Source organism: Bubalus bubalis, chromosome 3 (genome assembly GCF_019923935.1).
Source record: "Bubalus bubalis isolate 160015118507 breed Murrah chromosome 3, NDDB_SH_1, whole genome shotgun sequence".
In the NCBI taxonomy this organism is placed as follows: domain Eukaryota; kingdom Metazoa; phylum Chordata; class Mammalia; order Artiodactyla; family Bovidae; genus Bubalus; species Bubalus bubalis.
The window spans coordinates 16,734,687-16,856,582 of record NC_059159.1 but is presented as its reverse complement, the minus strand read 5'-3'; the positions used below and the strand labels follow the sequence as shown (position 1 = coordinate 16,856,582).

Below are 121,896 nucleotides of genomic sequence, written 5' to 3'. Positions count from 1 at the left end.
CTATGGTCTGAGTCATCCCCTAATCTGCCCAGCACACCTCACTTTGTCTTTTTCACTACCGCTACCCTTTCTTCAAGTCTGAGCAAAACCCTTTAGTCTTCTATAAGATATCAAGCTAGAGTAAAACTTGCTGTCTATATTCTACTTCTTTCAGATCTTGATATTTAAAATGGATTCTAATTAGAAAAGAGCTTTGTGTCCCTTTTAAAGGAATTTCAGAAATCACACGATTGAGAAATAAGCAGTTGACTTGCAAAGTAGCAGGTGCTGGCAAGGGGCTTTTGTAGTTTGGGAAAAATACATTCTAAAATTACCAATTTTTGTCACAATATTTATTTTGAAACTCCAAATAATACTAAAAAAGGGGTGTGAATTTTAAAATAAATAAATATATATATTAGATGAGAGTATAAGTAAAAAAATAGAGAAGCATTGCCCTAGACTTCTGTGGAACATAATACTAATCTTTCACTATTTTGCTGTGCCTCACTATCAAAATACAGGTGGCACAGCTCTGATATAGCTTTAATGACTTGATTATGAATTGCTTTCAAAAGTAATTTATTTGGATTTTCCATATCCTTTAATGAATTGCAAATATATTAACAGAAAAGACTTTCCCCCCCAAGACTGTACAATTTCTGAAATAAGTCAGGAAAAGCAAAAGAAGACACAAAATTACATTGTTTCAATGCATATATAACACACACATCACACCCACACTTGCATTTTCCCAGGTTTTCACAAAGAAAACAGGTCACCATATTTCTCTTGAAGACCCATACTATACTCTGGCTAAACAGAGACTTGCAAACTTTTTTCTTCAAAAAGAGCATTTTTAATAGACTAAATACTGGTTATCACTGAGTTTTTGTTTAAGGTACAACAGCAGCATGGTTCAAATATTACTTGCAGTTCTTGGAAAAAAATAAAAATTTTAAAGTAATGAAATACAGAAAAAGTAGGACCACCTTTCATTATTTTGAGTACCATTGTTCTCTTGAAAAAATATTTCCAACCTTCTAAAATCCCAGAGTTAAGAACCATTTCCAAGGGGGAAAAATATCTAATGCCACAACATAACTTCTGAACAAGAGTGTGTGTGTGTGTATACACACGTGTGAAAGGCTTAAAGAGAAAAAATGATGTTGAAGTACTTAGTATTTCTGATTTCCTTCAAAATACTTCTGAAATTTGAAGCAATCATTTTGCTTGATTAAAATGCGTATCTTCTTCTGGTTATTTGATCCCCATACTACGCAAAAAAGAAAGAAGAGAAAGCCAGAAACAGTAAATAGGTAGGAAATGCTTCCAACAGCTAAATGACTTTGAAAGTAGAGGTGTGAGGAAAATGCAGTCAGATCAATCCTGGGCTGATTATCGATCAACCAACCATCGCCATGCTGTGCCTTCCACAACTATCCTTTTATTCTTGGTCTCAAAATTAATACCAGAAAAACTTACTTCTGGCACAGGACATAAATTCCTACTACAAAACATAACTAATTATACATCAGCAAATTGTTTTCTGAGCATAGCTTTCTCCAAGCTTTGTAACAAAGAGCTCAGATCAAAGCTTTCTATGAGAACTCTATATTTGATACTGTTATACAGCTGGCTTATGATTTGCCAATTAAAAAAAAATAAAAGAATATAAAATTAAATATTACAGAACTAATGGATAATAAAATGGAATATTTGTTAGAATTCAAGTGCTAGCCTTGGGGAATCTTTAATGATATTCATTTACTCCCAATCTTTCCTTTTCTTATAAATTATTTTTTTAGGCAGCACATAAACAGATTTAGGTAGGAAATTTTGTTAAATACCTCTCTGGCACCCCAATACCCAACCTAACACTCTGACTTGAATTAGTTTATAATGCAATTTAATCCATATTCAAATAAGCAGATTAATAGTAAATGACAGAAAATTACTGAGACTACGGGCTAAAATTTTTTCACATCTTCTGTAATCCACCTTATTTTCACAGCTTGACTAACAAAATACATGTAACCAGTAGATAAGTTTGTCCTTCATCAAATAATCCACAACAATAACTGTAGGCCTGTCATTTGTAAGAAACTATAAATTTGTTATATTCTGACATTGGCACTTAATAAAATGTTAACTAAAGTTTCTCTAAAAATTTCAAACATTACAATAAAGGAGATACACAATTTAAAACTTTAAATCGGTTACTGTGAAATTCCAATAATTCCCATTTTATTATGCATAATTAGATCTTTAAAATTGTGGTCATTCCCCAAAGACATCAATCTATATTACGATAAACTCAAGAGAGAACTTGTCTCCTTCACAAGAGTGGGTGGTTTTTTGTTTTTATTTTTGCAGCTAAACATTTCTAATATTCTAAACCCAATCACTCTCAGTACACGTTTTGGTGACTCACACTACTGGAAATAATCTGAAGCAGAGAGCAGAAAAGAATGGAAATGACCTCACCAAAGGTAACCACACTTTCTTGCACCTTGCTTAAACACTTAAGGAAAGTCAAAGGGATGCTGTCTTGAACAAATATAAATTCAAGGTTATGGTAGGATTCTGATTGTATTAAGGCTTTCACTATCATGATCTCTTAAAGTCTTTCCATTTGGTGTTCTCATTTTGATTCTTCTGGTGAACTTAAATGGTTATTAAGAGCCTTGTTTTGGCTTTTCAGTGGGCAACCCCTCTATCATCTCTGAATGTTAGAGGTGATCCCACAGAGCTCGAAGAGAAGAGGAAAAATATTAAGGACCAATTTTAAAGTTTGTAATACCAAGATAACGATGATCAACACTTTGAGGCAAGATGAATAAATTAAAATTCTTGGTTAGACATTAAAGTATTCTTACCAAGAATAAGTGTACACTGTTATGGAGGGATATTGATTCCTACATATGAGTCCCTATATGCTCATTACATTTGTTTATGGGAGACACTGAAGTTTAAGGTAATTTACATTCCTTGGCAATCAGGTTACTCTGTTATAGGCAATGTCTTTTATTGTTCCATCTGGCACTTGCTTACACCATTCTTGAAGAACCTAGAAATGAAGGTCAGTCACTTTATCAGGAACAGAACCAAGTAAAAACAAATTTTTGGAAAAACGACCAAGAGATTCTGGTTCATCACTATTTTCCATATCTAATGGTTCCTTCAGGATAAAACATAACTCTTCCTTCCATGATAGCTTTCCAACAAAGGGAGATTAAAGAAAAAAAAAAGAAAGAAAAAGAAAGTTTCCCACCCTATCCCCTCTGAACTGTCATTCATACTGGTGAAAGAGCCAGTCTTCTTAGCAGCTAAATATTGCACTGCCTTTCATTCTGTGTAGTCACGGTCCAATGAAAGTGGCACACTCAGGATACAAGCGATGGATGATGACAATGCTGGCTCAAGAGTGAAGACTCAGTATATGGAAGGACAAGAAACATGTCAGCATGAGTCACACATCCAGTTGCAAAGGTCTGATTTCCAGAAGTTAAAATTCATCACTTTCAGCTGCATGAAGTTGTGTATCATCAGCATCCGTCATGCTGCTCTCCTGGGATTCATCTGTTCCCACTTCAAAAATAAAAAAGGTCTACAGTAAGGTATCTGAAAAATATTTTTTTTAGTTCATGAAAATAAGTAAAGAAAACTATTATATTCAGAGAGATAAGACCTTAAACAAAAGCCCTTAAAAATCCTGATATCCTTCAATAAAATGCAATTCAAGTTCCTTATTTTACAGCATGTCTAAGATTATTTTATTGCATTTAACCATTAAGAGTTTTAACTACTAAAACTGTCTCTCTCTAATGAATTCTTATTCCCTAACCAAAGAATTGGGCTCCCAGGTGGCGCTAGTGGTAAAGAACCAGCCTGGGAGACTTAAGAGATGTGGCTTTGGTCTCTGGGTCAGGAAGATCCCCTGGAGGAGGGCACGGCAATCCACTCCAGTATTCTTACCTGGAGGATCCCACGGACAGGGGAGCCTGGCGGGCTACAGTCCATAGTGTCGCAAAGAGTTGGACACGACTGAAGCAATTTAGCACACACTCAACCTAAGAATTAGAACTATTCTCTAAGACATTAAAAAAGACTGACATTCCACCGAACTGTTGACTTCACTTTGGGGATAGTCCCTATTAGTTCACAAAAATATAAAATATGTTTCTGGAACAAAGGCATCTTAGTTTATCTTATCAGAAGTCTCTCAATTTATATTTATCTGCCTTTTAATTAACTGATGTATAGCTGACTTACAATATTATATTAGTTTCAGATGTACAATATTTAGATTTTAGATATGTGAGAGTTACACAGAATTTGAACAGCCACTACTACAAATCTGTCAATACTTTAAAATGTTCACAAATTTATTATTCATTCACTTAGCACTTCCAATGTTTTCAACATAGTCACACCTATCATCTTTTCTCCCCCTACCACATTCCTAGGAAGCAGGTAAGCCAGGCATTAGTTACATAGGTTGAAGCTCAGGTAAAAATTAGCAATGGATTTGTCAAAATCACACAGCAAACTAGATCCAGAACTGAAACTAGTTATCTGGCTCCATATGCACACTGTTGTTTTATTACCCTGTTCAATTTCCCTAAAATTTCATTTGGTGTAAAAAATCTATTGTTTAGAAATAAAATTCTTATGCAAAAGGCAGCTTTCTGAATATTCAAAAAATTTTCCACTTTATTCTGTGCCATAAAGAAGTATCTGTTTCCTCTGATACGGTGTTTCACTAGCTTTCTGGTTTGAATAATCACATATAGACCTAAGTCACATGGATGATACTCACTGATCTGTTCTTCTTGGGTTATTGGCTCCTCATCATCTGGAAGGTAGCGTTTATCAATTGCCTCTTTAATCTGGTTATTGGCTCCTTTAGGATCTAAATCCATAGCCCAAGAGAAATTCATCAGGGCGAGGTGCGTTTGACCTAACTTCTTGTAAACCTAAAAATAAACAGCAGCACTACATTTTTCATTAAGTTATAAGCTTCATCTATAAAATCCTAAACATTTTAAATTTAAATTGGGTTCCTGATTGATGTGTTGTAAGTTCATTCTGAAGAACAGGACATTTTCATCCTATAGAAGAATTCACACCAACTTTTGAGTTCCTTTTAATATATTCAGGTATTATTTTCAGCATCCCTTGCCTGTATCTCTCAGGTAGTGAGCTTCCAACACATCTCACTCTGTTTGGAACAATGACAGTGGACTATAAATTGCTTAATTAGTACTCATTTACACTGATTTTAAATGGAGTTATAGCAACTGTCCCCTGATGGCCCAGTGGTAAAGAATCCACCTGCAATGTAGAAGTCACAGGAGACATGGGTTCGATCCCTGGGTCGAGAAGATTCCCCTGGAGGAGGAAATGGCAACCCACTCCACTATTCTTGTCTGAAAAATCCCATGGACAGAGAAGCCTGGCTAGCTCCAGTCCAAAGGTCACAAAGAGTCAGACACAACTGAGCATGTGGTAACCATACATACAAAGCAACTCTCACCAGTGTCCACCATCCTCAGTTACTTTAACCAATTGGCTTCTGGGGACCCAGTGTGTAAAGTCCTGACTAGTCCTGCCTCAGAAATTCTGCAAGCCATTTTTTTGAACTAAGACAACACCGTGGTATTATTTTTCTTCTTTTGGGAGATGTTTGTGTATTTTATTGATAACTGGAAGCTAACGGTTTTCCTTGAGGTAGTCTCAGTCATGAACTCATAATCAGTCACTGGGCTGCAAGTGCTGATATACTTCCAAAACTACAGAAAGATTACAGGGTGTGTGCTCTTGCTTCTTCATTAGGATATCTATCACCTTCTTAAATGTTAATAAAAACTAAATCCATGATTTATTTCCAGAGTATATAGTTCAGAGATCTAGCTGAATTTGCTCAATAGATGGTGCACAATAAAACATATTTATTTTTCAAAAGTTAGTATTTGTTATGATAGAGTTTAGAACCAGGGCCCCAATCTTTACCTTTCCTATTAAGAAGTAAACGAGGGATTCTTTGGGAACAATTTGTTTCAATTCTTCAAGTTCTTGTAAAGCAGACTGAAAAAAGCAAAGAAAAATACAGTAGCAAAATTTTTACGGTTTTGACTAAGCAAGTGATTTTATTTAATTTCTCAAATCGTCTTAACTAAAGCTTATTAGATCTTAATCAAAGTACTACCTTGCTTCAATAATCCCTGTGAAAATGCAAGAAAAATACTATTACAACAAGAACTAAGAAATGTCAGGAATTCACTCAAATTCACTGAAAACATACACAATTCTTTGTGAAATATGGAGGTGATAACCCTAGCTTTTGTCACAATTTTATTTAAAACAGCTAAATTCAATCACATTGTGTATAAAGATGTTTTAAAAACTAAGTTGCAGAACACTTCTGAAGTTCTGTTAATATACCTTCTCCCTGACACAAGCACTAGCTTTGAATACCAACCTGCTATTTTAACTAATGATGAAGAACCTAGAACTGAGTTAATGATTATCTAGTAATCTCTGACTACTGCTAAGTTTGTCTAGTAATCTTCTGACTACTGCTAAGTTAAGTTTGTCTAGTAATCTTCTGACTACTGCTAAGTTTGTCTAGTAATCTTCTGACTACTGCTGAGTTAAGTTTGTCTAGTAATCTTCTGACTACTGCTAAAGGGGTTCAGGAGATTGAGAAGACAGATAGGAAAATTGTATGTTTATTTAAAAGAAAGATCTGATGATTAAAAATAAAAAACAGCTCCCCAAATGAGATATTGTCAATTTATCACCTAGTAAATAGATAAAAATTAAAAGTTTGATATTACATAAAGTTATCATGAGGGAGGAAAGACAGGTATTCTCATCACTGAGGGCAGAACTGCAAATTGATGCAAACTCTGTGTGAGGACAACTTAACATTATCTATTAAGTTAAAAACTACATGTAAACACCGATTCAGCAATCCATTTGTTAGGAATTTGGCCTAGTTATGTCAACTAACATAATATTTTTCTAATCAGAACAATAAAAAGTCAGTGAGAAGAAAGACACTGCTTAAAGTTTTTGCAAATCTCTGGTTAAGAGAAGACAGCTGGACTCATCTGCTTTTGCATTCAATCTGTTATGTCACGTCAAGTAGCTTTTGGAACACCCCACTGTACACTGGTGAGAAAATGAAAGTGAAAAAGGCAAATAACATCTAAATATTATTATGAAAATAGTTCTCACCTGTGGACTTTCAGGAAAGATTTTTGGTAACCCCCCCAGAAGTGCCCAGACTATACTTTAGAATCACTGCTTTGAATGTATTTTAATCAAGATGTTGTACCCCAAACATCTATACTGCTACACCACAACAGTTTAGAACTAATACATTTTCTATGAAAGCATCACTACGAACAAAGCTAGTGGAGGTGATAGAATTCCAGTTGAGCTATTCCAAATCCTGAAAGATGATGCTGTGAAACTGCTGCACTCAATATGCCGGCAAATTGGAAAACTCAGCAGTGGCCACAGGACTGGAAAAGGTCAGTTTTCATTCCAACCCCAAAGAAAGGCAATGCCAAAGAATGCTCAAACTACCGCACAATTGCACTCATCTCACACGCTAGTAAAGTAATGCTCAAAATTCTCCAAGCCAGGCTTCAGCAATATGTGAACTGTGAACTTCCTGATGTTCAAGCTGGTTTTAGAAAAGGAAGAGGAATCAGAGATCAAATTGCCAACATCCGTTGGATCATGGAAAAAGCAAGAGAGTTCCAGAAAAACATCTATTTCTGCTTTATTGACTATGCCAAAGCCTGTGACTGTGTGGATCACAATAAACTGTGGAAAATTCTGAAAGAGATGGGAATACCAGACCACCTGATCCGCCTCTTGAGAAATCTGTATGCAGGTCAGGAAGCAACAGTTAGAACTGGACATGGAACAACAGACTGGATCCAAATAGGAAAAGGAGTATGTCAAGGCTGTATATTGTCACCCTGCTTATTTAACTTATATGCAGAGTACATCATGAGAAACACTGGACTGGAAGAAACACAAGCTGGAATCAAGACTGCTGGGAGAAACATCAATAACCTCAGATATGCAGATGACACCACCCTTATGGTAGAAAGTGAAGAGGAACCAAAAAGCCTCTTGATGAAAGTGAAAGTGAAGAGTGAAAAAGTTGGCTTAAAGCTCAACATTCAGAAAACGAAGATCATGGCATCCGGTCCCATCACTTCAGGGAAATAGACGGGGAAACAGTGGAAACAGTGTCAGACTTTATTTTTCTGGGCTCCAAAATCACTACAGATGGTGACTGCAGCCAGGAAATTAAAAGACACTTACTCCTTGGAAGGAAAGTTATGACCAACCTAGACAGCATATTCAAAAGCAGAGACATTACTTTGCCAACAAAGGTTCGTCTAGTCAAGGCTATGGTTTTTCCTGTGGTCATGTATGGATGTGAGAGTTGGACTGTGAAGAAGGATGAGTGCTGAAGAATTGATGCTTTTGAACTGTGGTGTTGGAGAAGACTCTTGAGAGTCCCTTGGACTGCAAGGAGATCCAACCAGTCCATTCTGAAGGAGATCAGCCCTGGGATTTCTTTGGAAGGAATGATGCTAAAGCTGAAACTCTAGTACTTTGGCCACCTCACGCGAAGAGTTGACTCATTGGAAAAGACTCTGATGCTGGGAGGGATTGGGGGCAAGAGGAGAAGGGGATGACAGAGGATGAGATGGCTGGATGGCATCACTGACTCGATGGACCTGAGTCTCAGTGAACTCCGGGAGTTGGTGATGGACAGGGAGGCCTGGCGTGCTGTGATTCATGGGGTCGCAAAGAGTCGGACAGGACTGAGCCACTGATCTGATCTGATCTGATGACTAGGTTACAATTGTTATCAAAATTTCATGCATTTATGCTGTACCCCCCTCCCCCCACATAATCTACTTGGAAACTCTGAGAAACAGTTTCTAACACAGACACAGTATAGTATCCAACACAGCAGAAGAGCTCTCTTTTTTGCCCTAGAAGGCTTAAACAACTACATACCGATACTGTACATTAGACAGGGTGGTGTCTAGTAATGATTTTTGCCACAAAGAGATTGATGTGGCCCTCTAACAGTTTGATTTTCATTTCGGAGGCAGGACATTGCAGAAGCAGTCAGTAACTTTTCTTATGCCCCCTTTCTAACCTACACCTAATCATGCATCAAAGTAAACCTGATAATCTGGCTGAGCCCCAAGCTGGTACTCAAAAATGATTATAACCATTCTGGCCTGGACAACGGGTCAGATTAGAACATGGGTTTCTTGAAGCAAGTATAGGCTTGATTTACATGGCATTCCTGGTAGGTGAGACTGCTTATGCCTTTAAGATTAATAAATAAAATCTTTCAACTGAAGAACCTGACCATGTATCAGATTAAATAAAAACTTTAAAAATTTTTGTACAATGAAGCAAAGACAGGAAAACAAATGCTGAATTATAATTATAGTAAGCTTCAAAGAGCGAGTTAAAAATTGTTAAATGTTTATTAGATTTAAAGGACATTGTAAATGGCAGAACAGTAAGATTAGACATGCACTTCTTCATAAAGAAAATCAGAGCAAGACTCCATGGGGTCACAAAGAGTTGGACATGATTGAGTGACTAACTCTCCCTCTAGGGGAGTACTAGATGGTAAGCTATTCAAAGGCAGGAAATATGGTTGCTTCATTTGCCACTATATTCCTAGTGTCTGACATATATTAATAATAGGCATTCAAATAAATACTTATTGAATAATGCACATATATTCATTTATTCTGTTCATATATTTTGGTCTTAATACAATGGTTTAGGTTTTACATTTAAGGTAACTGCCTTTCCCTATAGGAAATCTTTTTAAAGGATAAACTTTTATTCCTAAATATATACACACCCATCCTTCCTGTATTTCATGAAGAAATATAGGCAAAAAAAGAAATAGCTTTTAAAAATGGGGAAATAAACTATTTAAGACAAAAATTCAAGTATAAATAACTTTTAGTTTATTTAAAAAGTGGCAAAACTTAAATAGTACTATGTTGAGGACTGTTAAGATACACACACACACACATATATATATATATATATCTTACCTTATATTTTTCATTTGCAAATAAAACTGAGGCTCTGTGAAATTTGCATAGAGGGTTCTTAGGATCAATAACAATGGCTTTGTTTAGGGTATCCAAAGCCTTCTCAGATTTTTTCAGTGCATGCTGAACCTACAAGAAATAAAGATCCTATTAATGTTTCCTTTTGATATTTATGAGGAAAGGTAAAAACCAAATAGTGTGACTCAAAAACAACACAGCTCCCAATTCACCATTACTTTCCATAATGATAATCAGATTCTATCTTTAGAGTAGATATTTGGTTACCTTTAAGCCTAAAAGACAAGAAAAACCTTAGTCTTTCTTCACAAGAAAATCTGTGCTATTTTGTTAGATAATACATTTTAACAGACTTATTATGGTCCTCTAAATATTAGACTTCTCAGAATTTTTCAAGAACCCCTAGGGACTCTGGCTCTGAAACTTACCAACCTTGTTTTACTCAGAACAATTACACTTTTACCTATTTTAGGAATTTGTTTTAAAAATAATTCTTCTGCTTTACATATCTGAAAACCATTGATCTGTAATTCTAGGTAGTAAGTAATTTATTTCAAATAACTTAAAAACAAAAACAAAAACAAAAGCAAACCCAATCAAGTCTCATTATTTATTCATGTGTACTCATATTGCTATGTTCATTCTTAGATGAATTATATATTAAAAATAAATTTGAACAGGCTCAGAGACATAGAAAAAAAACTGACGGTTACAAAAGGGGAAAGGTGGTTGAAGGAGGGATAAATTAGGAATTTAAGATTAACAGACACAGATGACTATATACAAAATACATGAACAACAAGGACCTACTATATAGCACAAGGAACTATACTCAATATCTCATAATAACCTATAATGGGAAAGAAATCTGAAAATGAATATATATGTATATATAACTGAATCACCTTGCTGAAACTCTGAAACTAACACAACACTGTAAATCAACTATACTCAAAAAAAAAAAAACAACAACAACAGGGAAACTATAGCAGAGAAGTAAGCTTTCCAGGTCTTAGAACCCACAGATTACACAATGCTGGACTATGGCCTTTAAGAAAGCCTGCTTTAAAAATGTTCAACTTCACTAAAAGGTAGCAAGAGATACTCAAGTTTGGTTTAAGTAAAGTGACAGAAAAAAAATCTTTGACATATTTTCCCTATATTTTTGTACAGTATCTAACTGTAAAAGTTACCATGTCAATTCTTAAGAAAATCATTATAAAGAGCTAGAATTCTGCCCCCAAAATGAATAGTGAAATTCCAAACTCATATAATTTTTCTTATACTGTATGTTTGTTCCCACAAAGGTCAAACTTGCAAAGAGAAAGAAAAGAGGGAGGGAAAGAGGGAGAGGGAAGAATGGTGAAAGGACAAGAACAAGAACTTAAAAAAAATGTTCCAAGCTTTCAGAGAAATTAGTAAATAAGATTTTAAAAAACAAACAGACTCGTTCTCTTAGCCTATCAAAGTACAACTTATTATCACATACAGTAAGAAAAATATAAACATAAAATTGACCATTCTCACCACTTTATAAGAATTTTAATTAGTTCTGACATATCTATACCACTCAGAGGCTAAAATACAGGGAATCATTTGCCTTAAATTATTAGTTACTTAATTTAGGAGCTAAATATTAACATGGAAAACTGCTTTCAAAAATATGAAGTATCTCATATTAGTGTTATAATAACCCTATGAGGTAGGCAAGATGGTATTATTTGTCATTCACAAAATAGAAGCTCAGAGAAATTAAGTAACTTGCCCAAGGAATGAGGGTACTCCATGATTTCTCTTTATGCCAAGCAAAAAGGCGGTATTTTTGGCTGTAAAAGAATCCAGGATATTGTTTCAAGAATAACAATAACAAAAACCCCTAATTTTCATTACAGCAATTAAGCCAATAACAAACATTCCAAAAGGGATCAACCGAACAATACTTAGAAAGCTACTTACTACTCCAATGTGGCAAAGCAAAACTGAACTTTGAGGGTTGATGTCAAGTGCTTTCTGGAAATGCATTTCTGCAAGGCTGAATTTTTCTTGCTTGTAATAAATCATTCCTAAACCATACCTGAGAGTTTAAAATAAAATACAATTTTAAGGATGTGAAATGCTAATTTAGTTTAGCTAATAAAAAGGATATGTATGGAATGTGGCATTTTAATAAACCAGTAGAAAAATACTGATGGTCTTAGGGTAGGCAAAATCTAACATGATAAAAAACTGCCCAAGTGTTTTAGACAAGTCATTTTTATAAGTAAAAACAATCCAGTCAATCAATCAATCAATCAAATAAAACTATAACAACTAGAAAAAAAGAAACCACATCCTTAGACCTACCACTACAATCTAGATTTAATAGCTAATTTTTACTGAGCGATTATCATGTGTCTGCCGATAATTTTATTAAATTCTTTGTTTGATTTACCTTATTTAATCCTAGATGGAACCAAGGAGATAGGTATTGCTATCAATCACATTTTAAAATAAAACCAGTCCATTCTAAAGGAGATCAGTCCTGGGTGTTCAAGGACTGATGCTAAAGCTGAAACTCTAATACTTTGGCCATCTCATGCGAAGACTCTGACTCACTGGAAAAGACTCTGATGCTGGGAGGGATTGGGGGCAAGAGGAGAAGGGGACGACAGAGGATGAGATCGCTGGATGGCATCACCGACTCGATGGACATGAGTTTGAGTAAACTCCGGGAGTTGGTGATGGACAGGGAGGCCTGGTGTGCTGCAATTCATGGGGTCGCAGAGTCAGACACGACTGAGCGACTGAACTGAACTGAACTGAAGGGTGGGTAAAGAATCAGCCTGCAATACAAGAGCTCCAAGAGACCTAGGGTTGGTCCCTGGGTTGGGAAGATCCCTTGGAGGAGGAAATGGCAATTCACTCCAGTATTTTTGTCTGGAAAACTCATGGACAGAGGAGCCTGGTGGGCTACATACAGTCCACGGGGTAGTGAAAAGTCAGACATGACTCAGTGACTAAACACACACACAAGTATTCTATTCAGATCCTCCCTCGATGATTCTAGACCTTAAATTCCTAATAATGCTACTCCCAATTATTTGTCCAAATGCATATATATTTTATACTATGATTAAAGTATGCATAGTTCATGGTCTGCTTACCCTCTCCCCACTCACTGTATCAAAAATATGCTCCTATAGCTTTCAAAACTTATAGACTTCAAAATTATAATTTTTAAAGGCTTCACATAGACATAAAAATTACACATTTTAAAGACTATGCAACAGTATATCAAGTTGATATACAGGAATGTTTCCTGAATTTTCAAAACATCAAATACATTGTGACTGATTTAGATTAAGGATCCCTCTTGGTGAAACTAGATAATAATGAAGGGGAATAATCAACAAATGATTAAGAAAAAAGCACAACAGTATACTGTTTATTATTATAATTATGTTAGAGATCAAGAAAAGGTATGAAAAGTTCTGTGCTAATAATGGTGAAAATGGAGATAACTAAAGAAAGACTACTCACCTTGGAGTTGGAAAAATAAATTTGCTTAGTTTAGTTAAATACTTAGTTACCTGAATAACTCAATATTGAAAGTCTTCCCAGTAAAAGCTTGCTAGTCTGAATATACCTCCTTTTCTCTAATTGCAACAATTATTTTTATAACAATTTTGATACAGTAAATTTTGTTAAGAATGCAACTACTGAAATATGGCAGAACAGATAACTACACATTTAAGAAACAACTCAAGTCTTATTAAGAACTGAGCTCTGAAAATATCACAGAGAATTTTATGTGAATGTCGGCAAGCCTGACTGTTCAACTGGTCAGCAGAAGCTAGTACTCATCAGGCCATCTTTCAGGCAATGTAACTACTTAGAAATGAGATAAAATTCATTAAAAAACACATATACAAATCAAAAAATATATTGCAGTAATCTAGTGCTTCATATTTAGAAACTGCTATGATTAACCCAATCATTAATAGATTAACCTTCCTCTTCATCTACTTACGCACAAGTATAAAAAAGTAAAACAGATATTACTTAAACTGGACCATTCTTGATAAACTTAATAAACTAGAACTAATACTTGATAAATCTGCCAAAGAGCAACAACTATGGATAGTTTTCTATGTTTATTTTCTATTATCCAAAAGGTAGCAGAAATTACCTACTGGATAATAGAAAAGAAGAATTATACTGTTATTATAATTAGGATAGAGAACCATTCTCTCTTTTCATCACCATTTTAGTGCTCTAACAAAAAATAACAAATCAAAGTAACAATACCAGATATTAATACTTGCAAAAGTTTAGTAGGAGAAAAAGTAGAAAGTGTTCAATATAAGCATCTGGAATTCTATTGGCATTAGTTAAGAGTTTGTTAAAGGTATAAATTTCACATAAAAAACCACTTAGGTTAGAAGCTACCAACCAGTATGTACCATTCTTCAAATTTATGACAACAAAGAAATAATCTCACAAGAAAAATTACTGGGTATCAGCCCCATTAATAAGACACTGTCTTTGCACTTTGTTAGCACTTACCATGCATTATAATGTCTAGGATTGACTCTGATAGCATTTCGAAAACAAGCTAATGCTTTGTCTAATTCTTCAGTTAACACAAACTCGTGCCCTAATAGAGTATAGGCATAAGCATAATTTGGATCAACCTGGATAGCTCTCTGGAAGAATTTAATTGCAATATCATGTTCCCGCTGCAAACTGAAACAGTTCCCTGCAGCACACCAGGCCTTAAAAAAAAAAAGGAAACAAAAACCAAATGCGTGATTAAAATTCTGATTTATTTTTTTCTAACAAAAGCAATCTATGACTAAAATCAAGACTCAGATCTTACGTAGAACAGAAAGACAACAACTGAAGAACTTTAATTATAGTCAATCCTCATTATTCACGGATTCCATATTTGCAAATCTGTCTATTTTCTAAAATTAACTTGTAAAACCCAAATCAATACTTGCAGTGCTTTAGTGATCATTGGTGGACCCACGTGTGATATGTGTGTGTATATTTCTCCTAGGAGTAATGGCTCAGTATTTGTCAATTTAGTGTTCATGGAAACTATAGACCTAACTACCAGGAATAATGAGAACCGACTCTTAAATTCTAAGTTTAAATATGTTACAAAAGGACCACTAAATATTCTTGGGATGCAAGGAAATAAAACCCTTATAGGATTGAAACATGTAAATAAACTGCTTATGCCTTAAAATGACAGTTAAAATTATTATTTTAATTTAAAACGAGCACTTTAAAATCTCTATTTCTGTTTAATGAACTCTACTCTTGGTGACAACAGCAAGTATAACCAAATCTTGATTAATTCTGAATGAAATATCTGCTTTAAGATTTTTCTATTTATGAATCTGTACCATATATTCTAGGATTTCTCCTTCTCTTGGCCTATAGAGAAGAATGCAAAAATAAGCATGGATGAAACTAAATTAATGATTTGAGTCATTCCCATTTGGTAAAGACAATCGAAAAACAGTTGCAGGGAATTCCCTGGTGATCCAGTGGTTAGGACTCCTCACTGTTACTGTTGACGGCCTGGGTTCAATCCCTGGTTGGGGAACTAAAATCCCGCAAGTCACGCCGATGCAGCAAAAAAAAAAAAAAAAAGGAGAAAGAAAAGAAAAACAAACATGAACGAAGTGCTTCAGTTAATTTACCTCTGGTGAATTTTTATCCATATCTGTTAAGTCTTTTGAAAGAACTGAAAGAGCAACATCCTTTTGAAGATGCCAAAGTGTTGTAGAGTAGATCTCCATGCCTTCGACTCTGTAATTCTCAATTCTCCTAACCTCTGAGAATATTCTTTCAGCCTGAAATACAAAAATTAGTAAGAGGAAAACAAGTTGATACAATCTACATATATACTGGGAGAGTGCTGGGCACTATTCTCATAGGACCTAAATGCTGCCTTATTTTACACGTGAATTTTATGTGAATTAGCACCAACACACAGCCAAACTGAGTAAGCTTCTATGGTAGGTCAAATATTGATGCAATCATAGTTATACTTAACCTAGTTTTTATACACAAGTCATGGTAGGAACATAAATTCTGGGGGAAAAAAATTGTTTCCACCAAAAAGAAAGAAGAAAGATCTAGACAAATTTAAAAAGAAGTCAATTATTTTATTCTCAAAAAACATTATTCCAAGTTTTTATAGCAGCTTTATAGAATAACTCTCTGGAAAGGTGAGAGACGAGTGACCTCTGCAATAGAAAACCTATTTTTGTACATTTACAAAACGTAAAGGTACAAAAGGTTAAGTTGAACCCTTTAGGGGAAAAATAGGCTTGGGTGGCTGTCAACCCTATGGCATGCTGAGCACTGAATATTTCCATCCGTGTCGTACCTGCTAGGAACTACAGTCTCTGCCTAATATAAATTCCTTTTTCTTCTGCAGCACTCTCTTGACTTTAGGGTCCCTTCTCAGCTACCATGTCAAAGTTTTTTCCTTGCCACACTCACAGCTTCCAGAACTGTGCTTCTCTCCCCTGAAGTTTGAGACTTTGGGCTATATGAAACCAGTTAGCTCCCCAGTTTATCAATTCGTTAAAAATTCTGAAAGTCAAACTTAGTTTAGAATAAGGAATATCAAGTCTATTTTTAATGAAATGAAGATAACAAGATAAGGAAATAGCATTCATACAACTAGAAAAATAGGAATGCTTAGATATGGCCATAAGAATAGGAATTCTTATGATATGGCCATACATCATCTAGAATTAGCTTAAATTTGTGACTCCCCTGAAATTCCTTAGAAGTTATACAGATAAGTTTTTCAAAACACACACTGGTTACAAGAAAACAGACCTAACCAACTGTCAAGTACAGGTTTTAGTAACCTGGTTTAAAATTTTTCAGAATCTATTGTTTCCTCTGAAAAATGATTATGCCACAGACAGAAAGGAAAATTGGAACAAAACAAAAAATTAAGTTGAAACAAAGATTTCCTTTAAATATCTGGGTCTACATCTGCTCTATGATTAGGAGTAACAAAAAAATTCATGTTAAGAACCCATGAAACAAATAATTTTGAAAAGGCTTGCCAAACCGCACTTCTACCTACGTACCAATTAAAAAAATCACAATCCAGCAATGAAAAAGGCTGTCTACAACTCTTTTTTCTTTATTACTCAAAATTACAAGAATAGGTATCTTCTGGATTTATTCTCCACCTGGAAGAATACTACACCCCTAGAGCTCTGCATGGCTCCTTAAAGGAGCAATAATTATCTTCTTTCTCTGAACATGTTTTTTAAAAAAATAGCACCATACTTCACTGTTCCCCAGTCTCCTTACCATGCTTCACTTTTCCTTCATATGACTTATTGCTATGTGTCCTTATACATTTATTGGCTTACAATTTCTCTTACTAGAAAGGGGGCTTTCCAGGTTGCACTAGTGGTAAAGAACCTGCTTGCCAACGCAGCAGATATAAGAGACATGGGTTCAATCCCTGGATCAGAAAGATCCCCTAGAGGAGGGCACAGCAACCCACTCCAGTATTCTTGTCTGGAGAATTCCATGGACAGAGGAGTCTGGCAGGCTACAGTCCATAGGGTTGCAAAGAGTCAGACACGACTGAAGCAACTTAGCACATGCACACTTGCTAGAAAGTAAACTCTATAAAGGCAAGCAATTATCTGTCTAGCTATATTACAGTATAGAAGAAAGTCTGGGATATAACATGCACTCAAATACATGCTGAATGTAAAAAGGGCAAACAAGTGATCTTATTATCAACTTTAAATAATTTCTATTAGGTTTCTTAAAGCTTTATTTAAAGGTTTTTCTAATTTAAGTTTAGAGGTGGGGGAGGAAGTGCTTTGAAAGTAGAACTGGGGAATAAATTAGAATTTTCTTTGGCTTTAGGTTAATCATCCTCTCCTTTCCTGATTTAAACAGATAAGCAACAAATATAATTAAAATTAAAATGATAAAATCTTACAATAAGAACATTATATCCTCAATTACTTACAACTTTCTTCATTGTATTAAGTTTATAAAACATACTAAGTACCAAAAATTCATCCCAGTAAGCTCTCTATATAGTAGAAAGAATTTTGATTATAAAGGTCTACTACTACTACTACTAAGTCGCTTAGTCGTGTCCGACTCTTCGTGACCCCATGGATTGCAGCCTACCAGGCTCCTCTGTCCATGGGATTTTCCAGGCAAGAGTACTGTAGTGGGTTGCCATTGCCTTCTCTGTTATAAAGGTCTGCTGCTGCTGCTGCTAAGTCGCTTCAGTCGTGTCTGACTCTGTGCGACCCCACAGACAGTAGCCCACCAGGCTCCCCTGTCCCTGGGATGCTCCAGGCAAGAACACTGGAGTGGGTTGCCATTTCTTTCTCCAATGCATGAAAGTGAAAAGTGAAAGTGAAGTCGCTCAGTCATGTCCGACTCTTCGCGACCCCATGGACTGCAGCCTACCAGGCTCCTCCAACCATGGGACTTTCCAGGCAAGAGTACTGGAGTGGGTTGCCATTGCCTTCTCCATTATAAAGGTCTATTACATGGTAAATACATATTTTCAGATCCAAGTAAGTAGAGTACAAATGTTCCATGTAAGAATTACTTTGGTTCTCTACAAATCTATCTCAAGTAATCCCAAAGAATTCAAATTACCCTTAACACAAGAAAGAACTGAACTGATAAGTTATTAATATTGACAAAATAAAGACATTACATAATATTGACCCTTTAGATCTAGCCTTCTTAAACATAATTTTAATTAAATTTAAATTATCTCTAGAAAGGCATATGTAACTTTTTAAATACTTACTTGCATGTACTCTGAAAGTTCGAAATAGGCCCTTCCAATTTGGCACAGCACCCAACCAGTATTGTAGTGGTGAGAAGGTAGGTGGCTCAAGATATTAATAGCTTCTTTGCAGTTGTATGAACACAAAGCTAAATAACCTTTTCCCATTTCACGAAGAAGGCTCATCAAACCTTCTGGGAGAAAATAATGTAGTAAACAAAGGGGAAAAAAAAACACAATAAAGCTGCCTGGTTTTCTAGGAAGGCTAATTAAAAAATATTTCATTAAACTTTCCAACACTGGGCTTCCCTGGTGGCCCAGTGGAAAAGAATCTGCCTGCCAATGCAGGAGACACAGGTTCAATAAATATCTGGTCCAGGAAGATCCCACATGCCGCAGAGCGACTAAGCCCGTGCACCACAACTATTGAACCAGAGCTCTGGAGCCTGGGAGCTGCAACAAATAAGCCCACGTGCCCCAACTACTGAAGCCCATGGACCTAAAGCCTGTGCTCCATAACAGGAAATGCCACTGCATTGAGATGAGAAGCCCACGCACCACAACTAGAGAGCAGCCCCTGAGAAAAAGCCCACAGCAGCAATGAAGACCCAGCACAGCCAAAACTAAAAATGAATAAATAATAAAATGAATAAAAAAGAAAAAGAAAAAAAAAATGCCAACATCTATCCAGAAAAAAAATGTTTCTTTAATGAACATAAATAAACTTACTTAAAACCAGTGAATAAAATAAAATATAAAGAAGATTTTAAGCTTTTAAAACAGACCTGCTGCTGCTTTCTGTAGATTAAATGCCTGGATCTGAGGTGTAATTGTGGAGATTTTTCCTTCTGAAATGATTGAAGAATCTAATTTTGTGATTTCCAGGCTATCATTTATGTTAGGTTGAGTTATTCCTCCTTTATTAGTTTTACTTTTTGTTTTTCTGTTTGGGATTTTAGGTGGAAACTTCATTTTTAATTTTTTGCTATTCTCCTGTAACAAGAAGGAAAATTTCATACTTGTTATACTCATGTATTTTAAACATCTATCTAACCCTTTAAGTATTAGATATAAATAAACATATGGTTTTGACTGATCTATATTTTTCTCAGAAAAAATTTTATAAAAACAAAAGTCTTCAAAGTTACTTAATTTGAAATGCAACAATTCTGAAAATAAATCATATTGACTAACTAGTATTTAAGGTACATTAGCTTTAAGCGTTTCTCTTTATTCAAAGTATATCACTTTCATTTATTAACTAAAAATAAGAAAGTAAGGAGATACAGCAACTACCTAATTGTCTCAGAGCACTGAAATCTGTAAGGTATAAAACTGCTGATCTATATGTCACAATTAAAGACTGTCCATAATATTTGTCAATGGATGAAGAAAATTTACCAAAGGTATAAAACTTTCCAGCTGTCCAAAGAAATGTGCAAAGAAAACAAAAAATTTTCGTTCACTCTTTCCACAATCTTTCCCAATGGACACATGTGACATAACCACAGTATACCATCAAATCCAGGAAACTGGAATTGCTGCAATACTAGCAATTAAAACTATAGATCTTACTTGGATTTCATCAGTTTTCACATGGACCTTTTAAAAAATTTCGGTGTGTACAGTTCTGTGAAATTGTGTTACATGTATGGATTTATTTAATCAACTACCACAATAAAGATTCAGGACTATTCTACCACTACAAAAAGAAATTCCTTTGTTCTACGCTATAAAAGACATATCGTCCCCTCAGTCCTAACTCCTAGTAACCATTGATCTCCTCTCCATCTCTGTAATTTTGTAATTTTAACATTAAAAAAATGTTAAATAGTCTCCTAATGTATTCATTAGAGAATGAGTCATCAATGAACAGAAGTTTCAGAGGAGGAAGTATTAAATAAATGTGACATACAGAAGTTTTTAAATTACCTTGGTTGTAGAGCTGTCACTAGTAAAAAGTCGCGAACTTCTTCGAGGCAGTGCATTTGGGGGAGATGTGATAGTGGGGCTCAATACCTGAGGTGTTGTACTAAAAAAGTTATAAAAGTAGATATTTAAAAAACCTGTTTATGACCATTAACTATTATTTCAAGTTTATTAAAAATATGCATTCAACATGTTTGTATTCTAAAATTGATGAGATCAATCCTTTCCTCACCCTCCTATGAAAACTCATTTAAAGAACTATTCTTGTTACCATAAAATGATATAAATTAAAGCACAGACTTCACTCTATTTAAACTGCTCATTCAAACATAAAACAATCCACATAAAAGTTCTGGGTCAATAAATAGTAAACCTCTATAAACCAATTATCTTTAGTCCTTATTTGGAACTATAGCAAGTTAAGAAAAAAGAAAGCTAGACATAGTCTAAATGTGGGATATTTGCTAAATAAATATTACTAGAACAATTGAGACCTGAGAAGTTATTACCCTGTAAGTTCAAACAGCCACATCAAGGGATTATTCTGCAGAATGAGAGAGGGGAACATGGACAGTAAAAGTATTTGTATTTGAAGAAATAATGGCCAAAAATTAGCTAAATTTGATGAAACCTTTCAACTAACAGATCCAAGGAGCTCAATGAATTTGAAGCCCAAGAAAGGAGAAAACACACTAGAGCATAATCAAATGGATTAATATCAGTGATAATGAAAAAATCTTAAGAGTCAGAGAAAAGAGACAGATTACATACACAGAAACAAAAATAAGGATGGCAAGAGGTTTCTTATCAGAAACAATGCAGACAAGGAGACAGTAGAGCAATGTAAAGGAAAAAACCTGTCAATTAGAATTCCATACCATGAAAATACCAATCAAAAATAAAAACAAAGGTGAAATTAAAACTTTCTTTTGAACATACAAAGGCTGAAAAAATTCATGGTAATTTTCCTGTAGACCTAGACTACAGGAAATGTTAATCACTCTGTAGAAGTAAAATATATGACAACAGCATAGAGACTGAGAAGACGAGTATGAAAATATACATTACAAGGTTTATCCTCTAAGTGACATGGTACAGTATTACTTGAAGGTAGACTTTGATAAGTTAAAATATATAAACCCTATATATATTCCTGTATAATTTAAGGATTCCTGTATAATTTAAGAATTTATATAATTCCTGTATAATTACGCTTAAAGCTAATGTACCTTAAATACTAGTTAGTCAATATGATTTATTTTCAGAATTGTTGCATTTCAAATTAAGTAACTTTGAAGACTTTTGTTTTTATAAAATTTTTTCTGAGAAAAATATAGATCAGTCAAAACCATATGTTTATTTATATCTAATACTTAAATTATACAGGAATTAAAATATATAAACCCTAAAACAACCTCTAAAATGACAAGATAAAGAGTAATTGTTAATAAGGCAATGCTATGCTAGTAGAGGTGATGGAATTCCAGTGGAGCTCTTTCAAATCCTGAAAGATGATGCTGTGAAACTGCTGCACTCAATATGCCAGCAAATTTGGAAAACTCAGCAGTGGCCACAGGACAGGAAAAGGTCAGTTTTCATTCCAATCCTAAAGAACGGCAATGCCGAAGAATGCTCAAACTACCGCACAATTGCACTCATCTCACACGCTAGTAAAGTAATGCTCAAAATTCTCCAAGCCAGGCTTCAGCAATATGTGAACCGTGAACTTCCTGATGTTCAAGCTGGTTTTAGAAAAGGCAGAGGAACCAGAGATCAAATTGCCAACATCTGCTGGATCATGGAAAAAGCAAGAGAGTTCCAGAAAAACATCTATTTCTGCTTTATTGACTATGTCAAAGCCTTTGACTGTGTGGACCACAATCAACTGTGGAAAATTCTGAAAGAGATGGGAATACCAGACCACCTGACCTGCCTCTTGAGAAATTTGTATGCAGGTCAGGAAGCAACAGTTAGAACTGGACATGGGACAACAGACTGGTTCCAAATAGGAAAAGGAGTACGTCAAGGCTGTATATTGTCTCCCTGTTTATTTAATTTATATGCAGAGTACATCATGAGAAACGCTGGACTGGAAGAAACACAAGCTGGCATCAAGATGGCCGGGAGAAATATCAATAACCTCAGATATGCAGATGACACTACCCTTATGGCAGAAAGTGAAGAGGAACTCAAAAGCCTCTTGATGAAAGTGAAAGTGGAGAGTGAAAAAGTGGGCTTAAAGCTCAACATTCAGCAAACGAAGATCATGGCATCTGGTCCCATCACTTCATGGCAAGTAGATGGGGAAACAGTGGAAACAGTGTCAGACTTTATTTTTCTGGGCTCCAAAATCACTGCAGATGGTGACTGCAGCCATGAAATTAAAAGACGCTTACTCCTTGGAAGGAAAGTTATGACCAATCTAGATAGCATATTCAAAAGCAGAGACATTACTTTGCCAATAAAGGTCCGTCTAGTCAAGGCTATGGTTTTTCCTGTGGTCATGTATGGATGTGAGAGTTGGACTGTGAAGAAGGCTGAGTGCTGAAGAATTGATGCTTTTGAACTGTGGTGTTGGAGAAGACTCTTGAGAGTCCCTTGGACTGCAAGGAGATCCAACCAGTCCATTCTGAAGGAGATCAGCCCTGGGATTTCTTTGGAAGGAATGAGGCTAAAGCTGAAACTCCAGTACTTTGGCCACCTCATGCGAACAGTTGACTCACAGGAAAAGACTCTGATGCTGGGAAGGATTGGGGGCAAGAGGAGAAGGGGACGACAGAGGATGAGATGGCTGGATGGCATCACTGACTCGATGGACGTGAGTCTGAGTGAACTCCAGGTGTTGGTGATGGACAGGGAGGCCTGGTGTGCTGCAATTCATGGGGTCGTGAAGAGTCGGACACGACTGAGCGACTGATCTGATGGGTTGAACTGTGTCTCCCAAAGGGATATGATGAAGTCCTAACCTCCAGTACTGTTAATGTGAACTTTTTGGGAAATATGGTCTTTTGTGGATGTAATTAACTTAAGATGAGGTCATCACGGTGGGCGCTAATTCAATATGACAGATGTCCTAATAAGAAAAAGGAAATTTGAATACAGAGGCACACAGGGAAGATGGCTACGTGGAGACAGGGAAATACTGAGTTGCCTACCACAAAATAAGGAATGCCTGGGGCAACCAGAAGCTGGAAGAGATAAGGATCCTCCCCTAGTGACGGCCCTAGCCAATACCTTGATTTCAGATACAACTGTGAGTGAATACATTTCTGTTGTTTTAAGCCACCCAGCTTGCGGTACTTTGCTAGGGCAGCTGTTGGAAACTAAAACAGGCAATAAAGAAGGTACAGTGGTACACATCAACTATACATCAACTAAGAAAAGAAGATAAAAAGGAATTAGTAATACAAAGAAGGCAAAATTAATGTAATTCATGTGTATTACAGTTAGTACATTTGTTTAAATGAAATGCATAATTCAGTAAATTATGTTTATATATTCTTGAAGACTAACATATATTTGGCCTATTAATGTGCTCTGCAGGAGGCTCAGGCTCCTTCTTATCACTGAGCCCTAGGCAATCATTGCCACCTACCTGAGAGTTGGCATTCATGAGACTTACCAGCCAGGCATTTTAGAAATACTGAGGCCTTTTATATAGTCAAGGTATATGCACATGTGTACCTGTTTTAAGACTTATGGTACATGTTCACTATTTTAGGAGGTAAAGTTGTAGCTTTCTCTTAATATATTAGCTATAATTTACTTTTGAGGCCTTGAATAGGAAAAGAAATCCTATTTAACACCATTTCTGTGTGGAAGTGGATTCATCATTTGAAGATTTATCGGCAGATTCATACTATGAGCTACTTATAGAAATGCATAATAGGGGAAGGGGAAAATAATCTATCTGTACTTGATCACTGGAGAAGGTTACATAAAAAAAAAAAATTATTTTGGAGGAGTGCTAAGAATATCTAGTTTAAACAACCTCACGAGGCAATTAGAATAAAAAGGTATTTTAGCTAACTCTTGTCTTGATTTGCATTGTAATACTCAAAAATTAAATTTCCTTTTTCAGTAAGTTGGAAATTACAAATTTAACATATTCAAAATTTACAACAGTCATTCTAGAATTCTTGGAACAGTCAAAACAACCTGCCTAAACTGAAGAACTGTTTCACAACAAGAAAAGCTAAACAATATCAAATAATGAGACCAAATAAATACCTTGTTTGTGGGCCAGAACTTTGTGTCTGTGCAACAAGAACTGGAGTTACCTCTCGACTGTTTCCACTCTGTGAGAAGACAGACTTTGTTCCAGTTTGGCCGATTCTGGCAACAGACTGTAAAACACAAAAAGTCTAAAGTTTGTGAATTATAAATTGCATTGTGAGTGGTAAAAGACATCATGATGTACCCATCTACATTTCCCCAATACAAGACTTCATATTCTATATTGTCTGTCATCTGAAAACACAAACTATTAATGTCATTATTGATGTCATTTTAGGTTAATTAATTATTGATATATTAGAATGAACATCATCCTATTTCCTCATATTAAGCTCAATATTTTTACCCTTGTACTATCTTTTCATCTTTCGACTTTAGTTATCAAGGAAAGGTTTAAGATTCCTACAAGCCATTTATTATGTAATTTTCCCAGTTGGGGCTAAGTGCTAAAAAATTTTAAGACAGCTACTATTCTCAAGAGTTATGATCTAATTTAGTATACATAAAAAATAATACAGTAAGATTTTATATCCCTTCTTTGGCACTTAATAAAGACAGTCTTAGAGTAATTCAGATTAGTAGATTAAAAAAAAAATCACTGGGTTATTTTCCAAATTCTAAGAATATTGCATGGAATTAGTATGTCTTTTTGATGTATTCAATCTTGTGGACTGTGCTTGCCCCTTCTCTCTTCTCTAATTTATCACCTTATTTCTATTTATTTTCATCACTTAACTTTTTTATAAAGTGGTCTCTGTGTCAGTAGATATTGAAAAAAAAATTTTACTACCAAATAAATTTCTCCAAAAATTAGTTACTGTGATAGTCACTGTATATAATTCTGAAATTGCACATTATAAATAATCACTAATAATTACATTCTCACCATATATGAAAGCCTTATTTTGGCCTTCTCAACATTTAACATCATGCCCACCTGCCTCCCCCTTCTGAAACTTTGTGTAATTTCTAAAATATTTAGTATAGTATCTTGATTATTTGTTCTACCACTTCATTTTCTGGCCCCTCTTTCTTCCACTGTTTTAAATTAAGTTCCTTAGCAACTCTCTCTTTCTCTAGGAGAGCATGGTCATTTTAACCCTTTAATAATTGTATCTATCACTTGGTCATATTCTTTCCTCTATAACTATCCACTGAATAGTTTCACCTATTTTCTGGCCCTTCCTTATTTAACAAAGAACTATCTGCTGAACTCACTACTTGGTTTGATATTTTTAGTTGATACTGCAGGCAGATCTGGAAGTATAGCTTTTCCAGGAATGTCTTGTAATAGAGTAAAAGAATAGAGGCAGAAGAGGCTTAGACTGGGCAATGAAATCATATACGCGTTCACTACCTAACTTGTCCTTAATTACTCTGACTCATGGTTTTGGCCTACTTCCCCTGGCATGCTAACCACTGTCCTGTTATGTCTTCTTATAACTGTAATAAACTAATTTCCACATATATGTCACTCTCATAATAATACAATAGCAGGTAGTTGCCAACTTAAAAAAAATCCAGTTTAAAACACAATCTCCATATTAAATACTTTTAGTCCACGTTTACCACTCTTGGAGTTCCTATTATCACTCATTAAGAAGCTATCATATAAAAAAACTTTGCTAAAGTTCAGGAGTAAAACAGTTAAAACAAAACAAGAAGAAACATGTTTCTGTGAGGGTAAAAGGGCTATCTCAGTCATTCGCATACCAGTATGAGTCATTTAGCTTTCATTTCTTAAATATCCATTATGCACAGCAACAGGCATTTACATATATAACCTAATTTAATTCTCACATAAGATACCCTGCACCACAGATGTATTTTAAATAAACCTCATTTTGGCCTCTACTGCCACAGACAGTAAAAGAACATTATAAAGAGTCACAGTTGCAATGCAGTCTTATTGCAGTATTTACTATAAAGATACTATGAAATATTTTTCATTTTACTACACTTTAACTCCACACCTGAGATCCACCATAAAAATTTTATTATCATAAAGAGCTAGCTTTATGTGAGTCATCTTTTTTCATGTTAATATTAGTACAACTAAAAAACAAATATACTGGTGGGGACAAGCAAAAACCATGGCAGGTATAATTTCCTTTATTTACATTCAAAGTGGTCATCTTAATTTTGTTTTTTAAAAAAAGGAACTTAAAAGTAAAAATCTGAATATGCTTAATTAGCTATATGCCAAAATAAACTACACTTGTGAGTTACAAACTTACGTGGTCAAAAGAGCAACCAGCTTTGTGTCTCCTACTATAACCAGGAGGCTACGATAATGATGACCTTCTTTCACATTTAGATAACTTCTCTAAGGCAACAGTAATTCACTGTATTTTACACGGAAAATACCTTTTTTGAAGGGGCTCCGGTGGGTGGCACGTCAATTACAGAAGATGTATTAGTGTAGTTTTGTAAATAGGATCCATCTCCAGGACTTGGGGTTTCTAATGGCAAAATCCCAAAACTGAGAAGAGGTTGAAATCAAGGTGTCAAAAAGTCATCAAGGCATATATAAAGCAGCAGTATACTTAAATTAGAAGGTCTAAAAGGAAGAGAATGGCAAATCAGTCTTGGGGGCATTGAGGATCTAAGGGGCAGATTAAAAATAAGCTGTGAATATAGACTATTCCACCCACCAAAACTAAAATTAAAAAAAAAAAAATCAAATAAGGAACTAAACTGAGCAGTAACTACAGATCTCAGGAGATTTATTAGAAATAAAAAAGAGTAGCTGTGTAAAAGCTTAGATCCAAATGATCAAATTAGTTCAAATTCTTGGAATTTATGTGATTTAGACACTATTACAGAGAAAATATCCTTAGAGACCAATGAACGCATCTGTGGAATCAATGAGTTTTGTAATCTCATGGTCATACTATTTAAGTAATTTCCTGGCCCTGGGACCCAATTCACAGTCTGTCCTAGCATATCATTTTTTATTTTGATTCTTTGAGAAATGCATCCTCTGGCCTGGGTTCCTGTATTTATACATATATATATATTTCTAAAAAACTTCACAAAACACTTCATATATTGATAGGTGTCAATCCTTTTCCATTTTGGAATATAGCACTTTAACCATTTATCACTGATTATAAGCATCCCAACATTTTAAAAGGTTCACTGCTATTCACTGACGCATAGTCATAAACAGAGTATCTTTTAATGCATACAACAGCTGAATAAGGAATGCTTAAGTTTAAAAATTTTCTCCAACACTTAATATGAAATTCTTGTCACAGATACTCTATTTCTATTACTTCATTTTTTGAAAATGGAACAGACTCATTATTGACTTATTAAATATCTCTATTTCCATAATGATTTAGAAGTTGCTGTTCATATTAATTTATATTACTAATATAGGAATTACTCTAAGATCATTTAATATTACAGCACATTTTAAAGTATCTTTTATTTGTCTTACCTTGGGGTTAATGGGCTAAGAGCAGCTGGTCCTCCTAATAAACTTCGACCAGTTTTTGGTTTATTTTGAACCTGTTTAGATAATATGGAAGTTCCTGTCCCAAGAGGGACAGTATCTGGTGAAATTACAGCCGAATCAATATAAGACACTGAAGAATCTGTATTCAACGAGTACTTTGAATTGGAAGATTCTAAATTCAGTCTGTTTAATTCCTGAAACAGAAAATTTCTACCATGTCATTTACAATACATTATTTAGCTCAGATCACTATTTTTCATTTTCACAATATTTTTAACACTAGTGTATAATACACTTACAATTGTGTCCTGGGGTGTTTCTGTAAGAACTGTCTCAGGCTGTCTGTGAGATAAACTATGATTAGATACTAGTGTTGTGCAAGAGTTCGGCAGACAGCTGCTAAAGTTCTGTAAAGATGTTAATTTAAATGTTTGGTCAGGATCTGGCTTTTCACCTGTGAAGGGGGGAAAAAAAAAGTTTGCTTCTGAGGAAATGAAGGTTAAATTAAAAAAAAAAAAAAAAAAAGCATAAGCCAGCAAAAATAAAGCCTTATGCAGAGTTTTAAAGTTCTATCTATTTCAGTGAATCAGATTTATCTCCCAAAAGCTCATCCATCAGTGTACTGTAAAAGTGTACACCAAAGATAGAGCTGTACATTTAGGAAATAAGTTAAACCACAATGAAACTGACTTTAAATATAATAAATCACAAGAAAGTACAGATTTCTGTGTTTAAAAGCAGAAAGCAACTAGACCTCATTTTGCTCAGGGTAAGAAATGAGGGTGGAGAGGTGAAACCTTCTAAAAATCAAAATAAAATTTTAAGCACTTAAATGTATATCGACACAACATTTTAAAATGATCCTTCATGCCTCCTAGAGCATATATACTATGACAACTCCCCACCCCATATTATCCATGTCTCTGGGTATTTTACTTATTTCTTTTCTTATCCAGAATGCTATTTTGGCTAACTTTATACTCACAACACAATTCATTCCTTGAGGACACAAGAAAGGCCACGTTATTCCTGAAACATGATTCTACCTTACTTCTTGTTCTCAACTTTAAAAGCCTTTAGCTTTGAAAAATATTTGTCTTGTGGATATATAATTTGTATCATTTTCCAAAAATTAAGCAGGGGGAAAAAAAGGGAAGAAGAAATGGGAGAACCCTCCCCTAACCACCTCTACAAACTTACCTATTTCACATAATGATTCAAAGGGGGACCAGAGGAAAGGATTTAAACTAAGGCTCTTTTGGTAACATTCTGATCCTTTGGCAAGCCGATCTGTCTTGCTGTAAAGACAAACAAATAGATCAGACAAGCTATAAAACCTAAAACATCTATTACAAAGAAAATTTGTTACAGAAAATTAGGTAAATCTTATGTAAGTTCTGTGCCTTCTCTTCTAAATTCTTCCTTAAATGATCAATTTCTCCTTCTTACTATCCTCCAATCTCTATTATTTAGGGTATTTCAAGTCAAAAGTCAGGTGAAAGCAAATAGAACATGAATTGAAAGGCATGTTAACAAAACAAACAAACAATCATTGCTTTCTTAGATACTATAATTGCTTTTCATTTCCTTTTGGACATTACAGTTAATGAGGCGATATGGAGAAGGCGATGGCACCCCACTCCAGTACTCTTGCCTGGAAAATCCCATGGATGGAGGAGCCTGGTGGGCTGCGGTCCATGGGGTCGCGAAGAGTTGGACACGACTGAGCGACTTCCCTTTCACTTTTCACTTTCATGCATTGGAGAAGGAAATGGCAACCTATTCCAGTGTTCTTGCCTGGAGAATCCCAGGGATGGCGGAGCCTGGTGGGCTGCCGTCTCTGGGGTCGCACAGAGTCGGACACGACTGAAGCGACTTAGCAGCAGCAGCAGCAGCATGGGAAACACGCAAATATTTCAGTCTTATTCTTGATTTTAAATATAAATCCCAGTGGTAATTTTGAAAGTGACTTAAATGCTTTAAATATAGCATATTTAAATGAGAAGATATTTTAACAAAGTAAAGGTGGCAGCTCTTAACAAAAAGGAAAATTCATGTTTCTAAATTGTGTGTATAAAGGCTTACATTCAAAACATGGACAACATTCTTAGGACCCTATATACTTGAAACAATCTGGAAATTATGAGAACAGCATTGTGGCCTCCCTAGCTTTTAAATGGGAGAGAAGACGAGATTGAGGGTTAGTAAGACTTGTAGAGCTTTCAGGTTAAAAAATACTACTGACCTGGTTTAAGACTGAAATTCTTCATTATCTAAAGGAAAAAAATTAAGATACAGCAATTTTCCCAAAACCCCGAGGTTTTATAAAGGACCAGATGGCATTGAACTAAACAACCCTCAAATGAAACTATCAGTTAAAACACATAATCTGTTTACGTGCTGTCAGTATACATCAGAGAAATGAAAAAAAGATCCCCTTGGGGAACTATATATTAATGTGCCTTATTTTCAAATTTTGCAAGTGAGTAGAAACTAGAATAAATGATGTAATAAAGACAAGAAAGTACCACTAGTTGAAGCTTATTTAGCTTCCCAGATTTGTCTAATCTGACTCAATAAACACATGGACACAGAAAGAAAGAGGGGAAGGAGACAAACTTTCAGAAAATATAAGTTTTATCAAAGTCTGTATCTAAGGATTGCTTAGATGAAATTTCTTAAAGGGAAAATAACTGTAACAAGAATGATATATTCATTTACCATGTATAGCAGGGTAAAAACAGGAAACAGAGATATAAGAGTATTTTTGGAAAGTAAAAATTAGGAGTGGAAAGCGGACAATGAATGCTTGGGAACTTTTAATATAAGGCCAGAAAAAGAAAAATACAGTGAAAACTCAATGTTTGAAGATTATACCAAAACTAACTTATGTTATACAGCCCCTCACCATGTCTATAACTAAGTATGGTTTGTCTATTTATTTATCTTCCATGTGCTCTCTTACAATTGATTATAAGCTTTCTGAGAATAGCAAACTAGATTTCTCATGATCTGATTAATAGACCATAAAATAAATGTAGAACAAAATGTCTACCAAGAAGAGATTAGATACACACACACATACACACACAAAGATAGATACTGGTATGTACAAATAATATAAAAGTTAATTGGGACAACTCAACACCAGAAAAAAACAACCCAATCAAAAAGTGGGGAAAAGAGCTAAACAGACATTTCTTCAAAGAAGACATACAGATGGCTAACAAACACATGAAAGATGCTCAACATCGCTCATTATTAGAGAAATGCAAATCAAAACTACAGTGAGATATCACCTCACACTGGTCAGAAAGGAGGCCATCATCAAAAAGTCTACAAACAATAAATGCTGGAGAGGGTGTGGAGAAAAGGGACCTCTCTTGCACTGTTGGTGGGAATGTAAATTGATACATTAAATATAATTTAAATTACATTCAATGTAAATTGATACAGCCACTATGGAAGATGGTATGGAGATTCCTTAAAAAACTAGGAATAAAACCACCATGAAGTGAAGTGAAGTGAAGTCGCTCAGTTGTGTCTGACTCTTTGTGACCCTATGGACTGTAGCCTACCAGGCTCCTTGGTCCATGGAATTTTCCAGGCAAGAGTACTGGAGTGGGTTGCCATTTCCTTCTCCAAAACCACCATATGACCCAGCAGTCCCACTCCTAGGCATATACCCTGAGAAAACCAAAATTGAAAAAGACACATTTATCCTATTGTTCACTGCAGCACTATTTACAATAGTTAGAACATGGAGGCAACCTAGATGTCCATTGACAGATAAATGGATAAAGAAGTTGTGGTGTACATACACACAATGGAGTATTACTCAGCCATAAAAAGGAACACTCTTGAGTCAGTTCTCATGAGGTGGATGAACCTAAAGCCTATTATACAGAGTAAATAAGTCAGAAAGATAAATATCGTATACTAATGCATATATACAGAATCTATAAAAATGGTACTGAAGAGTTTATTTGCAGGGCAGCAATGGAGAAAAAGACACAGAGAACAGACTTACGGATATGGGGAGAGGGGAGGAGCAGGTGAGATGTATGGAAAGAGTAACATGGAAACGTAGATTACCATATGTAAAATGGACAGCCAACGGGAATTTGCTGTATGGCTCAGGAAACTCAAACAGGGACTCTGTATCAAGCTAGAGGGATGGGATGGGGAGGGAGATTAAAAAGAGAGGAGATATATGTATACCTATGGCTGATTCATGTTCAGGTTTGACAGAAAACAAGAAAATTCTGTGAAGCAATTATCCTTCAATTAAAAAAAAATTGGGGAAGGAGCCAGATGTGGAGTTATAGTAGTCACATCTGGGAGACAGACCTATAATTACTCAATAGAGAGATAAAAGGAGGGAAAGATTTAATAAAATTAAGCTGCCTGGAGTGTCCCAATTTTAGGTCAATTTTTTTAAAAACTAAAACTCAGAAAGGAGTTTTCCAAAGGATTGGGGTTGAAAATAGCTATTTAAATGGTACTGGAAGAAACAGGTTAATCTAAGAACTAGACTTAGAATCAGTCATGCCTTAAAGATGCAAGTCTCATGTGCTACTGTAGACAAAGAGACTAATGAAATGTCTATATCAAAGTACTGGAGATAAAAGATAACAAGCTGTAGCTTCAAAACTATAACAAGGAGGTTTCTAAATTACTGAGTGCAACTTTGGTCACAACAGGCATATGATGGTTGAAATGAAAAGCCAGTTTTGGGAGCAGGGTTGTGCCCTATTGGATACCTGACCTTTTAATCTTTATGATAAATAAAAATTATTGTTTCTCTGAAAAAGAGGAAAAACCTTCCTTCATGGTTAGGACTTGATACAAAAGTACCTTCAAAAACTTTTAAACAAATGATCTTGTTTTAAAATAACTAGTAAAAACACCAATACAGTACACTAACACATATACAGAATTTAGAAAGATGGTAACGACAACCCTGTATGCGAGATAGCAAAAGAGACACAGATGTATAGAACAGTCTTTTGGACTCTGTGGGAGAGGGAGGCGGGGATGATTTGGGAGAATGGCATTGAAACATGTATAATAACATATAAGAAGTGAATCACCAGTCCAGGTTTGATGCAGGATACAGGAAGCTTGGGGCTGGTGCACTGGGATGACCCAGAGGGATGGTATAGGGAGGGAGGTGGGAGGGGGGTTCAGGATTGGCAACACATGTACACCCGTGGCAGATTCATGCTGATGTATGGCAAAACCAAATCAATATTGTAAAGTAAAAAAAAAGAAAAAAGAAAACTAAAAAAATAAAAATAAAACAACTAGTAATATATACAGCATTTCTGTGATTTAATACCTTCCCTTTATTTTATTAAACTTTATTTTGATATAATTTTAGACTCACATAGAAGTTGAAAAAATAGTATAGAATTCCCTACACCCAGCTTCCCTTAATAATAGCTTTCAACGTAACCATAGTACAATTATCAAATCTGGGAAATTGATAGTAGTATAATACAGTAAGGGCTTCCGTGGTAGCTCAGCTGGCACAGAATCCATCTGCAATGCAGGAGACTCCAGTTCCATTCCTGGGGTCGGGAAGATCCCCTGGAAAAGGGATAGGCAAACCACTCCATATCATGCCTGTAGAATCCCCATGGACAGAGGAGCCTGGCTGGCTGCAGTCCATGTGGTTGCAAAGAGTCGGACAAGACTGAGTGACTAAGCACAATAATATGGTAAACTAAACCACAGATTTAATTTGGATTTCAGCAGTTTTTGCGTGCACTTATTTGTTTGTGTATAGTTTTTATGAAGTTTTATCACATGTATATATTTGGGTAAGTACCACTACAATCAGGATATAGAACTGTTCCAAAGTCCCAAACAAATTCCTTTAGCTACCTCTCTACAGCCCCAGTACTCTTGCCCCAACTCTCATGTCTGAGAACCACTGATCTGTCTCTCTCACTGTAACTGTGTCATAACAATAATGTTCTATTAATCCTATCACAGAATATGCAAATTTTTGAAATTGGCCTTTTTTCACTTGCCATAATGCTCTTGAAATCCACCCAAATTATCATGTTTATCAATAGTTTGTTCCTCTTTATCGTTGAGTAGTAGTTCATTCTAGTGCTAGAAACAATTTTCTGATAATTTCAGTCATTCTTACTTACCAATATACATGTCCCAACAATGAAAGAGTAAAGCAAGCTGAATCACCAAACTCAGTAACAATATCATCATGGCTTTTCTGCTTATTAAACACTCCACCAGATAAGATCTGTTCCCCTTCTGCAAGCCTTTAAAACACACATTCAGATTTTTTAAAAAGTCAATATAAAAAGCACAGTGTGTTAAGACATTCTTCATTACCAATGTACCTCTTACTATGGAGATAAAGTAAAAAGTTCATGGTACCTTTAGAATAGCAATAAACATTTATTAAGAATCATTTGGGAGATTGGGAATTTACCATCTTAAAATTTCAGTCTTACCCTTTAAAAACAGAAATAGTTACCTTTAGTCTGTATGTACACATCTAGTCTGAGCAACATACACATTACTCACATCAAAAGAAATGGAAGACTGTTACGCTGGGGGAAAAATATGAACAGCACTTCATTAACAGATTTGGTGGTCCTTCTTAGTTCTATTATTCCTTGAAGTAGGGATTTGCAAGCAGGTTAAATAAGACTAACATTTTAATTAAAAATTGCATACTTAATGGCCTCAGTTATTTTTAGGTTTACAATTGAAATGTGAATAGCACTTCACCTCTTTTTATCAATTATGTTTTCTTGATATAAAAATTACAAATATTCCCCAAAGGGAAAAAATTTGCCTGATTTCACTATATATTTTTTAGCAGATCAGAGTTTGTAATGGTTCATGTTTTAAAGTTTTTTCTAAATCATGTGGAAAACTCTCAAGTAAGCTTATATATCCTAAACGTAAAATGTGATATCTAAAGTTTTTTTTTACTATCAGTGGGATTTTTTTTTAAACTATAAATATTTATAAATGGGATAAGAAAGTCTAAGGTAAGAACTGGCTTAAGAAACTGGCAAATTAAATAAATATATTTTAAAGAATTCAACATTAGAATCTTTGGAGTAGAAGTAATTCAATAGCAAATGTCTCAGAAATTTTATATATATATTTTAGCTGTAATTTAAAAGTTTTCAATTAGACAATGGACAAATAAATACTTACCAGACTATGGAGACTTTATGGGGTTTATTTATATCCTTTCAATGTATACCTATCAAGTAAATGGGGTTTGTATCCTATGACTGTATACCTATAAACTAAATATACAGGCTTTACAGTTATCTGTTTAGTCACCTTTACCACTATTCCATTTTTCACAGCACAGAAAAAAGTGTGACTGAACATAACTACCTAAATCTCTAGCTGCCTCCAGATTCAGAATATGGACAGCTGACTTGGTTGAGCTGTCATATGCCAAAGAAGTGTTCTCCTAAATCTGTCCCCTTGCTTAAAAGGAGTAATGGTTCCCCAAAAGAATGATTTTGAAAGGCAAATAACTAATTACACAACTGTCTAGACACAAGGCAGCATTAATCTCAGGTGAACTGGGAAGTTAGGTTTTCAGGCTTATTACAATCATTTTACAAAATCATAGGAATTAGTTACAACTTAGGTTTCTCCAGATTTAAATTCTATTTATACCATACCAATAAAATCTCTCCATAACAAAATACTAGGCAGCAGCATTTCAAAAGTTACTGAAATAGACAAAACTCTACTACCAAGAGGGGAGAAAGGGAGTCAGAGTCTAATCCATCAAAAGAATTTTATCCAGAATTCTACAGTTAAGTAGAACAAAATTAGGTAGAAAAGATTTAGAAACTTACTTGCTGAGATCAACACAACATTTTGCAAGCAGGTATTTACATTGCGGTGTAGTACAACTGTGTCCTTTCAAAAGTCTATATGCTTTATATGCTTTTCCTGAGCGGTAATAACAGGTTGCCAGTAAAAACAAGGCTTCTTCTGAGTGTACTAAGAACAAACATGAAAAAAAAAGGGCCGTTATTCAGTATGTTGAATAGTAATTATTGTTTATCTAGCGATACGTAAACAAGTTTAGCAATAACGAAAAAAATTAGGCATGTTATTCAATACAAAAAACAATTTATTAATTCAAATTTCAATTAAGGAGAAATACTTTCCTGATACAAAAGTTAGTTCCCCAAGTCCTGACTACCTTCTTTCCAGAAGAAAAAAAGGAAATAATACAATGAAGACAACTGTAGTATTCTCTATAAATCCTTAAGAAAATCAAACACAGGCATACAACTGCCCTTAAACAGACTATTAGAAAAGCATCATTTTTATGTAGTATTTTTCTGAGAGATCCTTTGAGAGGACAGAAGTCAAATTTCATGAGAGGGAAACTCAGCATTATAAACCTAATTATCAATCTGAAAATTTCTACATTAAACAAAGACCAAACTGGAAAACAAACAAAACTCACTTATTTCTAATACCAAATACATAGTAGATTATATTCAAGATAATTTAAGATAAAGGAAAAAAAATTCTAAATTGTGAATACCCACACTATATAAACATTGAATTGACTGACTTGACACTTGTCCAGTAACAATAATTAAACTGCTCTTTAATGGCAAGAGCTGAATTATTTATCAACCTCTTTCCTTTTAACATTAGGAAATGCCTGGTTAATGAAATGTAGCATTCTTCTTTATTTACTCTCTCCCAAACTGACCATCACCCCACTTCTATCCTCACAACCTCCCAACCAATTCAGATGACAGTCTATTTTTTTTTTTTTCCCTTTTTGGCCACTATGCACAACACGTGGGATCTTAGTTCCCCTACCAGGATCAAACCCTCACCAACTGTAGTAGAAGCACAGAGTCTTAACCACCAGAGAAGTCCCCAGATGCGAGTCTATAGAGGTAAGGATAGAAAGAGGGAAACTCTTAAGTTCTGTACTTCTAAAAATGGGTTATGTAATAATATCAGGAGACTGAGGGACCATTTAAGCCTGTGATTCCCCAAGTGTGGCCCCCTATACCAGGATCAACATGGAGCTTGTGAGAAATGAAGTTCTTGGGCCCCATCTCAGCTCAGACCCACTAAAATCAGTACTTCTGGGAGTGGGGACCAGCAACCTGTGTGGTAATAGACCCTTCAAGTAATTCTGATGCATGCTAAACTTTGTGAATCACTAAATTTAAAGTACAGATAAACTTGCCACATCTTTCTGGAAAGCTAACTCAAAGATGTGGGATAAAAAAGTAGCTTGAAATTTTCCTTTTATAAAGGTTATTTTTTTTTTTTTCCTTCCTGTTGTTGTATGCCATATATGCACAAGCAAAAACCAACAGAACTCTACTTCTCTGGTCCATCTTATGATTTTTCACAAAACCCTAGTATAAAAAACAATGTACAGTAAGATGTCATGCAGTAAATGCTAAGAATTTTAGTGTACAGGTGTTAATAGGATCTACAGTGGTATCATTCAGAAGTAAAAAAATGAATGGGGACCTCTATTGCAATGGGAACAAACTGTTAATTTCATTGAACTACAAGTGCTAATTCACATAAGTTAGAAAGTGTGATTTCGTCTAGATTTTGCAAGGGCCTGATTTCTTGTCATCTAATAAATTAAGCATTTAAAAACTAATTATTATACCAAAAAACAATGGCTCTCCAAAGCTAGTTCAACTTTGAGCCATAAAAATGCTTCATCAAATGTTTGTTTTCAAACACTGAGTATATCTAGGTTAATTTTTCACTGGTAAAATTCCATAATAACATAAAGATACCAAATACTGTGTGTATGATTTTAGTGTCATAGTGCAATTACTTTTTGAAGTATGATGACTTAACAACTATGTTTAAGTGAGATTATAGATTGGAGGTTTAATCAAACCTTAAGCTTAATGAAACTATAAGATAGTGAAGTAAACTGAGAATTGGAAGGATCGTGAAATAAATGGACTGAAAGGGGTGGGTTTTTGAAGATTCCCAGAAATAAACTGACAGTCCAAACATAGCTAGTGAACCAGTAGTGAGTGGCTATAATAAATCTAAAAAGGAAAGAGTATTGACAAATAGATTTCATCTGGAACAGTAACTTCAAATGACTGACAGTGGCTGCCTCAAGTGCAAAACTCAGAAAAACTAAGGCTGATCATGGCTTTGCTAGTATAAGTGTGCAAAGATCAAAATAACAGGATCTGGAAATAGCTATAAATGTCTGCATGACATTTATTTGCCATCTTTTATTAAGAGCCTTAATCAAAATATATGATTGGGAATTATATGGTCCATAATACACAGTCGACCCTCTGGAGCTGAGCTCTCCATCTGCAGTTGGTTGCACCTCCAGATGCAGAACCCATGGTTGGCCCTGAGATGACTGTATTCTATAATCAGGAATAAAGTAAACACTGATTCCACAAAGTCACTCTTAATACTGATAAATCAATCATGTATGAGTTAAATCAAGGCACATCCATATGACTAAACACATTTGTCCAAAAAAAACCCTGCATTTTTTCAGAATGCATTGTTAGGTGAAAAAGATGAGTTACAGAACAATACTGAAACTCCTCTTCTTACAAACAGGTTGGGCTTCAAATATAGGGTAGGTCATTTAATATAAGCTCAAAATAATTAAGAGGAGCTTAAGCTTGCATCCTTCAGACACACTGCCATCAAATGGGAAGATGAATTAGCTTCTCAGTGCTTTTAAACCAGGTAGACACCTCTTCTTCATGTTGATTTGTATGTAGCCTTTTCCAAAATGGACCGGTGGTGGTAAGACTTAAATGTTTGTTGAGGTGAGTGCTCTTTATCTAGCCTTGATAAACTCTAAATACCACAGAGAACTCCTTAGAAGTTAGAGTACTGTGCTTGCTGCCCTGTCACAAACACTTAAGTTTTAAGTATTCAAAGAGCATAACACCTATGGAATCATTTATGATTTGTGATACACATTTCATCTTGATTATCTTTCAAGTTCTCACATCACCTACAGACAGTACAGCACATGGATTAGAATAATGACACTAGAGCCAAACTGCTTCTTTAGTTTGGATTTCCATACTATCACTTATTAGCTATGTGACTCAGGGCAAGTTAACTTCTCCCATCCTCAGTTTTTTCATCTGTAAAATAAGGACACAGTGATACCTACCTCTAAGTACTTAGTGCTGTTAGAATTAAATGAGTTAATATGTAAGAACTTTGGATAGTGCCTGATATATAGTAAGAGTTGTATGTGCTATTATTAAATTATTATTATTGACCTTCAAAATTTACAATACCTGACTAGTCATCTGATATTTACATGGGGTAAATTACATACGTAATGTTCAGCCACAAACTCAAGTGATTCTATCTTACCACTTTTTTGCTGACTGATTTCAAATGCCTGGGTGCTATACTTTACATATGATGCAAGATTCATTCTACCCTTTTCAAAGTCATTTCTGTTGTTGAACACTTCATCTATATACACAACTTCAGTATTTTAATACTATTCTGAATTTTTATTTTCCTCATGTGTGTTCACATCCTAAATTTCAGTACTAACTGGTTTTACACTTAAAGATAATGGGGGTTGATATTTTTAAATACTTTGAAAACATGATTGTTGTAAATACACCACAGATAAGAAGGTTGGTGGAAATTTTAAAAGGAAATGGCAATACATAAGGAGAAAGCAGATGGCCAGATCATATAGGACTTTGCAAGCTGTGTAAAGATTTAGGGATAAATTTTTATAGCTATTATACATCTCTAAAGGATTTTACAAGGTAAAGAGAATGGGGTTGATTTGGGAGGGGGGAAATCAAAGCAGCAGGAAAGACTAAACACAGGAAAATTAATAAGAAGGCTTTTCTACTGAGACACAGTGGTGTTTTAGAATAGGGTGGGAACATTATGAATCCAGTTTTGCATGAATTGAGTTTGATATATGTGATATTTATGTGAAACATCTGATTGATGCAATGAAATAGTTGAGCCTTGGATTTAAAAAGATCATTGGGAAGACCAGAGTCTTAGTTCACTAACACATAATGAAAATGAAAACTATAATGATTTACAAAAACAGCATTAGGAGTTCCCTGGTGCCTAGTGGTTAGGATTCTGGGCTTTCAATCCCCGAATGTGGTCTAGGGTTGTGGTCTAGGGTTCAATCCCTAGTTATAGAACTGAGATCCTACAAGTGGCATGGCATGGCCAATAAATAAATAAAAATAAAAGAATATTTTTTAAAAATAGCATCTTTTTCATCAGTAATAATTTAACTATGACAGTAAAAGAATAGGCCAATGGGCCAGATATCCTTTTTGTCCCCCCATATGACAAAGTGACTTGAATTTCTAGCGACAAGATATATTTATAAAATTTTCCACTAGTAATGGCCTAAAAATGATACAATATGCCATATTTTTAGTAGTATTTGGACAACTTCCTTCAATGATTACCTTAACATAACTAGAAATAATTTTTTTTAATGTTGCCATTTGCAGTCACATATTTCTGTGAATTTGGGCTCTCACTATAATGGCTAAGACAGAGAAGAGAATCAGATGCTGAATCTTTTACTCTGATTAAGTTCTCTTCAGCTAAGCCAAATTTACGGAAAGCGCTGTACTCAATGCAATTTCTACACCTGGCCCATTAATCATTAAGACAGGTAAAACCTGGTGAACAATGGTCTTAGTTTCTTCATTTCTAAAATGGTAATAGCAATGTCTATTTTATGGAGCTGTTGAAGACTAAATAAAGAATAAGTATTAAGTACTCAGAGTACCTAGTACACAGTAAGAAATCCATAAATACTAGAAGGTACTGTGATTATTATTGAGCTGGAATAGTATCTGCTCCCATTGCACTCCCATTGCACTTCACAGAAATACAGTCAAGAGTAGTTAGGTTTCATATTGAGAGAAACAATGAGCAACTTTCCAAGAGTTAAGCACTGTATAAGAAACAGATAGAAAGTGGATTAAACAGTTTTATGTGGATTAATCTGGAATCCTGCCTCAACTCGATGGGAAAATCCGATCATCTAAATTTGAAACCACTAATTTGCAAACTTTTGGAAACTAACTATAATAACTAGAAACTGCTTAACGTTAACAAACTAAAAAAGAAAAAGTATAAGTCAGGAAAACATGAGGGCTGCTTAGGTATCACTGAAAATATATGTAAGTAGATTGTCCACAATAAACCTTGCTTTTATTTGCAGAGTTGGGCAATCTGTCATATCACCTTCTTTGTAAGGCTCTCACTTTTCTTAATCTTTTCATTTGGACCTAAGACTTCTGCTCCATAGACCTTCCCAACTTTCCTCAAGAATGCCTCTCCTTTCCGAGGACCTGACAGCTCTCTCAAACGGATGCTAGTCCCTCTGGCCCCAGGGCCAGCGTGGCTTCCTCCTTGCTTCTCCCAGCTGTTTATTTCCAAGTACCATCCTTTGCTCTTTTGTGAAATTCCCTGCTGGTGAGATTCATATCTTACTTTTAACTTTTAAGACTTTTAACTCTTGGTTACTAAATTCAAGACATTCTGCTTCATTAATAAAAGAATTCTGCACCTCATTCATAGTCTTCCTCTCCTATGTTATTTCCATACATCTACCAATTCAACTTCATCTGGATTTCCAGTACCTCTCCTAAATCCTCTTATTTATCAATCCCTGTGTTAACTTTCCTTTGTAGTTTACATTTTCTGGTCCACATCTTGTCTATATTCTTTAATGTTCTTATCCCTTGTCCTTTTTTGACACATGTCTGCTGCTGCTAAGCTGCTAGGTCACTTCAGTTGTGTCCGACTCTGTGTGATCCCATAGACGGCAGCCCACCAGGCCCCCCTGTCCCTGGGATTCTCCAGGCAAGAACACTGGAGTGGGTTGCCATTTCCTTCTCCAATGCATGAAAGTGAAAAGTGAAAGTGAAGTCGCTCAGTCGTATCCGACCCTCAGCGACCCCATGGACTGCAGCCTTCCAGGCTCCTCCGTCCATGGGATTTTCAAGGCAAGAGTACTGGAGTGGGGTGCCATGGCCTTCTCCATGGACACATGTCTAGCAAACCCCTAATATCTACCTTCTATGCCTGCAGTTCAGTTACGAAGCACTTTATTAGAGTAAAATCATATAACTGAGCAGAAAGGTTCCATTACTAGTTCCTGCAGACACACAAAAATAAAACTTACCTACAATCATAAAATAACTTTTGGTAAGTAATCCAATGGGAGGTTATTCAATAAGTGGGAAAATTGAGTTAAACACTGGAGTAAGAAGGCAGCACTGTTTCTAGATAAGACAGTTATAGTATAGTAAGATAATAATACTTCCTAAATTAACTCATAGACTTATATGGTTTCAGGAGAGCACCGATCAAAATATTTGTGAAATTTCAAAACATTAATAAAATACATATGTAAAATGAAAGAATTAAAAAAAGGGTATTCCTACCAAAGAATGAAACAGGGGAAAAAATGATGGAGACAGGCCTTATTAGATGTTAAAAGACAATATAATAAAGTGTTAATAATAAAATAGTATGATATTGAGTTAAAAATAGAAAATCAACTGATGAAAGAGAGGAGAGGTTCTGGGAACAGAGTAGAATGTTTAAAAAAAATTTAACCCAAAACCACATAAAATACCATGTGGGAGGGAAAAAAGCATTTAATAAATAACACTGACTAAATTAAGTAATAACACTATGATACATTTTTTAAAACTTTTTAAATTACCAAGAACTACATATTTTTGAGTTATAGAAAAATGACAATTCTTTCAGCCACTGGAGCAACAGGAGAAAGTTTAAATGATAAAGCTACTAAATAAAATTTAAAAGATTAGATTATAAAAATCAACAGAATTAAGATTAAAAAGCAAACAATCTGGGGCAAATATGCAATAAACAAAGACAGAGTCCACAGAAACAGGAATAAATGTAAAACTAACACTTGAGAAAATACCCAGCATCCTTCAGAATTATAAAAAGGAAGACAAAATACTTCACAATTTTCTAGTAAGCAAAAACACATTATAATGGTAAGTCTGATACTGATAGGGCCATGAAGGAAGTCTTATACTATTGGTGACACAGTGATTATCACAACTCTCTCTGCTGGGTTATCAACCAGGCAAAAGTAATTTGTTGTAGAACTGCTCACGCATTTTGACTCATATAGGGCTTTCCTTCTGCCTCAGTGGGTAAAGAATCCACTTGCCAGTGCAGGAGACATGGATTCGATCCCTGGGTCAGGAATATCCCCTGGAGAAGGAAATGGTAACCCACTCCAGTATTCTTGCCTGGAAATCCCATGGACAGAGGAGCCCGACAGGCTATACGGTCCATGGAGTCGCAAAAAGAGTCGGACACGACTTAGCGACTAAAGGACAACCACCACCTACTTTGACTTGTAAATTCTATCCTAGAGTACATAACACAAGGAAAATGACAAAGCTGTACATAATTATCTTAGCATTTTTGCTAACATGCTAAGTCACTTCAGTCGTGCCTGACTCTTTGAGACCCATGGACTATAGCCTGCCAGGCTCCACTGTCCATGGGATTCTTCAGGCAAGAGTACTGGAGTGGGCTGCCATTTCTTCCTCCAGGGGATCTTCCTGATCCAGGGATCAGATCCACATCTCTTATGCCACATCTCTTATGTCTCCTGCGTAGGCAGGCAGGTTCTTTACTACTAGTACCACCTGGAAACATCTTAAGAAGATTATAATAATCAATGACACACAAAAAACCCCACTAATACCAGCTGATGTTGAATTTATTACAGTGCCAGAAGGCCGTGCCAAGTGCTTTAAATATATTATTTCATTTTTCAATTCCAAGAGACAATAATTACCTTTATTTTACAGATGAGAAATCTGAAATACTCAAACGTTAAATAGCTTGCCCAAAGTATGCTACAGCATGTTTAAGGGTTAGGGTTTGTACTAAGGCTGAAGGCTCAAAATCCATGCTCTAAACCACAGAATATAGACACTAAAAAAAAAAAAAAAAGAAAAAATACCTAAAGACTGGAACATGATTAAGTAAACCATAGGGCAAAATCCAAAGCAAGTCTACATAGTTACTAAAAGTAGCATATAAAAAGCTACACAGATACTGGGAAAAAATTTTTATGAACTACTGTCAATCATAAAGATAAAACAAGAGTAATACCCATGGGACTTTCCTGGTGGTCCAGTGGTTAAAACTCTGTGCTTTCAATGCAGGGGGCGCGGTTCCATCCCTGGTTGGGGAACTAAGATCCCACATGCCTTGAGGCAGAGCCAGAAAAAAAAAAAAAGTGATACCCAGAATCTTGTTACAGTCCTAAGAAGTGATGAAATTCCATGTATTTTATTCTTTTATGGTTCTTAGAAAGGAAGAGATTACAAACCTTCTGCATAAAGTCGCTCTGCTAGGAAAACTGCATCTCTGTAAGCATAGTGGTTTAGTGCTTGCCATATAGCAGCCTGTAAATAGAGGAAAAAAAACATAAATATACAGTTTCACAGTAACTCTTAGCACAGACCCTTGCATATAATACTCAAATCAACACATCTAATTTAAGTAATAAAACCTCAATATCCACAGTGTAAACTCCGTAACCTATTAGATGAGGCTCTTCACAGTATGGCTCCTAACATTTGAATTTACTCACTTAATTCTCCATGAACTTTTAGACCTCTGTGTCTTTGTATTTCCTTTTCCTTCCCTGGGGAGCGTGGGCTCCTTCATCTACCTACTCTTTTAAACTGCACATCCTTGTAGACCCAGCTTTAATAATATCAACTTCATAAAGCTTTCTAAACTGGAGGCCTCTGTGTGCATGCTAAGCTGCTTCAGTCATGTCTGACTGTGCAACTCTATGGACCATAGCTTGCCAGGCTCCTCTGTCCATGAGATTCTTCAGTAAAGAATACTCCTGGAGTGCCATGCCTTCCTCCAGAAGATCTTCCGGATCCAGGGATTGAACCCGCACCCCTTACATCTCCTTCATTGGCAGGCAGATTCTTTACCACTGGTGCCATCTTGGAAAGCCCATACAAGGTCATATATGTTGGCTAAATATATATGAAATAACTACTGCACTGGTAATTCAATTTAGGTTCATCATGGATTTAAAAGATTTTAAATCTTTTAGTTTGGTTAGTGAATTTAACCATCATTTACAGAACTGTACTTTGGCCACCTCATGCGAAGAGTTAACTCATTGGAAAAGACCCTGCTGCTGGGAGGAATTGGGGGCAGGAGGAGAAGGGGACGACAGAGGATGCGATGGCTGGATGGCATCACTGATTCGATGGACGTGAGTCTGAGTGAACTCTGGGGGTTGGTGATGGACAGGGAGTCCTGGTGTGCTGCGATTCATGGGGCGCAAAGAGTCTGACACGACTGAGTGACTGAACTGAACTGAACTGTACCTAAAGAAAAGTACCTAGGGTCTTATCCCCCTTTTTTCTAGTCCCAGTCTGTAACTGAATCTTTTCTCTAAACTTGTTGTTCCCTAAGTGGTCTTCCTGCCTGCAGGCTGTAATGTAATCCATCTTATCCCAGAAATCCTGAGTTTGGACAGGAGCTCAAATTCATGTTCCATGACTTACTAGCTCTGTGCCTTGGGCAGGTAACAATGTTTCCTAAGTCTTAGTTTCTTCATTTAAAACATAAAGACTCCAATAAAGTACACACTGGTTCCTTGCATATACCTAATAATTAGTCAATAAATTTCAGATGCTGCCATCATCATTTTCATGTCTTCATCCCTGATCAAAATTTCCTAATGATTCCTCCTGGATGGTCCCACAAAGTTTACACAATAAACAGCTACAGAATAAAGTACAAACTCCTTAGTAAACCATTCAAATCCCTTTGGGCCTTCATCATCCCTTTTCAGCTGTTGCTCATCTCTCACCAAAGCTGCCTATGGTCTAGAACCAGAAAAGGCCTCCATCAGTGCCTAAACATCAGCTGTACTTTCACATTTCAAAGTACTGTTTGGGCTGTCCTTTAACTTCTACCTCGTGAAATGTGTCTTCTTCAAAATTCAGCTTACATGGTATCTTCCTTTCACTGATCTATCCCATGCAATATTAATGACTCCATCCTATGAGGTCCCAGAAAATTCTGTCTCTACTTCAAAAAAATATATCAAGCTGTTTATTAGATTTAGTCATATATAGTTTGATAAACTAGGCTGCAACTTCTGTGGGTAAAAGTCAGATTCTCTTTTTCTCTATAATTCCCTGGTTATCCTACTTAAGTGGTTATTTCCCTAATTATCCTAGATAATTGTCTTTAAACATAGTGAATGCTCAATAAATGCTTGTTGAATAAGTGTTTTAAAACTCTGAATCTAATTTCCACTTACTGACCTACAAACTTTTAGTAACCCAATATGGAGGTAAAACATAAAATATTCCTACTATAATTAAATTTACTAACATGATTAAAACATTGTTGGCAATATAAAATAATACAAAGTAACATCTAGTGGTTTCTTCCTTGATACAGGTAAGCAAAACATTATAAAGGAATCAAGAATCTGCTAAGGAGATACAGGTCAGTCCAACTTAGCAGTTGGCATACATCAGATTTGGGGGCAATAATATTTTAGTGGTGTGACCTATAAATACCTGGAAGATAATCAGATTTTTCTGGTTAATAGTAGCCTAGGTCATGTTATATGTAGAGTACATCATGAAAAACGCTGGGCTGGATGAAGCACAAGCTGGAATCAAGATGGCCAGGAGAAATATCAATAACCTCAGATATGCAGATGACACCATCCTTATGGCAGAAAGCAAAGAACTAAAGAGCCTCTTGATGAAAGTGAAAGAGGAGAGTGAAAAAGTTGGCTTAAAACTCAACATTCAAAAAACTAAGACCATGGCATCTGGTCCCATCACTTCATGGCAAATAGACGGGGAAACAAAGGAAACAGTGACAGACTTTATTTTTTGGGGCTCCAAAATTGCTGCAGATGGTGACTGCAGCCATGAAATTAAAAGATGCTTGCTCTTTGGAAGAAAAGTTATGACCAACCTAGACGGTATACTAAAAAGCAGAGACATTACTTTGCCAACAAAGGTCCATCTAGTCAAAGCTATGGTTTTTCAAGCTGAGCGCCGAAGAATTGGTGCCTTTGAACTGTGGTGTTGGAGAAGACTCTTGAGAGTCCTTTGGACTGCAAGGAGATCCAACCAGTCCATCCTAAAGGAAATCAGTCCTGAATATTCATTAGGAGGACTAATGCTGAAGCCGAAACTCTAATACTTTGGCCACCTGATGCGAAGAACTGAGTCATTTGAAAAGACCCTAATGCTGGGAAAGATGGAAGGCGGGAGGAGAAGGGGAAGACAGAGGATGCGATGGTTGGATGGCATCATCGACTCAATGGACACGAGTTTGAACAAACTCCAGGAGTTGGCGATAAACACGGAGGCCTGGTGTGCTGCAGTAGATGGGGTCTCAAAGAGTCGGATGCGACTGAACTGAACTGAGATCGTGTTTCCATACTACTTAGATCGTTTTCCTTATCTTATTCAATATGCCTACCACTTTTTGAAACACAATATTCATCCATTTGGTAAACATTTATTGATCATTTACCTTGCTATATGATCCTGATTGCAGTAAAAAATTAATATTTAACCAATTTGAAAAATCAACTTCTTTGGGTGGGCTGCACAAAGCCTTAACATTTTGAATTTTCAGATCTCTACTGACAATGAGAAATTATGAATAAGTCAGGTATTATTCTATAGGCAAGTATCTGGTCACTGTCATCATGCTTTTGTTTTTTTATCAAACAGTTGGGTAGCTGAGCCTTAGAACAAAAATATGTGGCATTAGCAAGGAGTGAACATAATAAGAATAGGTTTTAAACATACTACAGAATCACTGCTATCTAATTTACTTTTCTTTTATACTACAACACACCAAAGGTAGTTAAAAGGTATTCAAAAAAACAACAGTTAAAAACATATTTAAATTTAATTTGACTCAATTCTTTATTGAATGCTTAATATGATCCCCACACCTCAATCTAAGGCACATAAAAAAGATTCCTCTGACATTAATCTAGACGACTAAGTCAATTCTCTGAGCTTTAGCTTTAATCACCTGTAAAATAAGGATAAAAACACTTACCTCTGTGATAAGCTTAGCACAATGCCTGGTTAAATTCTAAACCCCCTAAAGAACTAATCTGGCCTTTTGGTGTTTTACCAGACCACAGATGACCTAGGGTTCTGGAACTATGCCTATAGGTATCTTTCAAATATACTCATTTAAATTAGGAAACTAATAATAGTGAAAGGAAGAAACTCAATAAACATTTACTTTTAAAGTCAGACCACTTTTTCCCTGGATGACTTTAACAGTGTCTTATTTAGCCCCTCTGAATTCTTTTTTACCCTATGATTCATTTTCTCTTCCTATGAGTTTTTCACAAGTCAGATCTGATCTTTACTTAAAATCCTTCAGTGGCTTCTAACTGTCCTTGGCAATAAAAGACAAGCCACCAAACTGGCAGAGTGCTACAGTCTGTACCTACCTCTTCGGTTCATCTTGTAGCATGTTTTCTCATGCTGTCCCTGTTAGCACGACGACCTGCTTTCAGCTCCTCAAACCTGCCACGTTATCCTTCTGCCACAGGTCCTTTATACACAGTCCATTCTGCCTGGCATACTCCCTCCTTTCCTTCAATCTATGCTAATTCTAGTCATCCTTTGGACTTCCTTCTTTTCCAGGGAAGGTTTTTTATAGGATACCCAGATGAGGTTAGGCATTCTTATACACTCTGATAACACCAAGTACCTTTCCTTTGCAGTATTTCTCACTGTTGTGATTTTACACATATTTAAGAGAGTATATGAGTAATATCTTCCTCACTATAATATAAACTCTAGAAAGGTAGGGACTACATCTGGTTTTGCTCACTGGATACTCCCAAAAGTATATACTTTTTAAGTAGGTGCTTAACTAACGTACAATGAATGAATAAACAAATGATCTTTGACTTTTTGCTGTCCTCCCATTGCTAGCATTTTACACGTTAGTCTTAAATTTCTCTATATTATTATACATCCAATAGTTAAGGATCTCTGGAAACCTTGAAACAAACTCTGTGGTACATAGAACTCTGTTTCTAATACAAATAATTACCACCTAAGTACTCCTTTATAAAATATGGGGATTTCCTAAGAACCTACTGAAAGAACACTGAGAGTAGAAAGAACAGATCCACAATTTGATGTTGGAGACCTGTGTTCAAACTTGTGTTCCAGGACTTCAGCAGTGAGACTTTGGGGAATTATTTAACTTTTCTCAGCCTCAACTTTCTCATCTGAAAAGTGGAACTCTATTTTTGGACTTGTGTAGATTAAATGAAATGATATGGTGCTTCTAGTATATAGACTGGCACACATTAGGTACTTAAAAACCTTTTCCTTTTCCAGCTCTTAAGATTAACAAATTCTACAGGTATAATTGATAGTTTGTATTATATAATGTCTCCCATATATGCCACAATTGTTGATTTTGTAACACACAATTCACAAAAGACCCAATGATTGATTCATCAGCTCTGTCATCGTCATTGCTACTGCTTACCAGGAAAATCTGGCACATAAATACTATGGCCAAAAAGCCCTAGAATTTTTGAGTTTCTTTTTTTTCAAAATTAAAGAAGTGGAAGTATCATATTCAACAGTACTATCCATTTCTGATTTAAAATCAAGTTTTGCTCAGAATAAAATCATTCCTTTATCACCAATTCTTAAGGGGGTCAGAAAGTGATCATGAAGGCAGCCAATAAAAACTTGCACACATCCTGGAAGTGAAACTTGACACATATAGCTCCCATTACACTCTGCTCAAGCATGTGAGTGACAGTATGTATCTTCTGGGGGAATGGAGTGGGGAATAAACTATTCTCTAAAGCATGACAAATTGGTAGCTGATGACAGGCAGGGCTAAGATTAGCGACTACCCGCCGCACCCCCCCAACCCTGCCCCAATTCATCCCTTCCCTTGCTCAACTGCTGGTGTAAACCTGCCCCTAAAAGAATAACACTCAGTGCATCACTTCAGGTGTTCTACAAATTAAAGCCAGATGGAAGAAATGCTGCTAAAGGTTATGAAGCCAAACTGAGCAACACCATCACTGAGCCCCCAAATAAGTTTAAAAGAGAAATTTTGCTGATTAAACTAACAAGTCAGTTCTAGGCCACACTGACTTTTAAAGATAATTAAATCAACACCACAGAAAGTAAATGGCAAAGTTCCTTCTCCTTGTTGCTCTTCTTAAATATGAAATATTATTTTAAATATAAACAAACCTCTGTAAATTGTACAACTAACTCAGACTTAAATATGACCACCTAGATTGTGTCATTCTTGTTTTTTTCAAAAAAGAAAATAGGTGTCTTCTTTTAGACCATTAAAAAAAATGGACAACATAAGAAGGTATGAAGAAAAAAGTCACTTTGGAATTTTCCTACTATACATTAGAGTGTAATTTCTTGAACTCTAATTTACTTCAGGTCTACATCAATGGTTCTCAGTCTGGGCAATTTTGTCTCACAAAGGACATGTAGTAATGTCTAGGGGGGCATTTTGTTTGTCACAAATGGAGTGGGCATATAGCAGGCAGACGGCAAGGACACTACAGAACACAGGACAATATCCCCACAACAAAAAATTAGCTTGCTGAAAACATCAACAGTGCCAAGACTGATAAACCCTGATGTCCACTACTGTGTAACTTGCTAGCCTGTATCCGCCCTAAGTCTTGCCTTGTCCCACCTTCCCAATAGCACCAGATTAATTTTTTCCCAAGCAGTGCTTTCATTATAATTTTTCTGTTCAAAAACCTATAATGGCTATTTTACCAACAAATTAAATCTAAACTCCTCAGCCTGGATGTTAAGTCCCCTTGTAACCTGATTCTACCTCACTAGCAAAACCTTATCTTTTCTGTTCTCAATTCCCATTCTAGACAACGCTATAATTTTTATTGTTTTCTTGTTCCTGAGCACCATTTTCAACTTTGGGCTTTTGCTCATGCCATTCTGTGCCAAGCATATTTCTCCTCTACCAACTCAAACCCTTTTGACTTTCTAAAGCTCTAAGTTCTACTCCTTCCAGAAACCTTTTCCATCTTTCCAGTCCACAAGGATCTCTCTTTACTGAATTTACTATTATCTGTGCAAACATGTACATACTGACTTTTAACATTATTCAGTTCCTCCCGTTAAGCATATTTATCTTCCCAAAAAGACAGGACCCCTCAAAAGATGAGAAGTTATCTATCTACATTTCTACTGGTTGGTTTCACAAATATCTTAATGGTCCTCCTCCAAATTTGTTTTCCCTGCAAAGAATTCTCCATTTATTAAACATTACCCCCAAAATGAAACCTAGGTAGCTGTTCTTCATTTCTTCACAAATGATCAATTTCCATGACGCATTGATTCTACCTCCAAAATATCTCTTGAACTTATCTACCTCTTTCCTATTCCACTGCTACCACTTTAGTATAGGTTACCAATCCCAAAGAAAGGAAATACCAAAGAATGCTCAAACTACCGCACAATTGCATTCATCTCACACACTAGTAAAGTAATGCTCAAAATTCTCCAAGCCAGGCTTCAGCAATATGTGAACCGTGAACTTCCTGATGTTCAAGCTGGTTTTAGAAAAGGCAGAGGAACCAGAGATCAAATTGCCAACATCCACTGGGTCATCAAAAAAGCAAGAGAGTTCCAGAAAAACATCTATTTCTGCTTTACTGACTATGCCAAAGCCTTTGACTGTGTGGATCACAATAAACTGCGGAAAATTCTGAAAGAGATGGGAATACCAGACCACCTGACCTGCCTCTTGAAAAACCTGTATGTAGGTCAGGAAGCAACAGTTAGAACTGGACATGGAACAACAGACTGGTTCCAAATAGGAAAAGGAGTACGTCAAGGCTGTATATTGTCACCCTGCTTATTTAACTTATATGCAGAGTATATCATGAGAAACTCTGGGCTGGAGGAAGCACAAGCTGGAATCAAGATTTCCGGGAGAAATATCAATAACCTCAGATATGCAGATGACACTACCCTTATGGCAGAAAGTGAAGAGGAACTAAAGTGAAAGAGGAGAGTGAAAAAGTTGGCTTAAAGCTCAACATTCAGAAAGCTAAGATCATGGCATCTGGTCCCATCACTTCATGGCAAATAGATGGGGAAAGAGTAGAAAAAGTGACTGACTTTATTTTTCTGGGCTCCAAAATCACTGCAGATGGTGACTGCAGCCATGAAATTAAAAGACGCTTACTCCTTAGAAGGAAAGTTATGGCCAACCTAGACAGCATATTAAAAAGCAGAGACATTACTTTGCTGACAAAGGTCTGTCTAGTCAAGGCTATGGTTTTTCCAGTGGTCATGTATGGATGTGAGAGTTGGACTATAAAGAAAGCAGAGAGCCGAAGAATTGATGCTTTTGAACTGTGGTGTTGGAGAAGACTCTTGAGAGTCCCTTGGACTGCAAGGAGATCCAACCAGTCCATCATAAAGGAGATCAGTCCTGGGTTTTCATTGGAGGGTCTGATGTTGAAGCTGAAACTCCAATACTTTGGCCACCTGATGCGAAGAGCTGACTCATTCGAAAAGACCCTGATGCTGGGAAAGATTGAGGGCAGGAGAAGGGGACGACAGAAGATGAGATGGTTGGATGGTATCACCTACTCAATGGACATGAGTTTGGGTGGTCTCCGGGAGTTGGTGAGGGACAGGGAGGCCAGGCGTGCTGCAGTTCATGGGGTCGCAAAGAGTTGGACACGACTGAGTGACTGAACTGCACTGTCATCTTAAGACTGTATTTATTCTTGCCTTCCTCTTCCCTGACCTTTCACATACAGTAGCCAGAGATCTTAACATCTATATCAGAGTATGTCAACCCCCAGCTGAAAATTCGTCAGTGATTCCCCATTACACTTAGAATGAAAAATGAACTCCTTACAATGGCCTTACATTACTATGCAACTCCAGCCACAATGGCCTTCTTTCGGGTCTTACAATGTCAAGTTGTACTATGTCTCAGGGACTTTGCACATACTGTTTTCTCTGCTTGTAGTTCTTTTCAAATTGTTTTTGTCTCAAACTTCGAACTCAGGTACAATGTTATTTGCTCAAAAGGAACTTTCCTAACATCCTTTTTAGAGAAGGTTTTAGAATGTCTTTTATCTGCGCTTGACACATAGCAGGTGCATAACATTCTTTCCAATTTGATTATTTCATTGAGGCTGCTTCTGAACCTTGATGGTCCAACTGCAAACCTGACTGAAGTCAGGACCCTCTTATTAAGTCTCTCTCCTAACACCCTACTTGGAGTACCATTCTTATCACAATTTATAATTATTAATTTGTGATTATTTGTCTCATGCTTTCTCTATATATAAGCACAAAGGCTGTATCAGGGCACGAGTCCATAAAGGAATTATCACTTATCTGTAATGATTTCCTTCTCTATCTCCCCACTCCAAAGCACATCCTCTCAGTTCAGGTACTATGTAGCACTGTCTTCAAAATACTGTATTGTACCTAAATATGAGAATCTGTTTTCTAAAAGAAAATTTCATAAACAAATGTATTTCAGCTAACCTGAATACATTTTTGAATGAAGACCAAATAGTCAAATGGTATTGATTTATCAATTTAGCTATATATATGTGTGTGTATATATATACACACATTTTTACAATCATAAAATATATTTAGGAATTTCTTTTTTTCTACTCTATTGAATAGAACAATTTATTAAAAAGCCTTTTTTTGGGAGAGTGGTAATCATCTAACACAATTTTCCTGAATAACCATCTTCAATTCTAAGTTATTTGAAAATGGTACCCTTTGAATCTGTGTTAGATGCTGTCCCTGTACTTCTTATCCCAAGCCAAAAGTATTCCTTCACTATCTGTTGCTGCTGCTGCTAAGTGGCTTCAGTCATGTCTGACTCTGTGTGACCCCATAGACAGCAGCCCACCAGGCTCCACCATCCCTGGGATTCTCCAGGCAAGAACACTGGAGTGGGCTGCCATTTCCTTCTCCAGTGCATGAAAGTGAAAAGTGAAAGTGAAGTCACTCAGTCGTGTCCGACTCTTCGAGACCCCATGGACCGCAGTCTTCTAGGCTTCTCTGTCTATGGGATTTCCAGGTAAGAATACTGGAGTGAGTTGCCACTGCCTTCTCCACCTTCACTATCTAATGAGCTCTAAAACAATATTATGTGTAAAAGCAACCAGTTACTATACTACTTATTAAGATGATTTTTCCAAGGCTTTTTTTTTTTTTTACAACTTCATTCAACACTTCCGTGATGTCTTAACCCCCAGGAATAATTGATAAATCTATATAAAATTGATTTTTTTAAAAATCAATTTCATCAGGTGGATTTTATACACATCCAAATTAGCACTGATTCAAGTCACTTAGGCTAGCAATTATTCCTTCCCAAATAGTTATTTTAAAAATTAAATAAATGACAGAATTTCTGCCTCATAATAGGAGAGATTTTTGAAGACTCAAAGTAATACTTTTTTATAAGAGATAATTTTGAGGAAGTGCTTATATTTAGGCTTACATGGTATATCAAACTGGGTATCCCATGTTTAAGATTTAAGAAAAGAAAAAGCAAAAATCATTTGCTCATCGTTTCTCTCAACTTTTTTCTATGCCTAGTAACAATGGCACCCCACTTCCAGTACTCTTGCCTGGAAAAATCCCATGGACGGAAGAGCCTGGTGGGCTGCAGTCCACGGGGTCGCTAAGAGTCAGACACAACTGAGCAGACTTCACTTTCACTTTTCACTTTCATGCGTTGGAGAAGGAAATGGCACCCCACTCCAGTGTTCTTGCCTGGAGAATCCCAGGGGCGGGGGAGCCTGGTGGGCTGCCGTTTATGGGGTCGCACAGAGTCGGAAACGACTGAAGCGACTTAGCAGCACCAGCAGCAATAATACTTCAAACCCTGAGACAACCCTCAAAAGGACACACCTTTCCACCTTACTCTCATTCCTTTAAAAATACAAGCAATCACTTATTATAGTTTAAAAAGCCAACGTTGCTTGTTCTCCTACTGCTCTAGATCCCTTCTTGAATGGCTTCTTATACTAAAAATTACAACCTAAATTCTCACCTAATTATATCCTAAAACTTTTACCACTGTCAGTGGGTTGTGTGTGGGGAGTAGACAAATTTGACTCTTGAGCCTTAAAAATATCTAAATGCATTACTGCTAAGAGTACTTTAATGAAAAACAGAAAACTTGATGTGTTTATCACACAAGGAATATCTTTATCAAGGAATTGGCTACATATTTCTCTCCATGCTTTTATGCAAATTAGGTGGCCCTGGTGATAAAGAACCCGCCTGTCAGGAGGGCAAGGCAGGAGATGTAAGAGACACAGGGTTGATCCTTGGGTGAGGAAGATCCCCTGGAGGAGGGCATGGCAACCCACTCCAGTATTCTTGCCTGGAGAATCCCATGGACAGAGGAGCCTGGCAGGCTACAGTCTACAGGGTCGCAGAGTCAGACATGACTGAAGTGACTTGGCATATATGCATAGGCTATCCATAAGACTAATTTATCATCTTAGAAGCCATATCTATAAGGCAAATGTATCATTAATTGTTAAGACAAAATAACAAAAACATGAAACAGAAATTAAACAACTTGAGTAATCTGCTTATCCATTTTAGAAGGTATAGACAGCGACTTCTAATTTCAACTTAGGTCTCAAAAAAAAAACCAAAAACAAAACACATTAAAAAGGGACTCTTTACTAGTAAATTTGGATGGAAAGAAACAGCTTTGAAAGCACCAGTATAATGTACAAACAGAATTGTTTGTACAATTCTGTACAGAAGACAGAATCCCACACTACACTAATTAAAAAATTAATAGCTGCTATATGTAAACAGCTAGAGAAAGAGCCAACTAGGAGAAATTGGTATTTCATCCTGTGATGGAAAAAATTAAAGAAATATGGAAGGAGTGATGTATTAAAATATTTTACTATTTGATATCACGGGTCTTTAAGAGCAACATGAAGCAATTTCTAAAATCGGTTTGCTTTCAAAATAAAGTGCATGACTCAATGACATCAGTTGATAGAGGTCAACTCTTCTAATCAAGTCAAAGATCATAGGATAGGGTAAAAAGTCTCCCAGACCTGGTCCCTCACCAGGGGACAAAAGATTTAGTTTCTTCAGATGGCAGGAGGGGGAAATGACTTGGCACCGCATCACACCCTTAAAATCCAATAGGGTTTCTTACATGCCAACAGAGCACTGTGCGTCAAAGCAAACCTTGGTGTAGTATGGATGGAAAAATCATGATGTGTCTTTCATTTCCTGAACGCCTTATAAACATGCACAGTAAAACACTCACGATACCCATCACAGGTCATGGAAAAAAACCAATTTGCTGTTTCCAGCCCCTCCCCTTGTATAGGTGCTTGAGCCTCTGCACTGGGCCTTGGGGTTCTTTTCGCAGATTATTGTCCGGAGGGAAACTGAGTGAGCGAGGAAAAGCAACGTGCGCTAGACACAGTTTGTCACCAAAACAGAAATCAGTATTAAAAACCCCGATCCTACCCTCCCTCCACTTTCTTCTAGAAAACAAAAACAAAACCAACACTCGCCCCGCAAACTTGCTCCACCATTATGAAGATCATACAGGCACTGATCAAACGTGCGTCCCAACCATCCTTGGGCAAGAGAGCACCTGGGGCGAGTTTTCGGCCCCTCATCGCTGACCCCGGCCCGGGCCCAGCCCCTGGGCTGACAGGAGGGGCTCGCCCGACATTGGCCCGGAGGGAAAAGGAGGGATTATCGCCGAACTCCGCTCACACCCGGGGAAGAAGTAACGTAGGGCCAGAGGGAACGCGGCTGAGGCTGCGGTCAAGGCCTCGGAACTGACGAGAAGACAGGCAGGAGCCGGCGTGAGGTGAGGCGGGAGAAGCAGCCGGGCCTAGGCCGCAGCAGGCCGCGAAGTGGCCATACGCCGCTTCCCGACCGAGGCTGCGAGCCAAGCCTCAGGGAAGAGGGTTACCATTACCTGGACGGGTTCCTGCAGCACCGTCATCCTGGAGGTTCAGGCCCACTTTCTGCAGTGCCTCAGGCCCCCCCCGTAGCGACTCCGGCCCGGCCAGCCCCGGCTCATTTAAACTCACCAGCGACCGTTACCGGGGGATGGGGGAGGCCGAGCGAGAGCCGAGTACCTCCGAGCGGGACACGGAAAAGCCCGAAGTGGAGAGACGCGCGCGGGAGCCAGACGGAAATGCCCGAAGGAGGCCGGAAATACCCGAGGTGAATCGGCAGAGGAGATCACCGTTGCCGGAAGTTGTCGAGGAGTACCGGAGACGACCGAGCGTGATCCAAAGCGTATGTTCCTCTTCTTGGTCACGCTTTCACTCACGCACGCCACGCCCCGTCGGCTCTTGGGTAGGGGCACGCCCAATCGGTAACCAATAGGCTGGGCGTGGGGTGCGGGAGTCGACCGGCAGCGTTACGCGGCCGGGCTTCAATCTTGATTTGCCGTTCAAGCTTGCTGGATTAATTGGTGCGCGGTGGATTAAGCAGAGTGTTAAACTCAGGAGTTTGGGGCTGATTTTAATTAATCAAGAGGTATCTGTCTGTTAAGTTTAGGTCGTTTATCCATTCCTGAACTCTTATTCATGCCTCAAAGGGAAATAGGAAATTGGAAAGACTGCCACTATTTAAAGATTCAATTTGACCCCTGTCCTCAGATTACGGTCTGTTTAACGGAAAAGTAATGTAACAAAGAAGGAAAGTTATAACCAACCTAGATAGCATATTGAAAAGCAGAGACATTACTTTGCCAACAAAGGTCCGTCTAGTCCAAGGCTATGGTTTTTCCTGTGGTCATGTATGGATGTGAGAGTTGGACTGTGAAGAGAGCTGAGCGCCGAAGAATTGATGCTTTTGAACTGTGGTGTTGGAGAAGACTCTTGAGAGTCCCTTGGACTGCAAGGAGATCCAACCAGTCCATTCTGAAGATCAGCCTTGGGATTTCTTTGGAGGGAATGATGCTAAAGCTGAAACTCCAGTACTTTGGCCACCTCATGCAAAGAGTTGACTCATTGGAAAAGACTCTGATGCTGGGAAGGATTGGGGGCAGGAGGAGAAGGGGACGACAGAGGATGAGATGGCTGGATGGCATCACTGACTCAATGGACACGAGTTTGAGCAAGCTCCAGGAGTTGATGAACAGGGAAGCTTGGCATGCTGCAGTCCATGGGGTAACAAAAAGTTGAACACAACTGAGGGACTGAACTGAAGATGAGAAAAGTTTTAGATGTAAGCCAGATTTTGAAGGATAGGTAGAATTAGAAGAAAAGAAAGGAGAAAGTGAAAGGGAGCAGAATGAGATCAATCTGGTAAGAGATGTGACATTAACTGCTGCTGCTGCTGCTAAGTCGCTTCAGTTGTGTCCGAGTCTGTGCGACCCCATAGACGGCAGCCCACCAGGCTCTGCCGTCCCTGGGATTCTCCAGGCAAGAACACTGGAGTGGGTTGCCATTTCCTTCTCCAGTGCATGAAAGTGAAAAGTCAAAGTGAAGTGATTATTTAGGTCGCCAGATCATGGAAAATCTCAGAAACAGGGCAGAAATGTTTACTCTTGATAGGAGAGGCATTGTGACGTATTGGAAAAAGGGTTGGATTTCAATTTTATCTCTGGCACTATTAGCTTTAGGTCCTTAGGAAACTCACAGCCTCATTGAACTTGTATTTCTTAAGAGTCAGACACGACTGAGCAACTTCACTTTGACTTTTCCCTTTCATGCATTGGAGAAGGAAATGGCAACCCACTCCAGTGTTCTTGCCTGGAGAATCCCAGGGACGGGGGAGCCTGGTGGGTTGCCGTCTATGGGGTCGCACAGAGTCGGACACGACTGAAGCGACTTAGCAGCAGCAGCAGTATAAAAACAACCATTAAGAGGACGAAATGCATTAATGTATGTGACTGTCTAACACACATAGTGAGTGAGTGAAGTCGCTCAGTTGTGTCCGACTGTTTGCAACCCCATGGACTGTAGCCTACCAGGCTCCTCTGTCCATGGGATTTTCCAAGCAAGAGTACTGGAGTGGGTTGCCATTTCCTTCTCCAACACACATAGGAGGCTCTCAAATTTCCTTCCTATTACCTCTCCCCCTAAAGTGTGTGAACAGGGAACTATTAAAATTTTAGTTCTTGGTAGATGAGAAAAACAGTCTTTGCAATATTTTTAAAATTAAAGTATAGTTGATTTACAATATTGTGTTATTTTCAGGTGTATAGCAAAGGGATTCAGAAATGTATTTTTTCAGATTATTTTTGCACAATAGGTTATGCAAGATACTTTTTATAGTTCCCTGTGCTATATGGTAAATCCTAGTTGCTTATCTATGTCATGTATAGTAGTTTGTATCTATTAACCTCATGTTCTTAGTTTACCTTTCTTTCCTTCCCTTTTCCCTTCCGTATCCAAAAGGTTGAAGAAAACACTTTTTGAAGGTTGACTTCCTAATCAGGGCATTTCTAGGCTAGATGTGGGACTTCAATTTTAAAAGTATTGCAAAGACTGTTTTTCTCAATAGTATATTCCATTTGTGTAGATATTTCTCTTTCTGGTTCTAACATTTTATGTAGATGAAATCAGTTTAGAATGGGTCACTCCCTTCCTTTGGGTGTTGCTGTGAGGGGGGTGGGGCCTGGGTGTTTTGTTTTGTTGACAGAGCTATAGCCTTTACTGGAGGCCATCGCTAGTCACTGCTTGTGTGCTTGTAGCCCCAGAAAGGGTGAGGTGATCTTATGCTGCCCTGTGCCTTGTTCTGTGCGCAGGGTTGGGCTGGGTGAATTAGGGTGGGAATAGTGTCCAGTATGGAGAAGGCAATGGCACCCCACTCCAGTACTCTTGCCTGGAAAATCCCATGAATGGAGGAGCCTGGTAGGCTGCAGTCCATGGGGTCGTGAAGAGTTGGACACGACTGAGCGACTTCACTTTCACTTTTCACTTTCATGCATTGGAGAAGGAAATGGCAACCCACTCCAGTGTTCTTGCCTGGAGAATCCCAGGGACAGGGGAGCCAGGTGGGCTGCCATCTCTGGGGTCGCACAGAGTCAGACACGACTGAAGCGACTTAGCAGCAGCAGCAGTGTCCAGTATGGTAGTCACTAGCTAAAGTTTAGTTAAAATCAAGTAAAATTTAAAATGAAGCTCTTCAGATGCCCTAGCCCCATTGCAGGGACTCAGTAGAGACATGTAGCTAGTGATTCCCATACTGGATAGCACAGGCACAGATTATTACCATCATTGGCTTGATTAGGACTGTAAGATCCAAGATGGCTTCACTCACATGTTTGGGGCCTTGGTGCTGGTTGTTGGCTGAGCTCCTTATTTCTCTTCCATATGACTTCACATCAGTCAGTCGTCTGACCCTAACTTCTTGACTTGGCACCTGGCAACCAAGAAGGCAAAAACAGAAGCTGTGAGGCCCCTTAAGGCCCAGCTCTGTAAGTCAAGCTCCATCACTTCTAGTTGGTCAAATTAAGACACAGAGGCCGACTGGATTCAACTGGAGGAGAAATAAGAGTCCACCTGTAGATGGGAAGAGTGGCAAAGTGACGCTGCAAAGGGCGTGTGCCATGGGAAGGACTGACAGTCTTTGAAAACACGCTCCCAGGTTTGAGATGCCAGATGAGAGAATCTGGTAGGGGAATGGAAAGAAAGTGTGTGTGTGTGTGGGAATTACTCCTAAAATGTGACATAATATTACTCTTAAAATGTGCTGCTTTAACTGACCACAGCACTCCAGATTTAGTCCAGTGAATTCAGAATACAATAGAACTCATGCTTTTATTATCTGGATGACTTCTATTAAAGTGGGCTAAAGTTTTATTTACATAACTCTGATCCTGCTAAGCTTTTGGTCATTTTACACACACACACACACACACAGCACTTTTTCACACAACAGGCTTCCAAGTCATGTACCTGAGCATTTGATTCTTGTAAACTTCAATGTAGAAACTTACAACACAGGATATATAAAGCTGATTTTTGTGTGTATGAAAATGTGTGTCTAGACTCAGCATTTAGAGATTCTGTGATGTTTGTCATGCTGGCTCATAAGCTTAGAATTTGCCTAAAGTCCCACCTCGCCCCCCCACCCCCATACCCTTTTTTTCTTTTTTCTGAAAAAGAGCATCTCTTTTCTGACCGTTGGTCATGGGCTAACACATCTGTTGTGATTTTGTGCTCATTCACAGCAAGACCACATTGTTTGAAGTTGTGCTTCGATGGACTCTTTTAGAGCATTTTTACTTCCTTTTCTGTTCCTGATTGACCTACTTAAACTCACCATCCAGCAACTACTTGGACATCCTGCCGTCACCCCGATCCACATATATTTAGCTGGCAAGTGGACTTAGATTACAGTAAGCATTATTCCAAACATGATAATTTTTCCTTTTTCTTAGCCTGCCCCTTGTTCTGTTTCATGTACAATCAAATTCGAGGTCAGGGTTTAGGGAACTATTCAAGAGGCTAGACATGGTACCATAGACAAGGTACAGGCCCACTGAGATAACCCAGAGAAAGCTCAGTCTTCTCAGTTCCTTGAGTCCTCCTTATCTGTACCCTTCTTTTGTCCCTGCTGCACACTGCCTCTTATCCTCTTTATATTACCTACTGTGAGGCTCTGCCCCTCTCTTCCCACCCCGCGTATCTTTGCTCCCCCTCGTCATCAAATCAACCCCTTGAGACTTCCCTGGTGGTCCAGGGGCTCAGACTCCGAGCTCCCAATGCAGGGGGCCCTGGCTCAATCCCTGAGCAGGGTATTGGATCCCACATGCTGCAGCTAAGACCCAGCACAACCAAATAAATACATGATAAAAAAATATTTTTTAAAAAACAATACATACCATGTTGCTGCTGCTAAGTCACTTCAGTCATGTCTGACTCTGTGTGACCCCATAGACGGCAGCCCACCAGGCTCCCCCATCCCTGGGATTCTCCAGGCAAGAACACTGGAGTGGGTTGCCTTTAGTATTGCATTAAAAAACATCATTCCTTTACTTTGGCATCTCTGATCACACAGTTTCCTGGTTTTCTTTCTACTGCTCTGTTTCTTATCAGTTTCCTTTACAGAACTTCTAATATCAGAATGCTTCACGGGTTCAGTTCTAGGCCTTCTCACTCTGTATGTTCTTACAAGGTGAACTTACTCTCATGGTTTCAGGGTTTTTTTTATTGAAAATTGTTCCATAGGCTGTATCTCCAGCCAGGCTCTTCTTAGAACTCCAGGCCTAAATGCCTAGCTGTCAGCTTGATATTTCTGGGTGTCTCACAGGTACTTTGTTCAGGATGGAACTCCTCACTCTTCTATTTTAATTATTATCTGTTGCAGTTTCTCCATTGCCCAAACCTGAAATCACTCTTTTTCTTTAATAACCCTAATGTCTGGTTTCAAAGCCCTACTGACTTTACCTCCTAAATTTACCTTCATGTCTCTTCTGCCTCAAGTCTCACCTACCTCCAAAAACAAGTGTAATCATGTCAGGACTCTCCTCCCTAAGCCTCTCCACTGTTGACCTAAAACAAATAGACTGCCAGTTATTGCTTCAGCATAAAAATGGGTTTATTTGGGACAGTGAAGAAGTGCAGGGTCTGCAACCATGGTGAGCCACATGCAAGTCACTAGCAAAAAAATGGAGAAAGAGAACTCTTTCATGGCAGGGAAAAGGAAGTTGGGAGGGCTATAATAAATAAAAAGTTTACGATTCTTCTTTGGCTGAGTTGTGCCAGTCTCTCATTGCCTCTTGCCAGGACAGAAGAGGAAGTCTTTCTTCTTCCTATTGGACTCTCTTATTGTCTGGGGGTGTGAGAGCTCCCTCTTCTGGTCTCCCAACTCTACTTTAATTGAAGTTTCTGTTGATTAACTTTTTTTTTTTTTTTTAACATTTATTTGTCTGTACCGGGTCTTAGTTGAGGCACGTGGGGTCTTTGATCTTTGTTGGGGCATGGGGGATCTTTAGTTGAGGCATGCGAACTCTCTTTTTTTTCTTTTTATTTATTTTTAATTGAAGGATAATTACAATATTGTGTTGGTTTCTGCCATACATCAACATGGATCAGCCGTAGGTATACATATGTTCCCTCTCTCATGAGCTTCCCTCCCACCTCCCACCCCATCTCACATCTCTAGGTTGTCACAGAGCCCTGGTGTGAGTTCCCGAAGTCATACAGCAAGTTCCTACTGATTGTCTGTTTTACATATGTTAGTATATGTTTCCAGAGGCATGTGAACTCTTAGCTGCAGCGTGTAGGATCTAGTTCCATGACCAGGGGATCGAACCTGCATCCCTAACATTGGGAGCAAGAAGTCTTAGCCACTGGAACACCAGGGAAGTCCCCTGATTAACTTTTTACATGCCCCAATTCAGGATTTCCCATTGTTCTCAGGATATAGTCCAAAACCTTTAACTAGTCTTAACAGGGCTATGCAAGGTCTAGTCTCTGCTTTCTTATTCAGCCTTATATCACTTGTTTCTCTCTTATACTATATATTCCAGTGAAGGAGATCAGAAAATGCCACTTTGGCATGAAGATTATTCTGAACTGAAAGCAAGGCAACAAATATAGATATTTTTGCCCACCCACCCCCATCTGCCTAAAAGCAGACATAAATTCTCCTTTGTGAAGGTGTTTCCTCTCCCCTCTCCTATAAAAGAAAGAGGAAATCAACCATTATCACTGGAAACAGAGCTGGCACTGAGTTGGTTCTGCACCAAAAAACCTTATTAAAATAACCTTTATCTTCCATTAGTTTCCCCATATATTTCTTTTCTATAATATACCACCCCTACAAGCCCAAACACTATTTCTTTGTCTGGTTACTTCTCCACAAATGTAGAGAATCATGTATGCTAAGATGATAGGTAAGGCCCAGGTTCTAACCACCTCTTCAAGTTATTTATCACTGAATTCTCCTGTGTGTATGCACATTGCGTGTGTAAATAAAATCTTGTTTTTAAAATTCTGGTAATCTGTCTTTTGTCGGTTTAATTTGCAGGGCCCCAGAGACTGAACTTATGAGGATAGAGGGAAAAGTCCCTGCCCTCCCCATCGCCGCCCCCACTGTACTAGCTACATGGAACTTCTTAACCCACTTTCTATTCCCAGAAACATTGTATATATTGCTATCCCTGTCCAGATACTCTAGTTCAACTCTTCGCTTGGCTATCTCTACCCATCCTCCAAATTTCACTTCTTTAGTTTTTTTCTGACCTATTGGAATACAGGGATAGTTTGGCTATCCCTGCTTTTCCTTGAGTGCTAACGTACTTGTCATTACTCCTATCACCCTTTACTGTGCTAACTTGTTTAATTGTCCTCTTCCTATCTAACCCATAAGCTTCGTGAGGAAAGAAGCCCTGTTTGCCTATTCCAGGATGTATTCTCCACACTTAGTATAGTATCAGGTACAGGCAAACCTTAGAGACATTGTGAGTTCTAATCCAGACCATCAGATAAAGCAAATATCAGAACAAAGCAAGTCACATGAATTTTTAGGGCTCCCAGCATATATAATGGAGAAGGCAATGGCACCCCACTCCAGTACTCTTGCCTGGAAAATCCCATGGACGGAGGAGCCTGGTAGGCTGCAGTCCATGGGGTCACTAAGAGTTGGGCACAACTGAGCGGCTTCACTTTCACTTTTCACTTTCATGCATTGGAGAAGGAAATGGCAACCCACTCCAGTGATCTTGCCTAGAGAATCCCAAGGATGGCGGAGACTGGTGAGCTGCCATCTATGGGGTCGCACAGAGTCGGACACAACTGAAGCGACTTAGCAGCAGCAGCAGCAGTACATATAAAAGTTATAGTATACTATAGACTATTAAATCTGCAATAGTATTATGTTTAAAAATGTACATACCTTAGTTTAAAAATACTTCAGCAAGTAATAGTAGTAACAGCAAAGATCACGGGTCACAGATCACCATGTCTGTGTGTGCTAAGTTGCTTCAGTCGTGTCCGACTCTTTGCAACCCTATGGACTGTAGCCCGCCAGGCTCCTCTGTCCATGGAATTCTCCAGGCAAGAATACTGGAGTGTGTTGCCATGCCTTCCTCCAGGGGATCTTCCCAACCCAGGGATTGAACCCACATCTCTCACATTGGCAGGGAGATTCTTTACCACTGGTGCCACCTGGAAGCCCCCAGATAGATCACCATAACAAGTATATTAATAATGAAAAATTTGAGCTATTGTGAGAGTTACCAAAAATGTGGCATAAAATGAATAAATGCTGTTGGAAAAATGGTGCCAATAGATTTTCTTGATGCAGGGTTGCCATGAACTTTCAATTAGTAGAAAACACAATATCTGTGAAGTGTAACAAAGCAAAGTGTAATAAAATGAGGTATGTCTGTGATGTTGTTGTTGCTGTTTAGTCCCTTAGTCATGTCCAACTCTTTTTTGACCCCATGGACTGGAGCTTGCCAGGCTCCTCTGTCCATAGAATTTTCCAGGCAAGAATGCCGGAGTGGGTTGCCATTTCCTACTCCAGGGGATCTTCCCAACTCAAGGATTGAATACGAATCTTATGCATTGGCAGGCGGATTCCTTACCACTGAGTCACCAGGGAAGCCCAGTATGCCTGCAGAAGATGGGTATTCATTTTTTTATTTGTTTAGTGAATAAGTAGAATAAACTCATTCTGTTCATATTATTAATTTTTGTTTATTGATTGGTGTTATGTATGGAATATTTGTGTTTCCCCCACTCCCAATTCATATGTTGAAGCCCTAACCCCTGCTGTGGCTGTGTTTGCAGAGGAGACATCTAAGGTTAATGAGTTCATAAAAGTGGGGCCCTGATCCAATAGGATTAGTGTCCTAATCCTTTTTAAGAAGAGACACCCGAGAGCTCACTCTCTCTCTCTACCACCCTCCTCCCCCTTGTATGTTTATGCACCATGGAAAGGTCTTATGAGGACATAGAAGGCAGCCATCTACTAAGTTAGGAAAAGAGCTCTTACCAGAAACCAGATTTGCTAGCACTTTAATATATATATAGATATGTATATCTATATATATATTTGGCTGCATTTGAGTCTCAGTTTTGGCATGTAGGATCTTCATTGCATCACATGGGATCTTCCATTGCGGTACACAGACTGTCTAGCTCTGGTACAGGCTCTGGAGCATGTGAGCTCAGTAATTTCCTAGGCTTTAGTTGCTCTGGTAGCTCAGACGATAAAGTGTCTGCCTGCAATGCAGGACACCTGGGTTTGATCCCCGGGTCGGGAAGATCCCCTGGAGAAGGCAATGGCAATCCACTCCAGTACTCTTGCCTGGAAAATTCCATGGATGGAGGAGCCTGGTAGGCTATAGTCCATGGGATCGCAAAGGGACGGACACGACTGAGCGACTTCACTTTCTTTCTTTCTATAGTTCCTTTTGGAGAAGGAAATGGCAACCCACTCCAGTGTTCTTGCCTGAAGAATCCCATGGACAGAGGGGCCTGGTGAGCTACAGTCTATGGGGTTGCAAAGAGTCAGACACGACTAAGCAACTAACACACACACACGGAATGACTGTTTCAAGATTGAAAAAGGAGTACGTCAGGGCTGTCTGCTGTCACCCTGTTTGTTTAACTTACACACTGAGCACATGAAAAATGCTGGGCTGGGTGAGTTACAAGCTGGAATCAAGATAGGCAGGAGAAATATCAATGTCAGATATGCAGATGATACCACTCTAATGGCAGAAAGCGAAGAAACAAAGAGAAACTAAAGAACCTCTTGATGAGGATGGAGGAGAACAGTGAAAGAGCCAGCTTAAGGCTAAATATGAAAAAACTAAGATCATGGCAGGCAGCCCCATTACTGCATGGCAAATGGAAGGGGGAGAGATGGAAGTAGTGACAGATTTTCTCTTCTTGGGCTCCAAAATCACTGTGGATGGTGACTGCAGCCATGAAATCAAAAGATGATTGCTTCTTGACAGGAGAGCGATGATAAACCTAGACTGTGTGTTGAAAAGCGGAGACATTACTTTGCTGACAAAAGTTCATATAGTCAAAGCTCTGGTCTTCCCAGTGGTCAAGTACAGTTGTGAGAGCTGGACTATAAAGAAGGCAGAATGCCAAAGAATTGATGCCTTCAAACTGTGGTGCTAGAGAAGACTCCTGAAAGTCCCTTGGACAGCAAGGAGGTCAAACCAGTCAATCTTAAGGGAGATCAACCCTGAATATTCACTGGAAGGACTGATGCTGAAGCTGACGCTCCAGTATTTTGGTCATCTGATGCCAATAGACGGCTCATTGAAAAGTCCCTGATGCTGGGAAAGATCAAGAGCAGAAGGATAAGAGGGTGTCAGAGGATGAGATGGTTGGACGGCATCACCCATGCAATGAACATGAACTTAGGCAAACTCTGGGAGATGGTGAGGGACAGGGAGGCCTGGCGTGCTGCAGTCCATGGGGTTGCAAAGAGTTGGACATGACTGGGAGACCGAACAACAACGACAATAAGTTCCATGAAGGCAGGGACTTTGGCTTCTCATGATATCCCCATCACCTAGCAGAGTGCCCTGTACAAATATGAACAGATTTTAAAATATCATAAATCTATAAACATTTTTTTATATCTGATCATTGAATGGCTTGACCACTTAATTAATCTCTTACTGGTCATAATTTGATGCTTTCTTTTTTTTTTTTTTTGGCTCCACCAAGCGGCACGTGGGATCTTTAGTTCCCTGACCAGTGATCGCACCCCCTGCAGGGGAAGCATAGATTCTTAACCACTGACCCTCCAGGGAAGTCCCGTGATGCTTTAAAAAAAAAATTTTTTTAATGTGGACCGTTTTAAAGTCTTTACTAAGTTTTTTTACAATATTGCTTCTCTGCTTTTTAAGTTTTTTGGGGCGCTGAGGCATGTGGGATCTGAACTTCCTGACTAGGGACTGAACACGCACCCGCTGAGTTGGAAGACAAAGTCTTAACCACTGAATAGTCAAGGAAGACCCCCTTGATGCTTTTTTGACTCCCCCACTCTGGACATTGGGCTTCCCTGGTGGCTCAGACAGTAAAGAATCCACCTGCAATGCAGGAGACTGGGGTTCGATGCCTGGGTCAGGAAGATCCCCTAGAGAAGAGAATGGCTACCCACTCCAGAATTCTTGCCTGGAGAATTCCATGGACAGAGAAGCCTGGAAGGCTACATCCATGGAGTTGCAAAGAGTTGCACACAACTCAGCAACTAACACTTTCCCTTCTCTGGATATAGAGGGCCTTGTCCCTCTATATGCTGGCCTTGTCCACATGTTCTTGAGGTATTCAAAGTCAAGGCAGTGTCTGAAGTGTTGAGATTCATCAGAATATGCGTCTTGGTTGAGGTAAGCTCTGCAAACTCAAAGGGAAAGCGATAAATGGCAGGCTAATTAACTTGTCTGGAGTGAGGGCTATGTAAGCTTGGTTGAAATGGCGATGCTGGGGACAGTTGATAAGCTCTAGGTTCCAGGCTGATGACTTTAGACTGATAAAATAGACCAAGAGAGCTGCCAGGGGTGACAGAGCTGGGGAATGACCTCATGAAAATGGAATCAGAGAAAGATTATGTTAACAGCTGAGGATTATGTGAATTGGAGAAGAGAGTAGGGGCTGGGGATGCAGCAAAGAGGCTCCTAGGGAGTGTAGGCAACTTCAGTTTCTATTATGGTAGGATCCTAGGTGGTTGATGGAAATGGAAATGGTTCTGAGTTACTCATTTATAGTGAGAAATATTCTTATCTAATTCCTTCTCCTTAGGGCATTAAGATTCTAACCAGAAGGCAGCTTGAGGAGTAAAGACTTTGAACCAAAAGAATGAATTGGATGATCTTACTGGCTATTATCTCCTTTTCCTCAGAAGGGGCATATGTGTCTGACTGCTAGGTGGTATGGTGGTGAAGAATCCGCCTGCCAATGCAGGAGACACAAGTGATGCGGTTCGATCCCTTGGTTGGGAAGATCCCCTGAAGTACGAGATGGCAACCCACTCCAGTATTCATGCCTGAAGAATTTAATGGACAGAGGAGCTTGGTGTGCTACAGTCCATGGGGTCTCAAAGAGTCAGATACGACTGGGCACACATGCTAGACAAAAAACATCTGTATCATTTGGAGAGGACACCAACCAAGTAATAGATTCTTTGTTTCTCCCTTTTCTAAGTTCTAGGGAGGCTTTCATTTTTCTCTAAATAAGTTGCACAGCAATGGTTTAAACACAGACTTAATTGATTCCAGTCTTGAGTATACACCATAGTTGTCTTAAGTAGATGTTATTATTGTTTATCTGTTTCTGTGTCACAAATATGTGATTTGGGAGATGGGTGATTAGCTAGGTTTAAAACATACTGAGTTTGAAGTGCTTCTGGTGAGAAATGTCCAATGGTCAATTGAAAATGTGAAGCTTGAACAATTTAGGAAGGAAACTGGGACTTGAGATATTTTTCAGGTAGGATTCTGAGTGGTTTCTTTTGGGGGGTTATGTTACACCTTATGAAACTTAGTGAGGCTATTTATCATTATATTAAAACTGTATTGATTTATACATCTGCATCCTCTATATCAAAAGAAAAGGGGGTGGTGGTGGCAGATGGTTAGATAAGCATCACTGACTCAATGACATGAATTTGAGCAAACTCCAGGAGACAGTGGAGGACAGAGGAGCTTGGCATGCTGCAGTCCATGAGGTTGCAAAGATTTGGACACGACTTAGCAACTGAGTAACAACAATCCTCCATACCAGACAGTGAGCTCCCTGGGGTCAGGGATGGCCTCTTACTCATCTTAGTCAAAGTACCTGTCTACTGTGGGTGCTCATTAAGTGTCGAATGAGTGAATAAGAGTAGTCTGGATAAAGGAGATGAAGGAAAAGAGGTTCAGTGACAACTTCAGTGTTGTAAGTACAGCTGAGAAGGCCTCGAGGTATCTAAGACCACAGATCTAGCCACAGACCAGTGGTCGATGAAGCTAGGGAGGAAGTCAGAATTCAAGAAGTAAAAGAAGAAACTGATGTTGGTGTAAAGGGAAACTGAGAAAAGAGAATCATCTTTAGCACTGAAAGCACATGCTGAGAATAAGTGCCTGCTAGGAGTCTGAGTCGCTTCTTCCTTACTTAGAGCCATCCATACTCGGGTGCCAGGCCAGCTCTTCCACTGATGCCTTCTTGCTTCCATGCTTCCCAGAGTAGGGGCAGCAGGCCTCCCCTAAAGGGAATCCCTATCAGCAATTTCAGCTCCTATCGTTGCTACAGAGTAGTGTCCTAGCTTCTTGTCCCGAGTCTGCCATGACTTACAGTGTGACCTTGGGCAAGTCATCCCCTTTCCTCTGAACCTCTAAAGTCCCTTGCAGCTGTCAGGATGTCTGGGAGAACACAGTTCGGATGACTGGTGAGAATTCCAACTTGCCCTTTGCTGCATTTCTTCTATAAGTCGCCTTGCCAAACACCAGCTGTCCTGGACACTGCTTTTGGTCCTCAGGCTGACTCATCCACCTGTTTCTGGGCCCCTCCCGGCGTCCTTCTCCCGCAGTGCAGTTCACAGATGTGCCACTAGGCGGCACTGCTTTGACCTGCACAGAAATTAGCTTCAACCATTGAGGCCGACTATTGAGTAGTGAGGTCAAGCATATGTAGCATTTTCCATCTGAACTAGAATAGCCGAGGAAATGAAGTTTGAGAAAACGATTTAAGTGCTCTGAGAGCCGGTGCTACCGTACGCCTTGAAATTTTGATTTTAGACTCCTTTCTACTTGTTTTCTGCTTTTACCTCAGGTGGCCTGGGCCTTAAGAGCCGCTGAGGCTTCAGGTGACTCATTGCTTTTTTTCTCTTTCCTTGGTGGCAAGGAATCTATACAGAGGACAGGGTTAATCACTCTCCTTGACTTATAGCCTTCTTTCATCAAGGGTTCATATAAGGCCTCTTTGTTTAAAAGATTATTTATTCCCTCTTATCTCATTACCCCTTCCATCTAAACTACACTCAGCATTACAGCGTTAGGCAACCATCAGATATTTTTAATGTGTATTTCTTTTATGCGTGTTGGATTGAATAATAGGTAATGCTTCTAGTATTTTAAACTCTTTTATGTATTTTATTTCACCCAGTGTACCCAAAATTGTATCTCAAGATGTAGTCAATATAAAAATTACTAATGAGATATATTACATTCTTTTTTGTCTTCAAAATCCACTGTGTTTTACTCTTACAGTGTACCTCAATTTGGATGCTAAATTTTCATCAGAAATACTTGAACTGTTTTTAGACCATAAAATTCACAGTTGAAAAGTAGATTCATGTACATGAGTTGTTCCAAGCATGCTTTAACATTTTCCAGTAACTGAATCAAATACCAAAAAAAATCACTTTCTTTTAATATCTGCATCCAAATTGACAAAATTGCTTCATTTTAGAATTGATTTAACTTTGAAGCAAAAGCATATATCACTTTCAAAACTATGTCCAAGATAAGTAAATTTACCAACTCTCCTGTCAATCAGTATTATTCACATGAAATTCAAAGAGATATTGCATAAATTGAAAAGCAACTCTGAAAGTGAAAAAGTAAAATGAAAGTGAAGTTGCTCAGTTGTGTCTGACCCTTTGCAACCCTGTGGACTGTAGCCCACCAAGTTCCTCCATCCATGGGATTCTCCAGGCAAGAATACTGGAGTGGGTTGCCATTTCCTTCTCCAGGGGATCTTCCCGACCCAGGGAACGAACCTGGGTCTTCCGCATTGCAGGCACATGCTTTACCCTCTGAGTCACCAGGGAAGCCCAAGATATGTCCAAGATAAGTAAATTTACCAATTTTCCTGTCAATCAGTATTATTCACATGAAATTCAAAGAGATATTGCATAAATTGAAAAGCAACTCTAAGATGTATTAATATCAACATTAAAACTGTCTTGTTTTTGCAGCAAATTTACATAATACTATTGATTACAATGAAAATCTCCCACCTATTTGTGTTATAAAACTTTTCACTAATTTGCACCATGAGAAATTTCAATTTTAGCATAAATTCTCATCTCTGTCTAGTTAATTTGCAAATAAGCATTTTCTTTCTTTGAAGCTTCAATTTAGCTCCTTCATAACCAATATGATATCAGTAAGATTGTATGCACATTTTTTCCCCAATTTTAATTATTTTCTCTACTTCTTTTTTCTTATTGGAGTATAATTGCTTTACAATGTTGTGTTAGTTTTGCTGTTCAACAAAGTGAATCAGATATATGTATACACATATCCACCTCCTCTTGAGCCTCGTTCCCATCCCAACCCACCCTACCCCATCCCAACCATCGGGACCATCACAGAGCACTGAGCTGAGCTCCCTGTGCTACAAAGAAACTTCCCACTAGCTATCTATTTTACACATGGTAGTGCATATATATATATATGCATATATTTTTTAATTTATAGAAGTGTTATCATGGCTTATATCTCATTCAGTTTCTCACTTATCACTATGTTTCTTTCGTGTATGCATCTAATCCTTTGCTTCTAACTGCTACACACTCTTTCATGGTGCCTGTGCCTCTTACCCAGGGATTCCCAGTGACGGAGACCCAGACTGCTTCCAAGTCCTGCCACCACAAATCACGGTAAGGTGAATATCCTGTTCATGTCCGTTATAAGCTTATGTGAGGTTTTTTTCGGATGTATACTTAGCTTGATTGCTCTTCTAACCACGAAGCACTACTGCTTCTATCCCTCATATTTCTTAGCTTTTCCGTTTCTTTGCCTTTCTTTTCTTCTTCTGGGATATATTCTCTTTCAGTTCCCTAATACATTTCCCAGCTGTGTCCGTTCCACTAATTTTCAGGTCTACTGTGTGCTCAATTTTAGTTATTCATTTTTTATGCCTAACATTGCTTATTTTATTAAAGTTGTTTTCCTTATTTCAACTATTATACTTTTCTATATGTGATATTTCTGTTTGATTCTTCTTTATGTTTTTTCATTCTGGTGTCATATTGGTAATATTTGCCTTTATCTGTTTTGAAAGTGAAAGTGTTAGTCGATCAGTCACGTGTAATTCTTTGTGACCCCGTGGACTGTAGCCCGCCAGGCTCCTCTGACCACAGAACTCTCCAGGCAACACTGGAGAAGAGAATCATTCCCCTCTCCAGGGAATCTTCCTGAACGAGGGATAGAACCTGAGTCTCCTGCATCGCAGGCAGATCCTTTACTGTTTGAACCACCTTTAACATGTTTATTAACCTCCTTTTAAAATCTTGGTCTGTCCTGGTCATCCTTCTATTTAAAGGACAATCTGTCATCAAGTGGGTTGTATCCATCTGAATTAGTTGTTCTCTTCACTTGTCTTGTTATTTTGCCCATGGGTACATAGGTTGCTCTGTTCAACAATGTGTACCAGTGCCATTTAGCTCAGGGGGTGAGGGTCAGGGGTGGATGAGTCCTAGGACTGAGAACCCCAGGCATCAAAACTCCCAAGTCAGTCAGACCCAACCCCACAGAATAACTCCTCATGTCAGACATCACCCTTTGCCCTCCACCTCCCATGGGAGAAGCAACCTTAGGGGGAAGTGCTTCTTAGATTGCAATTCATTTGCTTGGAGAGTTGAGGGGATGCAGAGGGGAAATAACTGTCCAAAGTTCAGTTCCCCCTCCTGTTTTTTATTGGCTCCTCATAAGCACAGTGCATCTTCAATGCCCCAATGGTACCCTTACCAGCACCGGGATCAGTGTTTTTTGTTTGTTTGTTTTACAGAATTTTGTTGGGGAATCATTGACATACAAGAATAGGCACATATATTAATTTGTACAGTTTGATAAATTTTGATATTTGTGTACACTCCCTAAACCAACGGCCAAATCAAAATAGTGCATTTATCTATCCATCCACCCTGAAAATTTCCCACAAAGTGATAGGTAGAAGGATAGATTTTAATGCTCCAGGGCACAAAAAGTTCATTGATAACTTTTTTATTTTTAAATATATTGATTTTGAAGTATTTGATACTTAGAATATATGTAATGTTTATGTAAGTTATGAAGCATAAAACCAGTAACCATGAACCCATCTCCCACTTTAAGAATTATAACATAAAATAGCATTGATTTTAAAAAATGTTTTTATTGTAGTAAAAGTCACATAATATAAAACACACTATTTAAAAAAAAATTTATTGGTCTTAGTTGGGGCTCTCGGGCATCTCCCAGGTTGCTATGCGAGGGCTCTGGAGCATCTCTCTGGTTGCAATGCGAGGGCTCTGGAGCATGTGGGTTCCATAGTTGCCCCAATGAAGATACAATCTTAATTTCTGGACCAGGTATTGAACCCATGTCCCCTGCATTGGAAGGTGGATTCTTAACCACTAGACCACCAGAGAAGTCCTGAAAACATACTATTTTAACCCTATTTAACATATAGTTCAGTGGCACTAAGTACATTCACATTGTTGTGTGAACCAGCAGTTTGAATCCTGAAAGTGATGTCGCATCACTGTCCCAAGAAATTGCAGAGAAGAGTGATGAAAACCTCAGACACATTTTTCTTTCTCTCATTCCACAGCCCTGCCTGGCTGCCTCCTGCCATAAACCAAAGCCACTGCTCACTCGCACCAGTTCAGAGTGGGGTCTCCCTCACCCAAGGAGTATCTCACAATTTTCTTCATTTCTTGGTATTTTCTGTTTATAATTCTTCCACAGTTGACCTTGGTGCACCAGTCACACTGGTTCAATCAAGTTTAAGGATTTTGAGCACTTGCTCTGAGCTAGGCACTGCTCTAGGCATTATCGCCTGTATTAACTCATTTAATCCTCACAGTCACAGGTTATATTAGCAGCCCCATTTTACGGATGGGAAAACTGAAATACAAAGAAGTTAACTAAGGGGACTTCCCTGGTGGTCCAGTGGCTAAGACTCCACGCTCCCAATAGAGGGGCTTGGGTTTGATCCCTGGTCAGGGGACTAGATCCCACATGCACAACTAAGAGTTCTCATGCCACAGCTAAAGATCCTGCATGTTGCAACTTAAAATCCCACAGGCTTCAAGAAAGATAGAAGGTCCTATGTGTCGCAACTAACATCTGATACAGCCAAATAAATAAAATAAGTTAACTAGTTGTCTGCTGCTGCTGCTAAGTCGCTTTAGTTGAGTCCGACTCTGTGCGACCCCACAGACGGCAGCCCACCAGGCTCCCCCGTCCCTGAGATTCTCCAGGCAAGAACAGTGGAGTGGGTTGCCATTTCCTTCTCCAATGGGTGAAAGTGAAAAGTGAAAGGGAAGTCGCTCAGTCGTGTCCGACTCTTAGCGACCCCATGGAACTTCTGCCTACCGGGCTCCTCCATCCATGGGATTTTCCAGGCAAGAGTACTGGAGTGGGGTGCCATTGCCTTCTCCGAACTAGTTGTCTAATTGGCAAATTAATCAGGACTCTGACCCAGGACTCTAACTCCTGACTGGGTCCTTGCGGCAGAGCCTGGCTTGTCCAGTGCCCTCTATGGGGACAGATAAAAGCAGTGTTGGCCAGGGATTGCCCCATGATGTCCAGCTGATGAGACACTGGCCAGAAGAGAGGAGGGGCTGGTGACAAGAACAAGGCATTAACAGCCAGGCCTGTTGTCAGCAGCGTTTGATCCTGGGCAGGAGGCTCTAACTGATCTCCCTCAGGGCAGGACACAGACGCTAGTGGTCAGAAGCAAAGGGAGGAGGATGTGTGAGTGTGTGTCAGCCCAGCCCAGTTGATCCCGGTGGTCTCCGTCCCACCCTGTGCATTTGTCCAGATTTGACATGTGGTGTAAGCTGATTGGTGCGAACTGTTCTGTGTTTTCCATTTCCTCCTTCTGGTGGCAGCGTGTGAGTGGCTGGACCCACTCTGGCTGGGGACCATGCGATGACTCCCCAGAGGCCGTAGTCAGGCTGCCGGTTCTTGCTACCTCTTCTTTCCTTTGCTTTGATTGTTCAACACGTATTGAAGGATAAAACCCCACCATAGGCCCCCTGAAGGGTACTCTCAGGAGTGTGTGTGCGCTCAATGGTGTCTTACTCTTTGGAATCCCATGGACTGTAGCCCGCCAGGCTCTTCTGTCCATGGGGTTCTCCAGGCAAGAATACTGGAGTGGGTTGCTATACCTTCCTCTAAGGGATCTTCCCAAACCAGGGATCGAACCCACATCTCCTCTGTTTCCTGGAAGGTGGATTCTTTAAGCCTTAAGACTGTGAGGCAGAATGAGGACCATAAAAAAGTGGAACCTCTGATCCAGTTCCTGGGGTCTCATGAACTGTGGGCATCACTGAGTTTGAGTAATAACAAGGCTAGTGTTGGGTATCTTGACTCCTGATGCGTGTTTCTTCCTGGGAAACCATAGCTCCCCTCTGGTCACCTCTGAAGTGCTAGCCACTTTGTTTTTACCTGGGGTTGCTTAAAGAGAGTCAGAAATTGATTTGAGGAGCATCTCCTTCCCCACTGGGGTTTCAGGTAGGCAGGTTCCTCATCTGAATGTCGCTGACAGGCAGGCTGCCTGGCCCCAGGGAGCTGCTACATGCTTTCTGAGCCACAAATATTTTACTCCATGGGTACCCAAAACGGCTGCCCTTCCCCTCTCCCGTTCCCTTCCACCTCCTTCTTGTTCCTAAACCCACACCTTACAATCTCGTTACCATTGCCACCTTAGTCATCCCTCCCTCCTGTGGGCCCCTATCCTGGCTGTCTTTCTGGGAAACCTGAGAGACCAGAGCCCACCCCTAGCTTCCTCGGCCTCAGAAAGCAAAGTGAAATTGACAACTCTTGTTTCCTCTGTGCCAGAGATGGCTTGTGGTGCCTAACTATTATTTCATACAAATCTCACAACAGCTTGAGAGGAAAATGTTTACTGTTGAGGATCCTGAGGGTGCTGGGCCCGAGATTTAGAAATGGCAAAATCAGGATTCAGACCTGTGCTTGTCTGCCTCCAAAGCCCACGCCTTTTCTGTGTTTCCAGATCCCCCAGCCCAATTCAGCGTTCTCAGCTTTCTAATCTCAGAGCTCTGTTCCCAAGCAGGCTGGACACTTTGCTTTGCTTTAGAATTGAAAGCAATTAAAAAAAATTTTTTTAAGAATAAATAAAAGAGGAGAAAGAAGAAAAAGAAAGGAAAAGACAGCCTTCCAGCTGCCTGTCTTTTGGCGATCATACTTCTTCCCATAATGATTAGAATAACTTGTTCTTCTATTCAACTGGTTATTTTTAAACTTTTAAACCATTGAACTATATCCTAGGAAATGACTGTGGGGCCTCCAGCATATAAACACACAGGAGTCATACTGATTGAAGTGGCAGGGGTATGTCCCTTACAGCCAGAAGCAAGTTAAGGAAGCCTTACATATCTGTTGACCACTGAAAGCTCCTGATTATCTCTCATTTTAGAGATAAGGAAGCTGGGGCCCAGACGGGGAAGTGGCTGGCAGTCAGGACTAGTAACGTGCGGTTCTTGTAGCTTCTGGCCTGCAGCTTGCTTTCTTTCTTTCTAATAATTTTTATTTATGTATCTGTTTTTGGTTGCACTGGGTCTTTGCTGCTGTGCAGGCTTTCTCTAGTTGCGACAAGCGGGGTGTACTCTTTGTTGTGGTGAGCTGGTTTCTCACTGCGGTGGCTTCTCTTGTTGCGCAGCATGGGCTCTAGAGCTCGGGGACTTCATGGCTCCCGGGATCTAGAGCACAGGCTCAGTAGTTGTGGCTGTGTTGCTCCAGGGCATGTGGGGTCCTCTCAGACCAGGGGTTGAACCTATTCTCCTGAATTGGCAGGCAGACTCCCGTCCTCCACTGTGCCATCAGGGAAGTCCCTGGCCTGCTGCTTTCTACAGTGTGGCTCTCTCTGCACCTCATCCAGCAAGGGAATGTGAGTAGGGTCAGAGAGAGACAGAGAGACTGGGCTTCCTCCTCCCTCCTTCCTCATCACCAACAACCTGAGCTCCCAACACCCTTGGAGGAGGAAGTCAGGGAGAGGACAGCTGGGGAGTACTGAAGGGTGCCAGCAGGTGACAAGGAGTCAGAAGGAAGATAGAAGGCAGAAGCGGTGGGGGGAGGAGAAAAGAGCCAAGGAGCTGCCATTCCAGCCCAGGACAGGACTGGCCTAGGGTTTGGGCCCTGGTCTTGCTCTAGGATCCCTTGGATGAGTCCTGGTCCCCTTTCTTGCCTCAGTATCTTTTTTTTAAAAAAATATGTACTTATCTATTCGGCTGTGTGGGGTCTCAGTGTGGCACAGGGCCTCTCTAGTTGGGGCATCAGGCTCAGTAGTTGTGGCACAGGCTTAGTTGCTTCACAGCACATAGGATCTTAGTTCCCAAGCAGGGATAGAGCCCACATGCCCTGCGTTGCAATGCATATTCTTACCCACTGGACCACCAGGGAAGTCCCCTGCCTGTTTTCATTTGAGGCTTCTCTGCTCACCAAGGGAGGGAGCACGTACAGGGTACAAGAGGGGCAGGTAGTGTAGGAGCACCACTGGACACAGGGAGCTGGGAACAGCTGAAGGTCTCATGGTAGCTCTGACGTCTCCTGGGCCTCAGGTTCCTCGGCAAACCAGGTGGGATGAGACAATCTCTAAGGGCCCTTTAGACTCTGATGATGTGGGACCTGGAGCCTATGCTGAGGGAACCCAGAGAATGGGCAGATGTGGACTCTGGAGTACCAGGTGTTAGGTGCTCTAGAAATCTTGTTTTATAGGAAAGGAAACCAGACCTAGAAAGGCTCTGACTCTTCTGCTTCTCTCAGCTTTATTTCTCTTCATCCTCTGAGCTATAGAGCTGTGCAATTCTGTGCAGTGGATAAGCTTTTTTATCATTGTTTTTCTGAGCTTTTTTTTTTTTTTTTAAATAAAAACAGTACATGCTCATAAAAATTTCCATGAATACAGGAAGTGAAAAAACTAAAAAACTGAAAATTGCTGTCATCCTCCTGCCCTTACCCTTCGAGTCCCCAGGGGTGTCTCCTGTTGACAGTTTGGTGTGTATTCTTCCTGACCTTTCTGATGAACCACACACATACGTTTCCCCCACTCTACGGGGTTATAGTATCAATTATTCAAGCACAAGTCTTCCCATGTGGCACAGTGGTAAAGAATCAGCCTGCCAATGCAGGAGACTCTGGTTTAATCCCAGGATCGGGAAGATCCCCTGGAGTAGGAAATGGCAACTCACTCCAATATTCTTGCCTGGGAAATTCCATGGACAGAGGAGCCTGGTAGGCTACAGTCTGGGTTGCAAAGAGTTGGACACAGCTGAGCATTCATGCACTGCATTCAAGCATAAACTTTAGAATCAAGTACATCTTTGTCCTAATCCTAGTTTATAACTCATTAGCTGAATGGCCTTGCTATTTGACTAGTTTTAGTTTCATTCTCCTCATGTACAAAATGGGAGTAATAATAATATCTACCTTATAGGATTGTAGTGAAGATTTAAGGAAATTTTGTATGAATGACAGTTAACTACAAGTGCCTGATACCTAGTAAGCACTGCACGTGCGCGCATACACACACACACACACACACACACACACACACACACACACCCCCAGGGGGCACAGAGTGAGTTACAGGTATAGTAAAAACGAGACTCAAGTTTTCTGACCTCTAGTCTCATTGACTTTTCGCCAAACTGTCTGCTTCTCACTCTGGCCCTGCTGGGCACAATTTACATGCTCCATTTTTGATGAATGAATGAAGCTGTAGGGGGTGAACCCAGGAATCTGAGGTCTGCGGGAGTTCCTGGGGAGCCAGCTCTGAGAGATGGAGGGTTTTGCCCTGTGGATTGGGAGGGTGTGAGGCAGTGCAGGTTGGCTGGACCAGCTGCTCTGGTGCTGCAGGCCGGAGTTGAAACTCAGGGCGGAGCCGAGGCCCCAGAGTGGCTCTCGGCTTAAAGGATCTTGGCTTAAAAGGAATGTGCAGTGGGCTGCCTCTGCTCAGGAGGGGCTAAAAAAAGCCTGGCCCTCCCCTAGGCTTTGTGTGAGGGTTATCAGCTGCTCAAGTCAGCTCATCTCTCTGGCTGGACTCTGGCATTTTTGAGAGGCTCTGTTTCCCTGGCCCCTCTGGGTGTCCACCAATTGACAGGAAGGGGTCAGCCTTCCTGTCCCCGAGGTGGAGGCCGTGGGGAGTGTGAAGTGTGGGGGGAAGGGCTGGGGGAGGGGGCTGGTAGCCCCAAACCTGGTGACAATACACAGTTGTCAGCTGTACCCTGCTGGTGTTTCTTCCTTTTATAGTCAGCAGCAGTTGCTCTCGCTCTCACCCAGCCCCTCTCTGGGGGCTCCTGCCCAGGATAAAAGGGGCAGGAGGCGGCCCAAGCTCCCATCTCATCTCCCTGGCGCTCCACATCTCTTGATTCCTTCCTAGGTCCCACCTCCTCGGAAGAGCCCAACAGGACAACATGCCTCCCAAGAAGCCTGAGCCTAAGAAGGAGGTGGCCAAGCCAGCCACAGCCCTGGCCCCATCTCCTGCCCCACCTCCTGAGCCCCTCAAGGAACCTGCCTTTGACCCCAAGAGTGTAAAGGTGAGTGAGCCTCAGCCACTGGGATGGGGGTGGGGGTGACATTCAGGGTTCTCTTGGCCCCAGAGCTCAGAGATCTGCTTCATGGAGGCTGGACCGGGGTGAGGGCTGAGGTGTCTGCTCCTACGATCATAGTCCCAGGGGTGATGGAGAAGGTGCTGGGGAGCACTCTTTTGGTTGGTAAGCTGTTCTTTTTCCTCAAGAACAGCTTTCTGCCCTGACTGAGGAAGCCCTGCTCTGTTATCCCACATTTGCTCAGTAAAGTTGGAAATGGCAGGGAGGCACAATCAACCAACCACCCAAACTATTTTTCAGGCACCACAGTGAAGAAAAAAGACTGTGTGATATCTTTAAGTGAAAAGACACAGAACAATCACTTCCGGTTTACTGCAGAGTAGGTGATGTCAATAGCGAGGGAGCATGATCTCTGTGTGCTGGGGTCTGGGAAAGGCTTCACTTGCAAAGACCCTTGCAGTGGATGGGTGGTGGGGGCAAGGAGACCCTAGGTAAGGTGAGAAGAGCCAGCTTGCCTCTCCTTTTCCCTACCCAGGTGGACCCCTCCTGCGTGTGAGTTCTAGAATCATTCAGTGTTTCTCTTTCTCCCTCACTTCACAAGAGGTGTTGAGAGTTTTGGAGGTTGCATCGCTTGACAGGCCGTCAGTTGCGGCCTAATGGTCAGGAGGCTGGTGTTTGACCCTCAGCCTGTCTATAGTCTCCTTTCCTCCTCATCTGTGCCCTTACCCTGGGCTCCTGCGTGGAGTATGCAGTGGTCCGGCCCATCCCAGTCTGAGACCCTCTGTCTCAGCAGGTGTGGGGGGGCTGGGCCAGGCTTCCTTGGCTGCCCCAGCCCTGTTCCCTCTCTGCCCCACCCTGCTCCCCTCACACTGCAAGGCTCCTCTCCTTGGAGCTGGTGTAGACCCTGCCTGCTGATTCAGTAATTTTAGGCCTCTCAGCTATCTGGCCCAGCTGCTTAAGGAATGGAACTGGGAGGGGCTGAGCCAAGGAAGGAGGGGCTCAGAGCCCCCTGGAGACTCGAGCAGTTTTAAGCATCAGCGCCAGAATGTAAGAGGTCAAGTGGCTACTGGTATGAAAAGCTATTAATAACTGGTTGGGAATGGTGGGCCCTTGGGGATCTCAGCCTCAGGGCAGAGCTGGGGGGTTGGTGAGGAATCATATCAAAATTACAGCTCGGGGCCTGGTTCTATGACAAAGAGGCCAGGAAACTAGCCCCCAGAACTCTAACTGGATGACACTTGTTGGCTCTCCCAGGGTTCTTCCAAGTTCCCACAACCCTGGGGGACCTGCCACCATGCCCAGAACCATAGGGTTAACCTATGGTCATTCCAGCAAGGGAGGAGTTAAGTAGACCTGGCTTGGCCAAGAGATGGAGGCAGTTGCCCCACCCCTGGGCTTGGTTATGGTACACTCTGGGGAAACTGAGGCAAAGGAAAAGACCTTGAAAGTGCCTGAAGCTTTTCTAGGTCATACGCCACTCCCTCTGTGAGCATAGCCTAGCAAGAAAAGCTGACTATCTCCCCTTTTAGGAAACCTGTATTTCCGATTAATTCTGATAACGTACTGTTCCTGTGGGTCAACCTAGTCTGGACAAGAGCTGCCTGCTGGTATCAGTGGAGTGCCTTCTCTCTGGCCTATCACTTCCCCTCCAGCACCCACCTTCCCCAATTTCTTGCCTCTGGTTGCAATTGTCTTCTCCACGTCTGGGTCTTCCAGTTCTAGGAGTTGTTGAAGTTGCTTTAAAGTGGAAAAAAAATTAGGTATCTTTCACGAGGTTCATTTCCCCTCTTATACTTACCCAGTTCCTTTGCTTAGAAGGTTCTTTGCTCAAAGACAGAGCAAAAGTATAAATGAAATAAACCAGACAAAGACAAATACTTCGTGGTAGAACATGCCTGTGGAATTTAAATGAAAATAAAAAGTCAAACTGTAGAAACAGAGAGTAGAAAAGTTGTTGCCAGGGGCCAGTCTGAGGCTCTAATGTAAAACATGGTGACTACGATCAGTAATACTGTATTGTATAATTGAAATTTGCTAACAGAGTAGAGGGCTTCCCAGGTAGCACTAGTGATAAAGAACCTACCTGCCAACGCGGGGGACGTGAAAGACACTGGTTTGATCCCTGGCAATCCACTCCAGTGTTCTTGCCTGGAAAATGTCATAGACAGAGGAGTCTGGCGGGCTACAGTTCATGGGGTCACAAGGAGTCAGACGTGACTGAAGTGACTTAGCACAGCACAGTAGAGTAGAACCTAAGTGTTATCACAAAAATAAAACAGAGAATAAATAAATAAGGTGACACATTATCAGTTAACACATGGGAGGAATTCTTTCACAATGTATACATATATTAAATCATCACAATGTACACTTTCAATATCTTACAATTTTGTCAATTATACCTCAATAAAGTAGAAAAAATTAAAAAAAAAGATAAAGCAAAAGTAAACTTAAGTCCAATGTGTGTGGTTATGACTATATATTCTGATGTTATGTTTTTATATTAATATTTCTTACATGTTTACTCCTGGGACTTAAAGCATTGCAAAGTAAGGCAAGTGGCACCGTTCCTCAGAGGGTTCATTCAAGGCATCCTTTACCCCACTTAGGGGGTTTCTTTAGCTTTCTGGCCACCGTCACCTACACCTCTGGCAAAGTCCATCCTGGGCATGGCCAGTTCCTTTCCCAACACAGTGTAACCTTTTTCCCGCTCTCCTAGCTCATTTTGGCCACCTTCAGGGGTTCTCATTAGTGAGGCTGGCTTCAGATGGGCCCAGAGCAGCAGAACCAGAACTAGGAAGAAGAAGATGCTTCAGGATTGGTCTCCACCACCAGTGGAGGGCGGATTTGAGGGGGTGGTGGTGGGTAAAGACCATGAAGTAACACGCGAGATGCTAAATTAAAATGATGACTCATGCTTGTTCATTGTCATTCATTTTCAGAGCTTTCCACCTTCTGCTTTTATACTCAGATTTGAATTGAGGCGAGGAAAATCCAAAATTTACTCTTTCTTGCAACAAATAGTTTTTGATTACCTACTCTGTGTCAGGTTTTTTCTTTCAAATTCCCTGCCCAGTGGGGACCCTGGTTTTAAGGAGCCACGGTACACATAAAAGCATGACTGGAAAACAGGAAGCATCCAGGGCTGCCCACACTAGGCTTCCCTGCAGGGTGCCTGGGAGGGATGTGTGCTGAAGGAGGGGCTGGAGTGGAAGGGGGTGAGGGAAGGCTTCCTTGAAGGAGGTAGATTGAAAGTCAGTGTCAAGTAGAAAGGGGAGAAACCATTTACAGCGGCTAGGATGGAATTTACATTTGACCCAAAGGAATTATAATAAGGAGTTGTGTGGGCTCCGGAGTTATTCAGAGCACTTCTCTTTCCCTCTCACTTGGAGCCATCACTTCACAAGTGGTGTCGAGAGAGCTTTGGAGGCTGCAGTATTTGATAGGCTGTCAGTTGTGGCTTGGTCGTCAGGAGGCCAGTGTTTGACTCTCAGCCCATAATCTCCTTCCCTCCTCATCTGGGTCTATGGCAGGTGACCCAGCATCCCCGGAAGCTGTTTCTGCTTCTCACTGGAAGCCGTTAGCAGTCCCAGCCCTCATTCCTCTGTGTTTCTCTCCACAGATAGACTTCACTGCTGACCAGATTGAAGGTGAGTACTAATAACTCCAACACCCCCTCCACACCCTCTCTGTTGTGCCTCCTGGGGAAGGGGTTGTCATGAGCACCATAATAGTAATCATCAGTGTCACTGTCTTCACCATCATCGCTATCGTCACCATCACCACCACCACCACCATCATCACCACCATCACCATCATCATCACCATCATTTCATCACCATCATCACTATCGTCACCATCACCACCATCACCATCATCGTCACCATCACCACCACCACCACCATCATCACCACCATCACCATCATCACCACCATCACCATCACCACCACCACCATCATCACCACCATCACCATCATCATCACCATCATTTCATCACCATCATCACTATCGTCACCATCACCGCCATCACCATCATCACCACCATCACCATCATCACCACCACCATCATCATCACCATCATCACCACCACCACCACCACCATCGCCATCATTTCATCACCATCATCACTATCGTCACCATCACCACCATCACCATCATCACCACCATCACCATCATCACCACCACCATCATCACCACCATCACCATCACCATCATTTCATCACCATCATCACTATCGTCACCATCACCACCATCACCATCACCATCACCACCACCACCATCATCACCATCATCACCACCACCACCACCACCATCGCCATCATTTCATCACCATCATCACTATCGTCACCATCACCACCACCAGCATCATCACCACTAGCATCACCATCATCACCACCATCACCACCATCACCATCACCACTAGCATCACCACCATCACCACCACCACCACCATCACCATCACCATCACCACTAGCATCACCACCATCACCACCACCAGCATCATCACCACCACCACCACCATCATCACCACTAGCATCACCATCATCACCACCACCACCACCATCGCCATCATTTCATCACCATCATCACTATCGTTACCATCACCACCACCAGCATCATCACCACTAGCATCACCATCATCACCACCATCACCACCATCACCATCACCACTAGCATCACCACCATCACCACCACCAGCATCATCACCACCACCACCATCATCACCACCATCACCATCATTACCACCACCACCACCACCATCATCACCACTAGCATCAACATCATCACCACCATCACCATCACCATCATTTCATCACCATCATCAGTGCAAACCTGTGTTTGAGTCAGGGTACACAAAGGCATGACGGGAAACAGTTATGCAAAATAGCAAGTATAGGGAATTCCCTGGTGGCCTCATGGTTAGGATTCTGGGCTTTCACTGTCAGGGTTCAATCCCTTGTCAGGGAACCGAGATCCCCAGTGTGGCCGAAAAAACAATCCAAAAAACAAACAAAAACGCCACCACAAACAAACAAACAAAAACGAAACAGCAAGTATGGGTTTGCTCTTTTGTGACTGTTCTTACTTAAGCACTTTACATGGGTTAATTTATTTAATTCTTACCACAACCCTATGAGGTAGGGACTATCACCACCCCACTTTACAGGTGATAAAACCAAGGCACAAAGAGGTTGGGTGGTCTGCTCAGTCTCACACAGATAGTTGGTGGTAGAGCCAGGATTCTAACTAAGGCAATCTGATTCCAGGCTTGAGTTCTGAACAGCTCTGCCAGACAGCCTGGAACATAACAGAAGCAGAGCAAAAAAAGTTTTTTTTTCTTTTCTCTACACTAAAATCCAAGATATTTAAAAGCCATCATTTCTGTTCCTGTTATTGAAAAGCCCTCCTTAGGCTACCAGCTCTCTCCCTCTGCATCATGAAGTCTGCCAAGACGCTCAACCCCCTAATGGTGGCAGGCCCAGCAGTGTCTTGGGGGGACCCTAGTCCACCTGTGGTCTCCATCAACTCTTCTCTATCTTTGATGAAGACAATTTGTTTTCTCAATGTTATATAAATATTATTAAGTGTAGCTTCTAGGCAAGCCCCTCAGCCCTTCTTTTGTAGGATTCTGGTGTTTTGAGAATGAAATATTTCATCATGTGATGTCTACTTTAGAGCCTCACACTCACTGCAATTTATCCCTCTGTTTCCCCCATCAAATCACTCTTGGACAGAAAATCATATGAACTGGAAGGGACCTTGATTTTAAGCACTGGCTATATTTGAAAAATTAAACTAACACAAGCACATTATAAAAATTAGTATACTACTTAAAAATAAGTAATGAAAATAAAAATATTTTCCCCTTGCTTTCCTTTCATGCTGATCTGCTCTCCCCAAAACAATCATTGTTAACAGGTCTACGTATCCCTTGATAAAAATATATCATGTTATACCAGTACGTATGTAAGTATGTGTAAAGTTTACACAGATTGAGTCCTAAGGTACATACTGTCCTGCATCTTTCATTTAATATACATTTGGGTTCAACAATATATAACACAGTATATATTATTTAATAATCTATTTAAATGTTTTTTTATATTTAACACAAAAATAGTTCTACCTCATTCTTTTAAAACATTGTATAGATTCTCACACGTTGATGTACTTTTTAATCCAATTAGCTCATATTCCTAGACCTTCAGATTATCCCCAGCTGGGGGAAAAGTCATTATGCTTTCCCCAGGAGACTTTCCTAGCAATGAGTCAAAGGATATGTGCATTTTATTTTTTTTATTCTTAAAAATTAATTAATTAGGCTGCCTTGGGTCTCTTGGGCACGCATAGTCTTCACCATGTGATGCAGGAGCTTATGTGACAGAGTCTCCAGCTGTGGAAAGTGGGCTTAGCTGCTCCTTGGCATACAGGATCTTGGGGCTTCCCAGATGGTGCTAATGGTAAAGAATTCGCCTGCCAACGTGAGACACATAAGAGATGCTGGTTGGATCCCTGGGTCGGGAAGATTCCCCTGGAGAAGGAAATGGCAGCTCACTCCAGTATTCTTGCCTGGAGAATCCCGTGGACAGGGAAGCCTGGTGGGCTACAGTTCACAGGGTCGCAGAGTCGGACACGACTGAGTGACTAAGCACACACATATGGGATCTTAGTTTCCTGACCAGGGATGGAACCGGCGTCCTGCATTGCAAGGCGGATTCTTAACCACTGGGCCACTAGGGAGGTGTCAAGTCTATGTGCATTTAAAATTGTAATAGTTATTGTCAAGTTTTCCCTCCCAAAAAGCCAGTTACTCACAAAAGGGTCATGATGATGGCAGATGCATTTTGAATCTAGTGAACTAAATCTGACTCCATTTTTGTATTATTCTGTTGACAATCACTTTCTGTCAATAGTCTGGAGTGCTGTGAAATTCTTAAAATTAATTTTAATGCATTTTAGTTACATATTATGGACTTCCCAGGTGGCTCAGTGGTAAAGAATCTGCTTGCCAATGTAGGAGACGCAGGTTCAATCCCTGGGTCAGGAAGATCCCTGGAAATGGAAATGGCATCCCACTCCAGTAATCTTGCCCGGGAAATCCCATGAACAGAGGAGTCTGGCAGGCTACAGTCCATGGGGTTGCAAAAGAGTCAGAAATGACTTAGCAACTAAACAGTAATAGCAAGCTAAATTTATACTCATTGTAAATACAAACACAGTGGTATGCAGGAAGACTAGAAAATCAATGATAAAAATTTTTCATTTCCCAAGTGAGAATCCTGGTCAAAGCCAACTGGGACAGCTGGCTGCCTCTTTTCTCCATGCAGATTTTCAGGGCTGAGACTTGGCTGGTTCCGCTTTCATCCCTCTGACTTCAAAGGCATTGTTCCTTAGGTTGGATTAGAATTGTTGCTGTTTTGATTTTGCTCCCATCTCTTCCTTTGCTCCTTGGTCAAGCTGAAGATGATTTTCTTCTGTTTTGCTGGAAGAACATGATTTGGAACCAGGAGACTTGGCTATTAGCCCTAAATCTGCCACTAGTGGCCCTGAGACTCAGGGCAAGTCACTTCTTTAAACCTGAATTTTCTCTTCTGCAAAGTGAAGGTATTCGATTCTCTTCAATTCAGAAATTCTGTGATTCTTTTCAGCATTCTCTAGATAACCTCCATCTATTTGAGATAGTCATCAAATCCTTTCTTAGCTTTGTAATCTCTGGGTGGTATAGCCCCAAATTCTTTTACGTTTTTTTTTTTCTCATAGGAGCTAGTTTCTAACTCCTGACTTCCTTCTCTGGTCCCTCTCCAGATTTCCATATCCCTTTGGAAAGGGATCATCAGCATTGCTCATTGCTCTAGCAGGCAGCTCGCTACTATAGAACTTTGAGAAAAAGTTTCTTCAGAGACCATGCGTGTCATCTCTCATATACGTTGAGATCACTGGGCAGGTTTTCCCCCTAGTTGCCATCCTAGACTTCAGTGTCGGATTTTTATGTGTGCGCCAGCCTTCCCAGCAGGCAGGAACATTCACTGGGACAACAGGCCACTTCCTCCTCCTCTCTCCTCACTTGTTTTCCTTAATAGTTGGGTGGAAGTCACATCTGCAGTGGCCTATAAATGAGGATAGTAATACCTATAGTATAAAGTTTTTGTAAATATAGATGGGGTAATTCGTGCAAAGTTATCAACTCAGAAGCTGGCCCATGACAAGTGCTCAAACCATAGGTCGTCATCCTTATTCTTGTTCAATCTTCCTGTTAAATATCATCCTTTTATGTGGAGACTGCATCTTTAAGTTTGCCCTCGCTCTTCTGAATGAGTTAGGAGATCCGAAAGCCTGAGTGCAGATTCAACTACTGTATTTATCAGACAATGAATTTGTGCCAGAAGCCACACTAATAGCTTTACATGTTAAGAATTTAATTCTAACAAAGCTGTGAGGTCAGTGCCATTCCTTTTGACAGAGGAGGAAACCAAGGTCCAGTGAGGTTATGTGGCTTGGCTAAGATCACAAAGTTAAGTGTTAAAATTGGGATTAAAGTCAGTGAGAGATTACTAACGGTATTGTTGGGGAACTGACAGAGTTAAGATTTTTTTACATGCGCTACTGTATTTTATTTGAATGTAATTTAAGGACCCTATGAGGTAGGTGCCATTTATAAAAGAAGAGGTTTATAGAGGTTAAATATTTACTTGCCCGAGGTCACATAGCTAGTAAGCAATGGAAATGGAATTTGAGCTCAATTATTCAGTAATTTGAAAGACATGCGGTTTTATCTCTTTGCAATTCATACAAAGCCTAATAAAGAGCGGCAGGTAAACGTCTTGGGGAACCTGTTTTGATCTGTGGAATGATTTGTAAATAATCCATATGCCGCCTCTAAGGAAGTAAGTGTTTCTAAAGTACTTAGAGGGGATTAAAAGCAGCTTTTCTCCTAAGTAGTTCACACATTCTTCTCAGGTTTATATTGTTAATCCACTTTGTAAACCGCTTCTTCATGGGTAGCACAAGGGTACTTCAATGCCATATCCAGTCCAAATTATCCCCGGTAATGAGCTGGTTGAACCCAAATTGATGAGGAATTAGGTTGTTTGCAAAGGGCCCAAGAGTGCCTTCATTCAGCCTGGCGCCCTGGACTCCTGCACTGGTATCTTCTGGGAGTCTGGCTTCAGAACTAGGAATATAATAATAACCTCTTGCCTGCTTCCCTGGTGGCACTGGTGGTAAAGAATCCACCTGCCAATGCAGGAGATGCAAGAGACGTGGGTTTGATCCCTGGATTGGGAAGATCCCCCAGAGAAGGGCATGGCAACCCACTCCAGTATTCTTGACTGGGAAATCCCACAGACAGAGGAGACTGTCCATGGGGTTGCAAATAATTGAATGTGATTGACCCCACATGCGCGTGCGCACACGCGCACACACACTGTTAGCTAAGTCACTTACCATGTGCTAGACACCACGCTTGGGGGGCTTTGTCATCCCCCCTGCAGCCCCAACAGGTGCACACTGTCATTCCACCTTAGAGCTGAGAGACAGAGGGCCCACGGAAGTTGGGAGTTTGCCCGAGGCCACCTGTGGGTCAGTGGCAGAGCTGGGGTGGGTTGACTATCCAACCTTGCCACCTTGTCCAGCCTGAGAGCTCCCTTTCAGCCTGGGACAGGCATTACTGTTATTGGCTGACTTCTGAACGGGTCTTATCACTTTGCAAAGCGGCTCCACACACTGCTCCCTCCTTTGGCACTCAACTGGGAGGGTCAGGTGAGGACTAACTCTTGGTGTGTTTGCTTAAGGAAACTGAGACCCAGCCCAGCTTATTCCACATTGGTTGGCAGAGCCAGGAGGGGAACCCAGGAGTCCTGACTCCTGAGCCAGTGCTCTTTTTACTTCCCTGCTTTTTTTTCACTGTCAGGCACCTCACCTGCAGGGGGAAAGATGAGCGGATGGGAAGGGTAGAGGCAGGGGAGACGTCAAATGATGTGACAAGTGGTTGTTGGAAGAGATCCCAGGCCCAATGCTGGAACAGGTCATGGGGGCTCCAGGACAGTGCTTTAGTTGTCAAAGATGGGGTGGGCATGGGTTCCAGGGAGGGGCTGGCATGCTGGCTGTAGAGAAATATTTTATCAACTCCATTGGCCTGCTCTTCAACGAGGGTAGAAGCTGATCAGCCCCTAGTCACTGCCTTCGCTTGGCCCCAGGGGGCTGCAGTCAGTCTTTTCTCTGCAGAGTTCAAAGAGGCCTTTTCGTTGTTTGACCGGACCCCAACCGGAGAGCTGAAGATCGCCTATGGGCAGTGTGGGGACGTGCTGCGAGCCCTGGGCCAGAACCCCACCAATGCCGAGGTGCTGCGTGTCCTGGGCAAGCCCAAGCCGGAAGGTCAGCCTCCCCTCTCCACCCCTGGGGCTCTCTCCCTTCAAGACCAACATGCTCTCCCCAGGTTACCTGCCTCCCATTGCTAGAATTACCCGGAAACATCTGGCTCTTGGTCAGTCCTCAAAAGAGTGTGACCTGGGCTTGTTCTCATTTTCTCTGTGAGAGTGGGAGCTCCCGGGGAGCAGGCATGACTTTCTACTGCTTCAGGGCCTGGGACACGGGACGGGGGGCTGGGAGGGAAATTGGGAACTGACCACCGCCCCCGCCTCCACCAGAAATTGTGGATGAGATGTTACAGCACCGAGATGTCCCGTGACCACCATGAGTTGTATCACAGATAATGTGTTTCTGATAATACAGCACTGAGATTGCAAATTATTCATTTAATATAAAAAATTAGAGCAGACTCAGGCTCAGCTCTACAATGATGCCTGTTTCACTGGTTTGCATTAGATAGGTTTGGTGAATGAGCGTTTAGAAAGTGGTACAAGGGGTCCCATTTGTGAATGTCATCTGTCACTGTGGCAGTCAGGCTAACAGCTGCCCTAACACATGAGTCCTTCTGAGGGGCCGGGGCTGGGCAGACCTGGGCAGGAGCCCTTAGCCAGGGTGGATCGTTTCTAGAGATTTCCAAGGCCCTATATTGGGGCCTTCCTGCCCTCTTCCTTGGTTCTGGGTTCTTCCCTTCCTACTCTTGCTGTGGAAGAAAAGGTGAAGGATGTGGGTCAGAAAGGACCAGAGGACCAGGAGCCCGCCTATGTCAGCAGAGCTTCTCAGAGGGCAAAAGATATTTGGGTCTTTCCATTGTGGGAGGTTTCTGGGTTATAAAAGAAAGCAATGTCAGCCTTGGGATACTTAAAAATGGTTTTACCTCTATGAAAGTAAAGTTTTTTTTTTGTTTGTTTGTTTTTTAACTTTGGTAAATATTCAAGAGTTTTTAGTCCAGGTTTCTCGTCTTTTTCCTACTGTTCAGTAGGAATTCTTTAAATAATTATTGCAATCTGTAGTTTAATAACAGAAATTGTCTTTTGCCAATTTCTTTTTGCAGTATATAGCTTGTCAAAAACATAAAAGTAAATGAAAACTTTTAACACACCACAATGTGGGAGAAAGGTGCTAGTCATTATTGATTCAGGCTTGCTCCAGGCAGTGGGGACTAGTGAGGGGACCCAAATTTGGAGTTGTACAAAGTTTTCTTTTTGCAGTCTTGTCAGTTTACCCTTGAGACTGGGAGTCTGTCACGTGTCCGAAGTCTAAGTTGTGAATGTGAGAACTTGGGGCTGCTCACCTCCCTGCCCCACTGGCCGCCTGGAGTTCAGAGGTCAGGGTGGAGTCACAGGTCCCGGGTCCTTTCACTGAGAAGAGTGCCCAGAGCCAGCTCTTGCTGGGCTCCCAGGGCTTCGTGCCTTCCAGGATTCCTGACTGGGGGCCCCACCCAGAAGTGACGGCAGCTGAGCTGCAGGCTAGCCTGGCAGAGCCGGACGAGACCCCTCCTGAGCCTCTGCTCCGCGAGCTCATGTCGAATTCCTTTCCTTATGGGTCCCCGCCGGAAGAGATGAATTCCAAGATGCTGGACTTTGAGACCTTCCTGCCCATCCTGCAGCACATCTCCCGAAACAAGGAGCAGGGCACCTACGAGGACTTCGTGGAGGGGCTGCGCGTGTTCGACAAGGAGAGCAACGGCACGGTCATGGGCGCTGAGCTTCGCCACGTCCTTGCCACCCTGGGTACGTATGCCCGCCAGGCAGTGGCAGAGCCCAAAGGAGAGAAACAGAGGATGAGAAGCATCTGAGTGGTGTATGTTGGGCTGATGTGGTGCTCCCTGCATCCTGAGTCTCATGTTCTGGTCCAAGCCCGTCTCCCTGGGTTCTGTAGGTACCATTGTCCCCAACTGGGTTTGCTCAGCAGGGTTGGAAGCAGAGGAGAACAGGCTGGCAGACCAGGGGTGAGGCCTGAGAGGTGGGACCCAGGGCCCCTGTCCTTGTCTTTGCCTCTGTTGCTAGGGCCTTGGTCTGCTCACCCACTGGTGGCTGTAGGCAGAGGGAGAGACCTTGGGGGCTAGGAAGGGTCTTAAGAACTTGACTCCACCTTTCAGAGCCTTGGGGAGGTTTGGTTTGACCACTTCCTTGATCCAGGAAGTCCTGGGCCATCAGACTCAAGGGGATGTTTGGGTTTGGCCGGTCCCCCTTTGCCCATCTGTCATTAGTGCCCACGTCTCCCACCCCAGGGGAGAGGATGAGTGAGGCTGAAGTGGAGCAGCTGTTAGCAGGCCAGGAGGATGCCAATGGATGCATCAATTATGAAGGTACCAGCTCATTTCGCACTTCCTCGGGCAGCCAGGGATGGGGTGAGGTGGGTACAGTTCCGGCCAGGAGAGGCTGCAGGACAGAACAGATGCAGGAGTGGAGGATATGTGTGCCCCGTGGTCTTTGGTGAGCTCCCAGTGGACACTGTTCTTTTCCCTCCTGGGAGTGAACATCACTGCGTAATGGAAGGAGCATGGATTTTGGAGATAGCTCTGATATACCAGCTGGGTGATCTTAAGCAAGTCGCTTACCTCCTCTTAACATTGGTTTTCTCATCTGAGCAATGGGGTGATGCTGGCCCCTTTCCCAGGGTTGCAGGGATTGGCAGAGATAATGTAGCTCATTTCATCCATGTCTGGTATCAGCACAGAGAGTGCACACAGAGCAGTGGTTAGTTCCCTTCCTTTCTTCCACCTTCTCCCCATCAACCCCAAACAGGAAAAGGAATCATAGTCTGAAGAAAGGGTGGTGGGAAGGTTTGCGGTCGGGTAGTATAAACCAGGGAGGAGGGGTTTAAGGGGCCGAGAGGGGCCATGTGATGTGGCTGTTTTCCGTCTTCTTTCCCAGCCTTTGTCAAGCACATCATGTCTGGGTGAAGCAGACCCCTCCAGGGTGAGTGCAGCCCACCCCCCTGGGGGTGCCCAGAGCCACACCACATGCCCTAGAGCCCTTCTCTTCCGGTTTGACCCCCTCGAGGACACTGCAGAAGACAGAGAGCAGTCCGGCCCCACCCATCGCCCTGCATTCTTAATGTTCCCGTCACCTCCCCTTCATCCCATTCTGCCCTTCCCCTGCCCTCCTTGGTCTTTGCACCCAATCTTGACCCACCAGTCACATCCTCCTGCCTCTTCCGGGGTCTCTCAAGGCCAGACGAATCTCTCAAGGCCAGACGAATCTCTCAAGGCCGGACGACTGGGGCTTCCTCTGTGGGCTTCTGGCTGTGAGGAGCCAGGTTGCAGGTGGAAGAGAATGTCCCGGGCCTAGGGCCTTGACCCTGATCCTCTTCACCCCCTTCCCTGAGCCCCTCTGGCCTTGGTGCCGGCTGGTGGGGGTGGGGTCATCATCAGGAGCTGGGGTGTGGAGGGGGAGGTAGAACCCTTTCCATCTCACGCTCTCTTTCAGGTGCCTGGCTCGGGGCCTTAGTCCAGGTGAGTTACCAAGAGGCCCAGAGTGACTGAGCTGGAGCTGGAGTCCTGGACTTTCCACTGCATGGCAGCCCTGGGGACTTCAAGGGCCCACAGTCCTCCCCATAAATAAACAGCTTCAGCAAGGCTGGGCCGAGGTCCCAACCAGCCTCTGAGTTGTTTTTTAAAGCCAATTAATTTGTTGAGTTGGGTTTTTGTGAGTGTGTGTGATAATGTCACCTGAGGCCTCATGCATATTCCTCAGAAGAATGAGCAATATCTGGGAGCTGGGGGACATGGGCCGGGGCCCAGGGAGCTAGAAACAGGAGGGTCACACCGTGAGCAGAGAGTTTTGGAAGGGTCTTCAGTCTGAGGAGCTGTTATCAGGAGGAGCTTCATTTCCTTCCAAGGCTCACTCTCTACCTTAGGTCTGTCCAGGTGACAAGCAGAAAGAGGGCCACTAGGAGCCCTGGGGATACCAAGGGATCCTCAAATGGTCCTTGCTCCCTCCTCTTCTTTTAAAAAAAAATTGTGGTAAAATGCGCATAACATAACGGGACTTCCCTAGTGGCTCAGATGGTAAAGAATCTGCCTGCAATAGAGGAGACCCGGATTCAATCCCTGGGTTGGGAAGATCCCCTGGAGAAGGAAATGGCAACCCATTCCAGTATTCTTGCAGCACATAATATAAAATTTTCCATCTTAACAGTTTTTAAGTGTTCAGTTCCGCAGTGTTAAGTGTGTTCACATTGGTGTGTAGCAAGTCTCCAGAACTTTTTCATCTTATAAAACTGAAACTCTATATCCATTAAACAATAAATCCCCATTTTCCCCTCTCTCCAATCCCTGGCAACCACCATTCTACTTCCTGGATCTATGAATTTGACTACTCTAGATAGCTCATATGAGTGGAGTCATAGTGTATTTGTCTTTTTGTGACTGGTTTATTTCACTTCACGTAATGTCTTCAAGGTTCATTTGTGTTGTAGTAAGTGTCAGAATTCCCTTCTTTTTTAAGGAGGAATAGTGTTCTGCTGTATGTGTGCAGGTACCACATTTTGTTTATGGTTCTTGTAACTTTTGATCACGCCACATGGCATATGGGATCCTGGTTCCCTGACTAGGGATCTAACTTGCACCTCTCCCCTGCATTGGAAACTCAGAGTCTTAATCATTGGGCCACCAGGGAAATCCCAGTCCTTGTATCTTCATATGGGCCCTTTAGGTGTCTCTTCCCCTGAGAGCAAGGCCCCTGATGCCTGATTCAGCCCTGCTTGTTCTGGGCATCTCACTGACTCCCTGGCCACATCCAGGACTCCATACAGGACTCTGCATCAGGGAGAGCATCAAGGCTTCAGAGGGAGCACAGACCTCAGGCTGGGTAGGCAGGGGTGTGGCGGGAGGCAGCTGGGAAAAGGAGAGACAAGAAACCAGAGATTGAGAAGGGGACAGACCAGGTCATGAAATGAGAGACACACATATGAGCAGAACCCCCTGGATGGGGGTCCCCACATCCCTGAGAGCCCCCAAGGTGGATTAGACCCTCCTCCTCTCACAGCCTTTCTGCTGCCCTCTCAAGGCATCCAGCTGCAGAACTTTGTGAAACGCCCTTTATAAATCCAGCCAAGGCTGAGAGTCCATGAGCCCAAAAGGGAAGTTGTCATGGGAAGCTGAGAACCATGAGCCCAAACTCAGCCTCCTCAGAATTTAAAGTCTGGTTGGGAAGATGAGACCAAGGCCCATGTGTATCTTTTCTTCTGTGAGGAAGGGGCTCCAGTGATGGGAGAGCCCTGTTGAATCATAAAACTCGAGATCTTTATGTAGTTGTGATAGGGGTCATTGACTCCAGCGGTTTTCAAACGTGGTTGTAGCTCCATAGCCTTTTAAAAAATTGTTTATTTATTTATTTGGCTGTGCTGGGTCGTAGTTGTGGCTATTACCATTCGTGGGCTCTTAGCTGAGGCATATAGGATCTAATTCTCAGACCAGGAATTGAACCCAGGTCCCTTACATTGGGAGCAGAGTCTTAAACCACTGAACCAGCAGGGAAGTCTTGGCTCCATAGCCTTTTACTCAAACTAAATTCTGTGCAGAAGCCAGTGCATGAACCGAATGGAGCAGAGATTCTCCAGCTGAGGAGTGAGGGATGGATGCCTGTGTCTTGAGCCTCTACCTGGGCTCCTCAGAGCACAACCAGAAGACCACTGACTGAGTCAGACCTGCTAATTGCAAAAGTAAGGCAATGGCTCCTTAGGAGAGACTTGACTCACCCAAGGTCACAGCTAATGACCCATGAACCCAGGTCCCCAGAATCCCCAATTTTCCCATTTTTCGACAGACATCAATCGGCCTTTGAAATTTTTTTCAAATTAGGCTCTTGGGAGCTTCTCTCTTGTATTATCCCTACCATTACGCTTGATTGTTTTTGGCCTTACTTATTTCTCCTTTTAGTATTTTATTGCTGGATAATCTCAGATTCCCAACCAGTGATTGAACCCGGGCCATGGCAGCGAAATCCTGGAATCCTAGCCACTAGGCCATCAGGGAACACCCCATCATTTCTCCTTTTTATTAAGATTTTTATGTGAATCATTTTTAAAATCTTTATTGAATTTGTTACAATACTGCTTCTGTTTTATGTTTTGGCTTTTTGGCCATGAGACATGTGGGGTTTTAGCTCCCCAACCAGGATCAAACCCACATGCCCTGCATTGGAAGGTGAAGTCTTAACCACTGGACTGCCAGGGAAGTCCCTATTTCTCCTTTTTAAGAGTCACTCTCCCCGACTTGAAATGCTGGCATTCCTCCTCAGTGTTGGGGCCTTGTCGGGTTTTCCTCGCTCCCTTTTCCTTTCTTCCCTCCCACTTTCCCTTCCTCCCTTTCTTTCTCCATGAAGTATTTATTATCCACTGTAAACATTTAGGAGGAATTGGGGCCAAGCTCCCAATGATTAAAAACTGAAAGTGTTTTCCCCTCCAAAGTCGATTATTGTGCAGTTAAGCAAGGATGTAAGCATCCAGCGACTAACCATAGAATGACCACCACACAGCACGACACCAGCAGAACAACTTCTTCCATGTCACACACACTGTGATTTCCAAGGGCCCTGCACCAAGAGGAAGTGAGATGTGACTGGGATGATCTTTCTTAATGGGCTTTAAGTGAGACCTTAGTGGAAAAGGTGACACAAGGCTGGTACTCAGGTTCAGGGAGGAAAAGGGCAGGAAAGGGGGTCACAGACTTATCTGACAGACACTTACTGAGTGCCGGCTGTGTGTATGGCACTGGCTTGGGCCTTGAGGATACACTGAACTGGGCAGACACAGAGCTCCTGCCCTCATGGAGCTTACAATCCAGTGGGAAGACAGACATTAAATAGTTGTGATCATGTGACAGATAACAGCCAACACTTATTGAATACAATATCAGTTATGATTATCTTTGGCTGTGGGTTACGGAGACTAAAAGACAGTGGCTTAAAAGACACGAAAAGTACATTTTCCCCTCCCACTGAAGTGTTGGCTGTCCAGCTGTTCTGCACAAAGTCCTCGGACCCAGACTCCTTTTATCTTGTGACATTGCACTGTGACCTCTACTCACAGTCCTGATGGCTGTTTTGGATCAGCCACCTCGGCTCCTGAGGGAATAGTTCTGGAAGCATTTCCTACTTGGTGAACCTCCTCAGGAACTGGTATGGCTCACCGGGCTCTTTATGGTATTCGGCTTACTCATTCGAAGACACCAGAACCCTTGTGCTCCTAGTCATCTTTTCCCTGCCCTAGCCTCCTCCTCAGCTTTTTTGGTGGCTCAGATGGTAAAGGATCCACCTGCAATGCAGGAGACCCAGGTTCAATCCCTGGATTGGGAAGATCCTTGGTGAAAGGAATGGCGATCCACTCCAGTATTCTTGCCTGGAGGATCTCGAGGGAGAGCCTAGCAGGCTGTAGTCCATGGGCTCGCATGACTAAGCACACACACACAGCTTCCTCCTGGCCAGCCCATCAGTAAGGCTCAGCACTCATCCCATCTGGGAAGACGTATGGGTAAAACTGACCCATCTGCAAGATTTTCTTTGAATGGACTGACTTCCAATACTTCAAACTGGGACTCAGACCACATCTTGGTCTGCTTGGGTTGCTAGGACAAAACACTACAGACTGAGTGGCTTCAATAACAGACACTGATTTCTCACAGACTTGGAGGCTTGGAGTCTGAGATCAAAGTGCAAGCATGATTGCATTCTGGTAAGGCCTCTTTCTGGCTTCCAGGTGGCTAATTTCCTGCTGAATCCTAATGGAGAGAAAAAAGGGGAGAGGGAAAGAGAGCAAGCAAGCAAGAGAGAGTCAGCTGCTGCTGCTGCTAAGACGGCAGCCCACCAGGTTCCCCCGTCCCTGGGATTCTCCAGGCAAGAACACTGGAGTGGGCTGCCATTTCCTTCTCCAGTGCATGAAAGTGAAAAGTGAAAGTGAATTTGCTCAGTCGTGTCAGACTCCTAGCAGCCCCATGGACTGCAGCCCACCAGGCTCCTCCGTCCATGGGATTTTCCAGGCAAGAGTACTGGAGTGGGGTGCCATTGCCTTCTCCCAGAGAGAGTCAGAGAGACAGACTAATCCCCTTATGAGGGCTCCAGTCTCATGACTTCACCAAAACATAATTGCCAAAGGTTTTTACCTCCAAGTACCATCACACTGGAGACTAGGGGCTTTACCATATGAATTCTGGGGACACAATTCAGTCCCACGGCAGACCATGTAACTTACAGGAACAGGACTGCGCCCCCTGTGGTTCCTTCTCTCACCCTGCGGGCTGGCTGACCGTGGACTTGAGAGGGGGGCACCCCAGGAGGATGAATAAGGGTGGGTGGAGGAAGGAAGGGGTGTCCCAGCTCTTGGGTGGACTGAAGGAAGGCTCCAGCCTGGAGCTAGACGTGGCACCATCCTGACAGGGCGATGGCAAGTGATGGACATGGGAAAATCGCTTTTGTGGAGCACGGAGGATGACTGAATGTACCCATAGGCTGGGCATCGTGCCTCCCAGAGATTGGTACAGGAAACATGGCCCCCAGTGCAACTACCTTCCCACCCTAAACCCTGGAGACAGATGCTGAGGAGAAAGTTTTATGCTTCAGGTCAGAGAGGTTGGGGAGTTTCCTTTAAAGTTCCCATTGCCGGAGGGAATGAGCCGAGGCAAGGGTAGGGAGGAGACTTAATGCTCTTTTCACTCAGTTGCTTTCCTCTGCAGCGTTTATTAATAGAAAAGTGCCATAAGGTATTTGGCTTGTGGCGCAATACCCACATCACACCACTAGATGGCACAATTGCAGCAGCCATGCTTCCAAAGAACACCCAAAGTGAGAATTACAGGAAAACTGATTCCCACCCTGGGCTGGAAGGAACCCTCAGAAATCACTTAGTCCATCTCTATGTTTTAAGAAAAATGGAGGTTTTACTCATTTTCAAAGACTCACAACTATTAGTGAGCTTCCTTCAGGACCCTCTCAAAGGTTTTGCAGCAGAGAGGGGGCAGAGAGAGGACTCTGTTTTGGACACGTGGAAACCTGGCATCTAGACCAGTTTGGCTCCTAACACACACACACACTCGGCTTCTGATCCACAGGTTGCAAAATAAGGAAGTCAGTTAGATCATCTTTAATGTCCTTTTCAGCTCTCTGATTCAGGTCATTTGGAATGCACCCAACTACTTGCTATACTCAACTCAGAATGATCTCTGTTCATTTCTAAGACAAACCATTCAATATCACGGTAATAATCCAAGTCTATGCCCTGACCAGTAATGCTGAAGAAGCTGAAGTTGAACAGTTCTATGAAAACCTACAAGACTTTCTAGAACTAACATCCCCAAAAGATGTCCTTTTCATTATAGGGGACTGGAATGCAAACGTAGGAAGTCAAGAAACACCTGGAGTAACAGGCAAATTTGGCCTTGGAGTACAAAATGAAGCAGGGCAAAGGCTAATAGAGTTCTGCCAAGAGAATGCACTAGTCATAGCAAACACCTTCTTCCAACAACACAAGAGAAGACTCTACACATGGAAATCACCAGATGGTCAACATCAAAATCAGATTGATTATATTCTTTGCAGCCAAAGATGGAGAAGCTCTATACAGTCTGCAAAAACAAGACCGGGAGCTGACTGTGGCTCAGATCATGAACTCCTTATTGCCAAATTCAGGCTGAAATTGAAGAAAGTGGAGAAAACCACTAGACCATTCAGGTATGACCTAAATCAAATCCCTTATGACTATACAGTGGAAGAGAGAAATAGATTTAAGGGACTAGATCTGACAGACAGAGTGCCTGATGAACTATGGACGGAGGTTTGTGACATTGTATAGGAGATGGGAATCAAGACCATCCCCAAGAAAAAGAAATGCAAAAAAGCAAAATGGCTGTCTGAGGAGGCCTTACAAATAGCTGTGAAGAGAAGGGAAGCGAAAAGCAAAGGAGAAAAGGAAAGATATAAACATCTGAATGCAGAGTTCCAAAGAATAGAAAGCCATCTCAGTGATCAATGCAAAGGGATAGAGGAAAACAACAGAATGGGAAAGACTAGAGATCTCTTCAAGATAATTAGAGATACCAAGGGAACACTTCATGCAAAGATGTGCTCAATAAAGGACAGAAATGGTAGGGACCTAACAGAAGCAGAAGATATTAAGAAGAGGTGGCAAGAATACACAGAACTGTACAAAAAAGATCTTCACAACCCAGATAATCACAATGGTGTGATCATTCACCTCGAGCCAGACATCCTGGAATGTGAAGTCAAGTGGGCCTTAGGAAGCATCACTATGAACAAAGCTACTGGAGGTGATGGAATTCCAGTTGAGCTATTTCAAATCCTGAAAGATGATGCTGTGAAAGTGCCGCACTCAACATGCCAGCAAATTTGGAAAACTCAGCAGTGGCCACAGGACTGGAAAAGGTCAGTTTTCATTCCAATCCCAAAGAAAGGCAATGCCAAAGAATGCTCAAACTACCGCACAATTGCACTCATCTCACACGCTAGTAAAGTAATGCTCAAAATTCTCCAAGCCAGGCTTCAGCAATACGTGAACCGTGAACTTTCTGATGTTCAAGCTGGTTTTAGAAAAGGCAGAGGAACCAGAGATCAAATTGCCAACATCTGCTGGATCATGGAAAAAGCAAGAGAGTTCCAGAAAAACATCTATTTCTGCTTTATTGACTATACCAAAGCCTTTGACTGTGTGGATCACAATAAACTGTGGAAAATTCTGAAAGAGATGGGAATACCAGACCACCTGACCTGCTTCTTGAGAAACCTGTGTGTAGGTCAGGAAGTAACAGTTAGAACTGGACATGGAACAACAGACTGGTTCCAAATAGGAAAAGAAATATGTCAAGGCTGTATATTGTCACCCTGCTTATTTAACTTATATGCAGAGTACATCATGAAAAACGCTGGGCTGGAGGAAGCACAGGCTGGAATCAAGATTCCAGGGAGAAATATCAATAACCTCAGATATGCAGATGACACTACCCTTATGGCAGAGAGTGAAGAAGAACTAAAGAGCCTCTTGATGAAAGTGAAAGAGGAGAGTGAAAAAGTTGGCTTGAAGCTCAACATTCAGAAAACGAAGATCATGGCATGTGGTCCCATCACTTCATGGCAAATAGATGGGGAAACAGTGAAAACAGTGGCTGACTATATTTTTTGGGCTCCAAAATCACTGCAGATGGTGACTACAGCCATGAAATTAAAAGATGCTTACTCCTTGGAAGGAAAGTTATGACCAACCTAGACAGCATATTAAAAAGCAGAGACATTACTTTGTCAACAAAGGTCCGTCTAGTCAAGGCTATGGTTTTTCCAGTGGTCATGTATGGATGTGAGAGTTGGGCTATAAAGAAAGCTGAGCACTGAAGAATTGATGCTTTTGAACTGTGGTGTTGGAGAAGACTCTTGAGAGTCCCTTGAACTACAAGGAGATCCAACCAGTCCACCCTAAAGGAAATCAGTCCTGGGTGTTCATTGGTAGCACTAATTTTTTTTTTTTTTTTTTTTTTTTTGGTAGCACTAATTTTGAAGCTGAAACTCCAATACTTTGGCCACCAGATGCAAAGAGCTGACTCATTTGAAAAGACCCTGATGCTGGGAAAGATTGAAAGCCGGAGGAGAAGGGGACGACAGAGGATGAGATGGTTGGATGGCATCACCAACTCAATGGACATGGGTTTGGGTGGACTCTGGGAGTTGGTGATGGACAGGGAGGCCTGGCGTTCTGCGGTTCATGGGGTCGCAAAGAGTCGGAAATGATTGAGTGACTGAACTGAACTGATTCCGACTCTAGATCAACTCTAGTCTTGTTTTATTTTCACCCTCACTGTGTATATGTGTTTAGGACCTGAAGTGGCAGAAAGCATTCATTCAAAATAACTGCAGAGTCCACAGCTCCAGGTGCTTTGGAAGTCACCTTCCAAAAAGGTGGTTCCAAAAGCAAAGTCACTCATAGTCTTTCACTCCATGAGTTTATACCCTACTGAAGTAAGAATGATCTACAGGTGAAAAGTTATAAGACAAAAATAGAAGAAAGGACACCAGGCAGTATGTATCTAGGGACTGAGGGAGGTATGGTATCATAGCACTTGGATCTCAGGGAATGGCCAGGGAGGGCGTCATGGGGGAGGTGTGGCGAGCTTGGATGGGATATAAATAGAGAAGGGTCTGGAGAGTGGGATTCCTGACAGGATGCCTTCATTTTTGCCAGCTATAATCACGCGCATATGTGCTCAGTCGCTCAGCTGTGTCAACTCTTTGCTACCCTATGGACTGTAGCCCACCAGGCTCCTCTGTCCATGGGATTCTCCAGGCAAGAATACTGGAGTGGGTTGCCATGCTCTCCTCTAGGGGATCTTCCCAACCCAGGGATCAAACCTGAGTCTTGCGTCTCCTGAATTGGCAGGCGGATTCTTTACCACGGTACCACCTGGGAATACCACAGTCGCTGCCTTTTAGGATTTGCATAAAAAGAAATAAAGAAGGATAAAGGAAGGGTGAGAAAAATAACTGGAGAATGGGGTAAGAGGCAGGGAGAAGGAAGAAAGGCTGAGAAAGGGGGGAAGGGTGAGCAGGGATCACACTGGCATGAGGTGCAGCTATTCAGAGATGGAGAAGCAAAGTTAAACAAATCTAAAACTAAGCTGGGAAAGTACTCATTCTTTTCTCCCCTGATCTTTTAGAGTTATAGAATTATAAGTTTTCAGGGTTAGAAGAGATCTCTAATCCAAACCCTTCCATAAAAGCCCTGTAAAAGTTGTCCAGTGTTCACTTGGATACCTACTATGACGGGAGACTTGCTACCACCCACGATAGCCCACTCCATTTGGGAAAAACTCTGATTCATATTCTCTTTAGTAGGAATCTGACATTTACATCCCTGAAATTTCCATCCACAGTTAGTGGATTTGTCTTCCAAAGTGACCTAGAAAAGACCTAGAACCATTCCCAGTGATAGAAGTTGGCATTTCCTCTTTCTCAGCTTGGCATCTCCCAGCTGGTGCTTGTTCCACACTGAGATTCTCAAAGCTATTTCATGCGGGCAGTTGCCGTCTAATGTGTTCTATCCTGGGGTTCAGTTCCCTCTTAGCAGTTCAGTTTGCCACTTCAGAGCTGGAAATTAATCTTCTTGACAGAAAAGATGGAACTGAGGTCAAACAGAGGTTGGTGAACTCTGCTGATGTCACTCGTGTAGCCTGAGGACGGTGACCTTTCTGTAGTTCTTGCTCAGAGGCTTAGTGTAGCAGGTTTTTGTTAATTTTGACATTACAAAGATTTCAGGGACTTCCCTGATGACCCCGTGGTAAAGAATCCACCCAGCAATGCAGGAGACACGGGTTCAATCCCTGGTATGGGAAAATCGCACATGCTGCAGAGCAACTATGCCGCTGGGCCACAGCTACTGAGCCAGGGCTCTAGAGCCTGGGAGCCACAACTCCTGAAGTCCGTGTGCCCTAGAGCCCACGTTCCACAACAAGAGAAGCCACCGCAGCGAGAAACTCACGCACTGCAGCTAGAGAGTAGCCCCTGCTTGGCGCAACTAGAGAAAAACACTGGCAGGGACAAAGACCCAGCAGAGCCAGAAGAAGAGAATTCAGTTCACTCGGGACTTCTGGCTTCTTGGCCTTGTGGCCGCAGCCCCATGTGACAACTTTATGTTCATAAGAAGCCCTTGGCTGCCCCTCCTTCCATCTATTCTGGACAAGAACCCCGGAGAATTCTCTGTCCTCAGCTCCACCAGCCTCTTGAGAGCCCCTTTCCCACCTGTTTCCTTACTGAGTTGTTCATAGTTCTCCTTTGAAGACAGTCCATTCCTCTGGTGATAGGAACAGAGATTCTGTTTGTTAAGCTGTTAATGTGACATATTTTTTCATCTTAATGACATTTATTATTTTCTAATTTTACAAGCAATACATGTTCATTTCAGACAACTAGAAATACGTAAAAAGAATAAAGTGAAAAATAACCATCACTCATAATCTCCAACCCTCAGAGAAACCACCATTAGTATTTCAATGTGTTTATTTCCAGTCTCTCTCTCTCTATATATATATATATAGATATAGATAGATAGATATAGATACAGATGTGTGTGTGTGTATGTATCCAGTGTCTGTCTGTCTATCATCGAGATATAATTGACTTACAACACTGTGTTAAGGAAAAGAGATTCTTTATCATAAAAGACACTTGTGAGCACATTTACACTCTCTTTCCGAGAACTTATACTTTTCATCACATTTCCAAAGAGGTCAGAGACCCAAAAAAGGCTAGGAACTGCCATTGGGGAGCCTTTGTGGGATTCGGTTTATCTTTCCTCTGAATGTTTTGATATTGCATCTGCTTTGGGCAGCCTTCTTTCAGGCTACCACAAGCTCTAAAATAGCACATCTCTTTCTCTCAGGACCTGCTTCACTTCCTCCTCTCCCCCAGCCATTCCTTGGGTCACACTTGGGTTTACAGAGACAGTTCCACCTTTTACTTTTACTTTCTCTGTGGCCCCACTTTTTGCTGAGTTAGCATTCCTACTACACCTCTCTGAGTCTTGCTCCAGACCCTGCTGAACCCCGGTGAGTGTCCACCACTTCCCATCCTCCCCTCCACCCCGCAGCTGGTGCCTCGGGTTCACAGGCTTATTGCGTCCCTATGATCCCTTCGGTTTCACTCTCCTTAATCAGGCTCCGATGGTCTCTGCTGGACTTTTTCCTTCAGACAGGTGTGTTCCCTGTGTTGTGAATCTTCTTGATGGTCAACACTCATGTACCTGCTCTCCTAGCGGTTTTATTTTTCCTAGAACAGAGTCCATTGTTGAATGGAGATGATTCCCATCTCACAAATCTATGGTCCCACCCAAGACAGTGTGTGCACTTCCTAAAAATCTTCACCATTTTACATTTACATAAATCTCATAAGATGTTAGTTATTAGGGGCTGATGTGTTATTTCATAACGAAGGGCCGTGGTCGGTGTAAGGACAGGCTGAGGAGGGTGTCCTGAGTGTCTCAGTTTGTCTTTGTGCAGGGCGAGGTTTGGGCCTGGGCATTTGAGGACTTGAAACAGTGCATCTGGCCATGCTGGTCTCAGGGATCCCTCCGTTCCCGGCCCTTGGGCTTCAAAGGAAATTTAAAAAACAATCATGATATCCCTACCCTTTCTCCCACTCCATCCCACCCACACTTCAGCTCTCATTGCAGCCCTTCTGTGCCCTACATGTTGAGGAGCAGCCAGAGGTTAAAGATCCAGCCTTTAAAAGCTTGGTTACCAGCTGGAATGTGGAGAGTGCTCTTGTGCCGTTAGTTTCATAATTATTTATTTAATGCACTTTATTACTGGTACTGCAAGTTTTTGTTTTTAGAATTTAATTTTTGTGATATTTTGCCAGTGTCTAGATTCTGATAACGGCAGCTAGAGTTTTGCCAGGCCTCTGAGGTTTAGAAAATTGAACAGGACCTGGTCGTTGCACTCAGAGCTGGTAGGTAAGTTAAGACGTAGTTTTGTGCCTGTGCTCAGTCGCGTCTGACTCTCTGAGGCCCTATGGACTGGAGCCTGCTAGTCTCCTCTGTCCATGGGGTTTTCCAGACAAGAATACTGGAGTGTGTAGCTAAGACATATATGGTGCACAAACAGAAAAACATCAAGTGGAAGGCAAAGGCTGTAAGATAGATACTAACCAAGAAGTGGGGGGATTTTAAAGGGAAAAACAGCATTATTTCCAGTTAGGACATCAGAGAAGGCTCTTTGGAGGAGGAGAGGCTGGCACAGGAACTGAAGAGGATGCGGCGACTTGATGCGAGCCCTTAGAAGAGAGCCGTGGTTAAGAGTATAGTCTCAGGGTCAGGATGGGTCTACACGCATGAACTGTGTGACCCTGGGCAAGGTTTTCAACCTCTCCAAGCCTCAATTTACTAGTTTATAAAATGGGGATAACAGTAGTACTGACCTAATTTGGTTATTACAAGGATCCAGTGAGTTGATCAATATAAAGCAGTTAAAACCGCATTTGTATATGTATAACGGATTCAATTTGCTGTATACCTGAAACTAACACAGCATTGTAAATCAACTATATTCCAATAAATTAAAAAGAAAAAATCTAAAAAACCCACCCAAAACAAAACAGCATATGCAACCTAGTAAGAACGCAGTTATTAACTCTATAGGCAGAGGGGTATTCTAGGCAGTACATACAGTTCTAGCCAAAGAAGGAAAATGAAAGAACTCTTATTCTTTTGGGAAACCCCCAAATAACAGAAACACCTGGGAAACAAGAGGGAGAGAAACAGCACTCATCAAAATTGTGGTAAAGAACCTGCCTAAGAGGTGTCTTCTGCATTGACAGATGGGTTCTTTACCACGACGCCACCTGGGAAGCCCATAATTAAGGTGGACATGTTACTAAATTTATTTTTTGGGGGGGAATTTGGACTTGTTAGGAGTAGTCTTGTGTGATAATCACTCTCATATTTTTTTATTTGCTTTTGTTTTACAGCTTGATAAATACAATTAAAAAATTCCTACAGATAAATCGGGGAGAGACTTAACGTCACCAGTCCATGTAGCTAATTTCACGTACCTTTGGCAATTTACCATGTGCTTCTCCTCCATCTTCTGCCATGCTGCAATTAGTTTTTGAGTGTCTCTAAGAGTCTTCCCTGGTGGCTCAGAGGTTAAAGCATCTGCCTGCAAGGTGGGAGACCCGGGTTCAATCCCTGGTTCAGGAAGATCCCCTGGAGAAGGAAATGGCAACCCACTCCAGTATTCTTGTCTGGAGAATCCCATGGATGGAGGAGCCTGGTAGGTTACAGTCCACGGGGTTGCAAAGAGTCAGACACGACTGAGCGACTTCACACTCTATTCACTAAGAGTTCTGTCTTCCAGCCTCAAAGGACACTTATGGTCACCTGCCTCAGTGTCCCAAATGTCCATTAATATTTATTTTTTGGCCTTACCCCATAGCACACGGGATCTTAGCTCCCCAAACAAGGATTGAACCTGTGTCTCCTGCATTGGAAGCACAGAGTCTTAACCACTGGACTGCCAGGGAAGTCCCTATGAAGCATTTAGTACAGTGCCTGGCAAATAATAAGCCCTTGATAATTGTTACCTTTGAAGTTGTCATCACTCTGTCATCTTACCTTAATGGATTGCTTGGTAGAGTTCTGAGGCAGTAGGAAATAAAGGTTCATTTTGTGACCTGGGCAAGAAGAAAGCTCTAGAAAACTAGGATGCTCCCAGTCTGAAGGTACTACTTCAAAATCCTCAGCGTACTTAGGGGATGGCTAGAGGGTAGGGTTTCCAAGGAAGAATCAAAGACACAGGGTCAGGAAGACAGATGAGTGGTGGTTGCAAGTAAGTATCCACAGATGGGGAACATAGCCCTCAGGGTAATCATGGGTGACTGAGCTCCAGAAGGGAGGAGAAGAGAGCGAGAGAGGAGAGGGAAGGAGGAGGGGGAACCTGGGAGGGCAAGGTGCTCTCCTGCCAGGGGTCCTGGTTGGAGTGCCGTAGGTATGGGCTTTCCCCTTCCACTCCTTCCTCAGACCTTGGGGCTCCCAGGTCCTTACTGAGGGCCTTATTGGGTTGGAAGCAGCCAGAACCTTGGGGAAGTGAGGCACATTGCCGATCATACACCCAGCTCACAGTCAGCCCTCTCTGTGTCATCCTTTCAGGGAAAAGCTGAATCCCGGGGCTCTCTGTCTGGCCCGGAACTTGGTCTAACGCCCAGGTTTTTCCGGTGTAGTTGTCATATCTCAGGAGTCAGGCAGGCATGGCTGGTAACTTCTTGTAATAGTTAAGACAGGAAGTGGTCAGGACCTGGAAATAGAGCAGGGCTAGGGAGTGGGAGGGTAAGGAAAAGGCTTTTTCTGGAGAAAATGTTCTGTGTGCTTTCTTGGGCAGGGAGCACAGAATTCCCAGTCTTGGCCTGGGCTGCAGGGACCCTCGGGGAAACTTCTTTATGGACCTCCCGATTTAATTTCTTCCTTTATTCCAATATGAATTTCTCGCATGAACATAGCAAGGCCCACTTGAAACATTAGAGGGTATCAGGCAACCTATAGCCCCACTTATAGTTGGGGAGACAGTGGGGTGTAGAGTCAGAGGGACCTGCTTTTTCAGTCCCTGCTTTGTCACTTACTACCTAGGCACACTTTTTAAAAAAATAATAATTAACTAGGCTTTACCGGGTCTTAGTTGTGGTATGTGGGATCTAGTTACCTGACCAGGGATTGAACCCAGGACCCCTGCATTGGGGGTGCAGAGTCTTAGCCACTGGACCACCAGGGAAGCCCCCCTAGGTGCTTTTCAGCTAACTATCCCATTTCTCTGAGCCTCTGTTTTTTCACTTGTAAGATCAGGATTCCCATGCCTATTTTGTGCTGATTAAATAAAGTATGAAAAAATTCTTAGCATAGTATTTTGCATATAAAAATTACAAAATAAATGGGAGCTAATATAATAATAATAATAATTGTTCTATCACCCTACTTGACCTCAGTTTCTACTTCTGTAAAATAAGTTATTATGAGGATTAAGGGAGATGATCAATATTTATAGAGAAAGTGGTGTATAAAAAGAAAGATATTTATTTATTTATCAAAGACGTGCTCTCAAATTCTAGTTCTTTTCCTTGGAGGAAAATCATACTTGGGAGAAAGGGCCTGGGTCAGCAGCTTATGACGGTGAGGGGACATGGGGGTGGTGGGGAGAGGCCATTCTCTAGCTGGAGAAGACCTGGGGAGATAACACTCCCTGTTGGGAAGAACTGGGTTGAGGGATTGGGGAGTGGATTCAGGCAGATTTTGGGGGACCCAGTGACTGGGCCCTGTTTCTTGGAGTGATGGTAAGGACCTGTGGATACTGTTGACATTGGGCCTTTCTGAGTCCTCAGTTGCCCAGAAGAAGGCCTCCCAGCCTCATGGACTAGGGCTAGACTCTAGGGTTCCCCTATCCCAAAGTGATAGTTCTTAACACATGGGTCACAGACCATTTAAGAAACTAGTGAAACCTAAGGACTATGAGATGGCTGGATGGCATCACTGACTCGGTGGACGTGAGTCTGAGTGAACTCCCGGAGTTGGTGATGGACAGGGAAGCCTGGCGTGCTGCGATTCATGGGGTCACAAAGAGTCGGACACGACTGAGCGACTGAACTGAACTGAACTGAAGGACTATTTCTGTAGACTACACAAACTTTTGGCTATCAGAGGGGGTTCACAGATCTTTTGAAACTCATCCAAGGACTTGTGGTGAAGAAACAATGTCCCTGGCTTCAGAATAGCCCTGATGCTTTGGGTGTTGGCAAGAAGAGTGGTCCATGAACTTGGGAAAATCTGAGACTTGTCCCAGCAACACTGATTATGCTAAAGATCTTCCAGGTGTTGGAATAGGGACAGGGACCTGACCCAGGAGCTACATCAGGGGATGGTCAGTTTGACCAGCAAGGACCTTCCCCATAGCCTGTAACATCCCTCTGCCTCAAGTAATCAGCTCACCTCAACTAGAGCCCAGGAGGCTAGTGACAAGCAGCAACAATGAAGCAGTGGGTATCTTGACTTGCAGAGAAAATTTGGAGAATTCAGCATAGATGAATTGATCCTAAGAGGAAGAAATAGCTCACGTTGGTTGAGGATGAGATGGCTAGGTAGCATCACCGACTCAATGCATAGGAACTTGAGCAAACTCTGGGTTAGGACTTGGCACTTTGACTGCAGTGGCCTGGGTTCAATCTCTTGTTGGGGAACTAAGATCCCACAAGCCACATGGCATGGCTGGAAAAAAAAAGTCTGGAGCCCAGTTGCAAGTTTGGATTCACTGAAGCAGGGCCCCAGGGAGGGTGACTGAGAACAGAAAGATACCTGAACAGGAATTTGGGACCAGAAGTCAAGCAGCGGCTCTGTTACTGGAATGAGGCATCGCCCTGACTTGGGGGTTGGATGGAGTAAGTATCTGGATTGGTCTGAGATGGGGTGTGAGCAGTCATATGATGCCTTCTTGTTCACAGAGCTTGAACCCAGGCTTGGCCAGGTGGTACTTTGTATGATGAGTTGAGATCGAAAGTCCCTGGGCTCTTGTTCTTTTCAGCAGAGAAAGGTCTGGCTTATGTGAGAATGCAAGCCAAGACAGAACTTGACTGTCTTAGGCCCAGTGGGGCTCAAGCTTTGGGAGGGCAGGGCAGTGCTCTTCACTGCAGCATCCTCAGTATGCTGGCACACAGCAGGCGCCTAATACATGCTTGTGAATGAATGTGAAATGCCAAGGCTGAGCTCATCCCTTCACAACTTTAATAAAAATCTAGAGGTACTTTCTCATACAGCTCCCTAGAGCCCAGAAATTCCAAGTTCTACCATCTTTAAGTCAGTGTGAACTCTGAAAACTCATTTCCTTTAAGCCAAAGGAACTGCTCTGTCATCCCTCTCTCTCAATGGACAGAAGAGCCTCTGCCAAATGTGTAGGAGGAGAATATTGTGAACCAATACACTTACTGCACACTGAAGACTCCCTAACCACAGAAACAAATTAAAAAAAAATTATTTATTTATTTGACTGCTGTGGGATCTTTGTTGCAGCATGCAAACCCTTAGTTGTGGCATGCGGGATCTAGTTCCGTGACCAGGGATCGAACCCAGGGCCACGGCTTTGGGAGCACAGAGTCTTAGCCACTGGACCACCAGGGAAGTCCTCAGAGGAATGAATTTGCATTGAATATACCTACAATATCTCAGCAAATAATAACAACAATAAGAACATACTTTTCTGTGTTTTTCAGATTCTAAAGGCTTTCATAGCCCTGATTTCTAGAACCTCATTAACATGTGTGGGTGTTGGGAGTGGAAGTACGGAAAAGGGCTGGGAACAGTTATTTTTTACAGATAAGAAAAATGAGTATAGGGAATTCCCTGGCGGTCCAGTGGTTAGGACTCAGTGCTTCTTGGGCTTTGGTCCATCTGGGCGTGGGTTTGATCCCTCATCAGGGAACTCAGATCCCACAAGCTGAGAAGGAAGGCCAAAAAAAGAAAAAAGAACGAAAGAAAAATGAGTATAGAGAGGATTTGGACTGTTTTTAGATCACTTAATCGGCAAGAGGTGGGGCAAAAATGTGAACCCAGGGACCTTCTGACTCTAAGTACAAAGGGGAAATAAACATGACCTCGAGGAAAGAGATTCAGGAAATGGCCACAGAAGTGTTTCCTCCAATTTAGAGTGGTGACAATGAGCGACTGGATGGAGTGGGGCTTCCCCAGGGGGCTGACTATTGACAGGAGCACAGGGAAAGGGTCCCTATCTTGGTGTCAGCCTGGCCAAGGTCAATCAGGGAACCAGATAACGTGACTCCTGCATCTTAAGTGGATCTTGGGAAAGATCTCCCTGCCATGCATTGGATATCCCTCCATGGTCCGATCCATTGTGGAATATGGCACTTGGGAAAATCACGAATAGACACTCAGATCCCCCAACATCACTGCTTGATTAACAATTTTTTTAACATTAACCATCAAGGGCTGCTAAGAAGGTAAAAAGTAGGAAGAAATTACTTTATTTATTGAGGGTCTACTGAGTAATATAAAGATAAAAAGCTACTGTCCCTGTGTTCAAGGCTCTCACTGTCTACCAGAGAGAGGTGATGGTGGGAGAGGCAGAGATGGAAAATAATCACGGAACTTCTGCTCCTGACTATGACAAAGTGACTGCTATGGAACTCACTCTCCCACAATAGACAAGAATCTATTCAGGCACAATATTTGAGAAACTGCTTTAGATGTTGACTATGGCTAGCAGAGTTATAATTCTTGTGGGAAGGGAAACACATGAGGTGGGAGTTCTACATTTGCCGAGCTTTTTGGCCTGGGGGAGCTTTCTGGAATGCAGTGGGAGAAGGTGGAGCCTAATAAGGGCATGCTGGTCTCACTGAGGTGAAAAAGCATAGATTAGAGTTCAGGGCCTCTGAGGAAGCTGTAATTTATGGCTTTTAGAGAGGGGGAAGCTGAACAGAGGGGTGCCCACAGAAGTCCGCATGGGTGATCTCTATGGTCTTTGGACAAAGGCTGAGCTGCGCGAGCACATAGTGAGACTCTATAAGGCTTAGTGGAGAGCAGCAGAGAGCTGAAGAGAACACTAGAGGTGGCCCATGGCTTAGAGATGGAGTTTTAGCCCAGTCAGAATGAAAAGATCTCACTAAACAACTTGGTGATACAGCTTAGATGATACAGAACGTCCACACCTTAGGAGTAAGGACCATGTTCTACAGACACATACACACGAACACGCTCTCTAAGATTAAGGATAGAATTTGAAATGACCAGCTCTCCCTGAAAAAGAATAAAACCATCCTGTCAAGATAACCTGCCAATAATTTGTCTAATAGAACTAAACTCAGTTCTCCTCGAGGGAAGACAACATAAACTCTGAAATGAACAAGTCACAATGTTCATATATAATCTAATATTACTATACATGTGAAGAAGCAGGAACTTGGGACCCACCATTTTTTTTAAAAGCAATAAAGGTATACAGTTCCTGAGATGAGCTAGAATTAGCAGACTGGAATTTTAGAATACTGGTTATAATCATGTTTAAGGACATAAAGGAAAATATAGACATAATTATTGAAGATATGGGGAATCTCTGCAGAGAAAGTGAAACTGTGAAAGAGAAGCATGGGAAAATTCTAGAACTTAAAACATAATGGGCTTAACAGCATAATAGAGACTGGAAAAGAAAGGGTTGGGAAACTTAAACAGAGATTACTATTTAATCAAAAAGCAAACAACAAAGTGATTTAAAAAACCTGGAGTCTCAGTGACCTGTAGGATAGTTTATTTTAGATGATATCTAAAATATGTGTGGGCTTCTCTGGTGGCTCAGAGGTAAAGAATCTGCCTACGATGCAGGAGGTGCAAGTTTGATCTCTGGGTCAGGATGATCCCCTGGGGAAGGAAATGGCAACCCACTCCAGTCTTCTTGCCTGGGAAATCTCATGGACAGAGGAACCTGGCGGGTTACAGTCCATAGGGTTGCAAAAGAGTCAGACTCAACTTAGTGAGCAAACAACAAGAAAACGTGTAATTGGAGTTTCAGAAGGTAAGGAGACAGAATGGGCAGAAAAAATATCGGAAGACATAATTGCTAAGGAGTTCCTATATTTGGTGAAAAATAAACCACTTACAATGTCTTCCCTTGTAGCTTAGACGGTAAAGCATCTGCCTGCAATGTGGGAGACCTGGGTTTGATCCCTAGGTCAGGAAGATCCCCTGAAGAAGGAAATGGCAACCCAACCCAGTACTCTTGCCTGGAAAATCCCATGGGCGGAGGAGCCTGATAGGCTACAGTCCATGGGGTCACAAAGAGTCAGACACAGCTAAATGATATCTCTTTTTTTCTCTTTCTACATAAGGAGAAGAGGGTGGCAGAGGATGAGATGGTTGGATAGCATTACCAATTCAATGTACGTGAACTTGGGCAAATTCTGAGAGAGAGTGAGGGACAGGGAAGCCTGGCACGCTGCAGCCCATGAGGTCACAAAGAGTCAGACATAACTTAGTGACTGAATGTAACAGCAACAAAAACCATTCAGGAGTCCACCAATCTCGTTGGTAAAGAAGAAAAGCACCTATTCATCTTATAATCAAACTCCTAAAAAAACTGATAAAGAGTTAACTTAAAAGCAGCTAGAAACAAATCTGAGACAATCTGGGCAACAAAATAAGTTATGATAGTTTTGTGTTATAATTCATAGAATAAAATAAATACCCACAAATTCACACTGAATTTTAAAAATGAGAGAGAAGAGAGCAGGTCTTCCTTACTGTGGAATACTAATTAACAGCTATAGAAGGAAAGATGGAAATAAAAAAATCACTATTAACCAAATATCACAGTAACTAATTAATTGCAATCAAGAACTATTGATGGATGCTGAAATTAGTGGGTGAAAGTAGGAAGAGAAACAGGATATTTGCATAAAATTGAAGATTCTTCCCAGAAAATATTGATTACTTACAAAGAGCAAAATCGTTATTTTATAGTGAAGAAACCTGGCAGACATCACCTTCACCATGTGATCAAAGTTAACATCGTAAGCAATAAGATTCATTGTTATGTCAAACACAACTTAATGACTGAACACCTGCCTCCCCCACACACATGCATACACACACACCGCCTGGTATAAGGTAATGACAAAGCACATACTTTTTGTGATATTCTTGCTTAGAAGCTTCAATACACTCATGAGAAAACACCAGACAAACCCAAAGTGAGGGCCGTCCTACACCATGTAGGACTTCTACATGTTGGGCATGTAGAAGTCATGCCCAATTCCTCGTGACCCCGTGGACTGTAGCCCACCAGGCTCCTCTGTCCAAGCGATACCCCAGGCAAGAATACTACACCATAACTGGCCTAATAATTGACACAAAAATGTCAAGGTGATGAAAGAAAAGAAAGACTGAGAAAAGGTCATAGACTGAAGGAGACTAAGGAAACATGGTAACAATACAATATGGGATCCTGGATTGGATCTTAGAAAAAGGACATTAGTGGAATATTGGCAAAATTCAAATATTGTGTCTAGATTAGTTAATAGTATCATACTGAGCTTCCTGTACAGTTCTTCTGTGTATTCTTGCCACCTCTTCTTAATATCTTCTGCTTCTGTTAGGTCCATACCATTTCTGTCCTTTATTGAGCCCATCTTTGCATGAAATGTTCCCTTGCTATCTCTAATTTTCTTGAAGAGATCTCTAGTCTTTCCCATTCTGTTGTTTTCTTCTATTTGCATTGATTGCTGAGGAAGGCTTTTTTCTCTCTCCTTGCTATTCTTAGAACTCTGCATTCATTTGCTTATATCTTTCTTTTTCTCCTTTGCTTTTCACTTCTCTTCCTTTCACAGCTATTTGTAAGGCCTCCTCAGACAGCCATTTTGCTTTTTTTGCACTTCTTTTCCATGGGGACGGTCTTGATCCCCGTCTCCTGTACAATGTCACAAACCTCCATCCAAGGTTCATCAGGTACTCTGTCTATCAGATCTAGTCCCTTAAATCTATTTCTCACTTCCACTGTATAATCATAAGGGATTTGATTTAGGTCATACCTGAATGGTCTAGTGGTTTTCCCCACTTTCTTCAATTTAAGTGTGAATTTGGCAATAAGGAGTTCATGTATGGATGTGAGAGTTGGACTGTGAAGAAAGCTGAGCGCCGAAGAATTGATGCTTTTGAACTGTTGTGTTAGAGGAGACTCTTGAGAGTCCCTTGGACTGCAAAGAGATCCAACCAGTCCATCCTAAAGGAGATCGGTCCTGGGTGTTCATTGGAAGGACTGATGCTAAAGCTGAAACTCCGATACTTTGGCCACCTCATGTGAAGAGTTGACTCATTGGAAAAGACCCTGATGCTTGGAGGGATTGGGGGCAGAAGGAGAAGGGGACGACAGAGGATGAGATGGCTGGATGGCATCACCGACTCTATGGCCATGAGTTTGAGTGAACTCTGGGAGATGGTGATGGACAGGGAGGCCTGGCGTGCTGTGACTCATGGGGTCACAAAGAGTCTGACACGACTGAGCGACTGAACTGAACTGAACTGAGCTTCCTGTGTTCAATAATTACAATATGGTAATACAAAATGCTGACAGCAGGAGAAACTGAGTGAAGATTAAAAGGGAACTGAATATTTTGAAACTCTTCTGTAAATGTAAATGATTAAAAAAAAAAAAACCCAGAGGGAAAAGACAAGGAAACAAGAATATAAAAGATGGGAATTCCTTGGTAGTCTAGTGGTTAAGACTATGGGCTTTCACTGATGAGGGCCCTGGTTTGATCCCTGGTTGGGGAACTAAAGCAGAAATAGATGTTTTTCTGGAACTCTCTTGCTTTTTCCATAATCCAGCGGATGTTGGCAATTTGATCTCTGGTTCCTCTGCCTTTTCTAAAACCAGCTTGAACATCAGGAAGTTCACGGTTCACATATTGCTGAAGCCTGGCTTGGAGAATTTTGAGCATTACTTTACTAGCGTGTGAGATGAGTGCAATTGTGTGGTAGTTTGAGCATTCTTTGGCATTGCCTTTCTTTGGGATTGGAATGAAAACTGACCTTTCCCAGTCCTGTGGCCACTGCTGAGTTTTCCAGATTTGCTGGCATATTGAGTGAAGCACTTTCACAGCATCATCTTTCAGGATTTGGAATAGCTCAACTGGAATTCCATCACCTCCAGTAGCTTTGTTCGTAGTGATGCTTTCTAAGGCCCACTTGACTTCACATTCCAGGATGTCTGGCTTTAGGTCAGTGATCACACCATTGTGATTATCTGGGTCGTGAAGATCTTTTTTGTACAGTTCTTCTGTGTATTCTTGCCATCTCTTCTTAATATCTTCTGCTTCTGTTAGGTCCCTACCATTTTTGTCCTTTATCAAGCCCATCTTTGCATGAAATATTCCTTTGGTATCGCTGATTTTCTTGAAGAGATCCCTAGTCTTTCCCATTCTGTTGTTTTCCTCTATTTCTTTGCATTGATCGCTGAAGAAGGCTTTCTTATCTCTCCTTGCTATTCTTTGGAACTCTGCATTCAGATGTTTATATCTTTCCTTTTCTCCTTTGCTTTTCACTTCTCTTCTTTTCACAGCTATTTGTAAGGCCTCCCAGACAGCCATTTTGCTTTTTTGCATTTCTTTTCCATGGGGACGGTCTTGATCCCCGTCTCCTGTACAATGTCACAAACCTCCGTCCATAGTTCATCAGGCACTCTATCTATCAGATCTAGGCCCTTAAATCTATTTCTCACTTCCACCGTATAATCATAAGGGATTTGATTTAGGTCATACCTGAATGGTCTAGTGGTTTTCCCTACTTTCTTCAATTAAGTCTGAATTTGGCAATAAGGAGTTCATGGTCTGAGCCACAGTCAGCTCCTGGTCTTGTATTTGCTGACTGTATAGAGCTTCTCCATCTTTGGCTGCAAAGAATATAATCAATCTGATTTCGGTGTTGACCATCTGGTGATGTCCATGTATGGAGTCTTCTCTTGTGTTGTTGGAAGAGGGTGTTTGTTATGACCAGTGCATTTTCTTGGCAAAACTCTATTAGTGTTTGCCCTGCTTCATTCCGTATTCCAAGGCCAAATTTGCCTGTTACTCCAGGTGTTTCTTGACTTCCTACATTTGCATTCCAGTCCCCTATAATGAAAAGGACATCTTTTTTGGGTGTTAGTCTAAAAGGTCTTGTAGGTCTTCATAGAACCGTTCAACTTCAGCTTCTTCAGCGTTACTGGTTGGGGCATAGACTTGGATTACTGTGATATTGAATGGTTTGCCTTGGAAACGAACAGAGATCATTCTGTCGTTTTTGAGATTGCATCCAAGTACTGCATTTCGGAATCTTTTGTTCTTTGACTGTGTGGATCACAATAAACTGTGGAAAATTATGAAAGAGATGGGAATACCAGACCACCTGATCTGCCTCTTGAGAAATCTGTATGCAGGTCAGGAAGCAACAGTTAGAACTGGACATGGAACAACAGACTGGTTCCAAATAGGAAAAGGAGTACGTCAAGGCTGTATATTGTCACCCTGTTCATTTAACTTATACGCAGAGTACCTCATGAGAAACGCTGGACTGGAAGAAACACAAGCTGGCATCAAGATGGCCGGGAGAAATATCAATAACCTCAGATATGCAGATGACACCACCCTTATGGCAGAAAGTGAAGAGGAACTCAAAAGCCTCTTGATGAAAGTGAAAGTGGAGATTGAAAAAGTGGGCTTAAAGCTCAACATTCAGAAAATGTAGATGATGGCATCCGGTCCTATCACTTCATGGGAAATAGATGGGGAAACAGTGTCAGACTTTATTTTTCTGGGCTCCAAAATCACTGCAGATGGTGACTGCAGCCATGAAATTAAAAGACACTTACTCCTTGGAAGGAAAGTTATGACCAACCTAGATAGCATATTCAAAAGCAGAGACATTACTTTGCCAACAAAGGTCTGTCTAGTCAAGGCTATGGTTTTTCCTGTGGTCATGTATGGATGTGAGAGTTGGACTGTGAAGAAGGCTGAGCGCTGAAGAATTGATGCTTTTGAACTGTGGTGTTGGAGAAGACTCTTGAGAGTCCCTTGGACTGCAAGGAGATTCAACCAGTCCATTCTGAAGGAGATCAGCCCTGGGATTTCTTTGGAAGGAATGATGCTGAAGCTGAAACTCCAGTACTTTGGCCACCTCATGCGAAGAGTTGACTCATTGGAAAAGACTCTGATGCTGGGAGGGATTGGGGGCAGGAGGAGAAGGGGACGCCAGAGGATGAGATGGCTGGATGGCATCACTGACTAGATGGATGTGAGTCTGAGTGAACTCTGGAAGTTTGTGATGGACATGGATTCCTGGCATGCTGGGATTCATGGGGTCACAGAGAGTCAGACACGACTGAGCGACTGATCTGATCTGGCGAACTAAAATTCCACACACCTCATGCTGAAGCCAGAAAAATAAATAAATAAAATAAACGATGGCTGGCTTCTCATCAGAAACAGTGGAGCCAGAAAACAGTGGGACAACATCTACAAAGTACTGAAAGAAAAAATAACCCTATTAACCTAAAAATCTCTATGTAAGAAATATCATTAAAAATGAGAATGGAACAAATGAAAGTTGAGCATTTTGCTTTTCAGTGACAAAGTCATGTCCAACTCTTTGCAACGCCATACACTGTAGCCTACCAGGCCTCCTCTGTCCATGGGATTTCTGGCAAGAATACTGGAGTGGTAGCCATTTTCTTTTTCCGGGGATCCTCCCGACCCAGGAATCGAAACTGGGTCTCTTGAGTCTCCTGCGTTTACAGGTAGATTCTTTACCACTGAGCATATTTGTTGCCTTTAAAGTCTGCTATGGATAGTTCTTCAGGCTGAAGGGATTGAAAACTTAGACAGTATATTTGCTGGACCGGTGCCCACCCCGAGTGGTTGGTACCAGCAGAGTTAGGCTGGGGAGACACCTAGGTGAATGGGAGATGGTTTTGTTAGGTAGGTAGAATAGGGAAAAGGAGTCCAAAATGGCGGTGGCTAAAAGATAAGGAAGGTCAAAGGAAGGTCCGAGGACCAGAGTGAAGACTTCAGGCAGAACATACAGAACAAACAGCACTCCTGGCTAAGCCCAATTTGCATAGGGCAGGCCCAGGTGGAGGAAAAAACATATAAAAGGAGGAGCCAAAGTGTTTTCTCACGGACTCTCTCTCCCACGGGCGTGCGCTCTTTTCTTTCTCTGTCTCTCTCACTCTCCTGCTATCTTCTAAATAAAATAGAGCTGTAACACTGATTTGCCTAAGAGCTGTAGCACGGTTTGTCCAAGACCTGAGAGCTGTGACGCGCCGAGGGCTTTAATGTCCGTTGCCCCAAATCTTTGTTGTGACGAGACAAAGAACCGAGGAACATACACTCGCGTGACATATATGGTGCCGTGATTTAACCTGGCTGAAACAACCTCTGCGTGGAAGAGGCCAAGCACAGCAGGAGCCCAGCTCAGCGACGCTCCCGCGCTAGAAGCGGAAGGCGAAGAAACCCAGCGCAGGGGAAGGCCCATCGTGCTGGAAACCGGGACAACAAAAAACGAACTCAGCAGGAAGCTCACGCAGCCCAGTCTCAGGTTCCAGAAGACCTCCGGTTAAGGTAAAAGGTCCTCGCTCCTAAACCGTGCTACAGCTCTTAGGCAAATCAGTGTTACAGCTCTATTTTATTTAGAAAATAGCAGGAGAGAGAGAGAGAGAGAGAGAGAGAGAGAGAGAGCGCACGCACGTGGGAGAGAGAGTCTGTGAGAAAGCACTTTGGCTCTTCCTTTTATATGTTTTTTTCCTCCACCTGGGCCTGCCCTATGCAAATTGGGCTTAGCCAGGAGTGCTGTTTGTTCTGTTTGTTCTGCCTGAGGTCTTCACTCTGGTCCTCAGACCTTCCTTTGACCTTCCTTGTCTTTTAGCCACCGCCATTTTGGACTCCTTTTCCCTATTCTACCTACCTAACAGTTTATACATGAGAATGAAGCAAATAAGGAAACATCTAGGCGAAGATGAAACCTGTGTGATCTGGATTTTGATCCAGGGCAATGGCAACACTGTTAAAGTGGCTTCTGACCTAGAGGCCTTCCAGCATTTAGGAAAAGTGTATGGAGCTCAGGTCAGGAAGCCCAGCGACCCTTTGTGGGTGGCTCCTCCCCTGCCCCCTTGCAAATTACTAATGACACTTCTACTGATGTGTGCTCTTCTTTTTCCTAGTGTTTGAGAAGTCTGAGGAGGAAATGCCTATCTCTGCTGAGGGTGGGGCAGAAGGAAGAGGGGGGATCAGACATGGTTATATGGAAGAGGTGACATCTGAGATG

At 41.1% G+C, this 121,896-nt stretch overlaps 2 protein-coding genes and 1 long non-coding RNA gene across 15 annotated transcripts; 2 read left to right on the top strand and 1 right to left on the bottom strand.

The window, feature by feature from the left end:
- Positions 1 to 544: 544 nt before the first annotated feature.
- On the bottom strand, positions 545 to 57,871 carry CDC27 (cell division cycle 27). Of its 11 annotated transcripts, none has more exons than XM_025279903.2 (19): positions 57,698 to 57,871; positions 44,985 to 45,060; positions 36,427 to 36,574; positions 34,723 to 34,848; positions 29,759 to 29,856; positions 28,858 to 29,012; positions 28,541 to 28,752; positions 27,463 to 27,577; positions 25,090 to 25,223; positions 20,863 to 20,962; positions 19,716 to 19,923; positions 18,952 to 19,124; positions 15,824 to 15,976; positions 14,676 to 14,884; positions 12,087 to 12,204; positions 10,113 to 10,241; positions 5,995 to 6,069; positions 4,802 to 4,958; positions 545 to 3,573 (listed from the first exon to the last, which is right to left on the bottom strand). In XM_025279903.2, the coding sequence occupies exons 1-19, from the start codon at positions 57,722 to 57,724 to the stop codon at positions 3,488 to 3,490; spliced, it is 2,499 nt and encodes an 832-aa protein (XP_025135688.1). In that variant the 5' UTR covers positions 57,725 to 57,871; the 3' UTR covers positions 545 to 3,487. The 11 variants fall into 11 exon arrangements, 9 of the variants coding, with proteins under 9 accessions (XP_025135688.1, XP_006060755.1, XP_025135689.1 ...); XM_006060693.3 differs by having other exon boundaries at positions 545 to 3,570; XM_025279904.2 differs by having other exon boundaries at positions 18,952 to 19,121.
- An 18-nt stretch (positions 57,872 to 57,889) lies between these two features.
- On the top strand, positions 57,890 to 65,168 carry LOC123332572. 2 transcript variants are annotated; one of them, XR_006549411.2, is made up of 3 exons: positions 57,890 to 58,023; positions 61,913 to 62,080; positions 64,717 to 65,168. It is a non-coding gene; the product is annotated as an uncharacterized LOC123332572 (long non-coding RNA). The 2 variants fall into 2 exon arrangements; XR_006549410.1 differs by lacking the exon at positions 64,717 to 65,168 and having other exon boundaries at positions 61,913 to 62,121.
- A 15,725-nt stretch (positions 65,169 to 80,893) lies between these two features.
- MYL4 (myosin light chain 4) lies at positions 80,894 to 95,196 on the top strand. 2 transcript variants are annotated; one of them, XM_006060697.4, is made up of 7 exons: positions 80,894 to 81,189; positions 84,824 to 84,851; positions 91,426 to 91,575; positions 93,126 to 93,299; positions 93,800 to 93,877; positions 94,446 to 94,490; positions 95,001 to 95,196. In XM_006060697.4, exons 1-6 carry the CDS (start codon positions 81,067 to 81,069, stop codon positions 94,472 to 94,474), a joined length of 582 nt encoding a protein of 193 aa, XP_006060759.3. In that variant the 5' UTR covers positions 80,894 to 81,066; the 3' UTR covers positions 94,475 to 94,490; positions 95,001 to 95,196. The 2 variants fall into 2 exon arrangements, with proteins under 2 accessions (XP_006060759.3, XP_006060758.3); XM_006060696.4 differs by having other exon boundaries at positions 80,896 to 81,189; positions 93,779 to 93,877.
- The last annotated feature ends 26,700 nt before the right edge of the window (positions 95,197 to 121,896 follow it).

Coding starts and splice junctions, on each gene's coding strand:
- CDC27 (XM_025279903.2), bottom strand. CDS start 57,724: ATGACGGTGCTGCAGGAACCCGTCCAG. Junction 14,885..15,823: donor TGGATAAAAATTCACCAGAG/GTAAATTAACTG, acceptor TTTTTTTTTAAG/GCCTGGTGTGCTGCAGGGAA. Junction 3,574..4,801: donor AACCCAAGAAGAACAGATCA/GTGAGTATCATC, acceptor TTTTTATTTTTG/AAGTGGGAACAGATGAATCC.
- MYL4 (XM_006060696.4), top strand. CDS start 81,067: ATGCCTCCCAAGAAGCCTGAGCCTAAGAAGGAGGTGGCCAAGCCAGCC. Junction 84,852..91,425: donor CACTGCTGACCAGATTGAAG/GTGAGTACTAAT, acceptor TTTTCTCTGCAG/AGTTCAAAGAGGCCTTTTCG. Junction 93,878..94,445: donor TGGATGCATCAATTATGAAG/GTACCAGCTCAT, acceptor CTTCTTTCCCAG/CCTTTGTCAAGCACATCATG.